The sequence below is a fragment of the Ranitomeya imitator genome, chromosome 10 (genome assembly GCF_032444005.1).
Source record: "Ranitomeya imitator isolate aRanImi1 chromosome 10, aRanImi1.pri, whole genome shotgun sequence".
In the NCBI taxonomy this organism is placed as follows: Eukaryota; Metazoa; Chordata; class Amphibia; order Anura; family Dendrobatidae; genus Ranitomeya; species Ranitomeya imitator.
In genome coordinates, this window is record NC_091291.1 from 148,039,952 (window position 1) to 148,184,130 (window position 144,179).

Consider the following 144,179-nt stretch of genomic DNA (forward strand, 5'->3'; position numbering starts at 1 on the left):
GTGCTGAGCGTTAGGTTGGCATCCCTGGAGCTGCTGGCTTAGTGCTGAGCGTTAGGTTGGCATCCCTGGAGCTGCTGCCTTAGTACTGAGCGTTAGGTTGGCATCCCTGGAGCTGCTGGCTTAGTGCTGAGCGTTAGGTTGGCATCCCTGGAGCTGCTGCCTTAGTACTGAGTGTTAGGTTGGCATCCCTGGAGCTGCTGGCTTAGTGCTGAGCGTTAGGTTGGCATCCCTGGAGCTGCTGCCTTAGTACTGAGCGTTAGGTTGGCATCCCTGGAGCTGCTGCCTTAGTACTAAGCATTAGGTTGACATCCCTGGAGCTGCTGCCTTAGTACTGAGTGTTAGGTTGGCATCCCTGGAGCTGCTGCCTTAGTACTGAGTGTTAGGTTGACATCCCTGGAGCTGCTGCCTTAGTACTGAGTGTTAGGTTGACATCCCTGGAGCTGCTGCCTTAGTACTGAGTGTTAGGTTGACATCCCTGGAGCTGCTGCCTTAGTACTAAGCGTTAGGTTGACATCCCTGGAGCTGCTGCCTTAGTACTGAGTGTTAGGTTGGCATCCCTGGAGCTGCTGCCTTAGTACTGAGTGTTAGGTTGACATCCCTGGAGCTGCTGCCTTAGTACTGAGTGTTAGGTTGGCATCCCTGGAGCTGCTGCCTTAGTACTGAGTGTTAGGTTGACATCCCTGGAGCTGCTGCCTTAGTACTAAGCGTTAGGTTGGCATCCCTGGAGCTGCTGCCTTAGTACTGAGTGTTAGGTTGGCATCCCTGGAGCTGCTGCCTTAGTACTGAGTGTTAGGTTGGCATCCCTGGAGCTGCTGCCTTAGTACTAAGCGTTAGGTTGGCATCCCTGGAGCTGCTGCCTTAGTACTGAGTGTTAGGTTGACATCCCTGGAGCTGCTGCCTTAGTACTGAGTGTTAGGTTGGCATCCCTGGAGCTGCTGCCTTATTACTGAGTGTTAGGTTGGCATCCCTGGAGCTGCTGCCTTAGTACTGAGTGTTAGATTGGCATCCCTGGAGCTGCTGCCTTAGTACTGAGTGTTAGGTTGGCATCCCTGGAGCTGCTGCCTTAGTACTGAGTGTTAGGTTGGCATCCCTGGAGCTGCTGCTTTAGTACTGAGTGTTAGGTTGGCATCCCTGGAGCTGCTGCCTTAGTACTGAGTGTTAGGTTGGCATCCCTGGAGCTGCTGCCTTAGTACTGAGTGTTAGGTTGGCATCCCTGGAGCTGCTGGCTTAGTACTGAGTGTTAGGTTGGCATCCCTGGAGCTGCTGCCTTAGTGCTGAGCGTTAGGTTGGCATCCCTGGAGCTGCTGCCTTAGTACTAAGCGTTAGGTTGGCATCCCTGGAGCTGCTGCCTTAGTACTGAGCGTTAGGTTGGCATCCTTGGAGCTGCTGCCTTAGTACTAAGCGTTAGGTTGGCATCCCTGGAGCTGCTGCCTTAGTACTGAGTGTTAGGTTGGCATCCCTGGAGCTGCTGCCTTAGTACTGAGCGTTAGGTTGGCATCCTTGGAGCTGCTGCCTTAGTACTAAGCGTTAGGTTGGCATCCCTGGAGCTGCTGCCTTAGTACTGAGTGTTAGATTGGCATCCCTGGAGCTGCTGCCTTAGTACTGAGCGTTAGGTTGGCATCCCTGGAGCTACTGCCTTAGTGCTGAGCGTTAGGTTGGCATCCCTGGAGCTGCTGCCTTAGTACTGAGTGTTAGATTGGCATCCCTGGAGCTGCTGCCTTAGTACTGAGCGTTAGGTTGGCATCCCTGGAGCTACTGCCTTAGTGCTGAGTGTTAGGTTGGCATCCCTGGAGCTGCTGCCTTAGTACTGAGTGTTAGGTTGGTATCCCTGGAGCTGCTGCCTTAGTGCTGAGCGTTAGGTTAGCATCCCTGGAGCTGCTGCCTTAGTACTGAGTGTTAGGTTGACATCCCTGGAGCTGCTGCCTTAGTACTGAGCGTTAGGTTGGCATCCTTGGAGCTGCTGCCTTAGTACTGAGCGTTAGGTTGGCATCCCTGGAGCTGCTGCCTTAGTACTGAGAGTTAGGTTGGCATCCCTGGAGCTGCTGCCTTAGTACTAAGCGTTAGGTTGGCATCCCTGGAGCTACTGCCTTAGTACTAAGTGTTAGGTTGACATCCCTGGAGCTGCTGCCTTTGTACTGAGCGTTAGGTTGGCATCCCTGGAGCTGCTGCCTTAGTACTGAGTGTTAGATTGGCATCCCTGGAGCAGCTGCCTTAGTACTGAGTGTTAGGTTGGCATCCCTGGAGCTGGTGCCTTAGTACTGAGCGTTAGGTTGGCATCCCTGGAGCTGCTGCCTTAATACTGAGTGTTAGGTTGACATCCCTTGAGCTGCTGCCTTAGTGCTGAGCGTTAGGTTGGCATCCCTGGAGCTGCTGCCTTAGAACTGAGCGTTAGGTTGGCATCCCTGGAGCTGCTGCCTTAGTACTGAGCGTTAGGTTGGCATCCCTGGAGCTGCTGCCTTAATACTGAGTGTTAGGTTGACATCCCTTGAGCTGCTGCCTTAGTGCTGAGCGTTAGGTTGGCATCCCTGGAGCTGCTGCCTTAGAACTGAGCGTTAGGTTGGCATCCCTGGAGCTGCTGCCTTAGAACTGAGCGTTAGGTTGGCATCCCTGGAGCTGCTGCCTTAGTGCTGAGCGTTAGGTTGGCATCCCTGGAGCTGCTGCCTTAATACTGAGTGTTAGGTTGACATCCCTTGAGCTGCTGCCTTAGAACTGAGCGTTAGGTTGGCATCCCTGGAGCTGCTGCCTTAGTACTGAGTGTTAGGTTGGCATCCCTGGAGCTGCTGCCTTAGTACTGAGCGTTAAGTTGGCATCCCTGGAGCTGCTGCCTTAGTGATGAGCGTTAGGTTGGCATCCCTGGAGCTGCTGCCTTAGTACTGAGCGTTAGGTTGGCATCCTTGGAGCTGCTACCTTAGTACTGAGTGTTAGGTTGGCATCCTTGGAGCTGCTGTCTTAGTGCTGAGCATTAAGTTGGCATCCCTGGAGCTGCTGCCTTAGTGATGAGCGCTAGGTTGGCATCCCTGGAGCTACTGCCTTAGTACTGAGCATTAGGTTGGCATCCCTGGAGCTGCTGCCTTAGTACTGAGTGTTAGGTTGGCATCCCTGGAGCTGCTGCCTTAGTACTGAGTGTTAGGTTGGCATCCCTGGAGCTGCTGCCTTAGTACTAAGTGTTAGGTTGGCATCCCTGGAGCTGCTGCCTTAGTACTGAGTGTTAGATTGGCATCCCTGGAGCAGCTGCCTTAGTACTGAGTGTTAGGTTGGCATCCCTGGAGCTGCTGCCTTAGTGCTGAGTGTTAGGCTGACATCCCTGGAGCTGCTGCCTTAATACTGAGTGTTAGGTTGACATCCCTGGAGCTGCTGCCTTAATACTGAGTGTTAGGTTGACATCCCTTGAGCTGCTGCCTTAGTGCTGAGCGTTAGGTTGGCATCCCTGGAGCTGCTGCCTTAGAACTGAGCGTTAGGTTGGCATCCCTTGAGCTGCTGCCTTAGTGCTGAGCGTTAGGTTGGCATCCCTGGAGCTGCTGCCTTAGAACTGAGCGTTAGGTTGGCATCCCTGGAGCTGCTGCCTTAGTACTGAGCGTTAGGTTGGCATCCCTGGAGCTGCTGCCTTAATACTGAGTGTTAGGTTGACATCCCTTGAGCTGCTGCCTTAGTGCTGAGCGTTAGGTTGGCATCCCTGGAGCTGCTGCCTTAGAACTGAGCGTTAGGTTGGCATCCCTGGAGCTGCTGCCTTAGTACTGAGTGTTAGGTTGGCATCCCTGGAGCTGCTGCCTTAGTACTGAGCGTTAAGTTGGCATCCCTGGAGCTGCTGCCTTAGTGATGAGCGTTAGGTTGGCATCCCTGGAGCTGCTGCCTTAGTACTGAGCGTTAGGTTGGCATCCTTGGAGCTGCTACCTTAGTACTGAGTGTTAGGTTGGCATCCTTGGAGCTGCTGTCTTAGTGCTGAGCATTAAGTTGGCATCCCTGGAGCTGCTGCCTTAGTGATGAGCGCTAGGTTGGCATCCCTGGAGCTACTGCCTTAGTACTGAGCATTAGGTTGGCATCCCTGGAGCTACTGCCTTAGTACTGAGCGTTAGGTTGGCATCCCTGGAGCTGCTGCCTTAGTGCTGAGCATTAAGTTGGCATCCCTGGAGCTGCTGCCTTAGTGATGAGCGCTAGGTTGGCATCCCTGGAGCTACTGCCTTAGTACTGAGTGTTAGGTTGGCATCCCTGGAGCTGCTGCCTTAGTACTGAGTGTTAGGTTGACATCCCTGGAGCTGCTGCCTTAGTGCTAAGCGTTAGGTTGGCATCCCTGGAGCTGCTGCCTTAGTGCTGAGCGTTAGGTTGGCATCCCTGGAGCTACTGCCTTAGTACTGAGCGTTAGGTTGGCATCCCTGGAGCTGCTGCCTTAGTACTGAGTGTTAGGTTGGCATCCCTGGAGCTACTGCCTTAGTAATGAGCGTTAGGTTGGCATCCCTGGAGCTACTGCCTTAGTACTGAGTGTTAGGTTGGCATCCCTGGAGCTACTGCCTTAGTACTGAGCGTTAGGTTGGCATCCCTGGAGCTGCTGCCTTAGTACTGAGTGTTAGGTTGGCATCCCTGGAGCTACTGCCTTAGTACTGAGCGTTAGGTTGGCATCCTTGGAGCTGCTGCCTTAGTACTGAGCGTTAGATTGGCATCCCTGGAGCTGCTGCCTTAGTACTGAGTGTTAGGTTGGCATCCCTGGAGCTGCTGCCTTAGTGCTAAGCGTTAGGATGGCATCCCTGGAGCTGCTGCCTTAGTACTGAGTGCTAGGTTGGCATCCTTGGAGCTGCTGCCTTAGTACTAAGCGTTACGTTGGCATCCCTGGAGCTGCTGCCTTAGTACTAAGCGTTAGGTTGGCATCCCTGGAGCTGCTGCCTTAGTACTAAGCGTTAGGTTGGCATCCCTGGAGCTGCTGCCTTAGTACTAAGCGTTAGGTTGGCATCCCTGGAGCTGCTGCCTTAGTACTAAGCGTTAGGTTGGCATCCCTGGAGCTGCTGCCTTAGTGCTGAGCGTTAGGTTGGCATCCCTGGAGCTGCTGCCTTAGTACTAAGCGTTAGATTGGCATACCTGGAGCTGCTGCCTTAGTACTAAGCGTTAGGTTGGCATCCCTGGAGCTGCTGCCTTAGTACTGAGTGTTAGGTTGGCATCCCTGGAGCTGCTGCCTTAGTACTGAGCGTTAGGTTGGCATCCCTGGAGCTGCTGCCTTAGTGATGAGCGTTAGGTTGGCATCCCTGGAGCTGCTGCCTTAGTGCTGAGCATTAAGTTGGCATCCCTGGAGCTGCTGCCTTAGTGCTGAGCGTTAGGTTGGCATCCCTGGTGCTGCTGCCTTAGTACTAAGCGTTAGGTTGGCATCCCTGGAGCTGCTGCCTTAGTGCTGAGCGTTAGGTTGGCATCCCTGGAGCTGCTGCCTTAGTACTGAGTGTTAGGTTGACATCCCTGGAGCTGCAAGCTTAGTACTGAGTGTTAGGTTGGCATCCCTGGAGCTGCTGGCTTAGTACTGAGCGTTAGGTTGACATCCCTGGAGCTGCTGCCTTAGTACTGAGTGTTAGGTTGACATCCCTGGAGCTGCTGCCTTAGTACTGAGTGTTAGGTTGGCATCCCTGGAGCTGCAAGCTTAGTACTGAGTGTTAGGTTGGCATCCCTGGAGCAGCTGCCTTAGTACTGAGTGTTAGGTTGGCATCCCTGGAGCTGCTGCCTTAGTACTGAGTGTTAGGTTGACATCCCTGGAGCTGCAAGCTTAGTACTGAGTGTTAGGTTGGCATCCCTGGAGCTGCTGCCTTAGTACTGAGTGTTAGGTTGGCATCCCTGGAGCTGCAAGCTTAGTACTGAGTGTTAGGTTGGCATCCCTGGAGCAGCTGCCTTAGTACTGAGTGTTAGGTTGGCATCCCTGGAGCTGCTGCCTTAGTACTGAGTGTTAGGTTGACATTCCTGGAGCTGCAAGCTTAGTACTGAGTGTTAGGTTGGCATCCCTGGAGCTGCTGGCTTAGTACTAAGCGTTAGGTTGGCATCCCTGGAGCTGCTGCCTTAGTGATGAGCGTTAGGTTGGCATCCCTGGAGCTGCTGGCTTAGTACTGAGCGTTAGGTTGGCATCCCTGGAGCTGCTGCCTTAGTGCTGAGCGTTAGGTTGGCATCCCTTGAGCTGCTGCCTTTATACTGCATGTACAGCTGGCATCCCTGGAGCTGCTGCCTTAGTACTGAGTGTTAGATTGGCATCCCTGGAGCTGCTGCCTTAGTACTGAGTGTTAGATTGGCATCCCTGGAGCTGCTGCCTTAGTACTGAGTGTTAGGTTGGCATCCCTGGAGCTGCTGCCTTAGTACTGAGTGTTAGGTTGGCATCCCTGGAGCTGCTGCCTTAGTACTGAGTGTTAGGTTGGCATCCCTGGAGCTGCTGCCTTAGTACTGAGCGTTAGGTTGACATCCCTGGAGCTGCTGGCTTAGTACTGAGCGTTAGGTTGGCATCCCTTGAGCTGCTGGCTTAGTAATGAGCGTTAGGTTGGCATCCCTGGAGCTGCTGGCTTAGTACTGAGCGTTAGGTTGAAATCCATGGAGCTGCTGCCTTAGTACTGAGTGTTAGGTTGGCATCCCTGGAGCTGCTGCCTTAGTACTGAGCGTTAGGTTGACATCCCTGGAGCTGCTGGCTTAGTACTGAGCGTTAGGTTGGCATCCCTGGAGCTGCTGGCTTAGTACTGAGCGTTAGGTTGGCATCCCTGGAGCTGCTGCTTTAGAATTGAGCGTTAGGTTGGCATCCCTGGAGCTGCTGCCTTAGTACTGAGCGTTAGGTTGGCATCCCTGGAGCTGCTGGCTTAGTACTGAGCGTTAGGTTGGCATCCCTGGAGCTGCTGCTTTAGAATTGAGCGTTAGGTTGGCATCCCTGGAGCTGCTGCCTTAGTGCTGAGTGTTAGGTTGGAATCCCTGAAGATGCGGCCTTGGTACGGAGCATAAGGTTGGCATCCCTGGAGTCACTGCCTTGGCAATGAGCAAACTGCTGCCTTGATACTGAGCATTAGGTTGGCATCCCTGGGCCTAGTGCCTTGGGACTTGGCCTTAGGTTGGCAGCCCTGCAGCTGGTGCCTTGGTACTGAGCCTTAGGCTGTCAGTCCTGGAAATGCTGTCTTTATACTGAGCGTTAGGTTGGCATCTTGGGAACTGCTGCCTCAATACTGAGCATTTAGTTGGCATCCTTGGAGCTGCTGCCTTGGAACACAGCAGAAGGTCTGCAGAAACCACATTGCAGCTCTGCACCAAATCTGCCCCATCTGAGTCCTGCCGAGAGTCCGCAGCTCTGTGTTATAGTGATGGTGGAGTGCAGCAATGCAAGAGTCGCTGTAACTGTAACACATACTTGGCAGCCACAGATCACAATTCTTGCACAACAAATCTATTTTTGTGTTCTCAGTAAATTTGCAACAGCAGCGCCTGGAAGTGAGGTACCGGGAGGGAGAGCATGGCCAGCTGCCGCAAATCAAGACGTCTTCTCTCCTGGACACAGTAAACACATTATCAGACTTTAGAAGTTTACAATAAAGGTACCTTCACACTCAGCGACGCTGCAGCGATACCGACAACGATGTCGATCGCTGCAGCGTCGCTGTTTGGTAGCTGGAGAGCTGTCACACAGACAGCTCTCCAGCGACCAACGATCCCGAGGTCCCCGGTAACCAGGGTAAACATCGGGTTACTAAGCGCGGCCCTGCGCTTAGTTACCCGATGTTTACCCTGGTTACCAGTGAAGACATCGCTGGATCGGTGTCACACACGCCGATCCAGCGATGTCAGCAGGAGATCCAGCGACGAAATAAAGTTCTGGACTTTCCTCAGCGACCAACGATCTCCCAGCAGGGGCCTGATCGTTGGTCGCTGTCACACATAACGATTTCATTAACAATATCGTTGCTACGTCACAAATAGTAACGATATCGTTATGTGTGAAGGTACCTTAAGTACAAAACTTAAATGAAAGTCCTCTGCCGATCTCCTCTAGTGTCACTCTGCAAGACCATGTACTGCTCCATGTTAGCAGTCATTCCAGGAAGAGGCTGACTGTAGGGTTTGTCAGTAAGTGCAGAATGCTGCCCACAATACCCGCTTTATAGCAGATATTTCCAGAACCTTCTATATGTGACTGATATCAGCTTCTCCTCTTATAACGCTACAGAACTGATATGCATATACAGTGGCTACGTAAAGTATTCAGACCTCTTTACATTTTTTACTCTCGTTTCATTGCAGGCATTTGGTAAACTCAAAAAAGTTTTTTTTTTATACATAAATGTACTTTCTGCACCCCATCGACTGAAAAAAACAGAAATGTAGAAATTATTGCAAGTTTAATAAAAAATAAAAACTGAAATATCCCATAGTCATAAGTATTCAGACCCTTTCCTCAGACTCTCATATTTAGGTCATGTGTTGTCCATTTCCTTGTGATCCTCCTTGAGATGGTTCTGCTCCTTCATTGGAGCCCAGCTGTGTGTAATTACACTGATAAGACGTGATTTGGAGCGGCGCACACCTGTTTATATAAGACCTCACCGCTCACAGTGCATGTCAGACCAAATGAGGATCATGAGGTCAAAAGAACTGGCCAAGGAGCTCAGAGACAGAATTGTGGCAAGGCACAGATCTGGCCAAGGTTACAGAACAATTTCTGCAGGACTCAAGGTTCCTAAGAGCACAGTGGCCTCCATAATCCTTACATGGAAGAAGCTTGGGACCACCAGAAGTCTATCTAGACCTGGCCGTCCAGCCAAACTGAGCAATTTTTTTCTCATTAAGGCTACGTTCACATTTGCGTTGTGCGGTGCTGCGTCGGCGACACAACGCACAACGCAAACAAAAACGGATGCAAAACGCATTATTTTGTGACGCATGCGTCCTTTTTTGGCATGATTTTGGACGCAAAAAAAATGCAACTTGCTGCGTCCTCTGCGCCCTGACGCTTGCGCCAAAAATGACGCATGCGTCACAAAACGCAAGACAACGCATGTCCATGCGCCCCATGTTAAATATAGGGGAGCATGACCCATGCGTCACCGAGCCTGCGCCCGACGCAACGCAAATGTGAATGTAGCCTAATGTTCACTCTGCACCCCATCTTGACTGAAAAAAAACAAGAAATGTAGAAATTTTTGCATATTTATTAAAAAAGAAAACCTGAAATCTCACATGGTCATAAGTCTTCAGCCCCTTTGCTCAGTATTGGGTAGAAGCCCCTTTTGAGCTCGTACAGCCATGAGTTTTCTTGAGAATGATGCCACAAGTTTTCCCCCCTGGAGTTGGGGATCCTCGGCCATTCTTCCTTGCAGATCCTCTCCAGCTCCGTCAGGTTGGATGGTGAACGTTGGTGGACAGCCATTTTCAGGTCTCTCCGGAGATGCGCAGTTGGGTTTAGGTCAGGGCTCTGGCTGGGCCGGTCAAGAATGGTCAGAGTTGTTCTGAAGCCGCTCCTTTGTTATTTTAGCTGTGTGCTTAGGGTCATTGTCTTGTTGGAAGGTGAACCTTCGGCCAAGTCTGAGGTCCAGAGCACTCTGGAAGAGGTTTTTATCCAGGATATCTCTGTACTTGGCCGCATTCATGTTTCCTTCAATGACGACCAGTTGTCCTGTCCCTGCAGCTGAAAAACACCCCCATAGCATGATGATGCCACCACCATGCTTCACTGTGGGGATTGTATTGGGCAGGTGATGAGCAGTGCCTGGTTTTCTCCACCCATACCGCTTAGAATTATCACCAAAAAGGTCTATCTTCGTCTCATCAGACCAGAGAGAATCTTTTTTGTCATAATCTGGGAGTTCTTCGTGTGTTTTTTTTTTTAGCAAACTCTATGCGGGCTTTCATACGTTTTGCATTGAGGAGAGGAAGTCTGACCACTCTGCCATAAAGGCCGGACTGGTGGAGGGCTGCAGTGATAGGTGACTTTGTGGAACCTTTTCCCATCTCCCTACTGCACCTCTGGAGCTCAGCCACAGTGATCTTGGGGGTTCTTCTTTACCTCTCTCACCAAGGCTCTTCTACCACGATTGCTCAGTTTGGCTGGACGGCCAGGTCTTGCAAGACTTCTGGTGGTCCCAAACTTCTTCCCTTCAAGGATTATGGAGGCCACTGTGCTCTTAGGAACCTTGAGTACTGCAGAAATTCTGTTGTCACCTTGGCCAGATCTGTGCCTTGCCACAATTCTGTCTCTGAGCTCCTTGGCCAGTTCCTTTGACCTCATGATCCTCATTTGGTCTGACATGCACTGTGAGCTGTGAGGTCTTATATAGACAGGTGTGCGCCGCTCCAAATCACGTCCTGTCAGTTTAATTACACACAGCTGGACTCCAATGAAGGAGTAGAACCATCTGAAGGAGGATCACAAGGAAATGGACAGTATGTGACCTAAATACTGTATGAGTGTCTGAGCAAAGGGTCTGAAGACTTTTGACCAAGTGATATTTCTTTTTGATTACATTTGCAAAAATTGCTAAATTTCAGGGGGTTTTTTCAGTCGAAATGGTGTGCAGAGTGTACATTAGTGAGAAGAAAATGAACTTTTTGAACTTTTTTGAATTTACCAAATGGCTGCAATGAAACAAAGAGTGAAAATTTTAAAGAGATCTGAATATTTTCCGTACCCACTGTATGTATACATGGACTGTGGCTCTCCTGTTTGAGTGAATAACTTGACCTGCAGCACCAGATATGGCTGGCCGCCTGTATGGACGTGCTCGAGGACCTGTATACACAGGAGCGTGGTGCACTGCTGAATGACAGGGGTCATAACCTATCATAAGGTTCTCGGGGTGTACAGGGGCAGTGCCTTTTTCACTATTATCAGTTAGGCTAGGTTCATATTGCGTTAGGGCAATCCGTTAAGCGCCCAGCGCTAGCGGACTGCGCTAACGCAATGTTTATTTTGGGGCCGCGTTCGCCTTCCTAGCTAGCGCAGATCCCCAGATCACTCAAATGACGGCACATCGCTAGCGCATGCCCAATGTGGGCGTGCGCTAGCGATGCGTTCACCATTACAGGCTGTGGCGGCGTTAACAGACTACGTTACACCGCGTTATGCCGCGGTGTAATGTAGTCCGTTAAACGCAGTCACATAACGCAATGTGACCCTAGCGTTAGTGTTGCCATTCAGGAGACTGGAAAACCTTGGAGAGAATCACAATGGAAGCTTCACGAAGGAGAATGACGTAAGAATTATGTGAAATTCTTTGATTTTAGAAGGAACTACACTGCTCAAAAAAAATAAAGGTAACACTTAAACAACAGAATATAACTCCAAGTAAATCAAACTTCTGTGAAATCAAACTGACCACTTAGGAAGCAACACTGACTGACAATCAACTTCACATGCTGCTGTGCAAATGGAATAGACAACAGATGGAAATTATTGGCAATTATCAAGACACCCTCAATAAAGGAGTGGTTCTGCAGGTGGGGGACCACAGACCACATCTTAGTACCAATACTTTTTGAGTGATGTTTTGGTCACTTTTGAATGTTGGTTGTGCTTTCACACTCGTTGTAGCATGAGACGGACTCTACAACCCACACAAGTGGCTCAGGTAGTGCAGCTCATCCAGGATGGCACATCAATGCGAGCTGTGGCAAGAAGGTTTGCTGTGTCTGTCAGTGTAGTGTCCAAAGGCGCTACCAGGAGACAGGCCAGTACACCAGGAGATGTGGAGGGGCCGTAGGAGGGCAACAACCCAGCAGCAGGACCGCTACCTCAGCCTTTGCGCAAGGATTAACAGGATGAGCACTGCCAGAGCCCTGCAAAATGACCTCCAGTAGGCCACAAATGTGCAAGTGTCTGCACAAAGAGAAACCGACTCCATGAGGATGGTCTGAGTGCCCGACGTCCACAGATGGGGGTTGTGCTCACAGCCCAACACCGTGCAGGACCCTTGGCATTTGCGACAGAACACCAGGATTGGCAAATTCCCCACTGGCGCCCTGTGCTCTTCACAGATGAAAGCAGATTCACACTGAGCACATGTAACATAGTCTGGAGACGCCGTGGAGAACGATATGCTGCCTGCAATATCCTTCAGCATGATCAGTTTGGCAGTGGGTCAGTAATGGTGTGAGGTGGCATTTCTTTGGAGGGTTGCACAGCCCTCCATGTGCTCGCCAGAGGTAGCCTGACTGCCATTAGGTACCGAGATGAGATCATCAGACCCCTTGTGAAACCATATGCTGGTGCGGTTGGCCCTGGGTTCCTCCTAATGCAGGACAATGCCAGACCTCATGTGGCTGGAGTGTGTCAGCAGTTCCTGCAAGATGAAGGCATAGAAGCTATGTACTGGCCCGCTCGTTCCCCAGACCTGAATCCGATTGAACACATCTGGGACATCATGTCTCGCACCATCCACCAAAGTCACGTTGCACCACAGACTGTCCAGGAGTTGGCGGATGCTTTAGTCCAGGTCTGGGAGGAGATCCCTCAGGAGACCATCCGCAGCCTCATCAGGAGCATGCCCAGGCATTGTAGGGAGGTCATAGACACGTGGAGGCCACACACACTACTGAGCATCATTTCCTTGTCTTGAGGCATTTCCACTCTAGTTGGATCAGCCTGTAACTTCATTTTCCACTTTGATTTTGAGCATCATTCCAACTCCAGACCTCCGTGGGATATTAGTTGTGATTTACGTTTATAATTTTTAGGTTTATTGTTCTCAACACATTCCACCATGTAATGAATAAAGATTTATGTCACGATATTGTATGAAATATAATATGGTGTTGTAGCTTTGTCCTTCAGCTCATGTTGGGGGCTAAACCCCCCCCTCCCCCTCTTCTCTCTCTGGCTCTCTTTGTCTTTGTGTTGGAATGTATAGGGGAAGAGGGTTTTATTGGCCAAGCCATCAATTCCAGGCTCAAGAAAGTTACTCGCCCCCTACCAACTGCACTAGCTGGAACTGGTAAAAATGGCTCCAAAATCCATGGAAGTCCTTTGTTTCATTCTTGTAAGATATTGGGCTAACGATTTAGACTAGAAAAAGGAAAATACCTACTCTTAATGTGCCTCGGCGGATCTATCCGTTACTCTAAACACGAGCTTCTAACTCCATCAGGTAGAAAAGTAGGGATTTCTATGTAATTATGCATCCCAAATAGGACATATTTGATCTCATCAGAATGCCAATGTTAATACGAGATGAATGCTGGGTTTGTTATGACTATGACATGTTCTGTAGCGGAGTTACAGGCATTAGACAAATTTAGGTTAAATCTAGTAAGAATGAAGAGGTAGGACGGACGGGGTAAACCAACCCCTTTCTGTGATGTCACAGGCTGCAGCTATAAGTTTTTTGGCCAGACCCCAGCATTGAGTCTGCTGCTGGAGCCTATGTGAGCCTGACGTGAAGAGCTGTTCCTAACCAGTCCTAATGCATTGGGACATATGGACCTAGCCTGGCTGCCTGAAATGATCTGAACACATGTAAGTGTTATTTCTCATGTAATCCCTGTTTTTTTTTATAATTACCTTGCACATATTTTCAATTGTCTCACATTGTAACATCTTTATACGACTTATTTTATAAACACTGCCTGAAACCTTTGACGGAGTAAAATATTTAATACTAGAGTCGTTCTTCCTGCTCTAAAACGTACCCTAAGTCTTCTAGTCTTCTGTAGGGAATTACGCTACTGTTTTGGGTTAGCTTCGGACCCATTTAATCGAAGCTGGTGGCAGTTTACCGTGTGCAGGCCTTTGGATGTCGTTGTAGCGACCGCGGCGTTGATAATTATTGTTCCTGCCTGAGTAGGAATAGTTTATCGCGTCGCTGCAGCATGCCCAATAGCCAGTACATAGCAGGCAGCCTTTCTGGCGACTAATTACCCCAGGTGGGCGGCATGGTGGCGCAGTGGTTAGCACAGCAGCCTTGCAGCGCTGGGGTCCTGGGTTCTAATCCCACCCAGGACAACATCTGCAAAGAGTTTGTATGTTCTCTCCGTGTTTGCGTGGGTTTCGTCCGGGCACTCCAGTTTCCTGCCACATTCCAAAGACATACTGATAGGGAATCTAGATTGTGAGCCCCATTGGTGACAGTGATGATAATGTGTGCAAAACTGTAAAGCGCGGCGGAATATGTTAGCGCTATATATAAAAAAAATAAATAAATAAAAGGTGCAGTACCTAATCTGACCTGAGAGTAAGGGGAGTGCCAGAGAGCTGCAAGTTTCAAGTGGAACTGTAAGCGGGATATACATAAATCCCTGCATTTCGTGGTATATTGAAGAGCAGTGGGATATCTAGAATAAGCCCCTGCTGTAAACTAAGAGGTCAATAGCCTTGTGTGTGTTTTTTCGTCACATTGTGGAGTGGAGGGATAACTAAGATAATCCCCCTGCGTGATAGCCGTCTGTTGGCCTAAAGTCATCCCGATCCGTGACGTGGGGGTGACAGTCACGGTGTGAATCCTGACAATTTACAACTGGAATATTTCATTCAGTGATATCTAGGATGTGGGATTTTAGTGTTCCCTTTATTTTTTTGAGCAGTGTATAACTGGAATAGCTTTAACAAGAAGCAACTACTACTGAAGCTACAGAAATGGGTGCGGAGCCTGGTACCACGGGTCGGTTTATACGGGCCCAAGAGAGCATCGTCTGTGACCTCCCACATGTAATAAGAATGGAAAAGTAACAATATGGCTGCAGCATCTCCCATGCTGGCTGAGCACCAAGAATAGTCAGCGTACGGTGCCCCAATATTTTCTAAGAAACCTTCTTTCCTGCCCATGATTGCCAGATTTCTCCTCCACCCTCTTTCTCCCTGAGGATGTTCAGATTTAGCAGATATCTTGTCTGAGACTCTGGAGCCTAAAAAGGGGAATGAAGCAACAAAACCGGATGGATCACTTCCTGAGGCCACACACCAAGTAAGTTCCTCTGCTGCTGACATCTGCTATACCCATGTGCCATAATATTACCGCATGTAAATGTGTCCTGCCCACCCCCTGGTGGGTCTCGATGCCACCCCTCCATCACCCTGGTACCTATGGTACATCCATAGGCGCAGTGCTGAATGGCGACATCTGCACTGAGGAATAAATATGGCGTTACTATTAAAGGGACACTGTCACCTGAATTTGGAGGGAACAATCTTCAGCCATGGAGGCGGGGTTTTGGGGTTTTTGATTCACCCTTTCCTTACCCGCTGGCTGCATGCTGGCTGCAATATTGGATTGAAGTTCATGCTCTGTCCTCCATGGTACACGCCTGCGCAAGGGAAGATTGCATTGTGCAGGCATGTACTATGGAGGACAGAGAATGAACTTCAATCCAATATTGCAGCCAGCATGCAGCCAGCGTGTAAGGAAAGGGTGAATCAAAAACCCCAAAACCCCGCCTCCATGGCTGAAGATTGTTCCCTCCAAATTCAGGTGACAGTGTCCCTTTAATGAGAAGCGTCTGTTTAATCATCACGCTGTTAGTCCACTTCACACGAGGGTATAAATGTGCATCTCTGGACAGGTAACATTCCACATCTCAGATGTGTCCTATCAAGATAAAAACTTGGTTATGCAAGTCCTGACGGTGATGAAACGCACTTTACAGACACGTTCCCGCCAGAGCGCGCTGGTCTGCAGAGAACATGGAGATCATTATGCAACCTGCTTTCCACACACTAGCACTGATTGTTACCTCCCTGGTGTATGAAGAGGGCCCGGCCATGAGCTGTGTGCCGCCTAGTGAGGTAGAGATCCAGGCTATGTGGGGCACAACGTGTGTCTATGGGGCAGGCTCATCTCCCGCTCTCGTCATATAGTGCTGCCAACAAGACCTGATCGGTCATCACCCAGTCGTATCACATTGAGAAACCAGCAAAGGCTCATAGATCCTTTGAGGTCGAGTAAGATGTCGAGTCCCCCCCACAGATGTGGGGCCCGTGTTTGTGGCTGCCTGTATGACACGAGTCTCACTGTCCTCAGCAATCTTCCAACTTACAAGGCGCCATGGCCCCTGAAGGGCGTTTTCGTGAGTCACATGTTCCTTCCTCTGTCTCTTTTCCCATATAGTCCAGACAGTACACCCTCTGTGTCCTTATTCCTTCCCCGCAGGTCTGAGAACAATGTGACCAGCTCCCTACTCTCCACATAGGGCATGGCAGGTCCTCACAAACTCGAATGTCCTCTGGCTTCAGTTCTTGAGGACACTGATCTGAGGGCCCACTGTCTACATCCAGACACTCCACTGTCCTCCTCTTCCATCCAGAACCACAAGTCTTGGAGCACTGAGACCAGTCTCCTAGGACCCATTGAGAGGATAGGAATGGCCTGAGGAAATTATGGGATAATTTGTCCTTGGCTCTCTTTTGGCTGTATGGGATACTCTTAGGAATATAGAACGTATACTTGATTTTCGGAGGGACGGCCTCTCCGATTACTCGTAGGAGTTGTATAGTCAGCACTTCCGGGAGGGGTTGAAAGCTTTGTATCCTCTCCAATGTAGTATTAGAGCCGCTATATAGGAGAACAGATCCTCTTAAATGCACATCTTGTTCAATGGAAGACACGGCATAATCCCCATTAAGGAGATAGCTTCCATCTGCTCTCCTGATGGCTAAGTAGATGCCATCATAGATGACACTTCGGTGACTGCGCTGCTTCACGTCTATACCGGTGGCTCCGGCCGGGATGGTGACAACATCTGTGTATCCGTACCTGCGGACACCCAAACCATTAGCTGATAGGCGACTCAATCTTTCATCATTACTCTATATTCTCTTATCTGGGATTACAATATCATTACATATAAGTGATACGTGACATACAATAATATGAGACAGCAGCCATAGCGTGGTATTTACTATCATGATGTAATAGGTGGCCTTGGTGACCCCTCTCTTGCTTTGCCACCTTGGTGGCATTTATTCTGCAGTTATGACAGCTGAGCTGCCTCAACTACGTAACTGTTATTTGTATTTTTTAGCTAAGCATCATTTTTCCTGTATTTATTTCATTGCTATTGTGTATGGTGACCTGTCTTCCCTTGTTCGTTGTGTTTGACTTTTCATGATATGTGTACCATTATTTGTAATACGTGTTGAATGCCACAATGCGACTCCACTTTTGACCACACTGTCTCTTTTTTGGGTTTCATGAGGTGTTTTATTCTTCTGTTTTTGTGTTTTTTGTAATTAAGAAAATTCGGGATTAAATATGTTTTGGTATTTTTGTACTTTTTTGACTTTGATTTTGTTATTTAAAGGTTGTAATTATTTATGGATCCAGGTGTTAGTCGGTGCAGACACACAGAAGTAATACTGAGCATCATACTTGCACTTGCTGAGCGATCCGGTTATTTTCCGACAGCTCGAGCCGTCTCCTCCACAGACTCCACATTTGTCCAGTTTCTTGGTGGAGTTTAATATGTGATCACATCCAGCTTTGAAGCACTGACCCTGCACACACACGGAGAGGCTATCCGGCCCACACAGGGTGCCATCGACGACCTAGAGGAACAAAGACCAGATATGAGCGAGGTAATGTACCCACCTCATCACACATCGCCTGCAGTCATTGCTCAGGTACTAACAGAAAGAAGAATAATGTGAGGGCAGAAGACAGATGTGGGCCCCGGACACAAAGCTGACGTGAATCGTACCAAATCCACTCCCAGTTACACACTATTGGCACCTTGCATGTTTCGCCATGTGTCTGAAGACTTTGCGCTGGAAAGGCGGTGTGGGCATCTGCAGTTTGAGGGTTTGTGCCGGATCACAAACCTCCGCTCCACTCAGACGGCACTTGGCTGACACCTCTTTGGGATCGGTGGGAAAGCCCTGCAGTCGGACCCCAGCAATCACTAAAGGTACCCCTGTGCTATGGACACTGCAGATAGCTGGGGAAAGAAAAATTGGTCGCTTTGGATTTTAACATGCCTAATTTCTTGTTCTCCAGGGAAATCAGCAGCCACCAGAGATGGAATGTCTTGCTCCTACCTCTTGAGAATACATGGAAGCTTGTGCAAATGGAGCATGCATTTGTATGGAAGGGGATCTCCGAAATTATGATTTTATGTATCAAAACCCCCAGATGTGAACACATTATCAATCAAGGCTCTGGACATTTACACTTCTTGTTATCATTTAATTCTCTGAGATTATACATAACAAGTGAGAACTGACCTTGGTCTGGAAAACTTTAAATTCGCTCCCTCCACGTTCTTGGCACATGAGCTTGCATCTATCCCGTGGTGAGACCCCAGAGTATTTAGGGAGCCACACTTTGAGATTACCATGATGATCCCTGAAATTGTGCATTTCACACTGAAGATCCCGGAAACTTTTCTCTAAAGATCAGAATTGGAAGATTTTGGGACATTGGACGGCAGAGAACACAGATCAGCTCAATCCTGTTCTCATAGGGACAGTAAAGCTGTGGTGGGTCTGGACTGGGGCATTGGTGGTCCTTACCTCCCGGGGGACACTCCTGTGTGCTGCAGGACTCGTACTTGGCTCTCAGACCTTGACAGTATTTCCCCCCATTGTAGGGCTGGGGGTCATTACACTCTCGATAGGCGAAACAAACACCTCCCCCGCAGCTCCGGGAACATTCCCCCCATGGGTTCCAGCTGCCCCAGTTCCCATCCACAGGCACCTAAAACATAAGACACAATATAAGTTGGATCTGGTGAGCTCTATGCATCACATAAAAAAGTCTCTGGGCTCCTGGCACCGCTAGGCACATACGGGACAGTTACCAGATATGTCAGAGCAAACACTACTAATAAACAATGTGGAGGACATCATGAATCTCTAACTGCAGCTCTTCCTTCAGGAATCTGTGCATGGTGGGTGATCGCTCCTGTACAAACTATAATGGCTGCCATATGGTTTTCAACCACTCCACTGGACTAATTTATATAAAAATGTTTTCCATGACACAGCTACTGTGCGGAGACTCTGGAGCATGAGTGACATGATGGCAGAGAGGCCTTATGGACTCCACTGTTAATGAGAGTCAGCTAAAGTTGTGGAGTTAGAACATTACCTGAGGGGGAAGGACCTCATCTTCCACCTGGCATACCCCGTCCCAGCAGATGTGCCGCTGCCCACACGGCGTGCCATCGGCCCAGGGCAGGCTTCCGTTCTTAGTGTGACACACTGTCTCATCCATCACTTTGCACCACAGCTGAGAGCAGACATCGTCCTGTCGGGTGTTAGCACAATGAGAGAACTCTTCCCCGAACACCTGACGACACTGGTTGTCCAAGTCGTAGCGAGCTGACCTCCCGGGAGGCTCTAGGGGAAGGATGAGAGACGTCCCGGGAGCGTCCAGCAGGCAGTTCCCTAAAGTGGCAAAGAAAAGGATTTAGTCTGTGTTCTTCAGGCATTGCTACAACCACTATGTCATGATGAAACAAACAGCAGAACCACTGAGATAAGCCGCCCTCAGAGCAAGCACAACTTCCATCCAGCCCCAAATCGGCAACATGTCAACCTAAGCGAACATTGTGTGTGCTTATACTGTGGGGAAAGGACTACACCGGGGGCAGAATTATCAGCTGTACACATCTCTGATGATCGTGGTATTACTGATAGTCCAGAAGGTGAATAAATCCAAATATAACAAGTCACAGCGCGAATCTGTCTCCGCAGAATTTATCTCTACAGAATTATTGGTGACTAATGAAAAATGGGAAATTTCCATCATTTGTTCCTTTCCATCTATTACAGCGATAGGAAGCAAAATTCAACATACGAAATCCATTTCTAATATTTCCACAGATCTCAATAATGTATATAGTAAAATGGCCGCCCTTCTCCTCAGTGTGATATAGTAATATATATATAGTAATATGGCCGCCCTTCTCCTCAGTGTGATATAGTAATATATATATAGTAATATGGCCGCCCTTCTCCTCAGTGTGATATAGTAATATATATATATAGTAATATGGCCGCCCTTCTCCTCAGTGTGATATAGTAATATGGCCGCTCTTCTCCTCAGTGTGATACAGTAATATATATAGTAATATGGCCGCCCTTCTTCTCAGTGTGATATAGTAATATATATAGTAATATGGCCTCCCTTCTCCTCAGTGTGATATAGTAATATATATATAGTAATATGGCCGCCCTTCTCCTCAGTGTGATATAGTAATATATATATAGTAATATGGCCGCCCTTCTCCTCAGTGTGATATAGTAATATATACAGTAATATGGCCGCCCTTCTCCTCAGTGTGATATAGTAATATATATATAGTAATATGGCCGCCCTTCTCCTCAGTGTGATATAGTAATATATACAGTAATATGGCCGCCCTTCTCCTCAGTCTGATATAGTAATATATATATAGTAATATGGCCGCCCTTCTCCTCAGTGTGATATAGTAATATATATATATAGTAATATGGCCGCCCTTCTCCTCAGTGTGATATAGTAATATGGCCGCTCTTCTCCTCAGTGTGATACAGTAATATATATAGTAATATGGCCGCCCTTCTTCTCAGTGTGATATAGTAATATATATAGTAATATGGCCTCCCTTCTCCTCAGTGTGATATAGTAATATATATATAGTAATATGGCCGCCCTTCTCCTCAGTGTGATATAGTAATATATATATAGTAATATGGCCGCCCTTCTCCTCAGTGTGATATAGTAATATATACAGTAATATGGCCGCCCTTCTCCTCAGTGTGATATAGTAATATATATATAGTAATATGGCCGCCCTTCTCCTCAGTGTGATATAGTAATATATACAGTAATATGGCCGCCCTTCTCCTCAGTCTGATATAGTAATATATACAGTAATATGGCCGTCCTTCTCCTCAGTGTGATATAGTAATATATATATATATAGTAATATGGCCGCCCTTCTCCTCAGTGTGATACAGTAATATATATATAGTAATATGGCCGCCCTTCTCCTCAGTGTGATATAGTAATATATATATATATAGTAATATGGCCGTCCTCCTCCTCAGTGTGATATAGTAATATATATAGTAATATGTCCGCCCTTCTCCTCAGTGTGATATAGTAATATATACATATAGTAATATGGCCGCCCTTCTCCTCAGTGTGATATAGTAATATATATAGTAATATGGCCGCCCTTCTCCTCAGTGTGATATAGTAATATATATATAGTAATATGGCCGCCCTTCTCCTCAGTGTGATATAGTAATATATACAGTAATATGGCCGTCCTTCTCCTCAGTGTGATATAGTAATATATATATATAGTAATATGGCCGCCCTTCTCCTCAGTGTGATACAGTAATATATATATAGTAATATGGCCGCCCTTCTCCTCAGTGTGATATAGTAATATATATATATAGTAATATGGCCGTCCTCCTCCTCAGTGTGATATAGTAATATATATAGTAATATGGCCGCCCTTCTCCTCAGTGTGATATAGTAATATATATATAGTAATATGGCCGCCCTTCTCCTCAGTGTGATATAGTAATATATATATATAGTAATATGGCCGCCCTTCTCCTCAGTGTGATATAGTAATATATACAGTAATATGGCCGCCCTTCTCTTCAGTGTGATATAGTAATATATATATAGTAATATGGCCGCCCTTCTCCTCAGTGTGATATAGTAATATATATATAGTGATATGGCCGCCCTTCTCCTCAGTGTGATATAGTAATATATATATAGTAATATGGCCGCCCTTCTCCTCAGTGTGATATAGTAATATATATATAGTAATATGGCCGCCCTTCTCCTCAGTGTGATATAGTAATATATATATATAGTAATATGGCCACCCTTCTCCTCAGTGTGATATAGTAATATATACAGTAATATGGCCGCCCTTCTCCTCAGTGTGATATAGTAATATATATATAGTAATATGGCCGCCCTTCTCCTCAGTGTGATATAGTAATACATACAGTAATATGACCGCCCTTCTCCTCAGTGTGATATAGTAATATATATAGTAATATGGCCGCCCTTCTCCTCAGTGTGATATAGTAATATATAAAGTAATATGGCCGTCCTTCTCCTCAGTGTGATATAGTAATATATATAGTAATATGGCTGCCCTTCTCCTCAGTGTGATACAGTAATATATATATAGTAATATGGCCGCCCTTCTCCTCAGTGTGATATAGTAATATATATAGTAATATGGCTGCCCTTCTCCTCAGTGTGATATAGTAATATATATAGTAATATGGCCGCCCTTCTCCTCAATGTGATATAGTAATATATATAGTAATATGGCTGCCCTTCTCCTCAGTGTGATATAGTAATATATATACAGTAATATGGCCGCCCTTCTCCTCAGTGTGATATAGTAACATATATAGTAATATGGCCGCCCTTCTCCTCAGTGTGATATAGTAATATATATATAGTAATATGGCCGCCCTTCTCCTCAGTGTGATATAGTAATATATATATAGTAATATGGCCGCCCTTCTCCTCAGTGTGATATAGTAATATATATAGTAATATGGCTGCCCTTCTCCTCAGTGTGATATAGTAATATATATATAGTAATATGTCCGCCCTTCTCCTCAGTGTGATATAGTAATATATATAGTAATATGGCCGCCCTTCTCCTCAGTGTGATATAGTAATATATATATAGTAATATGGCCGCCATTCTCCTCAGTGTGATATAGTAATATATATAGTAATATGACCGCCCTTCTCCTCAGTGTGATATAGTAATATATATAGTAATATGACCGCCCTTCTCCTCAGTGTGATATAGTAATATATATAGTAATATGGCCGCCCTTCTCCTCAGTGTGATATAGTAATATATAAAGTAATATGGCCGTCCTTCTCCTCAGTGTGATATAGTAATATATATAGTAATATGGCTGCCCTTCTCCTCAGTGTGATACAGTAATATATATATAGTAATATGGCCGCCCTTCTCCTCAGTGTGATATAGTAATATATATAGTAATATGGCTGCCCTTCTCCTCAGTGTGATATAGTAATATATATAGTAATATGGCCGCCCTTCTCCTCAATGTGATATAGTAATATATATAGTAATATGGCTGCCCTTCTCCTCAGTGTGATATAGTAATATATATACAGTAATATGGCCGCCCTTCTCCTCAGTGTGATATAGTAACATATATAGTAATATGGCCGCCCTTCTCCTCAGTGTGATATAGTAATATATATATAGTAATATGGCCGCCCTTCTCCTCAGTGTGATATAGTAATATATATATAGTAATATGGCCGCCCTTCTCCTCAGTGTGATATAGTAATATATATAGTAATATGGCTGCCCTTCTCCTCAGTGTGATATAGTAATATATATATAGTAATATGTCCGCCCTTCTCCTCAGTGTGATATAGTAATATATATAGTAATATGGCCGCCCTTCTCCTCAGTGTGATATAGTAATATATATATAGTAATATGGCCGCCATTCTCCTCAGTGTGATATAGTAATATATATAGTAATATGACCGCCCTTCTCCTCAGTGTGATATAGTAATATATATAGTAATATGACCGCCCTTCTCCTCAGTGTGATATAGTAATATATATAGTAATATGGCCGCTCTTCTCCTACCTGTGATATAGTAATATATATAGTAATATGGCCGCCCTTCTCTTCAGTGTGATATAGTAATATATATAGTAATATGGCCGCCCTTCTCCTCAGTGTGATATAGTAATATATATAGTAATATGGCCGCCCTTCTCCTCAGTGATGATATAGTAATATATATAGTAATATTGCCGCCCTTCTCCTCAGTGTGATATAGTAATATATAGAGTAATATGGCCGCCCTTCTCCTCAGTGTGATATAGTAATATATATAGTAATATGGCCGCCCTTCTCCTCAGTGTGATATAGTAATATATATAGTAATATTGCCGCCCTTCTCCTCAGTGTGATATAGTAATATATATAGTAATATGGCTGCCCTTCTCCTCAGTGTGATACAGTAATATATATATAGTAATATGGCCGTCCTTCTCCTCAGTGTGATATAGTAATATATATAGTAATATGGCTGCCCTTCTCCTCAGTGTGATACAGTAATATATATATAGTAATATGGCCGCCCTTCTCCTCAGTGTGATACAGTAATGTATATATAGTAATATGGCCGTCCTTCTCCTCAGTGTGATATAATAATATATATATAGTAATATGGCCGCCCTTCTCCTCAGTGTGATATAGTAATATATATATAATAATATGGCCGCCCTTCTCCTCAGTGTGATACAGTAATATATATATAGTAATATGGCCGCCCTTCTCCTCAGTGTGATATAGTAATATATATATAGTAATATGGCAGCCCTTCTCCTCAGTGTGATATAGTAATATATATATAGTAATATGGCCGCCCTTCTCCTCAGTGTGATATAGTAATATATATATAGTAATATGGCCGTCCTTCTCCTCAGTGTGATATAGTAATATATATATATAGTAATATGGCCGCCCTTCTCCTCAGTGTGATATAGTAATATATATAGTAATATGGCCGCCCTTCTCCTCAGTGTGATATAGTAATATATATAGTAATATGACCGCCCTTCTCCTCAGTGTGATACAGTAATATATATATAGTAATATGGCCGTCCTTCTCCTCAGTGTGATATAGTAATATATATAGTAATATGGCAGCCCTTCTCCTCAGTGTGATATAGTAATATATATATAGTAATATGGCCGCCCTTCTCCTCAGTGTGATATAGTAATATATATAGTAATATGGCAGCCCTTCTCCTCAGTGTGATATAGTAATATATATATAGTAATATGGCCGCCCTTCTCCTCAGTGTGATATAGTAATATATATAGTAATATGGCAGCCCTTCTCCTCAGTGTGATATAGTAATATATATAGTAATATGGCCGCCATTCTCCTCAGTGTGATGTAGTAATATCTATAGTAATATGGCAGCCCTTCTCCTCAGTGTGATATAGTAATATATACAGTAATATGGCCGCCATTCTCCTCAGTGTGATGTAGTAATATATATATATAGTAATATGGCCGCTCTTCTCCTCAGTGTGATATAGTAATATATATAGTAATATGGCCGCCCTTCTCCTCAGTGTGATATAGTAATATATATAGTAATATGGCCGCCCTTCTGCTCACTGTGATATAGTAATATATATATAGTAATATGGCCGCCCTTCTCCTCAGTGTGATATAGTAATATATATAGTAATATGGCCGCCCTTCTCCTCAGTGTGATATAGTAATATATATATATATAGTTATATGGCCGCCCTTCTCCTCAGTGTGATATAGTAATATATATAGTAATATGGCCGCCCTTCTCCTCAGTGTGATATAGTAATATATATAGTAATATGGCCGCCCTTCTCCTCAGTGTGATATAGTAATATATATACAGTAATATGGCCGCCCTTCTCCTCAGTGTGATATAGTAATATATATATAGTAATATGGCCGCCCTTCTCCTCAGTGTGATATAGTAATATATATACAGTAATATGGCCGCCCTTCTCCTCAGTGTGATATAGTAATATATATATAGTAATATGGCTGCCCTTCTCCTCAGTGTGATATAGTAATATATATAGTAATATGGCCGCCCTTCTCCTCAGTGTGATATAGTAATATATATATAGTAATATGGCCAACCTTCTCCTCAGTGTGGTATAGTAATATATATAGTAATATGGCCGCCCTTCTCCTCAGTGTGATATAGTAATATATATATAGTAATATGGCCGCTGTTCTCCTCAGTGTGATATAGTAATATATATAGTAATATGGCCGCCCTTCTCCTCAGTGTGATATAGTAATATATATATAGTAATATGGCCGCCCTTCTCCTCAGTGGTGATATAGTAATATATATAGTAATATGGCTGCCCTTCTCCTCAGTGTGGTATAGTAATATATATAGTAATATGGCCGCCCTTCTCCTGAGTGTGATATAGTAATATATACAGTAATATGGCCGTCCTTCTCCTCAGTGTGATATAGTAATATATATAGTAATATGGCTGCCCTTCTCCTCAGTGTGATATAGTAATATATATATAGTAATATGGCCGCCCTTCTCCTCAGTGTGATATAGTAATATATATAGTAATATGGCCGCCCTTCTCCTCAGTGTGATATAGTAATATATATAGTAATATGGCCGCCCTTCTCCTCAGTGTGATATAGTAATATATATATAGTAATATGGCCGCCCTTCTCCTCAGTGTGATATAGTAATATATATATAGTAATATGGCCGCCCTTCTCCTCAGTGTGATATAGTAATATATATAGTAATATGGCCGCCCTTCTCCTCAGTGTGATATAGTAATATATATAGTAATATGGCCGCCCTTCTCCTCAGTGTGATATAGTAATATATATATAGTAATATGACCGCCCTTCTCCTCAGTGTGATATAGTAATATATATATAGTAATATGACCGCCCTTCTTCTCAGTGTGATATAGTAATATATATATAGTAATATGACCGCCCTTCTCCTCAGTGTGATATAGTAATATATATATAGTAATATGACCGCCCTTCTCCTCAGTGTGATATAGTAATATATATAGCAATATGGCCGTCCTTCTCCTCAGTGTGATATAGTAATATATATAGTAATATGGCCGCCCTTCTCCTCAGTGTGATATAGTAATATATATAGTAATATGGCCGCCCTTCTCCTCAGTGTGATATAGTAATATATATATAGTAATATGGCCACTCTTCTCCTCAGTGTGATATAGTAATATATATAGCAATATGGCCGTCCTTCTCCTCAGTGTGATATAGTAATATATATAGTAATATGGCCGCCCTTCTCCTCGGTGTGATATAGTAATATATATATAGTAATATGGCCGCCCTTCTCAGTGTGATATAGTAATATATATAGTAATATATATAGTAATATGGCCGTCCTTCTCCTCAGTGTGATATAGTAATATATATAGTAATATGGCCGCCCTTCTCCTCAGTGTGATATAGTAATATATATAGTAATATGGCCACCCTTCTCCTCAGTGTGATATAGTAATATATATATAGTAATATGGCCACTCTTCTCCTCAGTGTGATATAGTAATATATATATATAGTAATATGGCCGTCCTTCTCCTCAGTGTGATATAGTAATATATATATATAGTAATATGGCCGCCCTTCTCCTCGGTGTGATATAGTAATATATATATAGTAATATGGCCGCCCTTCTCAGTGTGATATAGTTATATATAGTAATATATATAGTAATATGGCCGCCCTTCTCCTCGGTGTGATATAGTAATATATATATAGTAATATGGCCGCCCTTCTCCTCGGTGTGATATAGTAATATATATATAGTAATATGGCCGCCCTTCTCAGTGTGATATAGTAATATATATAGTAATATATATAGTAATATGGCCGCCCTTCTCCTCGGTGTGATATAGTAATATATATATAGTAATATGGCCGCCCTTCTCAGTGTGATATAGTAATATATATAGTAATATATATAGTAATATGGCCGTCCTTCTCCTCAGTGTGATATAGTAATATATATAGTAATATGGCCGCCCTTCTCCTCAGTGTGATATAGTAATATATATAGTAATATGGCCGCCCTTCTCCTCAGTGTGATATAGTAATATATATATAGTAATATGGCCACTCTTCTCCTCAGTGTGATATAGTAATATATATATATAGTAATATGGCCGTCCTTCTCCTCAGTGTGATATAGTAATATATATATAGTAATATGGCCGCCCTTCTCCTCGGTGTGATATAGTAATATATATATAGTAATATGGCCGCCCTTCTCAGTGTGATATAGTTATATATAGTAATATATATAGTAATATGGCCGCCCTTCTCCTCGGTGTGATATAGTAATATATATATAGTAATATGGCCGCCCTTCTCAGTGTGATATAGTAATATATATAGTAATATATATAGTAATATGGCCGCCCTTCTCCTCGGTGTGATATAGTAATATATATATAGTAATATGGCCGCCCTTCTCAGTGTGATATAGTAATATATATAGTAATATATATAGTAATATGGCCGTCCTTCTCCTCAGTGTGATATAGTAATATATATAGTAATATGAATACTTAAGGGATTTGTGGCAGCTCTGGGTCAGCTGAAATTTTTTTTCCTTTGGACCTGCAAGTTAATGGCAGTATTTTGCTAGCAGTTTCTTTTAGGGCGCATAGGGCGCTGGGGGAGCTTCAGGAAAGGCACAGGTTTGTGTCAGGAGGTGTCCCATCCCCGACTCCTGACCATTAGGGCCTTCCTCTCTTTTTTCCATTCCGTTGTACTTGTATGGCTACGTTCACATTTGCGTTGCGTCGGGCGCAAGTTCGGCGACGCATGCGTCATGCGCTTCTATATTTAACCCCTTCCCGACCTGTGACACAGCGTATGCGTCATGAAAGTCAGTGCCAATCCGACCTGTGACGCATATGCTGTGTCACAGAAAGATCGCGTCCCTGCAGATCGGGTGAAAGGGTTAACTCCCATTTCACCCGATCTGCAGGGACAGGGGGAGTGGTAGTTTAGCCCCCCGTGGCTACGATCGCTCTGATTGGCTGTTGAAAGTGAAACTGCCAATCAGAGCGATTTGTAATATTTCACCTAAAAAACTGGTGAAATATTACAATCCAGCCATGGCCGATGCTGCAATATCATCGGCCATGGCTGGAAATACTAATGTGCCCCCACCCCACCCCACCGATCGCCCCCCCAGCCCCCCGATCTGTGCAGCGCTCCCCTCCGTCCTGTGCTCCGCTCCCCCGTCCTCCTGTCCGCTCCCCCCGTGCTCCAGTCAACTCCCCCGCACTCCGATCACCCCCCCCCCGCACAGCGATCCCCCCCGTGCTCCGATCACCCCCCCCTGCACAGCGATCCCCCACCCCGTGCTCCAATCCACCCGCACTCAAACCGATCCTCATCCGTGCTCCGACGCCCCCCACCCCGTGCTCCGACGCCCCCCCCCCCCCGTGCTCCGACGCCCCCCCGTGCCCTGATCTCTCCCCCCCTTATACTTACCGGAGCCTGCCGGTGTCCGTCTTCTTTCCTGGGCGCCGCCATCTTCCAAAATGGCGGGCGCATGTGCAGTGCGCCCGCCGAATCTGCCGGCCGGCAGATTCGTTCCAGAGTGAATTTTGATCACTGAGATATAACCTATCTCAGTGATCAAAATAAAAAAATAGTAAATGACCCCCCCCCCCCCCTTTGTCACCCCCATAGGTAGGGACAATAAAAAAAATAAAGAATTTTTTTTTTTTTCACTAAGGTTGGAGTTAGAACTAGGGGTAGGGTTAGGGTTAGGGGTAGGGTTAGGGGTAGGGTTAGGGTTTCGGTATGTGCACACGTATTCTGGTCCTCTGCGGATTTTTCCGCAGAGGATTTGATAAATCCGCAGTGCTAAACCGCTGTGGATTTACCGCGGTTTTTCTGCGCATTTCACTGCGGTTTTACAACTGCGATTTTCTATTGGAGCAGTTGTAAAACCGCTGCGGAATCCGCAGAAAGAAGTGACATGCTGCGGAATGTAAACCGCTGCGTTTCCGTGCTGTTTTTCTGCAGCGTGTGTACAGCGATTTTTGTTTCCCATAGGTTTACATTGAACTGTAAACTCATGGGAAACTGCTGCGGATCCGCAGCGTTTTCCGCAGCGTGTGCACATACCTTTAGAATTAGGCTATGTGCACACGGTGGCTGAGGATTCACAGCGGAATGGCCGCTGCGGATTCGCAGCAGTGTTTCATCAGGTTTACAGTACCATGTAAACATATGGAAAACCAAATCCGCTGTGCCCATGGTGCGGAAAATACCGCGCGGAAACGCTGTGTTGTATTTTCCGCAGCATGTCAATTCTTTGTGCGGATTCCGCAGCGTTTTACACCTGTTCCTCAATAGGAATCCACAGGTGAAATCCGCACAAAAAACACTGGCAATCCGCGGTAAATCCACAGGTAAAACGCAGTGCCTTTTACCCGCGCATTTTTCAAAAATGGTGCTGAAAAATCTCATACGAATCCGCAACGTTGGCACATAGCCTTAGGGGTGTGTTGGGGTTAGGGTTGTGATTAGGGTTACGGCTACAGTTGGGATAAGGTTTAGCGGTGTGTTGGAGTTAGAATTGAGGGGTTTCCACTGTTTAGGCACATCAGGGGGTCTCCAAACGCAACATGGCGCCACCATTGATTCCAGCCAATCTTGTATTCAAAAAGTCAAATGGTGCTCCCTCACTTCCGAGCCCCGACGTGTGCCCAAACAGTGGTTTACCCCCACATATGGGGTACCAGCATACTCAGGACAAACTGCGCAACAATTACTGGGGTCCAATTTCTCCTGTTACCCTTGAGAAAATAAAAAATTGCTTGCTAAAACATAATTTTTGAGGAAAGAAAAATGATTTTTTATTTTCACGGCTCTGCGTTGTAAACGTCTGTGAAGCACTTGGGGGTTCAAAGTGCTCAGCACATATCTAGATAAGTTCCTTGGGGGTCTAGTTTCCAAAATGGGGTCACTTGTGGGGGGTTTCTACTGTTTAGGCACACCAGGGGCTCTGCAAACGCAACGTGACGTCCGCAGACAATTCCATCAAAGTCTGCATTTCAAAAGTCACTACTTACCTTCTGAGCCCCGACGTGCGCCCAAACAGTGGTTTACCCCCACACATGGGGTATCGGCGTACTCAGGAGAAACTGGACAACAACTTTTGTGGTCCAATTTCTCCTGTAACCCTTGGGAAAATAAAAAATTCTGGGCTGAAAAATTATTTTTGAGGAGAGAAAACGTATTTATTATTTTCACGGCTCTGTGTTATGAACTTCTGTGAAGCACTTGGGGGTTGAAAGTGCTCACCACATATCTAGATAATTTCATTTCGGGGTCTAGTTTCCGAAATGGGGTGACTTGTGGGGGGTTTCTACTGTTTAGTCACATCAGGGGCTCTGCAAACGCAACGTGACGCCCGTAGAGCATTCCATCAAAGTCTGTATTTCAAAACGTCACTACTTCACTTCCGAGCCCCGGCAAGTGCCCAAATAGTAGTTTACCCCCACATGTGGGGTATCACCGTACTCAGGAGAAACTGGACAACAAATATTGGGGTCAAATTTCTCCTGTTACCCTTGGGAAAATTAAAAAATTCTGGGCTAAATAATTATTTTTGAGGAAAGAAAACGTATTTATTATTTTCACTGCTCTGTGTTATGAACTTCTGTGAAGCACTTGGGGGTTCAAAGTGCTCACCACATATCTAGATAAGTTCCTTTGGGTGTCTAGTTTCCAAAATGGGGACACTTGTGGGGGGTTTCTACTGTTTAGCCACATCAGGGGCTCTGCAAACGCAACGTGACGCCCGCAGAGCATTCCATCAAAGTCTGCATTTCAAAACGTCACTACTTCACTTCCGAGCCCCAGCATGTGCCTAAACAGTGGTTTACCCCCACATATGGGGTATCAGCGTACTCAGGAGAAACTGGACAACAACTTTTGGGGTCAAATTTCTCCTGTTACCCTTGGGAAAATAAAAAATTGCGGGCTAAAAAATCATTTTTGAGAAAAGAAATTTTTTATTTTATTTTCATGGCTCTGCGTTATAAACTTCTGTGAAGCACTTGAGGGTTCAAAGTGCTCACCACACATCTAGATTAGTTCCTTTGGGGGTCTAGTATCCAAAATGGGGTCATTTGTGGGGGATCTCCAATGTTTAGGCACATAGGGGCTCTCCAAACGCGACATGGTGTCCGCTAATGATTGAAGCTAAATTTCCATTTAAAAAGCCAAATGGCGTGCCTTCCCTTCTGAGCCCTGCCATGCGCCCAAACAGTGGTTTACCCCCACATATGGGGTATCTTCGTACTCAGGACAAACTGGACAACAACATTTGTGGTCCAATTTCTCCTATTACCATTGGCAAAATAGGAAATTCCAGGCTAAAAAATCATTTTTGAGAAAAGAAAAATTATTTTTTATTTTCATGGCTCTGCATTATAAACTTCTGTGAAGCACCTGGGGGTTCAAAGTGCTCAGTATGCATCTAGATAAGTTCCTTGGGGGGTCTAGTTTCCAAAATGGGGTCACTTGTGGGGGAGCTTCAATGCATAGGCACACAGGGGCTCTCCAAATGCGACATGGTGTCCGCTAACAATTGGAGCTAATTTTCCATTCAAAAAGTCAAAAGGCGCGCCTTCCCTTCCGAGCCCTGCCGTGTGCCCAAACAGTGGTTTACCCCCACATATGAGGTATCGGCGTACTCGGGAGAAATTGCTCAACAATTTTTAGGATCCATTTTATCCTATTGCCCATGTGAAAATAAAAAAATTGAGGTGAAAAGAAATTTTTTGTGAAAAAAAAGTACTTTTTCATTTTTACGGATCAATTTGTGAAGCACCTGAGGGTTTAAAGTGCTCACTAGGCATCTAGATAAGTTCCTTGGGGGGTCCAGTTTCCAAAATGGGGTCACTTGTGGGGGAGCTCCAATGTTTAGGCACACAGGGTCTCTCCAAACGCGACATGGTGTCCGCTAACGATGGAGATAATTTTTCATTCAAAAAGTCAAATGGCGCTCCTTCCCCTCCGAGCCTTACCATGTGCCCAAACAGTGGTTTACCCCCACATGTGAGGTATCAGTGTACTCAGGAGAAATTGCCCAACAAATTTTAGGATCCATTTTATCCTGTTGTCCATCTGAAAATGAAAAAATTGAGGCGAAAATAATTTTTTTGTGAAAAAAAAGTACTTTTTCATTTTTACAGATCAATTTGTGAAGCACCTGGGGGTTTAAAGGGCTCACTATGCATCTAGATAAGTTCCTTGGGGCGTCTAGTTTCCAAAATGGGGTCACTTGTGGGGGAGCTCCAATTTTTAGGCACACGGGGGCTCTCCAAACGTGACATGGTGTCCGCTAAAGAGTGCAGCCAATTTTTCATTCAAAAAGTCAAATGGCGCTCCTTCCCTTCCAAGCCCTGCCGTGCGCCCAAACAGTGGTTTACCCCCACATATGAGGTATCAGCGTACTCAGGACAAATTGGACAACAACTTTCGTTGTTCAGTTTCTCCTTTTACCATTGGGAAAATAAAAAAATTGTTGCTGAAAAATCATTTTTGTGACTAAAAAGTTAAATGTTAATTTTTTCCTTCCATGTTGCTTCTGCTGCTGTAAAGCACCTGAAGGGTTAATAAACTTCTTGAATGTGGTTTTGTGCACCTTGAGGGGTGCAGTTTTTAGAATGGTGTCACTTTTGGGTATTTTCAGCCATATAGACCCCTCAAACTGACTTCAAATGTGAGGTGGTCCCTAAAAATAATGGTTTTGTAAATTTCGTTGTAAAAATGAGAAATCGCTGGTCAAATTTTAACCCTTATAACTTCCTAGCAAAAAAAAATTTTGTTTCCAAAATTGTGCTGATGTAAAGTAGACGTGTGGGAAATGTTATTTATTAACTATTTTGTGTCACATAACTCTCTGGTTTAACAGAATAAAATTTCAAAATGTGAAAATTGCGAAATTTTCAAAATTTTCGCCAAATTTCCGTTTTTATCACAATTAAACACAGAATTTATTGACCTAAGTTTACCACTAACATGAAGCCCAATATGTCACGAAAAAACAATCTCAGAACCGCTAGGATCCATTGAAGCGTTCCTGAGTTATTACCTCATAAAGGGACACTGGTCAGAATTGCAAAAAACGGCAAGGTCTTTAAGGTCAAAATAGGCTGGGTCATGAAGGGGTTAACATGGGGGCGCATGGACATGCGTTGTCTTGCGTTTTGTGACGCATGCGTCATTTTTGGCGCAAGCGTCAGGGCGCAGAGGACGCAGCAAGTTGCATTTTTTTGCGTCCAAAATCAAGCCAAAAATGGACGCATGCGTCACAAAACAATGCGTTTTTGCGTGCGTTTCACATCCGTCGTGCGTTGCGGCGACGACGCTGCGTCCAAAGACGCGAATGTGAACGTAGCCTATGCTGTGCCGTTCGCCTGACATACTTGTTTTCGAGCGTGACATCCTTCTCCTCAGCGATGAAATAATACTATGGCCCCCTTCTCCTCAGTGATCATATAGTAATATGGCTGCTTTTCTCCTCAGTTGTGATATATTATATGTAGAAATATAGCCGCCCTTCTCCTCAGGGACAGCCGTAAGCTCCATCCATGGAGTCTGTCAGATTATTCAACCACAGCCCCAGACTGCTCAGAAAGGCGACTATTCTACTAACAGAAGTCTCCCATATAAGTAGGGCCACAGGTTGTCATTAGGGCTTAGGTCTGGTGATGATAGGAACGGGTCATGATTTTCCATTTTGTGGCCTTTCCTGGCCCTGAGCAGTGGAGACTTTGATGCTGCGATGGAGCCTTGTCTTGCAGAACAATCATGATTTTCTGGACAGACGCAGCCTTTTTCCTGCTCGTCTGTTGGAAGGAAGTCTCTTCTAATCAAGGGAAGGAGTTTTTGGGAGGTGATTCTGATCCATATTTAACCCACAAAGGTCCTACGAGCTCCTCAGTAATAATCCCACCCATAGCAGTGCCCACCTCCATCTTGCTGGCATCTGAGGGGAAGTGGAGGTCTGTGCTCAAATACTAATCAGCCACGGCATGTCCATCTGCTCCGTCCAGAGTCCCTCATCTCATCAGTCCATATGTCTTTCTCAGTGGTAGTCGGGCTCGGCCCATCAACTTGGGCTGTGTCTCTGAGCACTGAATTCCTTGAGTTTCTGTTTCTTGCCGAGTTGTAGTTGGGCTTATCCCTCACCTCAGCCGCGTCTCTGAACACATTGTACTTCTGTGTCTTGCTCAGTGGTGATCGCGGTGCAGGCAGCTCCTTTCTTCTTATAGCTATCCAATGATGGAGAGTGATGGTCACAGTGCAGGAGGCTCCTCTCTTTTTGTAGTTACACAATGATAGAGAATGATTGTTGGGGGCACAGGAGGCTCCCTGCTTCTTCTAGTTATCCACCGATGGATAATGTGGTCTAGGTGCAGGAGGCTCCTCTCTTCTTGTAGTTATCCAATGATGGAGGATGATGGTCACAGTGCAGGAGGCTCCTGTCATCTTGTAGTTACACATCGATAGAGAATGATGGTTAGGGGCACAGGAGGCTCCTTGCTTCTTCTAGTTATCCAATGATGGATAATTATGGTTGAGGTGCAGGAGGCTCCTCTCTTCTTGTAGTTACCTAACATATGCGGCACTTCTCTTCTTGTAGTTACCCAATGATGGAGAGTGATGGTCGGGGTGCAGGAAGCTCCTCTCTTCTTGTAGTTACCTAATGATGAAGAGCGATGGTCGGGGTTCAGGAGGCTCCTATCTTCTTGTAGTTACCTAATGTAGGTGACACCTCTCTTCTTGTAGTTATCCAGTGATGGAGAGTCATTGTCTGGGAGTAGGGGACTAGTGATGAGTGAACGTGCTCGATATCGGAGGATGTTTCGGTGCTAACTGAGTGTTAGGGTTTGGCGGAACGCACCAAATATATATTTATGGAGTAATCGGTGCGTTCGCAACCCGGGGTCCACCGTGCAGGAGTAAAACCCGCTGCTAGTAACTGACGGTACTATATGGCGGTATAAGTGAACTCTGTTACTTCACAGAGTTACTAAGGACAAGAGAACTCTGTGCCCTGTTAACCTCACAAGAGGAACACAGCTACCAAATAGAGCGAACAGTGGTCATGCAGTCAGAATAGCACACGCAAAACTCCTCACCGGAGGTGCCGTTATTCTAGGGGCTTATTTCAGCCGAACCCTGAAACCACATACACATGACCACACTGGTACAGAACACATAAGTTATTTGATACTAGCGCATGGCCGTGCGGCCATGCGAACCTTTTATAGCTGCAGCAACATCAGAATCTTCCTAGAGGACCAATGGGAGCTGCTGCAGTACCTGATCATGTGACCCCCAACCTCCAATGAGAGGTCTTACCCTGGGCATGCTCAGAAGGGGAAAAGCAGGACTTTGTCCCAGAGACATCTGCTCGCCGCTAACCAGTACTGGTTACAATGGCTGACCCTGGAAAGGCAGCAGTAATCATCTGCACAGTATCAGGCTGAGCCAGACGCTGGGACCGACGTCTCCGCTGAGCAGACTCCACTGCGGCTGGAGAAGAATGGGAGACCGCAGTGGAGATGGCTCGAGATTCCCCCTGTGCAGAGGCAGGAACTCGACCCCTAACATTGAGCGTCTTCGGTGTGCTTGAATAATATGCTTTTGAGTCCCCGCGGCTACATGTCTCGCAGCTGTTCGACAGCCTTAACACCATAAAACTTGAAGGCATTGCCTATCAAATGGGCAATCCCTACATGTGTTGCGGCTGTCGTACAGCTTCGAGACATGTAGCCGCGGGGACTCAAAAGCATATTATTCGAGCACACCGAAGTCACTCAGTTTGCACCGGAACATCCTCCAATAACACCTTATCTGAGCACGTTCGCTCATCACTACAGGTGATTCCTTTCTTTGCCGCAGTCTCTATGTGCAAACATTGGGTTTGTTTAGAACAGTGGTTTACAATATACGGTGCACACAACTGCATTTATACCGGGCAGTTGCCCTGCTGTGTAGCCTCCACCTGCGGCTGCATGTAGTTGGTGTAATCGTCGGTAACATTGGATATTCTGTAATTAAAAGCCCTGAGTTCCTGCTGAACCTCTAGCTGATTATTTTCAGAGGTGGCAACTGGATGCTTTGTAGGCTAGATCGAGTACAGACGTGACGCTATTAACCCTGGGGAGACTGGAAGGAACTGATGCAGGAAAACGAAGTTCTTACCCTGACACTTCATCGATGTCACTGGGGACTGACATATTGGAGCTTTGGATCCATAAAAGAACCTGCTCTGACATTCTCACTGCCTCACAAATCACACACAGATCTCTGTCTTGACTGCTCGGCTGCATTGGAAAGTTAAAATACATGACACGTGACAAATGGATGAGGCTTTCAGCAGTTGCCATAAGTACAAGCACAAGCGGGAACATTTCCAGAGCTAAGAAATAAACTCTCCCATCACAGCCGATGTCTGCGCTCACAGTACAGATCTCAAGATGAGACATGACACTACTGATAGGGGCTGTCACCCCACTTCTCGGGCACCCTTAGTCTGGGGGCAATCACGCACAACAGGTCCAGGAGCGGCCAGCCTTAGTTTATTTACAAGTGACATTAAGACCCGGGCCACACCGACTTTTTGTAACTCTAGTGATTGATTTTAGCTATTAAGAGGCAGCTGGAGTCCGCCCGATGCCATACTACTCAGTGCATTGTTTAGGAATGCAGCTGTAGCTAAAAAGTTAAAAATCAATCTGTAGCTACAAAACGCGTCCATGTAGCTCCGGCCTTAATGACAGTGACTGGTGGCGCTGCTGGACGCTCGCCTGCAGATCAAACATTCATACAGGTTCTGAATAAAAGAATCCACGTGATCTGTGAGTGCCGAAGCTCTTCACCTATATGGAACTTATCTCCACATGCACCACAAGGAGTGGAGTGCCGATCGCTACTTGGATTTTCTAATATGACTGTTCAAACCAAGCACAAGTGCTCGGTACACCCTTGGCGTTGCCAAACAGTTCAGTGCATATAGACAGGGCCTGTAAATCACCTACCCTATGGGTCGATGTTAAGGCTACCAGTAGCACTGTTTTAAGGGTGAGTAATTTAGGTGACAACTCCTGCAAAGGCTCAAAAGGGTCTTTGGTTAAGGCTTCTAAGACTAAACTAAGATCCCAAGGAGGGATTTTTGGGATAATGACTGACCTAGACCTACTACAGGATTTTATGAATTGTGAAACACACCTATTTGATGCTAGGTTGCAGTTGTATAGGGCCCCCAAGGCTGAAACTTGGACTTTAAGGGTGCTAGTCGCTAACCTGAGTTGCAACCCTGCCTGCAGAAACTCTAGGATGGGTCCCACTGGAGTTACATCCCCCAACGGTTCACCCAGGAAGTCAGGAAACTTTTTCCATGTCCTACCGTAGATTCTAGATGTTATAGGTTTCCTGCTTTTCAATAGGGTGGAGACTAACCCTGGTGAGAATCCCTGGCGACTCAATGCCCTCTCAAATTTCAGGCTGCCAGATAAAAGCCTTTCACCTGAGAGTGGCTCACTGGCCCTTGGGTCAGCAGGACTGGAACCTCTGCAGAATCCATGGGTCTGTTATTGACATCTGCCTTAGAAGGGAGAACCATGACCTCCTTGGCCAAAGCGGAGCTATGAGAATTATTCTCGCTCGATCTTCGCTAATCTTCCGGACTACTGTTGGAATCATCACTATCGGGGGTGACGCGTAAGCCAGAGAGAACCTCCAGGGTATTAGTAGGGCATCTACTTAGAAAGGGTGTTCCCTTGGATTTAGGGAGCAGAACTTCCTGATGTTTTTGTTGTGTGAGATGGCAAAAAGGTCTATTTCTGGTTTGCCCCAGGCCTGTACTATTTGTTGGAAAATTTGGGGGTTTAAGGACCATTCCCCCTGTCTCAAGCCCCTGCGACTCAGGAAGTCTGCTTGTGTGTTTTCAACGCCCCTTATATGTAGTGCCGTAAGGGATGACAGGTGTTTTTCTGCTAACTGAAAAAGTAAATATGACACCTCCATGAGGCCCCGGGACCTCGTCCCTCCCTGGTGGTTGATATAAGCCACCACTGTCCTATTGTCAGTCATGACCCGAGTATGGCGGCCTTGAAGCAAGGGGAGAAAATGTCTCAAGGTCTTTTCCACTGCCCATAGTTCTTTCTCGTTTGATCCGTGATTCCTTTCTAGCAAGGACCAGGTTCCTTGTACTGAGCGGGATCTCAGGTGAGCTCCCCAACCTATACCGCTTGCGTCGGTCGTGATGATGTCCTCGACTGGTTTCTGCCACCGGACCCCCATTGTCAGATGTTCCTTCACAGTCCACCAGATTAGGGAATCTCTTAAGGTACCTTCACACTCAGCGACGCTGCAGCGATACCGACAACGATGTTGATCGCTGCAGCGTCGCTGTTTGGTCGCTGGAGAGCTGTCACACAGACAGCTCTCCAGCGACCAACGATCCCAAGGTCCCCGGGTAACCAGGGTAAACATCGGATTACTAAGTGCAGGGCCGCGCTTAGTAACCCGATGTTTACCCTGGTTACCAGCGTAAAAGTAAAAAAAACAAACACTACATACTTACCTACTGCTGTCTGTTCTCGGCGCTCAGCTTCTCTGCACTCCTCCTGCACTGACTGAGCACAGCGGCCGGAAAGCAGAGCGGTGACGTCACCGCTCTGCTTTCCGGCTGACCGACGCTCACAGCCAGTGTAGGAGGAGTGCAGAGAAGCGATGTCAGCAGGGAGTCCAGCGACGAAATAAAGTTCTGGACTTTCCTCAGCAACCAACGATCTCCCAGCAGGGGCCTGATCGTTGGTCGCTGTCACACAGAACGATTTCCTTAACGATATCGTTGCTACGTCACAAAAAGCAACGATATCGTTAACAATATCGTTATGTGTGAAGGTACCTTTACGCTCCGGGAAAGATATAGATTTCTTTCTAAATGCCCTCTTAATAGTTTCTGTGCTGACAGAATTTCCCACTGCAGTTGTCTCAGGTGAAATTGTGCCCATCCTACAGCCGGTATGCATGATGTTAATGAGCATAGAAGGGACATTGCTTTTCTTAGGGTCATTGCTGGCTGATTTATTGCTATATGAGCCATGTTCCTTATCTTGGCTACTTTGTTCTCTGGAAGGCAGAGCTGTCGCTCTGAGTCCAGTATTAACCCTAGGAAGGATTGTATTTTTACTGGCACTAATCTTGATTTGGGGGTATTAATTATCCATCCCAGCTCTATTAGAGTTGACGTTACAACTGTTACTTGATGGGTGCAGTTGGTCTTTGATCTACCTACCACAAGGAAGTCGTCCAGGTATGGGACAATCACTAAATCCCAAGATCGAAGGTATGACATTACCTCTACCATCACTTTGGTGAAGACCCTAGGAGCTGTAGACAGGCCGAATGGAAGGGCTGTATATTGGTAATGTTTGATCTGGTCTTGAATGTAGAACACTACTCTCAAGTACTTCCGATAATCCTGATGCATTGCGATATGGTTATACTCATCTTTTAAGTCTATTACTGCCATGAAGCAGTGTTGGAACAGGATTTTTGTGCTCGTGTTGATAGACTCCATCTTGAAGGAGCAATTCTCTACCGACTGATTGAGTTTTCTCAGGTTGACTATGGTTCTCCAGGAACCATCTGGTTTTTGTATCAAGAAGAGGGGGGAGTAAAATCCCCTCCCTTCCTCCTGAATCGGGACTTTCTGTAGAACATTTTTGTGAACAAGTCCAAAGACCTCTGTCTCCAGAGACGATTGTTCCTGCTGGGACTTCCTTCTGGGTGTTATTATGAAATTTTGCCTGGGTGAACGGTTGAATTTTATCCTTAGACCGTCTTTGATTATATTTAAAACTCAGGTACTGGGGGAGATGTTTATCCAGGCCGGGAGGAAGAGAGAGAGCCTTCCCCCAACCTCTGATGTACAGTCATTGGGGGGATATCTTTGATGATGTAGAGGGCCCTTTAAACATGTAGTCCGACTCTGTTTTATGTATAAAGTCCCAATTTCTCCTATCTTCTGGGGGGCGACCTCTATTAAATATTCTCCTCCGAAAGAAAGTTTTTTTGGGATCTCTAGAGAAACTGGGAAAGGCTTTCTTTTTGTCTCCTGCATGTTCCAAGATTTCTTCTAATCTTTTGCCAAAAAGGAATTGACCATCACACGGGACGGAGCACAGTTTTGTTTAGATGGTAAATCCCTTGGACAACCTTTGAGCCATAGGGCTCTTCTTGCCACATTGGACAAGCCCGCTGCTCTAGCTGTTAATTTTGCAGAATCTGCCGAAGAATCTACCAAAAAAGCTGCTGCTCCTTGCACCAAGGTCATGTTCGCAAGGATGTCGTCTCTGGGTTCTTTATCCCTCAACTGATCCTCTATCTGATGTAGCCAGATAAAGAGAGTGCGGGCAGTACATGTACCAGCTATTTCTGGTTTCAGGTCCCCTGCCGAGGCTTCCCAAATGCTGAATCGGTGTCACACACGCCGATTCAGCAATGTCAGCGGGAGAGCCAGCGACCAAATAAAGTTCTGGCCTTCTAGCCCCGACCAACGACATCACAGCAGGATTCTGATTGCTGCTGCGTGTCAAACTGAACGATATCGCTAGCCAGGACGCTGCAACGTCACAGATCGCTAGCGATATCGTTTAGTGTGAAGGTACCTTTAAGGCTAGTGGCGAAATTAGGGGTTTCTTCCTGTATAGTCTTATTAATGCAGTTAGCGCAGAGATCCTTCTGCCATTGAACTGCAAACGTGTCTTTACAAAGGGCACATTCTAGGTTCTTTGATTTACCGCTAGACTTCCTCGACCCCTAGTGATCAAGCAGAAAAAATGGACCCTGTTACCATAATGGTGACATTTATATAGATCACTCACCACCGCTGACAGTCAAGGGTACCGGTTTCGGAGGTTGGACAGATGCACGTACAGCGACCCTTCTGGACACCGAGGAGTCTTGCCGGACAGGACGACTGCTGCTCCTACCACTAGAGCGGCTACTTATCCTGGTATGCTGGTGGCTCGGCAAGGCATCTGGCGAGAGCTCCAGCTGAAGAGACGGCGGCTGCTGCTGCTCCTGCTGCCCTACTTCCATGATAAAGTTTTCTTCATGTGCGGCGCCATCTTGGATCTGACGCCCGCCCCCGACGTCACACGGGCACTCCCACTCCCAGCGTGCCTTGCGCGTGACGTCATACGTGCGACCCAGAAGCGGCTGCCCCTACTGGAGCTACTGGACGCCGGCAGAGGGGGAGGGCGGCGCGGCAGCCACAGAGGAGCACAGGACACTCAACCGTGCTGCATTGACGCCCGCTGCGGCCCAGAGGACCCGCGGACGGCGCTTCCAGCACCCGAGGTCCAGCGAACAGGCCCTGCCTGTTCTTCCACGCCAAGATGGGAGTGGGTAAGTAGGTAAAAAAAATCTTCCGCCGTGTTCAGCACGAGGGTCCCTGTCAGGACAGGAACCCTACTGAAAATAAAAGGGCGGTATCTCTCAGTCGCTTCAGTTGGGTTTCCTGTCTGGGGGCGGATCCCCTCCCTCTCAGGTGTGCTGTCATGGGGGAAGGGAAAAAAACAGTTAAGCAAAACTGGAAGTCACGGTGCTCTGCAAAAACAAGCTTCTTCTGCTTTTGCGGCCTCATTGCTTTTCAATGGGGGCCGTGTCCGTAAGCCGTGAAACAGATCGAGCAGGCTCGACCTTTTTTCGCGACCGTAAATACGGCCCCCACGGCTATACGGCGCACAGCGCACCGTGAAATTATTGCAGCCCGTTTTGGCGGCCTCATAGAAATCAATTGGGGCCGCAAAACAACAGTATGTGTAAAAGAAGCCTAAATTAGAGACACACCTGTGGATGTATTTTAATGTACACCAGAAATACACTGCTTCTTTGTGTAGCATCATGGGAAAGTCTATAGAAAACCTACAAGATATCAGGAAGAGAATTGTGGACTTGCACACATCTGGCTCATCCTTCGGTACAATTTCAAGATACCTGAAGGTGCCTCAATCATCAGTACAAACAATTATACACAAGTAAAACAAGATGGGAAAGTCCAGCCGTCACACCGCTCAGGAACGAGACAGGTTCTGGGTCCCAGAGATGAACGTGCTTTGATCCGACACGTGCATATCAACCCAAGGAGAAAAGCAAAAGACCTTGTGAAGATGAACATGGAAACTGGTAAGATTGTGTCAATCACCACAGTGAAACGAGTACTGTATCAACATGGGCTGAAAGGCCACCCTGCCAGGAAGAAGCCATTACTCCAAAAGAAAAATAAAATAGCCAGATTAATATTTACAAATGTACACAGGAACAAAGACCTTGATTTTTGGAGATGTCCTGTGGTCTGAGGAAATTAAAATTGAACTTTTGGGGCATAATGACCATTGTTACGTTTGGAGGAAAAAGGGAGAAGCTTGGAAGCCTAACAACACCATCCCAACTGTGAATCATGGGGGAGGCAGCATCATGTTGTCGGGTTGTTTTGCTGCACGAGGGACTGGTGCACCTCACAATACAGATGACATCAAGAGAAAATAAGATGATGTGGCAATACTGAAGTAACATCTCAAAATATCAGCCAGGAAGAAAAAGTTTGGGTAGAAATGGGTCCAAATGGACAATGACCATGAACACTGCCAAAATGGTAACAAAGTGGGTCAGGATGGCAAAGTCAATGTTCTGGAGAGGACATCACAAAGACCTGATCTCAATCCTATTGAAAATTTGTGGGCAAAGTTGAAAAGGCTGGTGCGAGCGAGGCGACCTACAGACCTGGATAACCAGTTTTATCAGGAGGAATGGGCCCAAATTCCGACCATCTATTGTGAGAAGCTTGTGGAAGGAGATCCCAAACGTCTAACCCAAGTCATTCAGTGTAAGGGCAATGGCTCCAAATACTAGTGAAATGGATGGAAACTTTTGACTTTGCAGTAAGTAACAAAAATGCCTTATAACATTCTCTCTCTCTCATTCTGGCATTTAGCAAATATTAATAATTATAGTAATCCTAATTAGCCTAAAATGGGAAAGGTTTATTCTGATTTCATGTCAGATATTGAAAAACACATGTATTTTATATAGTGTATGGAAACTTTTGGTTTCAACTGTAGGTAGTGGGACTTATATTGGCAGCCATAACTTGTGACATAGTAGAGCAGAGAGCGGAGACTTCTTACCGTAACCACTGTCAAAGAAGTCTGTAAGGTGCATGGCACTGCAAGGGGACCACGGCATGGACTTATTCAGCCTCAGGAGCAGTGGAGCCATCAGGTGGTGCTGATCCAGGTCCCCAAACACCTTCCAACAGTTATTAGAGTTGTCATGGGGGATGCTGAGGACGTGAGCTGAAGAAAGACAAGATGCAATATTAGTCATGAATAAAGCAGATCCTTATAAAACAATCGTATTCATCTATGACACAATGTCTATCTCTGATAGACTCTGCCTTGTGGGCATTGCTTGTACCGAGTTCATGAGCCAGGGTGTAGGCAGCCTGCAGTCCATCGTCTTCAATCACAGAGCAGCTCTTACTTGGCTCGCACACTGTCCCAATATCGGCCACCCCCAGTGTATCGCAGCTGTTGTGTCCGCAAAAGTCCTGCCACACAGGAAGAGAAGAGTCAGGGCAGCCACCAGAGAACCTTCCGGAGACGTGACTGTGGGTCATTATATAACATCCGCTGCCTCCTGTCTTGTCCGCTGCCTCCTGTCCTGCAGCCATCACCTGATAGGAAATCACTGACCCAAACAACAGGCAATGGTGGCAGCAAGCTGATGTCCTACTGCCAGACCTGTCCTAATACGTGTTATATGGAGGCCGTATCCTGCCCCATCTGCAGCTCTATGTCCTAACACTTGTGTAGGGTGGAGGCCGCATCCTGCCCCACCTGAAGCTCCATGTCCTAACACTGGTGTTGGATGGAGGCCGCATCCTGCCCCATCTGCAGCTCCATGTCCTGACACTTGTCTTATATGGAATCAATAGGCAACCCTGGCACAATAATCTCACAAAAAAAAACTTTGACAAGCATCCGGCTTTACTGTTCCACGATCCCAACCACTAAATATACCAGACCTCTGCCCTTCCCCAATAACTTCCCTCTCCAACATCATTGAAGGAAAGCTTACTCACCTCCTTTCCAAATCACACCTCACCACCTGTGCATTTGACCCCATCCCTTCCCACTTGCTCCCCAACCTAACTATCACGCTCATTCCAGCCCTAACCCATCTCTTCAACCTTTCGCTATCTCCCCCTCTGCCTTCAAACATGCCACCATCACACCCATCCTCAAAAAAAACCTTGACCCAACTGCTATGCCCAGCTATCGCCCCATATCATTGCTCCCGTTTGCTTCAAAAAATCCTTGAGCAGCACGTCCATGCTCAACTTTCCTCCCACATCTCATCTAACTCTCTCCTTGACAACCTCCAATCTGGCTTCCACCCCCACCACTCCACCAAAACTGCCCTGACCCAAATTACCAGTGACCTACTCACAGCCAAAGCCAACAGACAGTTCTCCATCCTCCTCCTTCTAGACCTGTGCTCTGCCTTCGACACAGTCGACCACTGCCCACTGCTACAGATTGTTTCTTCCCTTGGCATCAAAGACCTTGCCCTCTCCTGGATTGCCTCATACCTTTCCCGACAGCACATTTAGAGTTTCCCACTCCCACACTACCTCCTCATCCCACCCTCTATCTGTTACTGTCCATCAAGGCCCTGTCCTGGGGCCCCTACTTTTTTCCATCTATACCCTTGACCTAAGACAACTCAAAGTCCTATGGCTTCCAGTACCACTTGTATGCGGACGACACTCAAATCTACCTCTCTGGCCAAGATAACACCTCTCTACTGTCCAGAATCCTGGAGTGTCTGTCAGCCATATCCTCCTCCTTCACCTCTCGCTTCCTAAAACTCAATGTAGACAAAACTGAACTCATCATCTTTTCTCCACCTCGCGTATCTCCCCTACCCAAGCTATCCACTATGGTAAACGGCATCACGTTCTCTCTCGTACCTGTAATCCGCTGCCTCAGAGTAACTCTCGACTCTGCCCTGTCCTTCAAACCGCACGTCCAAACTCTTGCGACCTCCTGTCGCCTCCAATTCAAAAATATTTCCATAATCAGTCCCTTCTCCAGCCCTCAATCTACTAAAACTATTGTGCATGCCCTCACCATCTCCCACCTCAACTACTGCAAAACCCTCCTCTGTGGCCTCCAAGCTAACTCTCTTGCACCACTCCAGTCTGTCCTCAACTCTGCTGACCACCTAATCCACCTCTCTCCTCACTACTCCTGTTTCTCCCCTCTGCAAATCCCTCCACTGGCTCCCAATTCCCCAACGAATCCAGATCAAACTTGTAACACTGATCTACAAAGCCATCCACAACCAGTTCCCTCCCTACATCTCTGAACTAATCTCCCAATAGCTTCCCTCATGCAATCTTTGATCCTCCCAAGACCTCCTGCTCTCCTCCACACTTATTCGTTCCTCACACAACCGCCTCCAAGCTTTCTCCCGAATATCCCCCATCCTCTGGAATTCCAAGCCTCAACGCGTCAAATTATCCACCACCTTCGGATCCTTCAGACGGAACCTGAAAACCCATCTCTTCAGAAAAGCCTACAGCCTGCAATAACCATTCTGCTGCCTCGCCACCACCCGAGCTGCCGCCTCACCACCACCAGAGCTGCTGCACCCCGACCTTCTGTCTCTTCCCCATTATCCCGTAGAATTTAAGTCTGCAAGGACAGGATCCTCTCCCCTCTGTACCAGTCTGTCATTGTAAATTTGGTTACTGTAAACGATATCTATAACTCTGTATGTAACCCTTTTCTCATGTACAGCATCATGGAATTAATGGTGCTCTATAAATAATAATAATATGGAGGCCACATCCTGCCCGATCTGCAGCTCCATGTCCTAACACTTATATAGGATCGAGGCCGCATCCTGCCCCACCCGCAGCTCCATGTCCTAACACTTGTTTAGGGTGGAGGCCGCATCCTGCCCCACCTGCAGCTCCATGTCCTAACACTAATATAGGATGGAGGCCGCATCCTGCCCCACCTGCAGCTCCATGTCCTAACACTAATATAGGATGGAGGCCGCATCCTGCCCCACCTGCAGCTCCATGTCCTAACACTAATATAGGATGGAGGCCGCATCCTGCCCCACCTGCAGCTCCATGTCCTAACACTAATATAGGATGGAGGCCGCATCCTGCCCCACCTGCAGCTCCATGTCCTAACACTAATATAGGATGGAGGCCGCATCCTGCCCCACCTGCAGCTCCATGTCCTAACACTTGTTTAGGGTGGAGGCCGCATCCTGCCCCACCTGCAGCTCCATGTCCTAACACTAATATAGGATGGAGGCCGCATCCTGCCCCACCTGCAGCTCCATGTCCTAACACTAATATAGGATGGAGGCCGCATCCTGCCCCACCTGCAGCTCCATGTCCTAACACTAATATAGGATGGAGGCCGCATCCTGCCCCACCTGCAGCTCCATGTCCTAACACTTGTTTAGGGTGGAGGCCGCATCCTGCCCCACCTGCAGCTCCATGTCCTAACACTTGTTTAGGGTGGAGGCCGCATCCTGCCCTATCTGCAGCTCCATATCCTAACACTTGTGTTGGGTGGAGGCCGCATCCTGCCCTATCTGCAGCTCCATGTCCTAAAACTTGTGTAGGGTGGAGGCCGCATCCTGCCCCACCTGCAGCTCGATGTCCTAACACTTGTGTAGGGTGGAGGCCGCATGGTGTGATGATGACCTGATTGTGAGACTCCATGTCTATGGACCATGCCCCCTCTGTCATTGTGGCTTTGCTTGTGTCTGTATTCTCCTACCTTACATTCATGTTGTTATATGTTACAATGACCCCCCATTGTTGGCCAGTGTGTATCCCTGGATGACATGGACTACAGCTGATCCATCTCTCCCGTGAGGTGCAGCACTTGTGGCTGGACAGAGATGGTGAGCAGACAAGCCAAGAATAGCGATCAGAGATATTTACAGGCTGAGGAGTCATACTCTAGAAGCGTAGACATTAGGAAGTGTCATTTCAGCGGGTCACAGACCTTTCGGGTGAGAAGGATTGCAGTGTCGTAGTGCTCCGGATGACGATCACTGGCCACGTTGTAACTCTGCTGCCAATTGCAAAAGTTGCGGAGGATGAGACCACCGTTGTCTGAGACCTCCGGACCAGAGTCTTCATCTTCGACTATTAGCACCTTCACCACTACCAGGCTGACAGAGTTCTTAAGGCTCGGGTGTTTGTAGATCCGAGCAGCAACAGACATCAGTGTGAGCAGGTGAAGCTGAAATGAGAGTAATACAAGACATGATATTACCGGAGGAGGCCCCTTGTGAGATGGCGGGGAAAGCAAAGTCATCACCACACCTGCAGCTTTAATCCATCCTTTGCTCTATTGAGCCTGCAGTAATCTAGGCTCACAACTACAGTTCTGAGATTCTAGCAGCCCCTTCCCGTTTAGTGTCTGCATCCCCCACAATGCAATGCTGCAAGGATGCACTGGATTCAGTGGAGAAGCAGTTAAATCTCCCCAAATAAAGAGGATGGTACCCCACATAAAATGAACAGGACTACTGCTAACCAGGAGTGGGAGAGTCCGACATCAATACAGCCGGTCCTGGTGTGGCAGCTCATATTCATGCAGCTGTTCTCCTTTGCACTAAATAAACATGGTCAAGTTCTTTCAGGATCACATTCCTTCAGGCATGTTTTCAGATCATTGCGATTGTCAACAAGAATAGCTGGGAGATCAAGCAGATCCACCGCTGCCACCAATTTGTCAGGAAACAACAATCCGCCGCCTTCATTTTTTCAGGACAATTACGTAATTCACTGACGAGTGATTGACCAGCCCACAGCTGTTTTCACCACTAGTCCTTATTGGGGGATTCAGTGAGTGTATAGTGTGTGTGAGTATATGTATGTATATACAATGGGTGCGGAAAGTAACACCCTTGCACCTCTCCAGTCCATCCTTAACTCTGCTGCCCGATTAATTCATCTCTCTCCTCGCTACTCCTCCGGTTCTCCCCTCTGTAAATCTCTTCACTGGCTCCCATTCCCTCAGCGTATCCAGTTCAATTTACTAATACTGACCTACAAAGCCATCCACAACCTGTCTCCTCCATATATCTCCGAACTAATCTCCCGATATCTTCCCTCACGTAATCTCCGGTCCTCCCAAGACCTCCTTCTCTCCTCCACACTTATTCGCTCCTCACCCAACCGCCTCCAAGACTTCTCCCGAATATCCCCCATTGTTAGGGCTAGCAGAACGCACCAATTAGAAAGATAGGGTAAGATGCATTCGCAGCCCGGAGTCCACCGTGCAGAGATGGAACCTGCTGCTGAGTAATGACGGACTATATGGCGGTACAATGTGGATACACACACGGGTTAACTTCACCCTGTGCGAAGGAAGCGAACCCTGTTGCGTCACAGGGCCGCGGTACCGCACCAATAGCGCAAGCAAGGAGTCTCAGAACTCAATCCCAAGACACAGGATTAGAGTTCGTCTAGACCTCTTGCGCTCGACACCGCAACTGGGGTGTCAGAGCAACTGCAAAAATAACTTAAATGCACAAGAGTGTATGCAGTGCCGCACTGGCGGACGCCACTCACCACCCAGACTTAGGATAATAATAATAATAATAATAATTTTTATTTATATAGCGCCAACATATTCCGCAGCGCCTTACAAATTATAGAGGGGACTTGTACAGACAATAGACATTACAGCATAACAGAAATACAGTTCAAAACAGATACCAGGAGGAATGAGGGCCCTGCTCGCAAGCTTACAAGCTATGAGGAAAAGGGGAGACACGAGAGGTGGATGGGATAGGAAAGTGCTCTAATAGCGCATGGCGCCGCACTGGCGGTCACAGCAATTAGACGCTGTTTCGTGTCTTTTCTGCTGATGGCTCAGCTGGGCGCTAGATAGCAGACATCCTCCTTTCAGGAGCAGTCATACACAAGGGAGGGGATGATTAATGAACGACTTTCACTCATCAACATACACACGATTTCAAGAGTACACTAGCGCATGGCCTAGAGGCCATGCGAACAATATATATAGCAGCAGTGCTACAAGACCATCCAGATGGAGCAATAGGAGCCGCAACAGGACTTGAGCATGTGACCCCCGACCTCCAATGGGAGGTCGTCCCATGGGCATGCTCAGTAAGGGAAAAGCAGGACTTAGTCCCAGAAAGACCTGCTCGCTGCTGAACATTGCTGGCTACAAGGACAGAGCCTTGAAGGGCAGTAGTAACCAGTCGTCCAGTATCAGCCTGAGCTAGACGCTGGGACCGACATCTCCGCTGAGCAGACTCCACTGTGGCTGGAGAAGAATGGGAGACTGCAGCGGAGATGGTTCGAGATTCCCCCTGTGCAGAGGCGGGAACTCGACACCTAGCACCCATCCTCTGGAATTCTGTGCCCCAACATGTCCGACTATCAACCACATTTGGATCCTTCAGACGGAACCTGAAAACCTACCTCTTCAGGAAAGCCTATAGCCTGCACTTACCCCGCTGCCTCCTCATCAACATCGGTGCTGTCAACTGTCAACCTACTGTCTCCTTCCCCACATCCTGTAGAATGTAAGCCCGCAGGGGCAGGGTCCTCGCCCCTCTGTATCAGTCTGTAATTGTTAGTTTACTGTAAGTGATATCTGTAATTTGTATGTAATCCCTTCTCATGTACAGCACCATGAAATCAATGATGCTATATAAATAAATAATAATAATACCCCTTTAAATTTTTCACTCTTCATTGCAGCCATTTGGTAAACTTAAAAAAGTTCATTTTTTCTCATTAATGTACACTCTGCACCCCATCTTGACTGCAAAAATTTCTACGTAGTAATTAAGGTTGAAGGAAGACTCTAAGTCCATCTAGTCCAACCCATAGCCTAACCTAACATGCCCTAACATGTTGATCCAGAGGAAGGCAAAAACCCCATGTGGCAAAGAGTAAGCTCCACATTGGGGAAAAAAATTACTTCCCGACTCCACATACGGCAATCAGACTAGTTCCCTGGATCAACGCCCTATCAAGGAATCTAGTATACCGTATTTCCCGGCGTATAAGATGACTTTTTTGACCCCTAAAAATTGTCCCAAAAGTCGGGGGTCGTCTTATACGCCGGGTACGGCGTGTGCAGGAGCGATCCTGCATGTCGGCGTGTGGTTCCCAGAGTCTGGAGGAGAGGAAACTCTCCTTCAAGCCCTGGGATCCATATTCAAGTAAAAAATAAAGAATAAAAATAAAAAAACATGGATATACTCACCCTCGGACGGCCCCTGGCTCACAGCGCTGCTAGCGTCTCCCTCCGTTCCTTAGGAATGCAGTGAGTGAAGGACCTTCGATGACGTCGCGGTCACATGACCGCTCAGGTGACCGCGACGTCATTGAAGGTCCTTCACTCACTGCATTCCTAAGGAACTGGAGGGAGATGCTAGCAGCGCTGTGAGCCAGGGGCCGTCCGAGGGTGAGTATATCCATGTTTTTTATTCTTTATTTTTTACATGAATATGGATCCCAGGGCCTGAAGGAGAGTTTCCTCTCCTCCAGACTCTGGGAACCACACGCCGTATAAGATGACTGGGTGTATAAGATGATCCCCGTCTTATACGGCGGGCATATCCCAAATTCCATATTTTATATGGAAAAGTTGGGGGTCGTCTTATACGCCCAGTCGTCTTATACACCAGAAAATACGGTATATAACCGTAACATTATACTTTTCAAGAAAGGCATCCAGTCCCCCTGAAATTTAAGTAATGAATCACTCATTACAACATCATACGGCAGAGAGTTCCATAGTCTCACTGCTCTTACAGTAAAGAATCCGCGTCTGTTATTATGCCTAAACCTTCTTTCCTCCAGACGTAGAGGATGCCCCCTTGTCCCCGCCTCGGGTCTATGATTAAAAAGATCATCAGAAAGGTCTTTGTACTGTCCCCTCATATATTTATACATTAACATAAGATCACCCCTTAGTCTTCGTTTTTCCAAACTAAATAGCCCCCAGTGTAATAACCTATCTTGGTATTGCAGACCCCCCAGTCCTCTAATAACCTTGGTCGCTCTTCTCTGCACCCGCTCCAGTTCAGCTCTGTCTTTCTTATACACCGGAGACCAGAACTGTGCACAGTATTCTAAGTGTGGTCGCACTAGTGACTTGTATAGAGGTAAAATTATATTCTCCTCATGAGCATCTATGCCTCTTTTACTGCATCCCATTATTTTATTTGCCTTTGTAGCAGGTGCTTGACACTGGCCACTAAATGTGAGTTTCTGTTTTTCTGTTTTTTTTTTTTTGTTTGTTTTTTTTTAATATATTAAAAAAGAAAAAGTGAAACATCACATGGTCATGACTCATAAGTCTTCAGACCCGTTGCTCAAACACTCATATCTAAGTCACTTGCTGTCCATTTCCTTGTGATCCTCCTTAAGATGGTTCTACTCCTTCATTGGAGTCCAGCTGTGTGTAATTACACTGATAGGACGTGATTTGGAGCGGCGCACACCTGTTTATATAAGACCTCACCGCTCACAGTGCAGGTCAGACCAAAGGAGGATCATGAGGTCAAAGGAACTGGACAAGAAGCTCAGAGACAGAATTGTGGCACAGATCTGGCCAAGGTGACAGCAGAATTTCTGCAGTACGACGGTCTGACCCTAGCTCACGTTCCCTATTAGTGGGTGAACAATCTAACGCTTGGTGACCATGAGCTGGGGTTAGACCATCCTGAGACAGGTTAGTTTTACCTTACTGATGATGTGTTGTTGGGGCTAAATCATTCACAGATGATCTGTTTCTCTACCCCAGGGGAGGAGGGAGATGGACGGGACGGGGGCTTCCCACTTATTCTTCATCTAGCACGCCCTCTACCAGATTGGATGGCCAAGCTGTCAATCACAGTACTGACAACTTCAACACACCCCTATACCAGACTGGAAAGCCAAGCTGTCAGTAACTGCATCCTAGACACCCTGAGGGGTGGAACCGTGACAAAACCTTTTCCGTTTTAGGCCAATTAGGATTACTATAATTATTAATATTTGCTAAATGCCAGAATAATGAGAAAGAGAGAATGTTTAAGGCATTTTTATTACTTACAGCAAAGTCAAAAGTTTACATATACTTAGATTTCTATGCCTTTAAACAACTCTGAACTGCCCATATGATGATGTCATGTGTTTGGAAGCTTCTGATAGTTTTTTTTTTTTGGCAACATCTGAGTTAGATACACAATTGTGAATGTATTTTAATGCACACCTGAAACACACGGCTTCTTTGTCTAGCACCATGGGAAAGTCTAAAGAAATCAGCCAAGATATCAGGAAGACAATTGTGGATATGCACTAGTCTGGCTCATCCTTTGGTACAATTTCAAGATACCTGAAGGTGCCTCATTCATCTGTACAAACAATTATAAGCAAGTACAAACAAGATGGGAATGTCCCCCCCCCCCCCGATGTAACCTGAAAGATAAGAAAAACAAGCTAGATTATATTCACCCATATGGCCCACCCTGTATATCTTTACAAAATACTTTTTGGTCTGCTCCAATAGTGCATTATCATGATTCATTATTATGCACTATAGTGCACTACATTTTTTTTTATCATGCACGATATCTCTTTGTATTGTCACTCATATAATAAATATTGATCACGTCTGTGTTAGCATTTAGTGAACATCGTAAACAAAAAAAAAATTGAACTATTTTTGCAATTTCACTACACTTGAAATTGTTTTCCAGTACATTATATAGTAAAATCAATGGTGTCGTTCAAAAGTACAACTTGATTCACAAAAAAACAAGCCCTCATACGGCTATATTGACAGAAACATAAGAAAGTTATGGCTCTGGAGAAAAGGATAGCAAAAAAAAAAGAAAAAGAGGTTAACCCCAGGGGCACGAGCCAAAGCTCTTGAGGTGGACACCGCTCTCCCTCAAGATTGAGATGGAGCCTATGAGGCCATCAAGCATGGCCTGATAAGGAAATATCAGATAACCCCTGAAATGTACTGGAAATATTCCAGGTCCCTCCAACGTGGACCTCACAACATGGACGCGCTCAGAACCAACTTCTGGGGTCCAGGGTCTTACGATTGCTGCTTTCAAGGAGTTGAAGCATGTGATGGTGATGGACTAATTTCTTTCTTTGCCCTGTGGAGGTGCAAGAGTTTGTGACGGACCAGTAGCCCAGGGAGGCCAGCAAGGTTGCACAGATTGGTGATACACATGAGGCAAACCATTCAACTGAGGTGCGGAAGTCAGCCATTGCCAGCTGGAAAGGAGGGTCAACTGACGACTAGTGCCCGTCTTCCGGTCCTCAAGTGTGCTCTCACTATTTTCCAACACTCAGCTTGCACTTGATTCTTCCCAGTGCTTTACCAGCAGCTGTCCTGGACATATAGCACTGCCTGCCCAGAGAGGCCGAAGAAGAACCCCACATCCAAGGCCCAGGAGCCCTGTGCAGCTGTTTTTCTTGTGGGAAGGGTGGTTGGTAGGGCCTGTGACTTTCAGCACTAGAAGGGTAGTTAACATGGCAACTGTCAGGCTCTCCTGCCAGGGGGATGTCGGGGAGGTGGGTTTGAGAGACTGTCTGTATATTGACCTTTCCCATGCCATCTCTAAAAGGGGAGGTGTTATAGATATAATTGTAAAATCTATAAGCTATTTCATAGTTGATAGTGAATATTTAAGCAAGGGTATGACCTCCAGATGATGTGGTGCAAGGGAACCCCCCTGATGTGAAAAGGTAATTAAAGAGGATTATCTTAAGGATCACAGACTAGGCAGGGCAGACAGAGGAATTTTGAGATATAAAGGCCCCTTCACATTTAGCGACGCTGCAGCGATACCGACAACGATCCGAATCGCTGCAGCGTCGCTGTTTGGTCGCTGGAGAGCTGTCACACAGACCGCTCTCCAGCGACCAACGATGCCGGTAACCAGGGTAAACATCGGGTAACTAAGCGCAGGGCCGCGCTTAGTAACCCGATGTTTACCCTGGTTACCATGCTAAAAGTTCAAAAAAACAAACAGTACATACTTACCTACCGCTGTCTGTCCTCCAGCGCTGCGCTCTGCTTCTCTGCTCTCCTCCTGTACTGTCTGGGAGCCGGAAAGGAGAGCGGTGACGTCACCGCTCTGCTTTCCGGCTCACAGCCAGTACAGGAGGAGTGCAGAGCACAGCGCTGGAGGACAGACAGCGGTAGGTAAGTATGTACTGTTTGTTTTTTTTTACTTTTAGCATGGTAACCAGGGTAAACATCGGGTTACTAAGCGCGGCCCTGCGCTTAGTTACCCGATGTTTACCCTGGTTACCAGTGAAGACATCGCTGAATCGGTGTCACACACGCCGATCCAGCGATGTCTCCAGGGAGTCCAGCGACGAAATAAAGTTCTGGACTTTATTCAGCGACCAACGATCTCCCAGCAGGGGCCTGATCGTTGGTCGCTGTCACACATAACGATTTCATGAACGATATCGTTGCTACGTCACAAATAGCAACGATATCGTTAACAATATCGTTATGTGTGAAGGTACCTTAAGCCAATCACCATTTAGCCTCAGCTTGAACAGAAAAGCAAGTAGATAAATTTAAAATCCTTTGTCCTCCTTTGCAAATTATGAATATTTCATTATTATTATTATTATATGACATGAGAGACATATTTTTGGAGTTGTTACAAAGTGGAGAGCATGACGCATTCTCTAATGTAGCTGAACTGTTGCATCAACACCTCCAAATGAATACCGTTCAGATGGATGATGCTATCCATGCCATGTTTCCGACCTATAGAAAGACAAAATCATGAAAGGAAATAGGACGTTGATATCTCCCGCTTGGGAACTCCAGGAGTGACGATACGGAAGTTGACGATGCCCTAATTTTCTGAAGAACTGGCCACATCCCATGACCAACCTTGTTATGAGTCACCGGCGGGGAGGTATGTGGGCGTGACTAGTGTTTAATGAAAGCAAATGCAGAACTGTGATCAATGTCAGTCGTGGGAGACACAGTGCGCTATAGTTCTTTACCGTTACCTCTCAAAAGCCAAGAGTTCTTCATAAAAATCAGAGCCAACCCTGTAACATCAAATTTAGTACATTTCTTTTGTTTATTTTTTTATTTTATATGGTTGTATATACTGTATTGTTTTGACCATTTCGTAATATCTTTGTATATTTTTTTATAAACACATCCTACATTCTGCATTAAATATATAAAATGTAACGGCTCTGTTCCTCTTACTCTGTAAACTGCACCCTCAAGCCATACGTTATCTGTAACAGGTGTCCAATGAACCTGTATAAATGATTGGTGGTGGCAGCTAGTTCCTTTTGTTATGGAGTTGGCAGTCCCTGTACTAGTGGAGACTCTTTGGTTCATTGCAACCATTTGGTAAATACAAAAAAAATTTCATTTTTTTCTCATTAATGTACACTCTGCACCCCATCTTGACTGGAAAAAAACAGAAATGTAGAAATTTTTGCAAAATTATTAAAAGAGAAAAACTGAATTATAACATTGTCATAAGTCTTCAGACCCCTTGCTCAGTATTGAGTAGAAGCCCCTTTGAGCTAGTACAGCCAAGAGTTTTCTTGGGAATGATGCAACAAGTTTTTCACACCTGGATTTGGGGATCCTCGGCCATTCTTCCTTGCAAATCCTCTCCAGTTCATCAGGTTGGATGGTGAACGTTGGTGGACGCCATTTTCAGGTCTCTCCAGAGATGCTCTATTGGATTTAGGTCAGGGCTCTGGCTGGGCCAGTAAAAAATGGTCTCAGAGTTGTTCTGGGAGTCCTTCATGTGTTTTTTTTAGTACATTCTATGTGGGCTGTCATATGTCTTGCACTGAGAAGATTCCGTTGGGCCTCTCTGCCATAAAGGCCCGACTGGTGGAGGGCTGCAGTGGTAGTTGGCTCTTCTCCCACAATTGCTCAGTTTGGCTGGACGGCCAGGTCTAGGAAGACTTCTGGTGGTCTCAAACTTCTTCCATTTAAGGATTTTGGAGGCCACTGTGCTCTTAGGAACCTTGAGTCTTGCAGGAATTCTGTTGTAACCTTGGCCAGATCTGTTCCTTGCCACAATTCTGTCTCTGAGCTCCTTGGCCAGTTCCTTTGACCTCATGATTCTCATTTGGTCTGACATGCACTGTGAGACGGTGAGGTCTTATATAGACAGGTGTGCGCCGCTCCAAATCACGTCCTATCAGTTTAATTACACACAGCTGGACTCCAGTGAAGGAGTAGAACCATCTCAAGGAGGATCACAAGGAAATGGACAGCATGGGACTTACATACGAGTGTCTGAGCAAAGGGTCTGAATTATTATTATTTATTTATATAGCACCATTAATTCCATGGTGCTGTACATGAGAAGGGGTTACATAGAAATTACAAATATCACTCACAGTAAGCTAACAATGACAGACTGGTACAGAGGGGCGAGGACCTGGCCCTTGCGGGCTTACATTCTACTGAATGCTTATGACCATTTGATATTTCAGTTTCTACATTTGTTTTTTCTCAGTCAAGATAGGCTGCAGAGTGTACATTAATGAGAAAAAAATTAACTTTTTTTGAAGTTTCTGAATAGCTGCAATGAAAGAGTGAAAAATTTAAAGGTGTCTGAATACTTTCCGTAGCCACTATAGTTTCCATCCACTATATAAAGACATCTCCACGTTTCTCTCGATATCTGACATGAAATCAGAGTTAGGGTATGTTCACACGTTCAGGATTTCCATCCGTTTTTTTTCAGGACAGTTTTTTTAAAAAACTGCAGCTCTTGGCAGAAAACGCAGGTCCTTTTTTTGGTCCTTTTTTTGTCCTTTTTTGATGCGTTTTTTGATGCGTTTTTTGATGCGTTTTTTTATGCAGTTTTCTATGCAGAGACTGTGTGTTTCCTAGGAAGCTTTTTAGGGCTAAAATGGCTGAAAATACCCTAACCCTAACCCTACCCCTAACCCTACCCCTATTCTAACCTTAGTGAAAAAAAAAAAAAAAAAAATTCTTAATTTTTTTATTGTCCCTACCAATGGGGGTGACAAAGTGGGGGGAGGTCATTTACTATTTTTTTATTTTGATCACTGAGATAGGTTATATCTCAGTGATCAAAATGCACTTTGGAGCGAATCTGCCGGCCGGCAGATTCGGCGGGCGCACTGCGCATGCGCCCGCCATTTTGCAAGATGGCGGCGCCCAGGGAGAAGACGGCCGGACGGACACCGGGACGCCGGGTAAGTATAAGGGGGGGAGATTAGGGCACGGGGGGGGGCATCGGAGCACTGGGGGGGGGCATCGGAGCACGGGGGGGGGGCATCGGAGCACGGGGGAGCGGGATCGGAGCACGGGGGGGCAGCCACACTCCGCCCACGCACTTCCGCCCGCTCCCCCGCACTTCCTGCTGCAGCGGTTCTGCACATCAAATCGCAGTAAAACCCGCAGATATATTTTTGATCTGCGGGTTTTACTGCGATTTTGACCTCACAATGGAGGTCTATGGGTGCAGAACCGCTGCGGTTCAGGAAAAAGAAGTGACATGCTCCTTCTTTTTTGCCGCAGCTATTCTGCGCGGCTTTTTAAACGAAATTACGGATCATGTGCACAGCAGTGACTGTTTTCCATAGGGTTACATTGTTATGTACCCTGCATGGAAAACTGCTGCGGAACCGCAGCGGCAATACCGCTGGTTCCGCAGTAAAAAACGCACTGTGTGAACATGGCCTAAAACTTTCCCGTTATAAGACAATTAGAATTGGCATGCCTCCTTCCCTGCCTGTCAGATCGCGGATACTCAGATGCAGTGTCATTCAGCAGAATTTGTTTGACACAATTTGGTGCAATTTTTACCCATTTCCCCGTGTGAAAATGTAAAACTTGGGGCTAACACACAATCTTGGTGGTAAAAATGTAAATTATTTTTTCTTCACTGCCCAATGGTATAAAAGTTTTTGACACACATGTGCCAGCAATTCTTCTGCGGTGTTGCTATCAGTATGTCAAGAGTGGGAGAGGAGCGCTGCATTGACAATCCAACACAATGGGCAGCACTTAGATCACATTTTATAAGTGGTCATAAACTTGTAAATAACTCATGAAACAATAAGGTTACATTAAAACCAAGCACACCATTATTTTTCTTGTAAAATTCTCAGTAAGGTCGATGTGTCATATGACCCTCTCCCCATTGGCAAAAATAAAGTTGGATCCAAAATGGCCAACTAAAAAATGGCCGCTATGGTCACCACCCATCTTGAAAAGTTTTTCCCCTCCCATGTACTAATGTGCCACAAACCACACCACCTGAATACTCCCCCGATCACATGTGATGTCACCACACCACCTGAATACTCCCCCGATCACATGTGATGTCACACCACCTGAATACTCCCCCGATCACATGTGATGTCACACCACCTGAATACTCCCCCGATCACATGTGATGTCACCACACCACCTGAATACTCCCCCGATCACATGTGATGTCACCACACCACCTGAATACTCCCCCGATCACATGTGATGTCACCACACCACCTGAATACTCCCCCGATCACATGTGATGTCACCACACCACCTGAATACTCCCCCGATCACATGTGATGTCAGCACACCACCTGAATACTCCCCCGATCACATGTGATGTCAGCACACCACCTGAATACTTCCCCGATCACATGTGATCTCACCACACCACCTGAATACTCCCCCGATCACATGTGATGTCACCACACCACCTGAATACTCCCCCGATCACATGTGATGTCACCACACCACCTGAATACTCCCCCGATCACATGTGATGTCACCACACCCCTGAATACTCCCCCGATCACATGTGATGTCAGCACACCACCTGAATACTCCCCCGATCACATGTGATGTCACCACACCACCTGAATACTCCCCCGATCACGTGATGTCACCACACCACCTGAATACTCCCCCGATCACATGTGATGTCACCACACCACCTGAATACTCCCCCGATCACATGTGATGTCAGCACACCACCTGAATACTCCCCCGATCACATGTGATGTCACCACACCACCTGAATACTCCCCCGATCACATGTGATGTCACCACACCACCTGAATACTCCCCCGATCACATGTGATGTCACCACACCACCTGAATACTCTCCCGATCACGTGATGTCACCACACCACCTGAATACTCCCCCGATCACATGTGATGTCACCACACCACCTGAATACTCCCCCGATCACATGTGATGTCACCACACCACCTGAATACTCCCCCGATCACATGTGATGTCACCACACCACCTGAATACTCCCCCGATCACATGTGATGTCACCACACCACCTGAATACTCCCCCGATCACAAGTGATGTCACCACACCACCTGAATACTCCCCCGATCACATGTGATGTCACCACACCACCTGAATACTCCCCCGATCACAAGTGATGTCACCACACCACCTGAATACTCCCCCGATCACAAGTGATGTCACCACACCACCTGAATACTCCCCCGATCACATGTGATGTCACCACACCACCTGAATACTCCCCCGATCACAAGTGATGTCACCACACCACCTGAATACTCCCCCGATCACATGTGATGTCACCACACCACCTGAATACTCCCCCGATCACATGTGATGTCACCACACCACCTGAATACTCCCCCGATCACATGTGATGTCAGCACACCACCTGAATACTCCCCCGATCACATGTGATGTCAGCACACCACCTGAATACTCCCCCGATCACATGTGATGTCAGCACACCACCTGAATACTCCCCCGATCACATGTGATGTCACCACACCACCTGAATACTCCCCCGATCACATGTGATGTCACCACACCCCTGAATGCTCCCCCGATCACATGTGATGTCACCACACCACCTGAATACTCCCCCGATCACATGTGATGTCACCACACCACCTGAATACTCCCCCGATCACATGTGATGTCACCACACCACCTGAATACTCCCCCGATCACATGTGATGTCACCACACCACCTGAATACTCCCCCGATCACATGTGATGTCACCACACCACCTGAATACTCCCCCGATCACGTGATGTCACCACACCACCTGAATACTCCCCCGATCACATGTGATGTCACCACACCACCTGAATACTCCCCCGATCACATGTGATGTCAGCACACCACCTGAATACTCCCCCGATCACATGTGATGTCACCACACCACCTGAATACTCCCCCGATCACATGTGATGTCACCACACCACCTGAATACTCCCCCGATCACATGTGATGTCACCACACCACCTGAATACTCCCCCGATCACATGTGATGTCACCACACCACCTGAATACTCCCCCGATCACATGTGATGTCACCACACCACCTGAATACTCCCCCGATCACATGTGATGTCACCACACCACCTGAATACTCCCCCGATCACATGTGATGTCACCACACCACCTGAATACTCCCCCGATCACATGTGATGTCACCACACCACCTGAATACTCCCCCGATCACATGTGATGTCACCACACCACCTGAATACTCCCCCGATCACATGTGATGTCACCACACCACCTGAATACTCCCCCGATCACATGTGATGTCACCACACCACCTGAATACTCCCCCGATCACAAGTGATGTCACCACACCACCTGAATACTCCCCCGATCACATGTGATGTCACCACACCACCTGAATACTCCCCCGATCACATGTGATGTCACCACACCACCTGAATACTCCCCCGATCACATGTGATGTCACCACACCACCTGAATACTCCCCCGATCACATGTGATGTCACACCACCTGATTACTCCCCCGATCACATGTGATGTCACCACACCACCTGAATACTCCCCCGATCACAAGTGAAGTCACCACACCACCTGAATACTCCCCCGATCACATGTGATGTCACCACACCACCTGAATACTCCCCCGATCACATGTGATGTCACCACACCACCTGAATACTCCCCCGATCACATGTGATGTCACCACACCACCTGAATACTCCCCCGATCACATGTGATGTCACCACACCACCTGAATACTCCCCCGATCACATGTGATGTCACCACACCACCTGAATACTCCCCCGATCACAAGTGAAGTCACCACACCACCTGATTACTCCCCCGATCACATGTGATGTCACCACACCACCTGAATACTCCCCCGATCACATGTGATGTCACCACACCACCTGAATACTCCCCCGATCACATGTGAGGTCACCACACCACCTGAATACTCCCCCGATCACAAGTGATGTCACCACACCACCTGAATACTCCCCCGATCACATGTGATGTCACCACACCACCTGAATACTCCCCCGATCACATGTGATGTCACACCACCTGATTACTCCCCCGATCACATGTGATGTCACCACACCACCTGAATACTCCCCCGATCACAAGTGAAGTCACCACACCACCTGAATACTCCCCCGATCACATGTGATGTCACCACACCACCTGAATACTCCCCCGATCACATGTGATGTCACCACACCACCTGAATACTCCCCCGATCACATGTGATGTCACCACACCACCTGAATACTCCCCCGATCACATGTGATGTCACCACACCACCTGAATACTCCCCCGATCACATGTGATGTCACCACACCACCTGAATACTCCCCCGATCACAAGTGAAGTCACCACACCACCTGATTACTCCCCCGATCACATGTGATGTCACCACACCACCTGAATACTCCCCCGATCACATGTGATGTCACCACACCACCTGAATACTCCCCCGATCACATGTGAGGTCACCACACCACCTGAATACTCCCCCGATCACATGTGATGTCACCACACCACCTGAATACTCCCCCGATCACATATGATGTCACCACACCACCTGAATACTCCCCCGATCACATGTGATGTCACCACACCACCTGAATACTCCCCCGATCACATGTGATGTCAGCACACCACCTGAATACTCCCCCGATCACATGTGATGTCAGCACACCACCTGAATACTCCCCCGATCACATGTGATGTCAGCACACCACCTGACTACTCCCCCGATCACATGTGATGTCAGCACACCACTTCAATATTCTCCTGATCACATGTTATTGCAGGCAGGATCTGCATTAGAGTTCAGCAGGCAGGATCTGCAGTTGAGTGTAGCGGGGACTGGTATGCAATCTTACACAACTTAGACTGTGAAATAGGAAGGTTGCTCAGGCACCTCCCCAGTGGGGAGGAAGCAATATATACATAATGTCCCATAGCCATTGGCTGGGAAGAAAATAGCAAGTGCACGCGTGCATGCCCTAAGGACATGACTAGAGGACCGGCTGGAAGCATGCCGAGCATGGGGAAGAGAAGAACTGTCTGCAACATGGGTGAGTGAAGAGATACGCCAGTGACCCTGCCATGAAATATTGCCATGATCCAATGTGATGATGACACCATCCAAATATTCTGCTAGTCTCATGTTAAATCACCATACAACCTGAACATTCCCACAATCCCATATGTCACACCGCCTGTATAGTCCCCCGATCACATGGGATGTCACAATGCCACCTGAATACTCTCTTGATCACATTCGATATCAGCACTTCCAAATACTACCCAGAGCCCATGTGATGTCACAACATCTTCTGAATACTCCCCTGATCCCATGTGATGTCACCATATCATCCGATTACTACCTCGATCCCATGTGATGTCACAACATCATCCAAACACTATGCCAAAACAGCACCTAAACATGGTCCAATATCATGGTGACACCATCCAAATATTCAGCTCATCTCATGTTATATCACAATACAATCTGAATACTCCCCCGATCCCATAGGATGTCATGACACCACCTGAATAACCCCCGATCACATGTGATGTCACCATACCACTTGTCACGACTGTGTTGTCGGGGGTCCCGGGACCAGGAGCTCTTTCCCTCTCCCAAATGCTAGGAGCACCTTAGCTGATCCTGTTACCTGGATTACTTCGGATGGTGAAATGCCGGAGCCAAGTACCTTGCCTTAGCTCCTTGAATCCACCCTAGGTCTGTACCCTTCCTCACCCAGGGAAGAGGGGAGTAGTAGTGTAATGAAATATACCAACCAGACTAACAAAGTAATACAGACGGAAAAAGTGAAATACGAATCATACAAATATGCTCACATAAATAACAGAGTTAAACACCAGGGAGTGGAGGATGGGGTTAAACTAAAGTAAGAGAAGAAAGGGAATTATCTGACACTCAAAACCAAGCATCAGTCACAGATAAATCCAGACACCTTCTCTAATAATAACCACTAACAATCTCCAGCCATACAGCATAAGCTATCTCTGACAATGAGTGCTAGCCTGGGCCCAGATTATATAGGAGATGGGATGCCTAACAGTGCACAGCTGAGAGCCTTAATGAAGAAAAGCTTCCAGGAGCTCTCAACAGAGCAGATTAACCCCTGCCCTGGTAAAAGAAATTTATACTGTTTAATATGAAGGTGAAGTTCTTCTAATCCGTGGAAGAGTAGGAGAAATCAGACGCTGCGGTCTTCTGGTTCCTCTCTGTCACGGTAAACCTGTAACACCACCTGAATACTCCCCTGATCACATGTGAGGTGTCACACTGGGACGGTCTTAGGTAGGGGAGGGGGGCTTCAAACGGTCCCTGGAACTGGGACCCTAGTTATCCCTTTCCAGGTGGTACTTTTGATGGTAGAGAGGCCAGAGTCTCCGACCTCACTATGCTCCTGTAATTTTACAAACTTTATACTTATCTATCCTTTTGATTTATGCAAAGATTGCTTTATTTCTATCCTAAATTATACAGTGCATGATTCCCTATTCTTGCAAGAATTACAATATACCTTTCTTTTTTTTACAGGACAAAATTATTTTGAGAGCGAATTTACAAGATTACAAAATGTCTAAAAAGCATCATATGGAGTCAGCTGTATTTGAGCATTTCACAGTAACTCAAGATAATAAACATTTTGTGTCACTAAATAAGTGACCCAGATGAAAACAAATGCTGTGATGCCAAAATCAGTGCATACTCAGGCAGTGGTAAAAAAGCTCCTTCAAGAGATTTCAATCTAAAAAGACATTTACAACGCTGCCACCCAGAAGTTTACAAAGCTGTGACAGCAGCACCAAGAAACCAGAGACCAGCACTTCCCGCCAGGCAAAGGAGGAGGAAAGAGCGTCTCAAGATATTTTGTAAGTGACAAAGTTACTGTTACAATGACAGCAGATGAGATTAATAGACCGCTCATACAGCTTGTTGTGAAGGACTGTGTACCATTATCATTATTTGCACCACCAGCTTTTGCAGCTCTTAATGGAGAAATGGATCGCAAACTTGGTGTTTCTCTGGAAAGAGAAAGTATTAGAAAATTAGTGATTGAAGCCCTTAACCAAAAGGAAGATCTTAACAAGACTCAAGAGACGCTTTTGTGTTTCTTGAAATGGATGCCTGCACACGTCACATAGTGAAATATTTTGCTATCAATGTTCGATATGTTTGTGACAACAAAACAATTGTTACTAAGACACTGGCAGTAAAGATTATAAAGCTCATCACAGCAGCCAGTGTCTCCAGGCCTTAAGGCCCCGTCACACTTAGCGACGCTGCAGCGATACCGACAACGATCCGGATCGCTGCAGCGTCGCTGTTTGGTCGCTGGAGAGCTGTCACACAGACCGCTCTCCAGCGACCAACGATCCCGAGGTCCCCGGTAACCAGGGTATACATCGGGTTACTAAGCGCAGGGCCGCGCTTAGTAACCCGATGTTTACCCTGGTTACCAGCGTAAAAGTAAAAAAAACAACCGCTACATACTTACCTACCGCTGTCTGTCCTCGGCGCTCTGCTTCTCTGCACTCCTCCTGTACTGGCTGTGAGCACAGCGGCCGGAAAGCACAGAGGTGACGTCACCGCTCTGCTTTCCGGCTGCCCGGCGCTCACAGCCAGACCAGAGAAGCAGAGCGCTGAGGACAGACAGCGGTAGGTAAGTATGAAGCGGTTGTTTTTTTTTACTTTAACGATGGTAACCAGGGTAAACATCGGGTTACTAAGCGTAGCCCTGCGCTTAGTTACCCGATGTTTACCCTGGTTACCAGCGAAGACATCGCTGAATCGGCGTCACACACGCCGATTCAGCGATGTCAGCGGGACCTCAACGATCAAAAAATGGCCCAGGCCATTCCGACACGACCAGCAATCTCACAGCAGGGGCCTGGTCGCTGCTACGTGTCACATATAGCGAGATCGCTACTGAGATCGCTGTTGCGTCACAAAACTTGTGACTCAGCAGCGATCTCGCTATGTGTGACGGGGCCTTTAGTGTAAAAAGTTCTGCAAGATTTTGAACTAAAAAAAGAGCAGGTTCTTGCTATTGTAACTGATAATACTTCAAACATGATAAGTACAATTATACTGATGAATGAGAATAATGAAGGTAAACAGTGTGATAGTGCGATATGGTATGTTAGGATCATTTTGTTTGTATTCATATTTTACTGATTCTCATGGTGTTCTCTTGAAGGATGAGTTATTTGCTAAGGCTACGTTCACATTAGCGTCGCGTCGCTGTTGCGTCGGCGACGCAGCGGCGACGCACGGAAAAACGCGCGCGTTTTGCGACGCGTGCGTCGTTTTTTGACGAAATCGGACGCAAGAAAAATGCAACTTGTAGCGTTTTCTTGCGTCCGACGCTAGCGTCTAAAACGACGCACGTGTCGGAAAACGCGTGCAAAAAGACGCACGCGTCCCCTATGTTAAACATAGGGGCGCGTCGCCGCTGCGTCGCCGACGCAACAGCGACGCGACGCTAATGTGAACGTAGCCTAATTGATGAATGGCTGTTGCTGCCATCTGATACCAGCCCCCACAGTACTGTATTGTTTGCCAATATGCTAATGACATCTTGACCTAGCTAGTTGAAACAATGAGCTCCTGTGACCTTCCTGCCCCTCATCTATGGAGGAGGATCTGATGGAGGTGATACTATTTCTCAGAACAAATTCATAGACTGCACAAATGCTATTAAGTACTTTTTTATATATATACTTACTGCAGCGTGAATAATAAATTGCAAATATGAAAAAGTTTTTTGTTCTAATGTTGTATTCCAATAAACATATTTTTATGATCTATCTAAATGAATTGATTATTGTAGCATAATAATGATTAAAAGCCTGATGTTACCATTTTACTACAGTAAATTTATCACAAACTTAAACATGAGCCATGTATGAGGGAGTCGCAGTCGTGGAGTCGGTGTCATGGAAATTGAGGAGTCGGAAGTTTGGCTTACTGACTCCACAGCCCTGACCACAAGCCCTAAATACTCCCCCGATCACATGATGTCACCACAGCACCTGAACACTCCACCAATCACATGATGTCACCACAGCACCTGAATACTCCCCCGATCACATGATGTCACCACTGCACCTGAACACTCCCCCAATCACATGTCACCACTGCACCTGAACACTCCCCCAATCACATGTCACCACAGCACCTGAACACTCCCCCAATCACATGATGTCACCACAGCACCTGAACACTCCCCCAATCACATGATGTCACCACAGCACCTGAACACTCCACCAATCACATGTCACCACAGCACCTGAACACTCCACCAATCACATGATGTCACCACAACACCTGAACACTCCACCAATCACATGATGTCACCACAGCACCTGAACACTCCCCCAATCACATGTCACCACAGCACCTGAACACTCCCCCAATCACATGATGTCACCACAACACCTGAACACTCCACCAATCACATGATGTCACCACAGCACCTGAACACTCCCCCAATCACATGTCACCACACCACCTGAACACTCCCCCAATCACATGATGTCACCACAACACCTGAACACTCCACCAATCACATGTCACCACACCACCTGAACACTCCCCCAATCACATGTCACCACTGCACCTGAACACTCCCCCAATCACATGTCACCACAGCACCTGAACACTCCCCCAATCACATGATGTCACCACAGCACCTGAACACTCCCCCAATCACATGATGTCACCACAGCACCTGAACACTCCACCAATCACATGTCACCACAGCACCTGAACACTCCACCAATCACATGATGTCACCACAACACCTGAACACTCCACCAATCACATGATGTCACCACAGCACCTGAACACTCCCCCAATCACATGTCACCACAGCACCTGAACACTCCCCCAATCACATGATGTCACCACAACACCTGAACACTCCACCAATCACATGATGTCACCACAACACCTGAACACTCCACCAATCACATGATGTCACCACAGCACCTGAACACTCCCCCAATCACATGTCACCACAGCACCTGAACACTCCCCCAATCACATGATGTCACCACAGCACCTGAACACTCCCCCAATCACATGTCACCACAGCACCTGAACACTCCCCCAATCACATGATGTCACCACAGCACCTGAACACTCCCCCAATCACATGATGTCACCACAACACCTGAACACTCCACCAATCACATGATGTCACCACAGCACCTGAACACTCCCCCAATCACATGTCACCACACCACCTGAACACTCCCCCAATCACATGATGTCACCACAGCACCTGAACACTCCCCCAATCACATGTCACCACACCACCTGAACACTCCCCCAATCACATGATGTCACCACAACACCTGAACACTCCACCAATCACATGATGTCACCACAGCACCTGAACACTCCCCCAATCACATGATGTCACCACAGCACCTGAACACTCCACCAATCACATGTCACCACAGCACCTGAACACTCCCCCAATCACATGTCACCACAGCACCTGAACACTCCCCCAATCACATGTCACCACAGCACCTGAACACTCCCCCAATCACATGATGTCACCACAGCACCTGAACACTCCCCCAATCACATGATGTCACCACAGCACCTGAACACTCCCCCAATCACATGATGTCACCACAGCACCTGAACACTCCCCCAATCACATGATGTCACCACAGCACCTGAACACTCCCCCAATCACATGATGTCACCACAGCACCTGAACACTCCACCAATCACATGATGTCACCACAGCACCTGAACACTCCCCCAATCACATGATGTCACCACAGCACCTGAACACTCCCCCAATCACATGATGTCACCACAGCACCTGAACACTCCCCCAATCACATGTCACCACAGCACCTGAACACTCCCCCGATCACATGATGTCACCACAGCACCTGAACACTCCCCCAATCACATGATGTCACCACAGCACCTGAACACTCCCCCAATCACATGTCACCACAGCACCTGAACACTCCCCCAATCACAACATGTCACCACAGCACCTGAACACTCCCCCAATCACATGATGTCACCACAGCACCTGAACACTCCCCCAATCACATGATGTCACCACAGCACCTGAACACTCCCCCAATCACAACATGTCACCACAGCACCTGAACACTCCCCCAATCACATGATGTCACCACAGCACCTGAACACTCCCCCGATCACATGATGTCACCACAGCACCTGAACACTCCCCCGATCACATGATGTCACCACAGCACCTGAACACTCCCCCAATCACAACATGTCACCACATCACGTGAACACTCCCCGATCACATGATGTCACCACAGCACCTGAACACTCCCCCGATCACATGATGTCACCACAGCACCTGAACACTCCCCCGATCACAACATGTCACCACAGCACCTGAACACTCCCCCGATCACATGATGTCACCACAGCACCTGAACACTCCCCCAATCACATGTCACCACAGCACCTGAACACTCCCCCGATCACATGATGTCACCACAGCACCTGAACACTCCCCCAATCACATGTCACCACAGCACCTGAACACTCCCCCGATCACATGATGTCACCACAGCACCTGAACACTCCCCCGATCACATGTCACCACAGCACCTGAACACTCCACCAATCACATGATGTCACCACTGCACCTGAACACTCCCCCAATCACATGATGTCACCACAGCACCTGAACACTCCACCAATCACATGATGTCACCACAGCACCTGAACACTCCACCAATCACATGTCACCACAGCACCTGAACACTCCCCCAATCACATGTCACCACAGCACCTGAACACTCCACCGATCACATGATGTCACCACAGCACCTGAACACTCCCCCAATCACATGATGTCAGCACAGCACCTGAACACTCCCCCAATCACATGATGTCACCACACCACCTGAACACTCCCCCAATCACATGATGTCACCACAGCACCTGAACACTCCCCCAATCACATGATGTCACCACAGCACCTGAACACTCCCCCGATCACATGATGTCACCACAGCACCTGAACACTCCCCCAATCACATGATGTCACCACAGCACCTGAACACTCCACCAATCACATGATGTCACCACAGCACCTGAACACTCCCCCGATCACAACATGTCACCACAGCACCTGAACACTCCCCCAATCACATGATGTCACCACAGCACCTGAACACTCCCCAATCACATGATGTCACCACAGCACCTGAACACTCCATCAATCACATGTCACCACAGCACCTGAACACTCCCCCAATCACATGATGTCACCACAGCACCTGAACACTCCCCCAATCACATGATGTCACCACAGCACCTGAACACTCCCCCAATCACATGATGTCACCACACCACCTGAACACTCCCCCAATCACATGATGTCACCACAGCACCTGAACACTCCACCAATCACATGATGTCACCACAGCACCTGAACACTCCCCCGATCACATGATGTCACCACAGCACCTGAACACTCCCCCAATCACATGTCACCACAGCACCTGAACACTCCCCCAATCACATGTCACCACAGCACCTGAATACTCCCCCAATCACATGTCACCACAGCACCTGAACACTCCCCCAATCACATGTCACCACAGCACCTGAATACTCCCCCAATCACATGTCACCACAGCACCTGAACACTCCCCCGATCACATGATGTCACCACACCACCTGAACACTCCCCCAATCACATGATGTCACCACAGCACCTGAACACTCCCCCAATCACATGTCACCACAGCACCTGAACACTCCCCCAATCACATGTCACCACAGCACCTGAATACTCCCCCAATCACATGTCACCACAGCACCTGAACACTCCCCCAATCACATGTCACCACAGCACCTGAATACTCCCCCAATCACATGTCACCACAGCACCTGAACACTCCCCCGATCACATGATGTCACCACACCACCTGAACACTCCCCCAATCACATGATGTCACCACAGCACCTGAACACTCCCCCAATCACATGATGTCACCACACCACCTGAACACTCCCCCAATCACATGATGTCACCACAGCACCTGAACACTCCCCCAATCACAACATGTCACCACAGCACCTGAACACTCCCCCAATCACATGATGTCACCACAGCACCTGAACACTCCACCAATCACATGATGTCACCACAGCACCTGAACACTCCCCCGATCACATGATGTCACCACAGCACCTGAACACTCCCCCAATCACATGATGTCACCACAGCACCTGAACACTCCACCAATCACATGATGTCACCACAGCACCTGAACACTCCCCCGATCACATGATGTCACCACAGCACCTGAACACTCCCCCAATCACATGATGTCACCACAGCACCTGAACACTCCCCCAATCACAACATGTCACCACAGCACCTGAACACTCCCCCAATCACATGATGTCACCACAGCACCTGAACACTCCCCCAATCACATGATGTCACCACAACACCTGAACACTCCCTCAATCACATGATGTCACCACAGCACCTGAACACTCCCTCAATCACATGATGTCACCACAGCACCTGAACACTCCACCAATCACATGATGTCACCACAGCACCTGAACACTCCCCCGATCACATGATGTCACCACAGCACCTGAACACTCCCCCGATCACAACATGTCACCACAGCACCTGAACACTCCCCCAATCACAACATGTCACCACAGCACCTGAACACTCCCCCAATCACAACATGTCACCACAGCACCTGAACACTCCCCCAATCACATGATGTCACCACTGCACCTGAACAGTCCCCCAATCACATGATGTCACCACAGCACCTGAACACTCCCCCAATCACATGATGTCACCACAGCACCTGAACACTCCCCCAATCACATGATGTCACCACAGCACCTGAACACTCCATCAATCACATGATGTCACCACAGCACCTGAACACTCCCCCAATCACATGATGTCACCACACCACCTGAACACTCCCCCAATCACATGATGTCACCACAGCACCTGAACACTCCACCAATCACATGATGTCACCACAGCACCTGAACACTCCCCCAATCACATGATGTCACCACAGCACCTGAACACTCCACCAATCACATGATGTCACCACAGCACCTGAACACTCCCCCAATCACATGATGTCACCACAGCACCTGAACACTCCCCCGATCACAACATGTCACCACAGCACCTGAACACTCCCCCAATCACAACATGTCACCACAGCACCTGAACACTCCCCCAATCACAACATGTCACCACAGCACCTGAACACTCCCCCAATCACATGATGTCACCACTGCACCTGAACACTCCCCCAATCACATGATGTCACCACAGCACCTGAACACTCCATCAATCACATGATGTCACCACAGCACCTGAACACTCCCCCAATCACATGATGTCACCACAGCACCTGAACACTCCCCCAATCACATGATGTCACCACAGCACCTGAACACTCCCCCAATCACATGATGTCACCACAGCACCTGAACACTCCCCCAATCACATGATGTCACCACAGCACCTGAACACTCCACCAATCACATGATGTCACCACAGCACCTGAACACTCCCCCAATCACATGATGTCACCACAGCACCTGAACACTCCCCCAATCACATGATGTCACCACAGCACCTGAACACTCCATCAATCACATGATGTCACCACAGCACCTGAACACTCCCCCAATCACATGATGTCACCACACCACCTGAACACTCCCCCAATCACATGATGTCACCACAGCACCTGAACACTCCCCCAATCACATGATGTCACCACAGCACCTGAACACTCCATCAATCACATGATGTCACCACAGCACCTGAACACTCCCCCAATCACAACATGTCACCACAGCACCTGAACACTCCCCCAATCACATGATGTCACCACAGCACCTGAACACTCCCCCAATCACATGATGTCACCACAGCACCTGAACACTCTCCCAATCACATGATGTCACCACAGCACCTGAACACTCCATCAATCACATGATGTCACCACACCACCTGAACACTCCCCCAATCACATGATGTCACCACACCACCTGAACACTCCCCCAATCACATGATGTCACCACAGCACCTGAACACTCCCCCAATCACATGATGTCACCACAGCACCTGAACACTCCCCCAATCACATGATGTCACCACACCACCTGAACACTCCCCCAATCACATGATGTCACCACACCACCTGAACACTCCCCCAATCACATGATGTCACCACACCACCTGAACACTCCCCCAATCACATGATGTCACCACAGCACCTGAACACTCCCCCGATCACATGATGTCACCACAGCACCTGAACACTCCACCAATCACATGATGTCACCACAGCACCTGAACACTCCCTCAATCACATGATGTCACCACAGCACCTGAACACTCCCCCAATCACATGATGTCACCACAGCACCTGAACACTCCATCAATCACATGATGTCACCACAGCACCTGAACACTCCCCCAATCACAACATGTCACCACAGCACCTGAACACTCCACCAATCACAACATGTCACCACAGAACCTGAACACTCCCCCAATCACATGATGTCACCACAGCACCTGAACACTCCCCCAATCACATGATGTCACCACACCACCTGAACACTCCCCCAATCACATGATGTCACCACAGCACCTGAACACTCCCCCAATCACAACATGTCACCACAGCACCTGAACACTCCCCCAATCACATGATGTCACCACAGCACCTGAACACTCCCCCAATCACATGATGTCACCACAGCACCTGAACACTCCCCCGATCACATGATGTCACCACAGCACCTGAACACTCCCCCAATCACATGATGTCACCACAGCACCTGAACACTCCACCAATCACATGATGTCACCACACCACCTGAACACTCCCCCGATCACAACATGTCACCACAGCACCTGAACACTCCCCCAATCACATGATGTCACCACAGCACCTGAACACTCCCCAATCACATGATGTCACCACAGCACCTGAACACTCCATCAATCACATGTCACCACAGCACCTGAACACTCCCCCAATCACATGATGTCACCACAGCACCTGAACACTCCCCCAATCACATGATGTCACCACAGCACCTGAACACTCCCCCAATCACATGATGTCACCACACCACCTGAACACTCCCCCAATCACATGATGTCACCACAGCACCTGAACACTCCACCAATCACATGATGTCACCACAGCACCTGAACACTCCCCCGATCACATGATGTCACCACAGCACCTGAACACTCCCCCAATCACATGTCACCACAGCACCTGAACACTCCCCCAATCACATGTCACCACAGCACCTGAATACTCCCCCAATCACATGATGTCACCACAGCACCTGAACACTCTCCCAATCACATGATGTCACCACAGCACCTGAACACTCCATCAATCACATGATGTCACCACAGCACCTGAACACTCCACCAATCACATGATGTCACCACAGCACCTGAACACTCCCCCGATCACATGATGTCACCACAGCACCTGAACACTCCCCCAATCACATGATGTCACCACAGCACCTGAACACTCCCCCGATCACAACATGTCACCACAGCACCTGAACACTCCCCCAATCACAACATGTCACCACAGCACCTGAACACTCCCCCAATCACAACATGTCACCACAGCACCTGAACACTCCCCCAATCACATGATGTCACCACTGCACCTGAACAGTCCCCCAATCACATGATGTCACCACAGCACCTGAACACTCCCCCAATCACATGATGTCACCACAGCACCTGAACACTCCCCCAATCACATGATGTCACCACAGCACCTGAACACTCCATCAATCACATGATGTCACCACAGCACCTGAACACTCCCCCAATCACATGATGTCACCACACCACCTGAACACTCCCCCAATCACATGATGTCACCACAGCACCTGAACACTCCCCCAATCACATGATGTCACCACAGCACCTGAACACTCCATCAATCACATGATGTCACCACAGCACCTGAACACTCCCCCAATCACAACATGTCACCACAGCACCTGAACACTCCCCCAATCACATGATGTCACCACAGCACCTGAACACTCCCCCAATCACATGATGTCACCACAGCACCTGAACACTCTCCCAATCACATGATGTCACCACAGCACCTGAACACTCCATCAATCACATGATGTCACCACACCACCTGAACACTCCCCCAATCACATGATGTCACCACACCACCTGAACACTCCCCCAATCACATGATGTCACCACAGCACCTGAACACTCCCCCAATCACATGATGTCACCACAGCACCTGAACACTCCCCCAATCACATGATGTCACCACAGCACCTGAACACTCCACCAATCACATGATGTCACCACAGCACCTGAACACTCCCTCAATCACATGATGTCACCACAGCACCTGAACACTCCCCCAATCACATGATGTCACCACAGCACCTGAACACTCCATCAATCACATGATGTCACCACAGCACCTGAACACTCCCCCAATCACAACATGTCACCACAGCACCTGAACACTCCACCAATCACAACATGTCACCACAGAACCTGAACACTCCCCCAATCACATGATGTCACCACAGCACCTGAACACTCCCCCAATCACATGATGTCACCACACCACCTGAACACTCCCCCAATCACATGATGTCACCACAGCACCTGAACACTCCCCCAATCACAACATGTCACCACAGCACCTGAACACTCCCCCAATCACATGATGTCACCACAGCACCTGAACACTCCCCCAATCACATGATGTCACCACAGCACCTGAACACTCCCCCGATCACATGATGTCACCACAGCACCTGAACACTCCCCCAATCACATGATGTCACCACAGCACCTGAACACTCCACCAATCACATGATGTCACCACAGCACCTGAACACTCCCCCAATCACATGATGTCACCACAGCACCTGAACACTCCACCAATCACATGATGTCACCACAGCACCTGAACACTCCCCCAATCACATGATGTCACCACAGCACCTGAACACTCCCCAATCACATGATGTCACCACAGCACCTGAACACTCCACCAATCACATGATGTCACCACAGCACCTGAACACTCCCCCAATCACAACATGTCACCACAGCACCTGAACACTCCCCCAATCACAACATGCCACCACAGCACCTGAACACTCCCCCAATCACATGATGTCACCACTGCACCTGAACACTCCCCCAATCACAACATGTCACCACAGCACCTGAACACTCCCCCAATCACATGATGTCACCACAGCACCTGAACACTCCCCCAATCACATGATGTCACCACAGCACCTGAACACTCCCCCAATCACATGATGTCACCACAGCACCTGAACACTCCACCAATCACATGATGTCACCACAGCACCTGAACACTCCACCAATCACATGATGTCACCACAGCACCTGAACATTCCCCCAATCACATGATGTCACCACTACACCTGAACACTCCCCCAATCACATGATGTCACCACAGCACCTGAACACTCCCCCGATCACAACATGTCACCACAGCACCTGAACACTCCCCCAATCACAACATGCCACCACAGCACCTGAACACTCCCCCAATCACATGATGTCACCACTGCACCTGAACACTCCCCCAATCACATGATGTCACCACAGCACCTGAACACTCCCCCAACCACATGATGTCACCACTGCACCTGAACACTCCCCCAATCACAACATGTCACCACAGCACCTGAACACTCCCCCAATCACATGATGTCACCACAGCACCTGAACACTCCCCCAATCACATGATGTCACCACTGCACCTGAACACTCCCCCAATCACAACATGTCACCACAGCACCTGAACACTCCCCCAATCACATGATGTCACCACAGCACCTGAACACTCCCCCAATCACATGATGTCACCACAGCACCTGAACACTCCCCCAATCACATGATGTCACCACAGCACCTGAACACTCCCCCAATCACATGATGTCACCACAGCACCTGAACACTCCCCCAATCACATGATGTCACCACAGCACCTGAACACTCCCCCAATCACATGATGTCACCACAGCACCTGAACACTCCCCCAATCACATGATGTCACCACAGCACCTGAACACTCCCCCAATCACATGATGTCACCACAGCACCTGAACACTCCCCCAATCACATGATGTCACCACAGCACCTGAACACTCCCCCAATCACATGATGTCACCACAGCACCTGAACACTCCACCAATCACATGATGTCACCACAGCACCTGAACACTCCCCCAATCACATGATGTCACCACAGCACCTGAACACTCCCCCAATCACATGATGTCACCACTGCACCTGAACACTCCCCCAATCACAACATGTCACCACAGCACCTGAACACTCCCCCGATCACATGATGTCACCACAGCACCTGAACACTCCCCCGATCACAACATGTCACCACAGCACCTGAACACTCCCCCGATCACATGTCACCACAGCACCTGAACACTCCCCCGATCACATGATGTCACCACAGCACCTGAACACTCCCCCAATCACAACATGTCACCACAGCACCTGAACACTCCCCGATCACATGATGTCACCACAGCACCTGAACACTCCCCCAGTCACATGATGTCACCACAGCACCTGAACACTCCCCCAATCACATGATGTCACCACTGCACCTGAACACTCCCCCAATCACAACATGTCACCACAGCACCTGAACACTCCCCCGATCACATGATGTCACCACAGCACCTGAACACTCCCCCAATCACATGATGTCACCACAGCACCTGAACACTACCCCAATCACAACATGTCACCACTGCACCTGAACACTCCCCCAATCACATGATGTCACCACAGCACCTGAACACTCCCCCGATCACATGATGTCACCACAGCACCTGAACACTCCCCCAATCACATGATGTCACCACAGCACCTGAACACTCCCCCAATCACATGATGTCACCACAGCACCTGAACACTCCCCCAATCACATGATGTCACCACAGCACCTGAACACTCCCCCAATCACATGATGTCACCACAGCACCTAAACACTCCCCCGATCACATGATGTCACCACAGCACCTGAACACTCCCCCAATCACATGATGTCACCACAGCACCTGAACACTCCCCCAATCACATGATGTCACCACAGCACCTGAACACTCCCCCGATCACATGATGTCACCACAGCACCTGAACACTCCCCCAATCACATGATGTCACCACAGCACCTGAACACTCCCCCAATCACAACATGTCACCACAGCACCTGAACACTCCCCGATCACATGATGTCACCACAGCACCTGAACACTCCCCCAATCACATGATGTCACCACTGCACCTGAACACTCCCCCAATCACAACATGTCACCACAGCACCTGAACACTCCCCCAATCACATGATGTCACCACAGCACCTGAACACTCCCCCGATCACATGATGTCACCACAGCACCTGAACACTCCACCAATCACAACATGTCACCACAGAACCTGAACACTCCCCAATCACAACATGTCACCACAGCACCTGAACACTCCCCCAATCACATGATGTCACCACAGCACCTGAACACTCCCCCAATCACATGTCACCACAGCACCTGAACACTCCCCCAATCACATGATGTCACCACTGCACCTGAACACTCCCCCAATCACAACATGTCACCACAGCACCTGAACACTCCCCCAATCACATGATGTCACCACAGCACCTGAACACTCCCCCAATCACATGATGTCACCACAGCACCTGAACACTCCCCCAATCACATGATGTCACCACAGCACCTGAACACTCCACCAATCACATGATGTCACCACAGCACCTGAACACTCCCCCAATCACATGATGTCACCACAGCACCTGAACACTCCCCCAATCACATGATGTCACCACAGCACCTGAACACTCCACCGATCACATGATGTCACCACAGCACCTGAACGCTCCCCCAATCACATGATGTCACCACAGCACCTGAACACTCCCCCAATCACATGATGTCACCACAGCACCTGAACACTCCACCGATCACATGATGTCACCACAGCACCTGAACGCTCCCCCAATCACATGATGTCACCACAGCACCTGAACGCTCCCCCAATCACATGATGTCACCACAGCACCTGAACACTCCCCCAATCACAACATGTCACCACAGCACCTGAACACTCCCCCAATCACATGATGTCACCACACCACCTGAACACTCCCCCAATCACATGATGTCACCACACCACCTGAACACTCCACCAATCACATGATGTCACCACTGCACCTGAACACTCCCCGATCACATGATGTCACCACAGCACCTGAACACTCCCCCAATCACATGATGTCACCACAGCACCTGAACACTCCCCCAATCACATGATGTCACCACAGCACCTGAACACTCCCCCAATCACATGATGTCACCACAGCACCTGAACACTCCACCAATCACATGATGTCACCACAGCACCTGAACACTCCCCCAATCACATGTCACCACAGCACCTGAACACTCCACCAATCACATGATGTCACCACAGCACCTGAACACTCCCCCAATCACATGATGTCACCACTGCACCTGAACACTCCCCCAATCACATGATGTCACCACACCACCTGAACACTCCCCCAATCACATGATGTCACCACAGCACCTGAACACTCCCCCAATCACATGATGTCACCACTGCACCTGAACACTCCCCCAATCACATGATGTCACCACAGCACCTGAACACTCCCCCAATCACAACATGTCACCACAGCACCTGAACACTCCCCCAATCACATGATGTCACCACAGCACCTGAACACTCCCCCAATCACATGATGTCACTACAGCACCTGAACACTCCCCCAATCACATGTCACCACAGCACCTGAACACTCCCCCGATCACATGATGTCACCACAGCACCTGAACACTCCCCCGATCACATGATGTCACCACAGCACCTGAACACTCCCCCAATCACATGATGTCACCACAGCACCTGAACACTCCCCCAATCACATGTCACCACAGCACCTGAACACTCCCCCAATCACATGATGTCACCACAGCACCTGAACACTCCCCCAATCACAACATGTCACCACAGCACCTGAACACTCCCCCAATCACATGATGTCACCACAGCACCTGAACACTCCCCCAATCACATGATGTCACCACAGCACCTGAACACTCCCCCGATCACATGATGTCACCACAGCACCTGAACACTCCCCCAATCACATGATGTCACCACAGCACCTGAACACTCCCCCAATCACATGATGTCACCACAGCACCTGAACACTCCCCCAATCACATGATGTCACCACAGCACCTGAACACTCCCCCAATCACATGATGTCACCACAGCACCTGAACACTCCCCCAATCACATGATGTCACCACAGCACCTGAACACTCCCCCGATCACATGATGTCACCACAGCACCTGAACACTCCCCCAATCACATGATGTCACCACAGCACCTGAACACTCCCCCAATCACATGATGTCACCACAGCACCTGAACACTCCCCCGATCACATGATGTCACCACAGCACCTGAACACTCCCCCGATCACATGATGTCACCACAGCACCTGAACACTCCCCCAATCACATGATGTCACCACAGCACCTGAACACTCCCCCAATCACATGATGTCACCACAGCACCTGAACACTCCCCCGATCACATGATGTCACCACAGCACCTGAACACTCCCCCGATCACAACATGTCACCACAGCACCTGAACACTCCCCCAATCACATGATGTCACCACAGCACCTGAACACTCCCCCAATCACGATGTCACCACAGCACCTGAACACTCCCCCAATCACATGATGTCACCACAGCACCTGAACACTCCCCCAATCACGATGTCACCACAGCACCTGAACACTCCCCGATCACATGATGTCACCACAGCACCTGAACACTCCCCCAATCACATGATGTCACCACAGCACCTGAACACTCCCCCAATCACATGATGTCACCACAGCACCTGAACACTCCCCCAATCACATGATGTCACCACAGCACCTGAACACTCCCCCAATCACAACATGTCACCACAGCACCTGAACACTCCCCGATCACATGATGTCACCACAGCACCTGAACACTCCACCAATCACATGATGTCACCACAGCACCTGAACACTCCCCCAATCACATGTCACCACAGCACCTGAACACTCCCCCAATCACATGTCACCACAGCACCTGAACATTCCCCGATCACATGATGTCACCACAGCACCTGAACACTCCCCCAATCACAACATGTCACCACACCACCTGAACACTCCCCCAATCACATGATGTCACCACAGCACCTGAACACTCCCCCAATCACATGATGTCACCACAGCACCTGAACACTCCCCCAATCACATGATGTCACCACAGCACCTGAACACTCCCCCAATCACATGTCACCACAGCACCTGAACACTCCCCCAATCACAACATGTCACCACAGCACCTGAACACTCCCCCAATCACATGATGTCACCACAGCACCTGAACACTCCCCCAATCACATGATGTCACCACAGCACCTGAACACTCCCTCAATCACATGATGTCACCACAGCACCTGAACACTCCCCCAATCACATGATGTCACCACAGCACCTGAACACTCCCCCGATCACATGATGTCACCACAGCACCTGAACACTCCCCCAATCACATGTCACCACAGCACCTGAACACTCCCCCAATCACATGTCACCACAGCACCTGAACACTCCCCCAATCACATGATGTCACCACAGCACCTGAACACTCCCCCGATCACATGATGTCACCACAGCACCTGAACACTCCCTCAATCACATGATGTCACCACAGCACCTGAACACTCCCCCAATCACATGATGTCACCACAGCACCTGAACACTCCCCCGATCACATGATGTCACCACAGCACCTGAACACTCCCCCAATCACATGTCACCACAGCACCTGAACACTCCCCCAATCACATGATGTCACCACAGCACCTGAACACTCCCCCAATCACATGATGTCACCACAGCACCTGAACACTCCCCCGATCACATGATGTCACCACAGCACCTGAACACTCCCCCAATCACATGATGTCACCACAGCACCTGAATACTCCACCAATCACATGATGTCACCACAGCACCTGAACACTCCTCCAATCACATGATGTCACCACAGCACCTGAACACTCCCCCAATCACATGTCACCACAGCACCTGAACACTCCCCCAATCACATGATGTCACCACAGCAGTGAACACTCCCTCAATCACATGACGTCACCACAGCACCTGAACACTCCCCCAATCACATGACGTCACCACAGCACCTGAACACTCCCCCAATCACATGATGTCACCACAGCACCTGAACACTCCCCCAATCACATGTCACCACAGCACCTGAACACTCCCCCAATCACATGATGTCACCACAGCAGTGAACACTCCCTCAATCACATGACGTCACCACAGCACCTGAACACTCCCCCAATCACATGACGTCACCACTGCACCTGAACACTCCCCCAATCACATGATGTCACCACAGCACCTGAACACTCCACCAATCACATGTCACCACAGCACCTGAACACTCCCCCAATCACATGATGTCACCACACCACCTGAACACTCCCCCGATCACATGATGTCACCACAGCACCTGAACACTCCCCCAATCACATGATGTCACCACAGCACCTGAACACTCCCCCAATCACATGATGTCACCACAGCACCTGAACACTCCCCCAATCACATGATGTCACCACAGCACCTGAACACTCCCCCAATCACAACATGTCACCACAGCACCTGAACACTCCACCAATCACATGATGTCACCACAGCACCTGAACACTCCCCCAATCACATGATGTCACCACAGCACCTGAACACTCCCCCAATCACATGATGTCACCACAGCACCTGAACACTCCCCCAATCACATGATGTCACCACAGCACCTGAACACTCCCCCAATCACAACATGTCACCACAGCACCTGAACACTCCACCAATCACATGATGTCACCACAGCACCTGAACACTCCCCCAATCACATGATGTCACCACAGCACCTGAACACTCCCCCAATCACATGATGTCACCACTGCACCTGAACACTCCCCCAATCACATGATGTCACCACAGCACCTGAACACTCCCCCAATCACAACATGTCACCACAGCACCTGAACACTCCCCCAATCACATGATGTCACCACAGCACCTGAACACTACCCCAATCACATGATGTCACCACTGCACCTGAACACTCCCCCAATCACATGATGTCACCACAGCACCTGAACACTCCCCCAATCACATGATGTCACCACAGCACCTGAACACTCCCCCGATCACATGATGTCACCACAGCACCTGAACGCTCCCCCAATCACGTCACCACAGCACCTGAACACTCCCCCGATCACATGATGTCACCACAGCACCTGAACACTCCCCCAATCACATGATGTCACCACAGCACCTGAACACTCCCCCAATCACATGTCACCACAGCACCTGAACACTCCCCCAATCACAACATGTCACCACAGCACCTGAACACTCCCCCAATCACATGTCACCACAGCACCTGAACACTCCCCGATCACATGATGTCACCACAGCACCTGAACACTCCCCCAATCACAACATGTCACCACAGCACCTGAACACTCCCCCAATCACATGATGTCACCACAGCACCTGAACACTCCCCCAATCACATGATGTCACCACACCACCTGAACACTCCCCCAATCACATGATGTCACCACACCACCTGAACACTCCACCAATCACATGATGTCACCACTGCACCTGAACACTCCCCCGATCACATGATGTCACCACAGCACCTGAACACTCCCCCAATCACATGATGTCACCACAGCACCTGAACACTCCCCCAATCACATGATGTCACCACAGCACCTGAACACTCCACCAATCACATGATGTCACCACAGCACCTGAACGCTCCCCCAATCACATGTCACCACAGCACCTGAACGCTCCCCCAATCACATGATGTCACCACAGCACCTGAACACTCCCCCAATCACATGATGTCACCACAGCACCTGAACACTCCCCCGATCACATGATGTCACCACAGCACCTGAACACTCCCCCGATCACATGATGTCACCACAGCACCTGAACACTCCACCAATCACATGATGTCACCACAGCACCTGAACACTCCCCCAATCACATGATGTCAATCACATGATGTCACCACAGCACCTGAACACTCCACCAATCACATGATGTCACCACAGCACCTGAACGCTCCCCCAATCACATGTCACCACAGCACCTGAACACTCCCCCAATCACATGATGTCACCACAGCACCTGAACACTCCCCCAATCACATGATGTCACCACAGCACCTGAACACTCCCCCGATCACATGATGTCACCACAGCACCTGAACACTCCCCCAATCACATGATGTCACCACAGCACCTGAACACTCCCCCAATCACATGTCACCACAGCACCTGAACACTCCCCCAATCACAACATGTCACCACAGCACCTGAACACTCCCCCAATCACATGTCACCACAGCACCTGAACACTCCCCCAATCACATGATGTCACCACAGCACCTGAACACTCCCCGATCACATGATGTCACCACAGCACCTGAACACTCCCCCAATCACATGATGTCACCACAGCACCTGAACACTCCCCCAATCACAACATGTCACCACTGCACCTGAACACTCCCCGATCACATGATGTCACCACAGCACCTGAACACTCCCCCAATCACAACATGTCACCACAGCACCTGAACACTCCCCCGATCACATGATGTCACCACAGCACCTGAACACTCCCTCAATCACATGATGTCACCACAGCACCTGAACACTCCCCCAATCACATGATGTCACCACAGCACCTGAACACTCCACCAATCACATGTCACCACAGCACCTGAACACTCCCCCAATCACAACATGTCACCACAGCACCTGAACACTCCCTCAATCACATGATGTCACCACAGCACCTGAACACTCCCCCAATCACATGATGTCACCACAGCACCTGAACACTCCCCCAATCACATGATGTCACCACAGCACCTGAACACTCCCCCAATCACATGATGTCACCACAGCACCTGAACACTCCACCAATCACATGATGTCACCACAGCACCTGAACACTCCCCCAATCACATGATGTCACCACAGCACCTGAACACTCCCCCAATCACATGATGTCACCACACCACCTGAACACTCCCCCAATCACATGTCACCACAGCACCTGAACACTCCCCCAATCACATGTCACCACAGCACCTGAACACTCCCCCAATCACATGATGTCACCACTGCACCTGAACACTCCCCCAATCACATGATGTCACCACAGCACCTGAACACTCCACCAATCACATGATGTCACCACAGCACCTGAACACTCCCCCAATCACATGATGTCACCACAGCACCTGAACACTCCCCCAATCACATGATGTCACCACACCACCTGAACACTCCCCCAATCACATGTCACCACAGCACCTGAACACTCCCCCAATCACATGTCACCACAGCACCTGAACACTCCCCCAATCACATGTCACCACAGCACCTGAACACTCCCCCAATCACATGATGTCACCACTGCACCTGAACACTCCCCCAATCACATGATGTCACCACAGCACCTGAACACTCCCCCAATCACATGATGTCACCACTGCACCTGAACACTCCCCCAATCACAACATGTCACCACAGCACCTGAACACTCCCCCAATCACAACATGTCACCACAGCACCTGAACACTCCCTCAATCACATGATGTCACCACAGCACCTGAACACTCCCCCAATCACATGATGTCACCACAGCACCTGAACACTCCCTCAATCACATGATGTCACCACAGCACCTGAACACTCCCCCAATCACATGATGTCACCACAGCACCTGAACACTCCACCAATCACATGTCACCACAGCACCTGAACACTCCCCCAATCACAACATGTCACCACAGCACCTGAACACTCCCTCAATCACATGATGTCACCACAGCACCTGAACACTCCCCCAATCACATGATGTCACCACAGCACCTGAACACTCCCCCAATCACATGATGTCACCACAGCACCTGAACACTCCCCCAATCACATGATGTCACCACAGCACCTGAACACTCCACCAATCACATGATGTCACCACAGCACCTGAACACTCCCCCAATCACATGATGTCACCACAGCACCTGAACACTCCCCCAATCACATGATGTCACCACACCACCTGAACACTCCCCCAATCACATGTCACCACAGCACCTGAACACTCCCCCAATCACATGATGTCACCACTGCACCTGAACACTCCCCCAATCACATGATGTCACCACAGCACCTGAACACTCCCCCAATCACATGATGTCACCACTGCACCTGAACACTCCCCCAATCACAACATGTCACCACAGCACCTGAACACTCCCCCAATCACATGATGTCACCACAGCACCTGAACACTCCCCCAATCACATGATGTCACCACAGCACCTGAACACTCCCCCAATCACATGTCACCACAGCACCTGAACACTCCCCCAATCACATGATGTCACCACAGCACCTGAACACTCCCCCAATCACATGATGTCACCACAGCACCTGAACACTCCCCCAATCACATGATGTCACCACAGCACCTGAACACTCCCCCAATCACATGATGTCACCACAGCACCTGAACACTCCACCAATCACATGATGTCACCACAGCACCTGAACACTCCCCCAATCACATGATGTCACCACAGCACCTGAACACTCCCCCAATCACATGATGTCACCACTGCACCTGAACACTCCCCCAATCACAACATGTCACCACAGCACCTGAACACTCCCCCAATCACATGATGTCACCACAGCACCTGAACACTCCCCCGATCACATGATGTCACCACAGCACCTGAACACTCCCCCGATCACAACATGTCACCACAGCACCTGAACACTCCCCCGATCACATGTCACCACAGCACCTGAACACTCCCCCGATCACATGATGTCACCACAGCACCTGAACACTCCCCCAATCACAACATGTCACCACAGCACCTGAACACTCCCCGATCACATGATGTCACCACAGCACCTGAACACTCCCCCAGTCACATGATGTCACCACAGCACCTGAACACTCCCCCAATCACATGATGTCACCACTGCACCTGAACACTCCCCCAATCACAACATGTCACCACAGCACCTGAACACTCCCCCGATCACATGATGTCACCACAGCACCTGAACACTCCCCCAATCACATGATGTCACCACAGCACCTGAACACTACCCCAATCACAACATGTCACCACTGCACCTGAACACTCCCCCAATCACATGATGTCACCACAGCACCTGAACACTCCCCCGATCACATGATGTCACCACAGCACCTGAACACTCCCCCAATCACATGATGTCACCACAGCACCTGAACACTCCCCCAATCACATGATGTCACCACAGCACCTGAACACTCCCCCAATCACATGATGTCACCACAGCACCTGAACACTCCCCCAATCACATGATGTCACCACAGCACCTGAACACTCCCCCGATCACATGATGTCACCACAGCACCTGAACACTCCCCCAATCACATGATGTCACCACAGCACCTGAACACTCCCCCAATCACATGATGTCACCACAGCACCTGAACACTCCCCCAATCACATGATGTCACCACAGCACCTGAACACTCCCCCGATCACATGATGTCACCACAGCACCTGAACACTCCCCCAATCACATGATGTCACCACAGCACCTGAACACTCCCCCAATCACAACATGTCACCACAGCACCTGAACACTCCCCGATCACATGATGTCACCACAGCACCTGAACACTCCCCCAATCACATGATGTCACCACTGCACCTGAACACTCCCCCAATCACAACATGTCACCACAGCACCTGAACACTCCCCCAATCACATGATGTCACCACAGCACCTGAACACTCCCCCGATCACATGATGTCACCACAGCACCTGAACACTCCCCCAATCACAAGATGTCACCACAGCACCTGAACACTCCACCAATCACAACATGTCACCACAGCACCTGAACACTCCACCAATCACAACATGTCACCACAGAACCTGAACACTCCCCAATCACAACATGTCACCACAGCACCTGAACACTCCCCCAATCACATGATGTCACCACAGCACCTGAACACTCCCCCAATCACATGTCACCACAGCACCTGAACACTCCCCCAATCACATGTCACCACAGCACCTGAACACTCCCCCAATCACATGATGTCACCACAGCACCTGAACACTCCCCCAATCACATGATGTCACCACAGCACCTGAACACTCCACCAATCACATGATGTCACCACAGCACCTGAACACTCCCCCAATCACATGATGTCACCACAGCACCTGAACACTCCCCCAATCACATGATGTCACCACAGCACCTGAACACTCCACCGATCACATGATGTCACCACAGCACCTGAACGCTCCCCCAATCACATGATGTCACCACAGCACCTGAACACTCCCCCAATCACATGATGTCACCACAGCACCTGAACACTCCACCGATCACATGATGTCACCACAGCACCTGAACGCTCCCCCAATCACATGATGTCACCACAGCACCTGAACGCTCCCCCAATCACATGATGTCACCACAGCACCTGAACACTCCCCCAATCACAACATGTCACCACAGCACCTGAACACTCCCCCAATCACATGATGTCACCACACCACCTGAACACTCCCCCAATCACATGATGTCACCACACCACCTGAACACTCCACCAATCACATGATGTCACCACTGCACCTGAACACTCCCCGATCACATGATGTCACCACAGCACCTGAACACTCCCCCAATCACATGATGTCACCACAGCACCTGAACACTCCCCCAATCACATGATGTCACCACAGCACCTGAACACTCCCCCAATCACATGATGTCACCACAGCACCTGAACACTCCACCAATCACATGATGTCACCACAGCACCTGAACACTCCCCCAATCACATGTCACCACAGCACCTGAACACTCCACCAATCACATGATGTCACCACAGCACCTGAACACTCCCCCAATCACATGATGTCACCACTGCACCTGAACACTCCCCCAATCACATGATGTCACCACACCACCTGAACACTCCCCCAATCACATGATGTCACCACAGCACCTGAACACTCCCCCAATCACATGATGTCACCACTGCACCTGAACACTCCCCCAATCACATGATGTCACCACAGCACCTGAACACTCCCCCAATCACAACATGTCACCACAGCACCTGAACACTCCCCCAATCACATGATGTCACCACAGCACCTGAACACTCCCCCAATCACATGATGTCACTACAGCACCTGAACACTCCCCCAATCACATGTCACCACAGCACCTGAACACTCCCCCGATCACATGATGTCACCACAGCACCTGAACACTCCCCCGATCACATGATGTCACCACAGCACCTGAACACTCCCCCAATCACATGATGTCACCACAGCACCTGAACACTCCCCCAATCACATGTCACCACAGCACCTGAACACTCCCCCAATCACATGATGTCACCACAGCACCTGAACACTCCCCCAATCACAACATGTCACCACAGCACCTGAACACTCCCCCAATCACATGATGTCACCACAGCACCTGAACACTCCCCCAATCACATGATGTCACCACAGCACCTGAACACTCCCCCGATCACATGATGTCACCACAGCACCTGAACACTCCCCCAATCACATGATGTCACCACACCACCTGAACACTCCCCCAATCACATGATGTCACCACAGCACCTGAACACTCCCCCAATCACATGATGTCACCACAGCACCTGAACACTCCCCCAATCACATGATGTCACCACAGCACCTGAACACTCCCCCAATCACATGATGTCACCACAGCACCTGAACACTCCCCCGATCACATGATGTCACCACAGCACCTGAACACTCCCCCAATCACATGATGTCACCACTGCACCTGAACACTCCCCAATCACATGTCACCACAGCACCTGAACACTCCCCCAATCACATGATGTCACCACAGCACCTGAACACTCCCCCAATCACATGATGTCACCACAGCACCTGAACACTCCCCCAATCACATGATGTCACCACAGCACCTGAACACTCCCCCAATCACATGATGTCACCACAGCACCTGAACACTCCCCCAATCACATGATGTCACCACAGCACCTGAACACTCCCCCGATCACATGATGTCACCACAGCACCTGAACACTCCCCCAATCACATGATGTCACCACAGCACCTGAACACTCCCCCAATCACATGATGTCACCACAGCACCTGAACACTCCCCCGATCACATGATGTCACCACAGCACCTGAACACTCCCCCAATCACATGATGTCACCACAGCACCTGAACACTCCCCCAATCACATGATGTCACCACAGCACCTGAACACTCCCCCAATCACATGATGTCACCACAGCACCTGAACACTCCCCCAATCACATGATGTCACCACAGCACCTGAACACTCCACCAATCACATGATGTCACCACAGCACCTGAACACTCCCCCAATCACGATGTCACCACAGCACCTGAACACTCCCCCAATCACATGATGTCACCACAGCACCTGAACACTCCCCCAATCACGATGTCACCACAGCACCTGAACACTCCCCGATCACATGATGTCACCACAGCACCTGAACACTCCCCCAATCACATGATGTCACCACAGCACCTGAACACTCCCCCAATCACATGATGTCACCACAGCACCTGAACACTCCCCCAATCACAACATGTCACCACAGCACCTGAACACTCCCCGATCACATGATGTCACCACAGCACCTGAACACTCCACCAATCACATGATGTCACCACAGCACCTGAACACTCCCCCAATCACATGTCACCACAGCACCTGAACACTCCCCCAATCACATGTCACCACAGCACCTGAACACTCCCCCAATCACATGATGTCACCACAGCACCTGAACACTCCCCCAATCACAACATGTCACCACACCACCTGAACACTCCCCCAATCACATGATGTCACCACAGCACCTGAACACTCCCCCAATCACATGATGTCACCACAGCACCTGAACACTCCCCCAATCACATGATGTCACCACAGCACCTGAACACTCCCCCAATCACATGTCACCACAGCACCTGAACACTCCCCCAATCACAACATGTCACCACAGCACCTGAACACTCCCCCAATCACATGATGTCACCACAGCACCTGAACACTCCCCCAATCACATGATGTCACCACAGCACCTGAACACTCCCTCAATCACATGATGTCACCACAGCACCTGAACACTCCCCCAATCACATGATGTCACCACAGCACCTGAACACTCCCCCAATCACATGATGTCACCACAGCACCTGAACACTCCCCCAATCACATGATGTCACCACAGCACCTGAACACTCCCCAATCACATGATGTCACCACAGCACCTGAACACTCCCCCAATCACATGATGTCACCACAGCACCTGAACACTCCACCAATCACATGATGTCACCACAGCACCTGAACACTCCCCCAATCACATGATGTCACCACAGCACCTGAACACTCCCCCAATCACATGATGTCACCACAGCACCTGAACACTCCCCCAATCACATGATGTCACCACAGCACCTGAACACTCCCCCGATCACATGATGTCACCACAGCACCTGAACACTCCCCCAATCACATGTCACCACAGCACCTGAACACTCCCCCAATCACATGTCACCACAGCACCTGAACACTCCCCCAATCACATGATGTCACCACAGCACCTGAACACTCCCCCGATCACATGATGTCACCACAGCACCTGAACACTCCCTCAATCACATGATGTCACCACAGCACCTGAACACTCCCCCAATCACATGATCTCACCACAGCACCTGAACACTCCCCCGATCACATGATGTCACCACAGCACCTGAACACTCCCCCAATCACATGTCACCACAGCACCTGAACACTCCCCCAATCACATGATGTCACCACAGCACCTGAACACTCCCCCAATCACATGATGTCACCACAGCACCTGAACACTCCCCCGATCACATGATGTCACCACAGCACCTGAACACTCCCCCAATCACATGATGTCACCACAGCACCTGAACACTCCTCCAATCACATGATGTCACCACAGCACCTGAACACTCCCCCAATCACATGTCACCACAGCACCTGAACACTCCCCCAATCACATGATGTCACCACAGCAGTGAACACTCCCTCAATCACATGACGTCACCACAGCACCTGAACACTCCCCCAATCACATGACGTCACCACAGCACCTGAACACTCCCCCAATCACATGATGTCACCACAGCACCTGAACACTCCCCCAATCACATGTCACCACAGCACCTGAACACTCCCCCAATCACATGATGTCACCACAGCAGTGAACACTCCCTCAATCACATGACGTCACCACAGCACCTGAACACTCCCCCAATCACATGACGTCACCACTGCACCTGAACACTCCCCCAATCACATGATGTCACCACAGCACCTGAACACTCCACCAATCACATGTCACCACAGCACCTGAACACTCCCCCAATCACATGATGTCACCACACCACCTGAACACTCCCCCGATCACATGATGTCACCACAGCACCTGAACACTCCCCCAATCACATGATGTCACCACAGCACCTGAACACTCCCCCAATCACATGATGTCACCACAGCACCTGAACACTCCCCCAATCACATGATGTCACCACAGCACCTGAACACTCCCCCAATCACATGATGTCACCACAGCACCTGAACACTCCCCCAATCACAACATGTCACCACAGCACCTGAACACTCCACCAATCACATGATGTCACCACAGCACCTGAACACTCCCCCAATCACATGATGTCACCACAGCACCTGAACACTCCCCCAATCACATGATGTCACCACAGCACCTGAACACTCCCCCAATCACATGATGTCACCACAGCACCTGAACACTCCCCCAATCACAACATGTCACCACAGCACCTGAACACTCCACCAATCACATGATGTCACCACAGCACCTGAACACTCCCCCAATCACATGATGTCACCACAGCACCTGAACACTCCCCCAACCACATGATGTCACCACTGCACCTGAACACTCCCCCAATCACATGATGTCACCACAGCACCTGAACACTCCCCCAATCACATGATGTCACCACAGCACCTGAACACTCCCCCAATCACAACATGTCACCACAGCACCTGAACACTCCCCCAATCACATGATGTCACCACAGCACCTGAACACTACCCCAATCACATGATGTCACCACTGCACCTGAACACTCCCCCAATCACATGATGTCACCACAGCACCTGAACACTCCCCCAATCACATGATGTCACCACAGCACCTGAACACTCCCCCGATCACATGATGTCACCACAGCACCTGAACGCTCCCCCAATCACGTCACCACAGCACCTGAACACTCCCCCAATCACATGATGTCACCACAGCACCTGAACACTCCCCCAATCACATGATGTCACCACAGCACCTGAACACTCCCCCGATCACATGATGTCACCACAGCACCTGAACACTCCCCCAATCAAATGATGTCACCACAGCACCTGAACACTCCCCCAATCACATGTCACCACAGCACCTGAACACTCCCCCAATCACAACATGTCACCACAGCACCTGAACACTCCCCCAATCACATGTCACCACAGCACCTGAACACTCCCCGATCACATGATGTCACCACAGCACCTGAACACTCCCCCAATCACATGATGTCACCACACCACCTGAACACTCCCCCAATCACATGATGTCACCACACCACCTGAACACTCCACCAATCACATGATGTCACCACTGCACCTGAACACTCCCCCGATCACATGATGTCACCACAGCACCTGAACACTCCCCCAATCACATGATGTCACCACAGCACCTGAACACTCCACCAATCACATGATGTCACCACAGCACCTGAACGCTCCCCCAATCACATGATGTCACCACAGCACCTGAACACTCCCCCAATCACATGATGTCACCACAGCACCTGAACGCTCCCCCAATCACATGATGTCACCACAGCACCTGAACACTCCCCCAATCACATGATGTCACCACAGCACCTGAACACTCCCCCGATCACATGATGTCACCACAGCACCTGAACACTCCCCCGATCACATGATGTCACCACAGCACCTGAACACTCCACCAATCACATGATGTCACCACAGCACCTGAACACTCCCCCAATCACATGATGTCAATCACATGATGTCACCACAGCACCTGAACACTCCACCAATCACATGATGTCACCACAGCACCTGAACGCTCCCCCAATCACATGTCACCACAGCACCTGAACACTCCCCCAATCACATGATGTCACCACAGCACCTGAACACTCCCCCAATCACATGATGTCACCACAGCACCTGAACACTCCCCCGATCACATGATGTCACCACAGCACCTGAACACTCCCCCAATCACATGATGTCACCACAGCACCTGAACACTCCCCCAATCACATGTCACCACAGCACCTGAACACTCCCCCAATCACAACATGTCACCACAGCACCTGAACACTCCCCCAATCACATGTCACCACAGCACCTGAACACTCCCCGATCACATGATGTCACCACAGCACCTGAACACTCCCCCAATCACAACATGTCACCACAGCACCTGAACACTCCCCCGATCACATGATGTCACCACAGCACCTGAACACTCCCTCAATCACATGATGTCACCACAGCACCTGAACACTCCCCCAATCACATGATGTCACCACAGCACCTGAACACTCCACCAATCACATGTCACCACAGCACCTGAACACTCCCCCAATCACAACATGTCACCACAGCACCTGAACACTCCCTCAATCACATGATGTCACCACAGCACCTGAACACTCCCCCAATCACATGATGTCACCACAGCACCTGAACACTCCCCCAATCACATGATGTCACCACAGCACCTGAACACTCCCCCAATCACATGATGTCACCACAGCACCTGAACACTCCACCAATCACATGATGTCACCACAGCACCTGAACACTCCCCCAATCACATGATGTCACCACAGCACCTGAACACTCCCCCAATCACATGATGTCACCACACCACCTGAACACTCCCCCAATCACATGTCACCACAGCACCTGAACACTCCCCCAATCACATGTCACCACAGCACCTGAACACTCCCCCAATCACATGATGTCACCACTGCACCTGAACACTCCCCCAATCACATGATGTCACCACAGCACCTGAACACTCCCCCAATCACATGATGTCACCACAGCACCTGAACACTCCCCCAATCACATGATGTCACCACACCACCTGAACACTCCCCCAATCACATGTCACCACAGCACCTGAACACTCCCCCAATCACATGTCACCACACCACCTGAACACTCCACCAATCACATGATGTCACCACTGCACCTGAACACTCCCCCAATCACATGATGTCACCACAGCACCTGAACACTCCACCAATCACATGATGTCACCACAGCACCTGAACACTCCCCCAATCACATGATGTCACCACAGCACCTGAACACTCCCCCAATCACATGATGTCACCACACCACCTGAACACTCCCCCAATCACATGTCACCACAGCACCTGAACACTCCCCCAATCACATGTCACCACAGCACCTGAACACTCCCCCAATCACATGATGTCACCACTGCACCTGAACACTCCCCCAATCACATGATGTCACCACAGCACCTGAACACTCCCCCAATCACATGATGTCACCACTGCACCTGAACACTCCCCCAATCACAACATGTCACCACAGCACCTGAACACTCCCCCGATCACATGATGTCACCACAGCACCTGAACACTCCCTCAATCACATGATGTCACCACAGCACCTGAACACTCCCCCAATCACATGATGTCACCACAGCACCTGAACACTCCACCAATCACATGTCACCACAGCACCTGAACACTCCCCCAATCACAACATGTCACCACAGCACCTGAACACTCCCTCAATCACATGATGTCACCACAGCACCTGAACACTCCCCCAATCACATGATGTCACCACAGCACCTGAACACTCCCCCAATCACATGATGTCACCACAGCACCTGAACACTCCCCCAATCACATGATGTCACCACAGCACCTGAACACTCCCCCAATCACATGATGTCACCACACCACCTGAACACTCCCCCAATCACATGTCACCACAGCACCTGAACACTCCCCCAATCACATGATGTCACCACAGCACCTGAACACTCCCCCAATCACATGATGTCACCACTGCACCTGAACACTCCCCCAATCACAACATGTCACCACAGCACCTGAACACTCCCCCAATCACATGATGTCACCACAGCACCTGAACACTCCCCCAATCACATGATGTCACCACAGCACCTGAACACTCCCCCAATCACATGTCACCACAGCACCTGAACACTCCCCCAATCACATGATGTCACCACAGCACCTGAACACTCCCCCGATCACATGATGTCACCACAGCACCTGAACACTCCCCGATCACATGATGTCACCACAGCACCTGAACACTCCCCCGATCACATGATGTCACCACAGCACCTGAACACTCCCCCAATCACATGATGTCACCACACCACCTGAACACTCCCCCGATCACATGATGTCACCACAGCACCTGAACACTCCCCCAATCACATGATGTCACCACACCACCTGAACACTCCCCCGATCACATGATGTCACCACAGCACCTGACCACTCCCCCAATCACATGATGTCACCACAGCACCTGAACACTCCCCCAATCACATGATGTCACCACATCACGTGAACACTCCCCGATCACATGATGTCACCACAGCACCTGAACACTCCCCCGATCACATGATGTCACCACAGCACCTGAACACTCCCCCAATCACATGTCACCACAGCACCTGAACACTCCCCCAATCACATGATGTCACCACACCACCTGAACACTCCCCCGATCACATGATGTCACCACAGCACCTGAACACTCCCCCAATCACATGTCACCACAGCACCTGAACACTCCCCCAATCACATGATGTCACCACACCACCTGAACACTCCCCCGATCACATGATGTCACCACAGCACCTGAACACTCCCCGATCACATGATGTCACCACAGCACCTGAACACTCCCCCGATCACATGATGTCACCACAGCACCTGAACACTCCCCCAATCACATGATGTCACCACACCACCTGAACACTCCCCCGATCACATGATGTCACCACAGCACCTGAACACTCCACCAATCACATGTCACCACAGCACCTGAACACTCCCCCGATCACAACATGTCACCACATCACGTGAACACTCCCCGATCACATGATGTCACCACAGCACCTGAACATTCCCCCGATCACATGATGTCACCACAGCACCTGAACACTCCCCCGATCACAACATGTCACCACAGCACCTGAACACTCCCCCAATCACAACATGTCACCACAGCACCTGAACACTCCCCCAATCACATGATGTCACCACTGCACCTGAACAGTCCCCCAATCACAACATGTCACCACAGCACCTGAACACTCCCCCAATCACATGATGTCACCACAGCACCTGAACACTCCCCCAATCACATGATGTCACCACAGCACCTGAACACTCCCCCAATCACATGATGTCACCACAGCACCTGAACACTCCCCCAATCACATGATGTCACCACAGCACCTGAACACTCCACCAATCACATGTCACCACAGCACCTGAACACTCCCCCAATCACATGTCACCACAGCACCTGAACACTCCCCCAATCACAACATGTCACCACAGCACCTGAACACTCCCCCAATCACATGATGTCACCACAGCACCTGAACACTCCCCCAATCACATGATGTCACCACAGCACCTGAACACTCCCCCAATCACATGATGTCACCACAGCACCTGAACACTCCCCCAATCACATGATGTCACCACAGCACCTGAACACTCCCTCAATCACATGATGTCACCACAGCACCTGAACACTCCCCCAATCACATGATGTCACCACAGCACCTGAACACTCCCCCAATCACATGATGTCACCACAGCACCTGAACACTCCCCCAATCACAACATGTCACCACACCACCTGAACACTCCCCCAACCACATGATGTCACCACTGCACCTGAACACTCCACCAATCACATGATGTCACCACAGCACCTGAACACTCCCTCAATCACATGATGTCACCACAGCACCTGAATACTCCCCCAATCACATGTCACCACAGCACCTGAACACTCCCCCAATCACATGATGTCACCACAGCACCTGAACACTCCCTCAATCACATGATGTCACCACAGCACCTGAACACTCCCCCAATCACATGATGTCACCACAGCACCTGAACACTCCCCCAATCACAACATGTCACCACACCACCTGAACACTCCCCCAACCACATGATGTCACCACTGCACCTGAACACTCCACCAATCACATGATGTCACCACAGCACCTGAACACTCCCCCAATCACATGATGTCACCACAGCACCTGAACACTCCCCCAATCACATGATGTCACCACAGCACCTGAACACTCCCCCAATCACATGATGTCACCACAGCACCTGAACACTCCCCCAATCACATGATGTCACCACAGCACCTGAACACTCCCCCAATCACATGTCACCACAGCACCTGAACACTCCCCCAATCACATGATGTCACCACAGCACCTGAACACTCCCCCAATCACATGTCACCACAGCACCTGAACACTCCCCCGATCACAACATGTCACCACCGCACCTGAACACTCCCCGATCACATGTCACCACAGCACCTGAACACTCCCCCAATCACATGATGTCACCACAGCACCTGAACACTCCCCCAATCACATGATGTCACCACAGCACCTGAACACTCCCCCAATCACATGATGTCACCACAGCACCTGAATACTCCCCCGATCACATGTCACCACAGCACCTGAACACTCTCCCAATCACATGATGTCACCACAGCACCTGAACACTCCCCCTCTTATCCATCAGGTCTCCGAGTCGCAGTACATGCCTCCTGACTCCAAACAGTGTCCCAGCAGGGAGATTGTTTGATATTATATGGACATCTTCATTCCACCTGTGTCACAGAGGGGGGAGCCAGCAAGAACATTCCCCCGACCCTGTCACCGGCACTGGAGCCCCTGCCGCTCAGCCTCTAACAGAACTGCACAGGCGGCAATCCAGGCGGGTTTTCCTCTTCCATAATCTTCCGAATATCTTCTCTATAGGTTCCCATCTAGGAACAGGAAACCAACTGAGGAGCGAGGGGGGCCGCCCCTTTTATCTCTCTGTAGGTTTCCTGTTCCTAGGGGAGGATCCCCTCTCTCAGTGGGTGCTGTCGTGGCGAATAGAAAACATTAGATATTTCACGAAAACTTAAGAGTGATCATCATACTGTGAAGAGATTTGTTACTGAAACAGTGCACAGACAGAGTTCATGCAGATAAAGGCATAATGAGGAAGGTTTCTGCCAGACAAATTCATTGGATAAAGAGAGCAACTGCCAAAATACCATTACAAAGCAGCAAAGTTATTTGAAGCTGCTGGTGCCTCTGGAGTCCCTTGAACCTTAAGGTGTAGGATCCTTCAAAGGCTTACTTTGGTTCATAAACCTACTATTCGGCCACCCCTAAACAGTGTTCACAAGCAGAAACGGTTGCAGTTGGCCCAGCCCCAGACATACATGAAGACTGATTTTCATACAGTCTTTTTTACTGATGAGTGTCGAGCAACCTTGGATGGTCCAGTGGATGGTTGGTGGATGGCTACCATGTCCCAAGGCTGCGACATCAGCGAGAAGGAGGAGTCATGATTTGGGGCGGAAACAGCTGGTAGGGCCCTTTAAGGTTCCTGAAGGTGTGAAAATGACCTCTGCAAAGTATACAGAGTTTCTGACAACTTTCTTCCATGGTATAAAACGTAGAAACGTGCCTTCAGGAGCAAAATCATCTTCATGCTAACAATGCCCCATCTCATGCCGCAAAGAATCTGAGTCATTGGCTGCTATGGACATAAAAGGAGATAAACTCATGGTGTGGCCTCCATATTCCCCTGACCTCAACCCTATAGAGAACCTTTGGAGGATCATCAAGCCAAAGATGTATGAGGGTGGGAGGCCGTTCACATCAAAACAGCAGCTCTGGGAGGGAAGAAATACAAGCAGAAACTCTCCAAAAACTCACAAGTTCAATGGATGCAAGAATTGTGAAGGTGAAATCACAGAAGGCTCCTATGTTACATGTAACTTGGCTGTTAGGAGGTTCTGGAGTTAAATAGTTTTACTGTTCAGTGAATGTGACCTCCTAATGCTTCAGATTCCACAAATGAGACTTTTAATTCTTTATATCAAATGTTTAGAAATTCTACTGGGCCTAATACTTTGGAGCAGTGCATTGTGGGGTTTTATTCATTTTGGAGATTATACTGTTATCATTGGAAGGTTTCTTCAATAAAATTCGATGTAAAATCTAACGGGTGATGACTTATTAGACTGACTCATTTGCACCGAAAATTTAGGAAAATACGAGAAACATATAATTTGCATAATAATTTGGAACACGGTGTATTAGGAGTCCTGTTACCTTAGTCTCTGTGCTTCATATAGGGTGTAATCACATCTGGTTTCTTGTGATTAGGAAATAAGTGGTGCCTGAGGAGATAGTATGACATCACAGGCTGCATTATATAGCACCTTACATGAGTGAGCCGATAGTACAGGGACCAGCAAAAGTATTTTGGGCCCTAGACAGATGACGCCAATGGTGCGCCCTCACCCTTAAGCAAAGGAATGGCTTCCCATCCAATATCACGGCACCTTCCACCAATGGGAATTACAAGCAAAGGGATGGGCATGCAGATTCTGGCCAATGTGATCCCATGAATCAGGGGATGGACTCATCTCAAAATATCAAGTAAGATATTTTATATCTTAGGATATTAATAGGTAATTATAAAGAATATGACATAAGATGGAAACATCTGTTGGGTCTCCAGATGATGTCCTCTTTACCTGTCTCTGCAGATAGGTGGTCATGCACGATATCACTTTCTGGAGATGTTTGCTCAGCTCAGTCCTATACAACATATTACATATCCCAACAAAAAGGGGTAAACACGTGCTAGTGGCCACGTCCACTACATTGGGAGGTGGAATGGACACAGCAAGGGGACTATTGACCAGATTCTAGCCCAGGTGGCACCACAAGTCGCCCCAAGCTCTAACGACATTTTACAGTGTGAATGCAGACAATGGATATGTAGATGGCGTAGACCCTTTATTTATACCGATCTTGTTATATCTTATTACGCAGATCTCAAATGTGATTGGGGTTTAAACTGAATGACTGGAGATGAAAAACATACTGTAACTCTTTGTAAAACAAGATAAAAAAAACTGTAGAGTTTCCCTTAGAGCCGAATCAAAAGAGACTATAAGTCCGTACCTTTAAATCCTCCCCATAAAATCGAACCATGGACACATCAGCCACCAATAAGATTTCCACAAAACGTTCTTCAGACACAAACCTCCTGCTGCGTCTGTGCTGATCTGGACTGTTGTGCAAAGAACGTTCACTTCTCCAGGTGTGGTTAGGTACTTGCAAGATTTGATGCTCTCCATCGGTATCTACCACGTCCTGTCCCTCAGCTGCAGTATGGCTTGCTCTGTTGACTTGTCTCTTAAATGGACTTTCCCCTGCTCTTCTGTCCTGTCCCCCGGCTGGAACATCTCCTGCTCTTCTGTCCTGTCCCCTGGCTGTACTGTTCACAGATCTCCTGTCCTGTCCCCCAGCTGGACTGTCCCCTGCTCTTCTGTCCTGTCCTCTGGCTGTACTGGTCACAGATCTTCTGTCCTGTCCCCCGGCTGGACTATCTTCTGCTCTTCTGTCCTGTCCCCCAGCTGCAATATGTCCTGCTCTTCTGACTTGTTCCCTGGCTGGGCTGTCCCCTGCTCTTCTGTCCTGTCCCCCAGCTGGACCGTCTTCTGCTCTCCTGTCCTGTCCCCCATCTGCAATTTGCCCTGCTCTTCTGTCTTGTTCCCTGGCTGGTCTGTCCCCTGCTCTTCTGTCCTGTCCCCCAGCTGGACTATCTTCTGCTCTTCTGTCCTGTCCCCCAGCTGGACTGTCTTCTGCTCTTCTGTCCTGTCCCCTGGCTGTACTGGTCCCAGATCTTCTGTCCTGTCCCCCAGCTGGATTGTCTTCTGCTCTTCTGTCCTGTCCCCCATCTCCAATTTGCCCTGCTCTTCTGTCTTGTTCCCTGGCTGGGCTGTCCCCTGCTCTTCTGTCCTGTCCCCTAGCTGGAACATCTCCTGCTCTTCTGTCCTGTCCCCTGGCTGTACTGGTCACAGATCTCCTGTCATGTCCCCCGGCTGGACTATCTTCTGCTCTTCTGTCCTGTCCCCCAGCTGCAATATGTCCTGCTCTTCTGACTTGTCCCCTGGCTGGGCTGTCCCCTGCTCTTCTGACCTGTCCCCCAGCTGGACTGTCTTCTGCTCTTCTGTCCTGTCCCCTGGCTGGACTGTCTTCGGCTCTTCTGTCCTGTCCCCCATCTGCAATTTGCCCTGCTCTTCTGTCTTGTTCCCAGGCTGGTCTGTCCCCTGCTCTCCTGTCCTGTCCCCCAGCTGGACTGTCTTCTGCTCTTCTGTCCTGTCCCCTGGCTGTACTGTTCACAGATCTCCTGTCCTGTCCCCCAGCTGGACTGTCTTCTGCTCTTCTGACTTGTTCCCTGGCTGGACTGTCTTCTGCTCTTCTGTCCTGTCCCCCAGCTGGACTGTCTTCTGCTCTTCTGTCCTGTCCCCCAGCTGGACTGTCTTCTGCTCTTCTGTCCTGTCCCCCAGCTGGACTGTCTTCTGCTCTTCTGTCCTGTCCCCTGGCTGTACTGTCCCCTGCTCTTCTGTCCTGTCCCCCAGCTGGACTGTCTCCTGCTCTTCTGTCTTGTTCCCGGGCTGGTCTGTCCCCTGCTCTCCTGTCCTGTCCCCCAGCTGGAACATCTCCTGCTCTTCTGTCCTGTTGTATCTTGTTAGAAGTAATTATTTCTTCTTTGTGGTCATCAGTTTTCCTGCCCAGTCTTTGAGCTTTCATTACAAGGTGTGGACCAAGTGTCCCATCATTTGTCTGTTCTTTCATGGGTTGGATAATGAACCTATTCCAACCTTTTAGGAAAGCTCCCTGAATCCCCTTACATACACTGAAGGCAGCTAATGGCTCCTGGCTAGAGTAGAAGCAGTTCCTCAGGAAGAATGTCCCTTCATCCTGAACAATGCCCACTTTCAAGTGTCTGATTTGAAGACCGGGGACAAGGAACTCATCATCTGGAGTGAGGTGAAAGGACATGAGCTCACCTAGAGCAGAGAACATCAGGGTGATCTTCCCATCAGGAGAAGGAAGGAGCTCTGGGGTTGTCACTTCTCCAATGGGCAATGAATGGCCACCAAGTAACCAGAGGATCGAAATCAGCCCAGATCCCTGGAGACATAAGACAGCCATGGTGAAAGAGTTCTGTGTTATATCAGTCTGACAGGTGTTACTGCAAGATGCCGGAGAAAAGTGCATGAAACAAAACAGACTGTGCGATAGATGAGCACGAAAGCTGCTCCAGGACTGACTCCAGGATGTGCCAGCGTCTCCTAAATATGCATTTGTCCGTCATTTACCAATAAATTCTGGTGCAGAATCTAAGACTGTGAAGCTTGGATCCCAAGCTGAAGGTGATGTCATAAAAGGGATCTGTAGATCCAATTGTTGGCAGCAGGGAGTGCACACTGTCCTCCAGATACATCCGAAACCAGGGTGGAGAGGTGAGGGGGTCTGTACTGTACCCCAAGACGACGGCAGGCTCTCAGAGGAACTCTCCTGATCCTGAAGCCAATAGTCCCACTCTTCTCCGTTCTTTCTATTCCCAGAAATAGTTGAAGCACCAGGGCTGCTGGGGAGAGATCCTGGTATATACACAGGCACAGACCTCCCTCCACCCCTCCAGAGGTTTATTTTTGATCTTAAACTCCTCTGTCCCTCCCTTCTCTCCTCCTTGTCAAACCGGAGGAGGGGAGACATGGAGGCAAAAGTGAGGATCACTGATAAGTATGTGTGGAGGAGAGAGATCCTACCATCTCCTCTCAGCAGCAGAAGGTTAATCCTGGAGTCCAGGCCAGGTGTGCACACAGTCACAGTGATCAACGCGTTCGATGAAACAAAGGGTTAATGTCTGAAGGAAAGAGCTGCACTTCATTGAACAGGGAATAGATGAGTTCCACATCTAACCACTCATCTTCCTGGGAATGAAGAGTAGAATCCACCAAAGTCGCTTCCATTAGAAAGAACAACGATGGAGGATTGAGGTTTTTGAGGCTGACATTGAATCATTGCAGGGTCCAGGGTCTCGATTCTGTGCTGCTATGTGATGTGTCACAGTAGCTCCATTACATTAGGCAAGTCAATTATTTATGTTGACTATCACAATGTGCTCTCTGCTCGGCTGGTTCATAGTCCATACGTCTCTCAGTAACGGCCGAGGACCGAAGTTCTGAGCCTTGATTGGTATATTACGTGTAATATCCTATATACGCCACTACGTTGTGATATCTTGCATCACCAGTGATATATCTTACCTCTCCTGTGGTGCCCTACGTCACCAGTGATATATCTTACCTCTCCTGTGGTGCCCTACGTCACCAGTGATATATCTTACCTCTCCTGTGGTGCCCTACGTCACCAGTGATATATCTTACCTCTCCTGTGGTGCCCTACGTCACCAGTGATATATCTTACCTCTCCTGTGGTGCCCTACGTCACCAGTGATATATCTTACCTCTCCTGTGGTGCCCTACGTCACCAGTGATATATCTTACCTCTCCTGTGGTGTCCTACGTCACCAGTGATATATCTTACCTCTCCTGTGGTGTACTACGTCACCAGTGATATATCTTACCTCTCCTGTGGTACCCTACGTCACCAGTGATATATCTTACCTCTCCTGTGGTGCCCTACGTCACCAGTGATATATCTTACCTCTCCTGTGGTGCCCTATGTCACCAGTGATATATCTTACCTCTCCTGTGGTGCCCTACGTCACCAGTGATATATCTTACCTCTCCTGTGGTACCCTACGTCACCAGTGATATATCTTACCTCTCCTGTGGTACCCTACGTCACCAGTGATATATCTTACCTCTCCTGTGGTACCCTACGTCACCAGTGATATATCTTACCTCTCCTGTGGTACCCTACGTCACCAGTGATATATCTTACCTCTCCTGTGGTACCCTACGTCACCAGTGATATATCTTACCTCTCCTGTGGTACCCTACGTCACCAGTGATATATCTTACCTCTCCTGTGGTACCCTACGTCACCAGTGATATATCTTACCTCTCCTGTGGTACCCTACGTCACCAGTGATATATCTTACCTCTCCTGTGGTGCCCTACGTCACCAGTGATATCTTACCTCTCCTGTGGTACCCTACGTCACCAGTGATATATCTTACCTCTCCTGTGGTGCCCTACATCACCAGTGATATCTTACCTCTCCTGTGGTGCCCTACGTCACCAGTGATATATCTTACCTCTCCTGTGGTACCCTACGTCACCAGTGATATATCTTACGCCTCCTGTGGTGCCCTACATCACCAGTGATATATCTTACCTCTCCTGTGGTACCCTACGTCACCAGTGATATATCTTACCTCTCCTGTGGTACCCTACGTCACCAGTGATATATCTTACCTCTCCTGTGGTACCCTACGTCACCAGTCATATATCTTACGTCTCCTGTGGTACCCTACATCACCAGTGATATATCTTACCTCTCCTGTGGTACCCTACCACACCAGTGATATATCTTACCTCTCCTGTGGTGCCCTACATCACCAGTGATATATCTTACCTCTCCTGTGGTACCCTACGTCACCAGTGATATATCTTACCTCTCCTGTGGTGCCCTACGTCACCAGTGATATATCTTACCTCTCCTGTGGTGCCCTACGTCACCAGTGATATATCTTACCTCTCCTGTGGTGCCCTACGTCACCAGTGATATATCTTACCTCTCCTGTGGTACCCTACGTCACCAGTGATACAGTGGGGCAAAAAAGTATTTAGTCAGTCAGCAATAGTGCAAGTTCCACCACTTAAAAAGATGAGAGGCGTCTGTAATTTACATCATAGGTAGACCTCAACTATGGGAGACAAACTGAGAAAAAAAAATCCAGAAAATCACATTGTCTGTTTTTTTAACAATTTATTTGCATATTATGGTGGAAAATAAGTATTTGGTCAGAAACAAAATTTCATCTCAATACTTTGTAATATATCCTTTGTTGGCAATGACAGAGGTCAAACGTTTTCAGTAAGTCTTCACAAGGTTGCCACACACTGTTGTTGGTATGTTGGCCCATTCCTCCATGCAGATCTCCTCTAGAGCAGTGATGTTTTTGGCTTTTCGCTTGGCAACACGGACTTTCAACTCCCTCCAAAGGTTTTCTATAGGGTTGAGATCTGGAGACTGGCTAGGCCACTCCAGGACCTTGAAATGCTTCTTACGAAGCCACTCCTTCGTTGCCCTGGCGGTGTGCTTTGGATCATTGTCATGTTGAAAGACCCAGCCACGTTTCATCTTCAATGCCCTTGCTGATGGAAGGAGGTTTGCACTCAAAATCTCACGATACATGGCCCCATTCATTCTTTCATGTACCCGGATCAGTCGTCCTGGCCCCTTTGCAGAGAAACAGCCCCAAAGCATGATGTTTCCACCACCATGCTTTACATTAGGTATGGTGTTTGATGGATGCAACTCAGTATTCTTTTTCCTCCAAACACGACAAGTTGTGTTTCTACCAAACAGTTCCAGTTTGGTTTCATCAGACCATAGGGCATTCTCCCAAAACTCCTCTGGATCATCCAAATGCTCTCTAGTAAACTTCAGACGGGCCCGGACATGTACTGGCTTAAGCAGTGGGACACGTCTGGCACTGCAGGATCTGAGTCCATGGTGGCGTAGTGTGTTACTTATGGTAGGCCTTGTTACATTGGTCCCAGCTCTCTGCATTTCATTCACTAGGTCCCCCCGCGTGGTTCTGGGATTTTTGCTCACCGTTCTTGTGATCATTCTGACCCCACGGGGTGGAATTTTGCGTGGAGCCCCAGATCGAGGGAGATTATCAGTGGTCTTGTATGTCTTCCATTTTCTAATTATTGCTCCCTCTGTTGATTTCTTCACTCCAAGCTGGTTGGCTATTGCAGATTCAGTCTTCCCAGCCTGGTGCAGGGCTACAATTTTGTTTCTGGTGTCCTTTGACAGCTCTTTGGTCTTCACCATGGTGGAGTTTGGAGTCAGACTGTTTGAGGGTGTGCACAGGTGTCTTTTTATACTGATAACAAGTTTAAACAGGTGCCATTACTACAGGTAATGAGTGGAGGAAAGAGGAGACTCTTAAAGAAGAAGTTACAGGTCTGTGAGAGCCAGAAATCTTGATTGTTTGTTTCTGACCAAATACTTATTTTCCACCATAATATGCAAAAAAAATGATAAAAAAACAGACAATGTGATTTTCTGGATTTTTTTTTCTCAGTTTGTCTCCCATAGTTGAGGTCTACCTATGATGTAAATTACAGACGCCTCTCATCTTTTTAAGTGGTGGAACTTGCACTATTGCTGACTGACTAAATACTTTTTTGCCCCACTGTATATCTTACCTCTCCTGTGGTGCCCTACGTCACCAGTGATATCTTACCTCTCCTGTGGTACCCTACGTCACCAGTGATATATCTTACCTCTCCTGTGGTGCCCTACGTCACCAGTGATATATCTTACCTCTCCTGTGGTACCCTACGTCACCAGTGATATATCTTACGTCTCCTGTGGTACCCTACGTCACCAGTGATATATCTTACCTCTCCTGTGGTACCCTACGTCACCAGTGATATATCTTACGCCTCCTGTGGTGCCCTACATCACCAGTGATATATCTTACCTCTCCTGTGGTACCCTACGTCACCAGTGATATACCTTACCTCTCCTGTGGTGCCCTACGTCACCAGTGATATATCTTACCTCTCCTGTGGTGCCCTACGTCACCAGTGATATATCTTACCTCTCCTGTGGTACCCTACGTCACCAGTGATATATCTTACCTCTCCTGTGGTGCCCTACGTCACCAGTGATATATCTTACCTCTCCTGTGGTGCCCTACGTCACCAGTGATATATCTTACCTCTCCTGTGGTGCCCTACGTCACCAGTGATATATCTTACCTCTCCTGTGGTACCCTACGTCACCAGTGATATATCTTACCTCTCCTGTGGTGCCCTACGTCACCAGTGATATCTTACCTCTCCTGTGGTACCCTACGTCACCAGTGATATATCTTACCTCTCCTGTGGTGCCCTACGTCACCAGTGATATCTTACCTCTCCTGTGGTGCCCTACGTCACCAGTGATATATCTTACCTCTCCTGTGGTACCCTACGTCACCAGTGATATATCTTACGCCTCCTGTGGTGCCCTACATCACCAGTGATATATCTTACCTCTCCTGTGGTACCCTACATCACCAGTGATATATCTTACCTCTCCTGTGGTGTCCTACATCACCAGTGATATATCTTACCTCTCCTGTGGTGCCCTACGTCACCAGTGATATATCTTACCTCTCCTGTGGTACCCTACATCACCAGTGATATATCTTACCTCTCCTGTGGTACCCTACATCACCAGTGATATATCTTACCTCTCCTGTGGTACCCTACGTCACCAGTGATATATCTTACCTCTCCTGTGGTGCCCTACGTCACCAGTGATATATCTTACCTCTCCTGTGGTACCCTACGTCACCAGTGATATATCTTACCTCTCCTGTGGTACCCTACGTCACCAGTGATATATCTTACCTCTCCTGTGGTACCCTACGTCACCAGTGATATATCTTACCTCTCTTTTGGTACCCTACTTCACCAGTGATATATCTTACCTCTCCTGTGGTACCCTACATCACCAGTGATATATCTTACCTCTCCTGTGGTACCCTACGTCACCAGTGATATATCTTACCTCTCCTGTGGTACCCTACGTCACCAGTGATATATCTTACCTCTCCTGTGGTACCCTACGTCACCAGTGATATATCTTACCTCTCCTGTGGTACCCTACGTCACCAGTGATATATCTTACCTCTCCTGTGGTACCCTACGTCACCAGTGATATATCTTACCTCTCCTGTGGTACCCTACGTCACCAGTGATATATCTTACCTCTCCTGTGGTACCCTACGTCACCAGTCATATATCTTACGTCTCCTGTGGTACCCTACATCACCAGTGATATATCTTACCTCTCCTGTGGTACCCTACCACACCAGTGATATATCTTACCTCTCCTGTGGTGCCCTACATCACCAGTGATATATCTTACCTCTCCTGTGGTACCCTACGTCACCAGTGATATATCTTACCTCTCCTGTGGTGCCCTACATCACCAGTGATATATCTTACCTCTCCTGTGGTACCCTACGTCACCAGTGATATATCTTACCTCTCCTGTGGTGCCCTACGTCACCAGTGATATATCTTACCTCTCCTGTGGTGCCCAACATCACCAGTGAAATATCTTACCTCTCCTGTGGTACCCTACATCACCAGTGATATATTACCTCTCCTGTGGTACCCTACATCACCAGTGATATATCTTACCTCTCCTGTGGTGCCCTACATCACCAGTGATATATCTTACCTCTCCTGTGGTGCCCTACATCACCAGTGATATATCTTACCTCTCCTGTGGTGCCCTACATCACCAGTGAAATATCTTACCTCTCCTGGTGTGCCCTACATCACCAGTGATATATCTTACCTCTCCTGTGGTACCCTACATCACCAGCAGGGTGGATTTGATTTAAATCGAACTGATTTAAATCACGATTTAAATCACTAGTCAGTAAGGCTTGATTTAAATCAGTGATTTAAATCAAAGTTTCTACCTAAACTAGTTCTTGCTACTTTAACATGCAAGTAGATGAAGATTTTTAGAATCACTTTTTATATTACTTTTTTCTCCCCAGTTTAATGGGTTAATCATTCATATTTGGACACCACTGTTCTGTTGTACTTAGGAAGGAGAAAAATAATCCTGACCTTAACAATTTAAATAGATTTATTCAACTGAAACAATAAGAACATTACAGCATAAGTTATTTGCTTAAACAAACATCCATGTTTGTTAACTAATTTGGCTAAACAATATATATATATTATAAGAAACTTAGACTTTCAGCCCAGCCGACACATGAAAAACCTAAATACTACTGTCCCTGCTGTCCTCTGTAGCTCACTTGTTGTCATCTTCATCATCATCTTCTTCTTTGTTCCTATTCATAATCTGGAAAAGAAATACAAGCTTTCCTGCTTTATTGGGTCCCAACCGATTTCTCAATTTAGAATGAATGAGTCCAAAGGAAGAGAATATTCTTTCAACGCCTGCAGAAGAAGCTACTGCTGTTAAAAGTGAAATCATTACTTGAACAGTCTCTAAATCCAAGCCCTTAAGTGACTTCCACCAGTTTACTGGTGTGACCTTCCTTAAAATATCTTCAGCAAACATATATTTCTTGAATGGTTCCCCCTTAGCTCTGAAGTTTATTATAGTTGGCATTAAAGATGGATGATTGCTGGATACCCATGTCATAGCTAACTCCTCTTCCTCAGCACTTAGGTTTTGACCCTGATATTGGATATTGACAATATTTGCCAAAAAATTAGCTGGAGTCAGTGCTTGTCCCATTCATTTTTTTACTGCTTGTAATTTAATTCTGTCCATGTGTAGTTCTGTTTTTAAGTGTTCACTCAGTTCCTTCCAAATTTCAACAGCATCCGAAATAAAACAGCTATTTTTCTGTATTTTGTTTAAAGCTTGAGAGATGGGTTTCAGGAAGCTCAGCATATGTTCAACATTTCTCTTAAGCCCATTGTTGAGGATTTTGGCCGTGACAGTGCCATCTATTTTATCTCGATTTTCTTCACAAAGTGTCATCAGAATAGGCCAGTTTTTGATATACTGCTCAAAACAGTCCACCACAGAGTTCCATCTAACATCTTGTGGGAGCGTTAGCTTGGTTCCAGCCATCCTTTTCAGAGCTGCTGCAGCAAAATGATTATTACGGAAGTATTTAGCAATTTCAACAACATTAGCCTTTATTTCTGGAACACTTAAGTCTTTGGCTAAGAGGTGCAGCAAATGAGCACTGCAACCATATGTTATTAGCAGCTTTGTATTCCCTCCCTGCTCTTCTAAATCTCTTCTCATCTTGGATACGTTTGCAGCATTGTCAGTGACCAAACTGCGTACTAGACATTTGAATTTTTGTTCACATGTCGTTATAGCTTTTATTGCCACTTCTTGTAAAGGTACTGTCACACTAGACGATATCGCTAGCGATCCGTGACGTTGCAGCGTCCTCACTAGCGATATCGTCCAGTGTGACAGGCAGCAGCGATCAGGCCCCTGCTGGGAGATCGCTGGTCGGGGAAGAAAGTCCAGAACTTTATTTCGTCGCTGGACTCCCCGTAGACATCGCTGAATCGGCGTGTGTGACACCGATTCAGCGATGTCTTTGCTGGTAACCAGGGTAAACATCGGGTAACTAAGCGCAGGGCCGCGCTTAGTAACCCGATGTTTACCCTGGTTACCATCCTAAAAGTAAAAAAACAAACAGTACATACTTACCTACAGCCATCTGTCCTCCAGCGCTGTGCTCTGCTCTCCTCCTGCTCTGGCTGTGAGCGTCGGTCAGCCGGAAAGCAGAGCGGTGACGTCACCGCTCTGCTTTCTGGCTGCCCGGCGCTCACAGCCAGACCAGAGAAGCAGAGCGCCGAGGACAGACAGCGGTAGGTAAGTATGTAGCGTTTGTTTTTTTACTCTTTAGGATGGTAACCAGGGTAAACATCGGGTTACTAAGCGCGGCCCTGCGCTTAGTTACCCGATGTTTACCCTGGTTACCGGGGACCTCGGGATCGTTGGTCGCTGGAGAGCGGTCTGTGTGACAGCTCTCCAGCGACCAAACAGCGACGCTGCAGCGATCCGGATCGTTGTCGGTATCGCTGCAGCGTCGCTATGTGTGACGGTACCTTTAGTATTCTGCTGTGTGTGCATTTCCTGACGTATCAGTTGTTTGTGCAAGGGAGACTTTACCTTCTTCTGTTGTTATACAAGCACATACAATAGGATCATTGTGGACATTACTCCACCCATCAATACTTAGGTTAACAATTTTACCCTCCAGAGCTGTTGCACATTGCTCCATTTCTCTGTCATACACTTGATCCAGCAGTTTCCCTGCAACATCAGCTCTGCTGGGTGGACTGTATCCTGGTCTCAGTGACTGAACCATATTAATGAAATGTGGGTTCTCAGTCAGACGGAAAGAATAGTTCGTTGCATAAATAAACTGGGCAATTTTTTCATCAATCAACTCTTTTTCTAATCTGCTAGTTCTTATCACAAACCTATCTATGGTGGTTCCAGGAGGTAAAGGTTTTTTCTTCCTTTTGGGTGATGGTGATATGTGGCTGTGGGTGTCTGATGATGATGCTGCTGCTAATGAAGCACTATCCTGGATGGATAACTCTGAAACTGTAGAACAGGATGATGGTGATCTTGGAGGTGGATAGTTTCCAGAATCCATGAATTCCACTAAACAAAAAAAGTCAATGCTGTTATTTTATTGTTTATACAATTTCTGCTTATTGTACACAACACATCACTGCCCCCGCCCCAAAAGGAATATTTGTTTTTCTTCATAACTGTACCAAATGACAGTAACATGCAGTAATAATAACAAATATAATTTTTCTCACACATGACAGTTCAGTCTTTAGAAATAGGATTCAATAAAAATGTTTACCAACCTGAAGATCCTGCCTGTTCAGAATTGTTTCTTTGGTCATCTTCGTCACCGCACTTCTCATGATGTTGCCTCATTCGCGCCACCAGGCCTTGCATCTCTTTGTTGCATCGTTTGCATTTTGCACGCATGCCTGCCTTACCGATAGGCGAAGGAGCTTCATTAAAATATTCCCAAACTGGGTCTCTTTTACGGCCTGCTGCCATTATAAGGAAAGAATGTAATAAACCTCAGATCGTACACACAAACAGATCCAGACTTGTCTGTCTGTGGCTATGCTGCAGTATTGTGCTCAAAGTTTCACTTTCATTTTCTTGTCTGCTTGCCCTTCCTCCTCCTCACACTTAGATTCACATTCTTCTTGTGTTGTGCAGATCTATTCCACTCCAAACAATCAGAAACATATTGTCTAACTTCTTGGACTTGGCACTGAAGGGGTTGATTCTGTATTCATAGGTTTGTAGAACAATAGGATTAAGGTCTTTTTCTCAACTCTGTTCATGTTGTAACATTTTTGCCGTGAAGAAGAGGCTGGGACCTCTGCGGAGTCAAATTCAGTTTTGAGAACTGCGTAAGTAAAGCGAGCGTCTGTGATAATATAGGAGAGAAACTGCCCACTAATCCTACAGAAACCTCTGGAAGAGCATGGCATTGTGAATGTTACACATATACAGCCATTATTCTACTGAGTTAAACAACTCAGCTTTATCTCATGATGGAGAAACCTTTGGATGGTAAAATATTTTCCTCAAAAAGCAGTTTATTGAAAAAAATCCGATTTAAATTAAAAAAAAAATCCGATTTTTTTGATTTAAAAAAAAAAAACATTGATTTTTATCCACCCTGATCACCAGTGATATATCTTACCTCTCCTGTGGTACCCTACGTCACCAGTGATATATCTTACCTCTCCTGTGGTGCCCTACATCACCAGTGATATATCTTACCTCTCCTGTTGTGCCCTACATCACCAGTGATATATCTTACCTCTCCTGTCGTGCCCTACATCACCAGTGATATATCTTACCTCTCCTGTGGTACCCTACGTCACCAGTGATATATCTTACCTCTCCTGTGGTGCCCTACGTCACCAGTGATATATCTTACCTCTCCTGTGGTACCCTACGTCACTAGTGATATATCTTACCTCTCCTGTGGTACCCTACATCACCAGTGATATATCTTACCTCTCCTGTGGTGCCCTACATCACCAGTGATATATCTTACCTCTCCTGTGGTACCCTACGTCACCAGTGATATATCTTACCTCTCCTGTGGTGCCCTACATCACCAGTGATATATCTTACCTCTCCTGTGGTGCCCTACATCACCAGTGATATATCTTACCTCTCCTGTGGTACCCTACGTCACCAGTGATATATCTTACCTCTCCTGTGGTACCCAACATCACCAGTGATATATCTTACGCCTCCTGTGGTGCCCAACATCACCAGTGATATATCTTACCTCTCCTGTGGTACCCTACATCACCAGTGATATATCTTACGCCTCCTGTGGTACCCTACATCACCAGTGATATATCTAAATCTAAGTACCTAAATACACAGCGGCTATTCCCAGGAAAACAGGTCCGTACAATCCGCTGTGCAAATATTGAACAGGTGACAGAGGTCATCAGTAGACCACGGTTTACCAACCCAAAGCACATTATTATACACACGGGTACAAACAATCTGCCAGACCAGCAGATCGCAGAACAACTGATCAACCTGGCAAAGATGGCAAACCTAAAATTCCCGGACAGTAAAATCATTCTGTCATCGCTGCTCCCAAGAAAGGACATACCCAGGCCAACCACCCAAGCCATCAATGCAGAACTGACTGAAAAGATCAAGACTGTGCCAAACGTGACCCTGGCACAACACTTCTCCATAAACAAGAGTCACCTGCACGATGATAAACACCTCAACAAACAAGGGGTCAGCCTCCTGGCCAAAGAGCTGAAGGACATCGTGCTAAACAGAGACCACGGGCCTGGATTCAACAGTGGCCATAATCACACTGAAAGACCCCCGAGAACGATAAAGCAGAAAACCCCAAGGCTACCTCCTGAAGCTGGAAACAAAGCTCTTCACCCAGTGTCAGACCATCGGAGGTGGAGACCTCCACGGAGGAGACCACCAAGCCCACACAGACACATGCAGAGCAGAGATAGGGATGAGATAATAAACCTGCTCAATGCACTGTGCAGAAGACTAATGTGACTGGATGGAACCAAGCACTTCTATAAAACTGTCAGAAATCCAGTTTGTCCCACACAGCCACACTCATTACAAGGTATATACACACAAACCACACAGAAGAATGTCTTCACTTACAATCAGCAGCTGGAATATCCAGGGTCTCAACGCCTCAACCTTTGGATCTAAAACAAAAGACCCTGACTTTATACAAAGTATGAAAAATATAGATATTCAGATCCTCCTGGAAACATGGACCAGAGCCGAAAACGAATCCCTGGTGCCTATTGGATACAAGGAATTCTTGGTCCATGCCCAGAAAAATAAAAACATCAAACAGGGCCGGGGCTCAGGAGGAGTAGCGATCTGGTATAAAGAGGAGCTCCACCAGTACATCAAACCGGTGAAGAAAGGAGGCAGCCACATATGGATCAGAATCAGCAGCTCCATCCTCACCTGTCAGTCTGATGTCCACCTCTGTGCCACCTATATACCACCGCCAGAGTCCCCCTACTTCAATCCAGACTGCTTCGAGATCTTACAAAGAGAAGACGCCCATTATCAGGCCCTGGGCAAAGTTCTCATCTTTGGAGACCTCAATGCAAGAACAGGGAGAGAGAGAGACTTCCTGACCACAGATGGAAACATCTACATACTTGGAGCAGAGAATGACGGCCAAGACCCTGTACACACTGAGAGAAACAGCTATGACAGTACAGTCAACAAAAGTGGCAGAAAGCTCCTGAACGTATGTAAAAGTTTAGGACTTCATATCCTTAATGGACGAAGCAAGGGTGACTCCTTAGGAAGGTATACACTAAACTCCCATGGAGGGAGGAGTGTAGTTGATTACGCCATTACAGACCTGAACCTGGCAGATGTCAGCGCCTTCATAGTCACCCCACAAACGCACCTGTCAGACCACAGCCAACTTCTTCTGTACATGAAATGTACAGAGAAACCATCCACTCAGAAGCCACAGCAGAGCGGCCTCTTCACCCGGCCTCCATCCTATAAATGGTCCAAAATGTCGGCACTAAAATATAAAGAAAAAAAAATAAAGAAAGAAGCTTCCAGCAGACCTGAAATACAGCGGATGCTCCACCACTTCTACAACCTCGAGTACAAGCCAAACCCAGAGGGAGTGAGCCAAGCCGCAAAGGACCTCAACAATATATTCTACGCAATGGCCAGACTGTCCGACCTTAAAAAAGTCGACTACAAGAGACCAAAAGAAACACAGGTCAATGGCTGGTTTGACAGAGAATGTAAAGCTGTACGGAAGACCCTGAGAACAGCCTCCAACAAGAAACACAGAGACCCCAACCACCTGGGTCTGAGGAAAGCCTATGACTCCATACAAAAGCAGTACAAAACCATCCTCAGGAGGAAGAAGCAGAGTTACATCTCTACCAAGCTTAACCAACTCCAAGACGCCCTCCAAGACAACTCCTTCTGGGAACTATGGAACCAAATGGGCACCAAAGACAAGAAAAACAACAACCATATCCAAAATGGCAACGTCTGGCTCCAATACTTCAGAGACCTCTATAAGGACATTCCAAAGGAAGGACTAAGCCAAGAACAGGAAAACATAATGGCAAAACTAAAAGCAATGGAGGAAAAAATCAAAAACTTCCAAAACCCGGTGGATACACCTATAACACTACAGGAAGTAACCGAGAGACTCTCCTCCATAAGATGTAGAAAAGCCGGTGGCCTGGATGGAATCCTATCAGAAATGCTGAAGTTCAGCTCACCAGAAATACAGGCTGCAATGGTTAAACTCTTCAATATTGTGCTGAGTGCCGGCTACTTCCCTCGTACCTGGAACCAAGGCCTCATCACACCCATCCACAAGAGTAGGGACAGGTATGACCCAGCCAACTACAGAGGCATATGTGTCAGCAGCAACCTGGGAAAACTGTTCAACAGTATCCTGAACAAGAGGATCCTCACCTTCCTCACCGAGCACAACGTCCTCAGCAAGAGCCAAGCAGGGTTCATGCCGAACCACCGCACCACTGACCACATCTATACTCTGCACAGCCTCATTCAGAGACACGTCTACAATACAAAGAATGGGAAGATATACGCCTGCTTTGTGGACTTTAAAAAGGCCTTTGATTCAGTGTGGCACCCGGGCTTATTCCTGAAACTGCTGGAGAGTGGAATAGGAGGAAAGACCTACGATGTCATCAAAAGCTCCTACACCGAGAACCGCTGCAGCGTGAGTGTGAACGGCAAAAGAACGGCTTATTTCCAGCAGAGCCGCGGAGTCAGACAAGGCTGCAGCCCAAGTCCAACGCTCTTCAACATCTACATCAACGAGCTGGCTACCGCCCTGGAATCCTCTTCAGCACCAGGACTCACCCTCCACGACGCTCAGGTGAAATTCCTGCTGTACGCAGATGACCTGCTGCTGCTGTCACCAACCGAGAAAGGCCTCCAGGACAACCTGAAAATCCTATAGAAATTCAGCTCCACCTGGGCTCTACCGGTCAACCTAAAGAAAACCAACACCATGGTGTTCCAGAGGAGAAAGAGAAGATCAGACCAACACCCATCATTTATCCTCAACAACTGCGACCTCACAGGAACAGACAAATATACCTACCTGGGCCTAGAGATTCACCGGTCAGGGAGCTTCAAACAAGCCATAGAGACCCTGAAAGACAAGGCCTGCAAAACCTTCTATGCCATCCGAAGGACACTCTACCATCTGAAGCCACCAGTGAGGGTCTGGCTAAAAATCTTCGACTCCATCATCGCCCCAATCCTCCTGTATGGCAGCGAAGTCTGGGGTCCTCACACCTACCCAGACTGGTCAAAGTGGGATTCCAGTCCAACAGAAATATTCCACCTGGAATTCTGCAAGCACCTTCTCCAGGTCCATCGGAGCACCTCCAACAGTGCTTGTCGGGCCGAGCTGGGCAGATTCCCTCTACACCTAACAGTTCTAAAGAGGGCGCTGTCATTCCGGGCTCACCTGCATAGGAGCAATCCAAGCTCCCATCACCATAAAGCCCTGATACATGTAGGTGAAGCAGAAAAATCAGAACCCTCGGAACAGCCCAGCCAAACCCAACCGGACCAGAACACCAATCACAACAACCTGACAAAAGCCGGAATTAGGAAGATGGCAGACGAAGGCCAGGAGAGGTATGTCAGTGACTGGAAGAATGATATCATCAGCTCACAGAAATTGACCATGTACCGGAGCCTACAGAGAGACTACAGACTGGCGCCATATCTGGAGAAACTCCCGGACCCCAGAGACCGCCAGATCCTGAGCTGATATAGACTCAGCGCCCACAGTCTGGCCATCGAATGTGGCCGACACAGGCAGAGCTACAAGCCCAGGGAGGAAAGACTGTGCCAACACTGTGACCAGGAGGCCATAGAGGACGAAACCCACTTCCTGCTACACTGCTCCAAATACTCAGCAGTGAGGGACACTCACTTCAGGAGACTCTCACATCTCTTCCCAGACTTCATCACCATGAAGGAGGAAGAGAAAACATATATCCTGCTGGGAGAAGAAGAGAGAGCGGTGGAGATAGCAGCGTGGTATGTGAGCGAATGTCATAGACTGCGAGAAAGAACTATGATGCCATGGACTATAGCCCCCACCCTGGATCTGCCCCATCCACCTCCCCTATGCCATGGACTATACCCCCCATAATGGATCTGTCCCATCCACCTCCCCTATGCCATGGACTATAGCCCCCACAATGGATCTGCCCCCATCCACCTCCCCTATGCCATGGACTATACCCCCCACAATGGATCTACCCCATCCACCTCTCCTATGCCATGGACTATAGCCCCCACAATGGATCTGCCCCATCCACCTCCTCTATGCTATGGACTATAGCCCCCACCCTGGATCTGCCCCCATCCACCTCCCCTATGCCATGGACTATAGCCCCCACCCTGGATCTGCCCCCATCCACCTTCCCTATGCCATGGACTATAGCCCCCACCCTGGATCTGCCCCATCCACCTCCCCTATGCCATGGACTATAGCCCCCACCCTGGATCTGCCCCATCCACCTCCCCTATGCCATGGACTATAGCCCCCACAATGGATCTGCCCCATCCACCTCCCCTATGCCATGGACTATAGCCCCCACCCTGGATCTGCCCCATCCACCTCCCCTATGCCATGGACTATAGCCCCCACCCTGGATCTGCCCCATCCACCTCCCCTATGCCATGGACTATAGCCCCCACAATGGATCTGCCCCATCCACCTTCCCTATGCCATGGACTATAGCCCCCACAATGGATCTGCCCCATCCACCTCCCCTATGCCATGGACTATAGCCCCCACCCTGGATCTGCCCCATCCACCTCCCCTATGCCATGGACTATAGCCCCCACAATGGATCTGCCCCATCCACCTTCCCTACAGCTCCTACCTAACATCCCCACAGTCCCTATCCCTATTGCCTTTATACACTTGCTGTGGCAAAACTGATGTGTATTTGGTCCTGCCAATAAAGCTTCTTTGAATCTTGAATCTATATCTTACCTCTCCTGTGGTGCCCTACATCACCAGTGATATATCTTACCTCTCCTGTGGTATCCTACATCACCAGTGATATATCTTACGTCTCCTGTGGTACCCTACATCACCAGTGATATATCTTACCTCTCCTGTGGTGTCCTACATCACCAGTGATATATCTTACGTCTCCTGTGGTACCCTACGTCACCAGTGATATATCTTACGTCTCTTGTGGTACCCTACATCACCAGTGATATATCTTACCTCTCCTGTGGTACCCTACATCACCAGTGATATATCTTACCTCTCCTGTGGTATCCTACATCACCAGTGATATATCTTACGTCTCCTGTGGTACCCTACGTCACCAGTGATATATCTTACGTCTCTTGTGGTACCCTACATCACCAGTGATATATCTTACCTCTCCTGTGGTGCCCTACATCACCAGTGATATATCTTACCTCTCCTGTGGTACCCTACATCACCAGTGATATATCTTACCTCTCCTGTGGTATCCTACATCACCAGTGATTTATCTTACGTCTCCTGTGGTACCCTACGTCACCAGTGATATATCTTACGTCTCTTGTGGTACCCTACATCACCAGTGATATATCTTACCTCTCCTGTGGTGCCCTACATCACCAGTGATATATCTTACCTCTCCTGTGGTACCCAACATCACCAGTGATATATCTTACGTCTCTTGTGGTACCCTACATCACCAGTGATATATCTTACCTCTCCTGTGGTGTCCTACATCACCAGTGATATATCTTACCTCTCCTGTGGTACCCTACATCACCAGTGATATATCTTACGTCTCTTGTGGTGTCCTACATCACCAGTAACATAGTAACATAGTAACATAGTTAGTAAGGCCGAAAAAAGACATTTGTCCATCCAGTTCAGCCTATATTCCATCATAATAAATACCCAGATCTACGTCCTTCTACAGAACCTAATAATTGTATGATACAATATTGTTCTGCTCCAGGAAGACATCCAGGCCTCTCTTGAACCCCTCGACTGAGTTCGCCATCACCACCTCCTCAGGCAAGCAATTCCAGATTCTCACTGCCCTAACAGTAAAGAATCCTCTTCTATGTTGGTGGAAAAACCTTCTCTCCTCCAGACGCAAAGAATGCCCCCTTGTGCCCGTCACCTTCCTTGGTATAAACAGATCCTCAGCGAGATATTTGTATTGTCCCCTTATATACTTATACATGGTTATTAGATCGCCCCTCAGTCGTCTTTTTTCTAGACTAAATAATCCTAATTTCGCTAATCTATCTGGGTATTGTAGTTCTCCCATCCCCTTTATTAATTTTGTTGCCCTCCTTTGTACTCTCTCTAGTTCCATTATATCCTTCCTGAGCACCGGTGCCCAAAACTGGACACAGTACTCCATGTGCGGTCTAACTAGGGATTTGTACAGAGGCAGTATAATGCTCTCATCATGTGTATCCAGACCTCTTTTAATGCACCCCATGATCCTGTTTGCCTTGGCAGCTGCTGCCTGGCACTGGCTGCTCCAGGTAAGTTTATCATTAACTAGGATCCCCAAGTCCTTCTCCCTGTCAGATTTACCCAGTGGTTTCCCGTTCAGTGTGTAATGGTGATATTGATTCCCTCTTCCCATGTGTATAACCTTACATTTATCATTGTTAAACCTCATCTGCCACCTTTCAGCCCAAGTTTCCAACTTATCCAGATCCATCTGTAGCAGAATACTATCTTCTCTTGTATTAACTGCTTTACATAGTTTTGTATCATCTGCAAATATCGATATTTTACTGTGTAAACCTTCTACCAGATCATTAATGAATATGTTGAAGAGAACAGGTCCCAATACTGACCCCTGCGGTACCCCACTGGTCACAGCGACCCAGTTAGAGACTATACCATTTATAACCACCCTCTGCTTTCTATCACTAAGCCAGTTACTAACCCATTTACACACATTTTCCCCCAGACCAAGCATTCTCATTTTGTGTACCAACCTCTTGTGCGGCACGGTATCAAACGCTTTGGAAAAATCGAGATATACCACGTCCAATGACTCACCGTGGTCCAGTCTATAGCTTACCTCTTCATAAAAACTGATTAGATTGGTTTCACAGGAGCGATTTCTCATAAACCCATGCTGATATGGAGTTACACAGTTATTCTCATTGAGATAATCCAGAATAACATCCCTCAGAAACCCTTCAAATATTTTACCAACAATAGAGGTTAGACTTACTGGCCTATAATTTCCAGGTTCACTTTTAGAGCCCTTTTTGAATATTGGCACCACATTTGCTATGCGCCAGTCCTGCGGAACAGACCCTGTCGCTATAGAGTCACTAAAAATAAGAAATAATGGTTTATCTATTACATTACTTAGTTCTCTTAGTACTCGTGGGTGTATGCCATCCGGACCCGGAGATTTATCTATTTTAATCTTATTTAGCCGGTTTCGCACCTCTTCTTGGGTTAGATTGGTGACCCTTAATATAGGGTTTTCATTGTTTCTTGGGATTTCACCTAGCATTTCATTTTCCACCGTGAATACCGTGGAGAAGAAGGTGTTTAATATGTTAGCTTTTTCCTCGTCATCTACAACCATTCTTTCCTCACTATTTTTTAAGGGGCCTACATTTTCAGTTTTTATTCTTTTACTATTGATATAGTTGAAGAACAGTTTGGGATTAGTTTTACTCTCCTTAGCAATGTGCTTCTCTGTTTCCTTTTTGGCAGCTTTAATTAGTTTTTTAGATAAAGTATTTTTCTCCCTATAGTTTTTTAGAGCTTCAATGGTGCCATCCTGCTTTAGTAGTGCAAATGCTTTCTTTTTACTGTTAATTGCCTGTCTTACTTCTTTGTTTAGCCACATTGGGTTTTTCCTATTTCTAGTCCTTTTATTCCCACAAGGTATAAACCGCTTACACTGCCTATTTAGGATGTTCTTAAACATTTCCCAGTGATATATCTTACCTCTCCTGTGGTGCCCTACATCACCAGTGATATATCTTACCTCTCCTGTGGTGTCCTACATCACCAGTGATATATCTTACCTCTCCTGTGGTGCCCTACATCACCAGTGATATATCTTACGTCTCTTGTGGTGTCCTACATCACCAGTGATATATCTTACCTCTCCTGTGGTGCCCTACATCACCAGTGATATATCTTACCTCTCCTGTGGTACCCAACATCACCAGTGATATATCTTACCTCTCCTGTGGTGCCCTACGTCACCAGTGATATATCTTACCTCTCCTGTGGTGTCCTACATCACCAGTGATATATCTTACCTCTCCTGTGGTGCCCTACGTCACCAGTGATATATCTTACCTCTCCTGTGGTACCCAACATCACCAGTGATATATCTTACGTCTCTTGTGGTGCCCTACATCACCAGTGATATATCTTACCTCTCCTGTGGTACCCAACATCACCAGTGATATATCTTACCTCTCCTGTGGTGTCCTACATCACCAGTGATATATCTTACCTCTCCTGTGGTGCCCTACATCACCAGTGATATATCTTACCTCTCCTGTGGTACCCAACATCACCAGTGATATATCTTACGTCTCCTGTGGTACCCTACATCACCAGTGATATATCTTACCTCTCCTGTGGTGTCCTACATCACCAGTGATATATCTTACGTCTCTTGTGGTGTCCTACATCACCAGTGATATATCTTACCTCTCCTGTGGTACCCTACATCACCAGTGATATATCTTACGTCTCTTGTGGTGCCCTACATCACCAGTGATATATCTTACGTCTCCTGTGGTACCCTACATCACCAGTGATATATCTTACCTCTCCTGTGGTGTCCTACATCACCAGTGATATATCTTACGTCTCTTGTGGTGTCCTACATCACCAGTGATATATCTTACCTCTCCTGTGGTACCCTACATCACCAGTGATATATCTTACGTCTCCTGTGGTGTCCTACGTCACCAGTGATATATCTTACCTCTCCTGTGGTACCCTACATCACCAGTGATATATCTTACGTCTCTTGTGGTACCCTACATCACCAGTGATATATCTTACCTCTCCTGTGGTACCGAACATCACCAGTGATATATCTTACCTCTCCTGTGGTGCCCTACATCACCAGTGATATATCTTACGTCTCTTGTCGTACCCTACATCACCAGTGATATATCTTACGTCTCTTGTGGTACCCTACATCACCAGTGATATATCTTACCTCTCCTGTGGTGTCCTACATCACCAGTGATATATCTTACGTCTCTTGTGGTACCCTACATCACCAGTGATATATCTTACCTCTCCTGTGGTGTACTACATCACCAGTGATATATCTTACCTCTCCTGTGGTGCCCTACATCACCAGTGATATATCTTACCTCTCCTGTGGTACCCTACATCACCAGTGATATATCTTACCTCTCCTGTGGTGTCCTACATCACCAGTGATATATCTTACGTCTCTTGTGGTGCCCTACATCACCAGTGATATATCTTACCTCTCCTGTGGTGTACTACATCACCAGTGATATATCTTACCTCTCCTGTGGTGCCCTACATCACCAGTGATATATCTTACCTCTCCTGTGGTGTACTACATCACCAGTGATATATCTTACCTCTCCTGTGGTGCCCTACATCACCAGTGATATATCTTACCTCTCCTGTGGTACCCTACGTCACCAGTGATATATCTTACCTCTCCTGTGGTACCCTACATCACCAGTGATATATCTTACCTCTCCTGTGGTACCCTACATCACCAGTGATATATCTTACCTCTCCTGTGGTGCCCTACATCACCAGTGATATATCTTACCTCTCCTGTGGTACCGTATATCACCAGTGATATATCTTACCTCTCCTGTGGTACCCTACATCACCAGTGATATATCTTACCTCTCCTGTGGTGTCCTACATCACCAGTGATATATCTTACCTCTCCTGTGGTACCCTACATCACCAGTGATATATCTTACCTCTCCTGTGGTGTCCTACATCACCAGTGATATATCTTACCTCTCCTGTGGTACCCTACATCACCAGTGATATATCTTACCTCTCCTGTGGTACCCTACGTCACCAGTGATATATCTTACCTCTCCTGTGGTGTCCTACATCACCAGTGATATATCTTACCTCTCCTGTGGTACCCTACATCACCAGTGATATATCTTACGTCTCTTGTGGTACCCTACATCACCAGTGATATATCTTACCTCTCCTGTGGTGCCCTACATCACCAGTGATATATCTTACCTCTCCTGTGGTACCCTACATCACCAGTGATATATCTTACGTCTCTTGTGGTACCCTACATCACCAGTGATATATCTTACCTCTCCTGTGGTGCCCTACATCACCAGTGATATATCTTACCTCTCCTGTGGTACCCTACATCACCAGTGATATATCTTACCTCTCCTGTGGTGCCCTACATCACCAGTGATATATCTTACCTCTCCTGTGGTGTCCTACATCACCAGTGATATATCTTACCTCTCCTGTGGTACCCTACATCACCAGTGATATATCTTACCTCTCCTGTGGTACCCTACATCACCAGTGATATATCTTACCTCTCCTGTGGTGTCCTACATCACCAGTGATATATCTTACCTCTCCTGTGGTGTCCTACATCACCAGTGATATATCTTACCTCTCCTGTGGTACCCTACATCACCAGTGATATATCTTACCTCTCCTGTGGTACCCTACATCACCAGTGATATATCTTACCTCTCCTGTGGTACCCTACATCACCAGTGATATATCTTACCTCTCCTGTGGTACCCTACATCACCAGTGATATATCTTACCTCTCCTGTGGTACCCTACATCACCAGTGATATATCTTACCTCTCCTGTGGTACCCTACATCACCAGTGATATATCTTACCTCTCCTGTGGTACCCTACATCACCAGTGATATATATTACCTCTCCTGTGGTACCCTACATCACCAGTGATATATCTTACCTCTCCTGTGGTACCCTACATCACCAGTGATATATCTTACCTCTCCTGTGGTACCCTACATCACCAGTGATATATCTTACCTCTCCTGTGGTGTCCTACATCACCAGTGATATATCTTACCTCTCCTGTGGTACCCTACATCACCAGTGATATATCTTACCTCTCCTGTGGTACCCTACGTCACCAGTGATATATCTTACCTCTCCTGTGGTGTCCTACATCACCAGTGATATATCTTACCTCTCCTGTGGTGTTCTACATCACCAGTGATATATCTTACCTCTCCTGTGGTACCCTACGTCACCAGTGATATATCTTACCTCTCCTGTGGTGCCCTACATCACCAGTGATATATTACCTCTCCTGTGGTGCCCTACATCACCAGTGATATATCTTACCTCTCCTGTGGTGTCCTACATCACCAGTGATATATCTTACCTCTCCTGTGGTACCCTACATCACCAGTGATATATCTTACCTCTCCTGTGGTGTCCTACATCACCAGTGATATATCTTACCTCTCCTGTGGTGCCCTACATCACCAGTGATATATTACCTCTCCTGTGGTGCCCTACATCACCAGTGATATATCTTACCTCTCCTGTGGTGCCCTACATCACCAGTGATATATCTTACCTCTCCTGTGGTACCCTACATCACCAGTGATATATCTTACCTCTCCTGTGGTGTCCTACATCACCAGTGATATATCTTACCTCTCCTGTGGTACCCTACATCACCAGTGATATATCTTACCTCTCCTGTGGTGTCCTACATCACCAGTGATATATCTTACGTCTCTTGTGGTACCCTACATCACCAGTGATATATCTTACCTCTCCTGTGGTGTCCTACATCACCAGTGATATATCTTACCTCTCCTGTGGTGTTCTACATCACCAGTGATATATCTTACCTCTCCTGTGGTACCCTACATCACCAGTGATATATCTTACCTCTCCTGTGGTACCCTACATCACCAGTGATATATCTTACCTCTCCTGTGGTGTCCTACATCACCAGTGATATATCTTACCTCTCCTGTGGTACCCTACATCACCAGTGATATATCTTACCTCTCCTGTGGTGTACTACATCACCAGTGATATATCTTACGTCGCCTGTGATATATCTTGTGTATTCTGTGGTACCCTACATCTCCTGTGGCACCACACATCACCAGTGATATATCTTATGTTGCCTGTGGTATTCTAAGTTGCGAGTTTAATAATAAAAACTATTTTTGATACTGGATTATATATGGAGGTGTCTTATCATCATATGTGATATGTGTTATATTACCTGTGGCACCCTACGTCTCCTGTGGTACCATACGTCACCAGTGATATATCTTACCTCTCCTGTGGTACCCTACATCACCAGTGATATATCTTATGTTGCCTGTGGTATTCTAAGTTGCCAGTTTAATAATAAAAACTATTTTTGATACTGGATTATATATGGAGGTGTCTTATCATCATATGTGATATGTGTTATATTACCTGTGGCACCCTACGTCTCCTGTGGTACCATACGTCACCAGTGATATATCTTATGTTGCCTGTGGTATCCTATGTTGCCAGTGATATGTCTTACGTCACCTGTGGTATCCTACGTCTCCTGTGGTACCCTAATTCTCCAGTTACATAAGTCTCCAGTGACATATCTTATGTTGCCTGTGGTACCCTAAGTTGCCAGTTTAATAATAAAAACTATTTTTGATACTGGATTATATATGGAGGTGTTCCTGTCTATGTGGGCATGATCTTTTTCTTGCTCTTTCTTCATGTTTAATCACAAGCCCACAGTGAACCTTCCAATCTTTGTTGTATTTTTGCGGTGCCCTCCAATTATATATTTATTCCTAAGTTGCCAGTGATACAGTGGGGATACACTAGGTCACAGCTATTGGCAATGTAAAGTCCTGCGGTACTGACGTGCCCGTTGTGTGGTGACCCGGGACTCCTGGGTCACAGCTATAGGTAATGTGAAGTCCTGAGGTACTGATATAGGTAATGTGAAGTCCTGAGGTACTGACGTGCCCCTTTTGTGGTGACCTGGGACACATGGGTCACAGCTATGGGTAATGTGAAGACCAGAGGTATTGACGTGCCCGTTGTATGGTGACCCGGGACTCCTGGGTCACAGCTATGGCTAATGTGAAGATCACCTCAGGCCGCTAAATTGCGGCCTGAGGTGATCTATTCCTGGGAACCTGGTCACAAGTGTCTCAAGAGGAAATAATATATATTCACTAGTAGAGCGGCCGTGGCCAATCAACAAGCCAGCAATTATGATATTAACCTGAGGGGCCAGTCTAGAAACCTGACTGTAACGGGGAAACGGGGTCAGTGGGTGCTCTTGTCCGCTGGGCCAGCTGTCTTTAGCAAGACTGCATGGACCACGGCTCATACCACTGAATGCCCGCTCTATCTCCCAGTGGGCAATACACTACACAGACAACACAGGGTTGAGGTAAAACAGTGTGGCAATACTTTATTGAACCACAGCACACAATAGCAAACAGAACAATCTCAACATGGCTGCAATTGCTTGAGCCATGGGCGCATATAAAATATCACTGCGTCTCCACGTATTTCCAGTATAACATGATGTCAGAGCTCCCAGGGTCGCTATTCCATCTGTGGATGAACGCACAGAGAAGAGGTAACGACAAGCATAGGGTGATGACCAAGAACTGTCCATAGAGTCCCTACAAGGTCCAAAGCCAGTTGACAAGAGAGTCACCACCTGGCTTATCTGACCATCTCCATGGAACCAGGCGACCAGCGGGTCCCAAACCTGGCTTTCTTCAAACATATCCATGGTGCAGAGATGGTCACTGGATCAGATCTGTGTCCTTCCCACCAGAGCCGAAAACCCCTAGGTTGTTTCCTATAGAATCATGGGATCAGTGTCCCTCGTGATGGTGCCATGATGAATTGGCTGCAATCCTTTCTCTTGTCTGTTGGGTGGTTTGCAGAATGTCTGGCTGGTAGCTCTGTGTACTTCAGTCTCCCCCAGGATGTGATCTCTGAGTCTTTTTATACCCAAGGCATGTAAGCTATTTTTAGAATTACCCAGTGTCCTTTAGTTCAACATCAATATATGGCAAACAATGGTGGTGAGATTACGTAGTACTACTTGACCATTCAATCTATTTGCACAGTCTTTCCTTCTCTGCTTTAGAAGTCACCAAGCTAGTTCAGGAATTCAATGCACAATTAGCATACCAGCACACATCAATAAACAGAGATAAACACACACTATGTATGTTAAATGGTATCAGTTTGCAAGTCTGTCTTCTTGAACCACCAGACATAAACACTTAAATGCACAAGCCAATATACAAATGAAAAGTCAGTTCTTATTGGTTTGCAAAAAGGTAGCTGTCTGGGTAATTAAGATACAATCTGGTTTCTTCACACTGACCTCAGACCAAAATTATAAATTTAGGCTGCAGTGAATTGTGTTCACATGATGGGGGCAGCCTGAGAAGCTGGTGTGATCCAATCTACATTCGTCCTACCCTCAGGGAGCAGAAGCAACTACCAGTTAGATGATTTCTGTAAGTTTTTTCCTGTTTATTTTGATACTGTTTTGCATAAGTTGTATGTCTTTTTATTATAATATTTTTATACCTTTTACTTATTGTAAGCATTGAACGTTTTGTTATTGAAGTATAAAACTTTAACAAGTTGAACCTTGAATGTTCTAAAAGAATCCATAGCCTAAGGTGTGTGAGCCTTATGAGTGATAGATATATTTCTATTAGTATTATTATTTCTGGGACTCATCGCCCGTGTATTCGGTGAGTGGTGGCAGCGCGTATGAGCGGGTGTGTGGCCTGGGCCGGTGTGTGATTTATGCTCCCATTACAGCATAGGACAGAGGTTGAATGCTGGACTGAGGGGAGATAGATTAACCCTTGCAGGCACAACCCCATGTCACGTGTGAGAGCAGGCACGTGAGGAATAAGTGACACCACGGAGAAGGGATTCGTGACAATATGCAAACCTTTTTTTTTTTTTTGTTTTTAATGTAATTCCAATTTGTTTTAATCTACTATATAATTGTCTAAGGGTCACTCCCGTCTTTCTGTCCTTCTGTCTGTCTTTCTGTCTGTCACGGATATTCATTGGTCGCGGCCTCTGTCTGTCATGGAATCCAAGTCGCTGATTGGTCTCGCCAGCTGTCTGTCATGGCTGCCGCGACCAATCAGCGACGGGCACAGTCCGGCGGAAAAATGGCCGCTCCTTCCTCCCCGCAGTCAGTGCCCGCTCTGTACTCCCCTCCAGTCAGCGCTCACACAGGGTTAATGGCAGCATTGACCGCGGTGTAACGCACTCCGTTAACGCTGCTATTAACCCTGTGTGACCAATGCAGCATGAATAGTAAAAAGATCTAATGTTAAAAAAAAAAAAAAAAAAAAAAATAGTTACATACTCACCTTCCGGAGCCCCCAGATCGAAGCGGCCGGTTACCGATGCTCCTCGCAACGCCCCGGTGACCACTCCATGCATTGCGGTCTCACGAGATGACGACGTGCAGACCGCTACATCATCATCTCGTGAGACCGCAATGCACTCTTCAGACCGGAGCGCGCGATGAGCATCGGTAACCGGCCGCTTCGATCCGCTCCGGAAGGCGAGTATGTGACTATTTTTTATTTTAATTCTTTTTTTTTAACAGGGATATGGTGCATACTATGTAACTGGCCAATATACTACGTGACTGGGCAGTATACTACGTGACTGGGCAGTATACTACGTGGCTGGGCAATATACTACGTGGCTGGGCAATATACTACGTGGCTGGGCAATATACTACGTGGCTGGGCAATATACTACGTGGCTGGGCAATATACTGCGTCGCTGGGCAATATACTGCGTCGCTGGGCATTATACTACGTCGCTGGGCAATATACTACGTGGCTGGGCAATATACTACGTGACTGGGCAACATACTACGTGGCTGGGCAATATACTACGTGGCTGGGCAATATACTACGTGACTGGGCAACATACTACGTGGCTGGGCAATATACTACGTGGCTGGGCAATATACTGCGTCGCTGGGCAATATACTACGTCGCTGGGCATTATACTACGTCGCTGGGCAATATACTACGTCGCTGGGCAATATACTACGTCGCTGGGCAATATACTACGTCGCTGGGCAATATACTATGTGGCTCTGTGCTGTATACTACGTGGCTGGGCAATATACTACGTGGTTGGGCAATATACTGCGTGGCTGGGCAATATACTACGTGGCTGGGCAATATACTACGTGGCTGGGCAATATACTACGTGGCTGGGCAATATACTAGAATACCCGATGCGTTAGAATCGGGCCACCATCTAGTGCATTAAAAGAGGTCTGTTTATACCAAGGAAGGTGACGGGCACAAGGGGGCATTCTTTGCGTCTGGAGGAGAGAAGGTTTTTCCACCAACATAGAAGAGGATTCTTTACTGTTAGGGCAGTGAGAATCTGGAATTGCTTGCTGAGGAGGTGGTGATGGCGAACTCAGTCGAGGGGTTCAAGAGAGGCCTGGATGTCTTCCTGGAGCAGAACAATATTGTATCATACAATTATTAGGTTCTGTAGAAGGACGTAGATCTGGGTATTTATTATGATGGAATATAGGCTGAACTGGATGGACAAATGTCTTTTTCGGCCTTACTAACTATGTTACTATGTTACTATGTAGTTACATAGATAAAAAAACAAAATACAATTTTGGCATCACCATTATGACACTTAGGGTTCCTTCTCACTTGCGAGCAACTCGGATGAGTCCCGCATGGTTAAAACCCGGCTCTGCACCCGGCACTCAGATCGGAGCGTGCGGCCGCATAGGAGTACATGCAGCCGCACACTCTGCTCCTTTCTGCCGGCAGCAGTGCCGGGTATTGCCATGCCAGACTCATCGAGTCTTGCACAAGTGAGAAGGAACCCTAACCTGGAGAATCAGGTTTTCAGGACATTTTTATAAAGAGAATTTCGTAAACCCCATCCCCCCAGCCACAAATAAAAATTATATTTTATGCACAATTTCACTGCACTTGGAATTTCTTGCCCAGTTTTCCAGTACACTGAATGATAAAATGAATGGAGTCAATCAAAGCTACAACTCATCCTGCAAAATACAGCCCTCATACGGCCATGGGATGGAAATTTTTTTTTTCTTTTAAAGTTATGGTTCTTGCAAGAAAAGGAGGAAGAAAGCGTGCAAACATGAAAAACGACGCTCTCCCCAAGAGGTTAAAGTATTATAGTTACTTATACTGGAAATCTATATTTGTGCAGTGTCAGCCAGTAGATCGAAAAATATTAACATTTGTGAATCCTCAGGGGTGGAGACTTCTTAATGGCTAGAATGTATCATTAGGTGTCAGCCACTGAGGACTCTCAGTGTTAATGGTTATCTTACAGAATTATCACATATGTGGAGAGAGCCGCAGATACATGGCCACCACCCGATACTAGGTATGGCCAAGGCGGAGGACCGCTGATGGGAGCAGACAATCCAGCCAAGCTCTCCACGGTCAGCAGCACCTGCAGCTCTCACTAATCCTGTGTGTAATGTCACCACCAGCAGGCCCAGACTGAGAACCTGCTTCCCACTGCTTGGTATGGAGCTGATGTGCTAGAGGCCCCTGACCCCGAATGTGGAGGGGCTGCCCCACAATCAGGAGCCCTGTGTATAGTCAGGTCTATATACACTGGATGTGCCGCCACTCACCACGGTTCACATCCATCCCATCTTATCATTCCTGCAAGGTAGAACGAAACCTATAAAAAACACAAATGCCAGTTCTAAAGATTAGGAACACAACAATGGCTGGCACCATGGCGCAAAGGGCAGACGTAAGGGGCAGGAGCGCAGCCTGTGGACAGAGGGCACGGGGCAGGACTGCAGTCTGGGCTACAGAAGACACAATGAATCAGCCTCATTCACTTTGAGCATGTAGCTTGGATAATTCACTTTAGATCACGGACACATTATAACAACGTTGATGTGTATATCTACTATATAATTGTCTAAGGGTCACTTCCGTCTGTCTGTCCTTCTGTCTCTCTGTCCCGGATATTTATTGGTCGCGGCCTCTGTCTGTCACGGAAATCCAACTCGCTGATTGGTCGCGGCAAAACAGCCACGACCAATCAGCGACGGCCACAGTCCGGCGCCAAAATGGCCGCTCCTTCCTCCCTGCAGTCAGTGCCTGCTCCATACTCCCCTCCAGTCAGCACTCACACAGGGTTAATGGCAGCGTTAATGGACCGCGGTGTAACGCACTCCATTAACACTGCTATTAACCCTGTGTGACCAAATTTTTACTATTGATGGGGCCTATGCAGCATCAATAGTAAAAAGATCTAATGTTAAATAAAAAATCATTATATACTCACCTTCCGCCACCTTTCCCACTCCTCGCGACGCTCCGGTGACCGCTCCATGCAAGCGGCAGGTTCCGGTGCTAAGGATGCTATGCAAGAAGGACCTGCCATGATGTCACGGTCATGTGACCGCGATGTCATCACAGGTCTTGCGCCCATACCAACCCTGGGACCGGAAGCTGCCGCGTGCACCGCACACAGGGCCAGGACTTCAACTGAGGGTGAGTATATGTTTATTTTTTATTTTAAGTCTGTATACTATGTGGCTCTGTGCTGTATACTCCATCGCTGTGCAATATACTACGGGGACATGCATATTCTAGAATACCCGATGCGTTAGAATCGGGCCACCATCTAATATATATATACTAGATGGCAGCCCGATTCTAAAGAATCGGGAGTCTAGAATCCATATATACTTTATTTATTCAAATGTAAGAATAATACAATTAATAAATAATAGTAAGAAAGAACAAAAAATGGCTGCACTCACCAGCTCTTGACAATTCTTGTTATTTAAGGTACAGTTACACAGGATCCATGAACATGCTTATGAGGGGAGGGATGAAAGACATCAGACGACAACTTTGCATGTTGTGGCAAATGCCACAACAACGGTTCTTTGCTTAAGAACAATAATGTAAATAATAAATAATATGTATCAATAACTATGTATATTGGTATGTTCTATGACATTTTAAAATATTTAATTATTATGTGGAAAGGCTCTTAGTACCCATACTGGCGCATACTTGTGTGCCCATCAGGTATTAAATAGGCAGTTTATATTGCAGAGAAATTGCTGGGCAATAATGGACAATGTCCTTATGTGGCAAATACACATGATGAGAGCATTATACTGCCTCTGTACAAATCCCTAGTTAGACCGCACATGGAGTACTGTGTCCAGTTTTGGGCACCGGTGCTCAGGAAGGATATAATGGAACTAGAGAGAGTACAAAGGAGGGCAACAAAATTAATAAAGGGGATGGGAGAACTACAATACCCAGATAGATTAGCGAAATTAGGATTATTTAGTCTAGAAAAAAGACGACTGAGGGGCGATCTAATAACCATGTATAAGTATATAAGGGGACAATACAAATATCTCGCTGAGGATCTGTTTATACCAAGGAAGGTGACGGGCACAAGGGGGCATTCTTTGCGTCTGGAGGAGAGAAGGTTTTTCCACCAACATAGAAGAGGATTCTTTACTGTTAGGGCAGTGAGAATCTGGAATTGCTTGCCTGAGGAGGTGGTGATGGCGAACTCAGTCGAGGGGTTCAAGAGAGGCCTGGATGTCTTCCTGGAGCAGAACAATATTGTATCATACAATTATTAGGTTCTGTAGAAGGACGTAGATCTGGGTATTTATTATGATGGAATATAGGCTGAACTGGATGGACAAATGTCTTTTTTCGGCCTTACTAACTATGTTACTATGTTACTATGTAAATAATAGAGCAATATACCCAATGTGGCAAAGAAGAGGTTAATAAACGGCAGTCTCTCAGTATAACAGTCAGTGAATAATAGGCAGTATATGGAGAAAACACCAAACAAAAGTTCAAAATTGGTGTGAAAATGTCACTGAACCACTTCACAACTAAATATATATAGTTTTGGTAAATGGTATTATCATTTTTTTGACGAAATTCGGCAGGAGCTTGAAGAGCAACGTCACTGGGCCCGCCTCCACGCAGTAGAAACTTGCTGTGAGGTAAAAATTCAAAAATCACACCAAAATGGCGGGCGGAGTGTGTCACAGTACGGCACGTTTCTGATTGGTCGCTCGCAGCAGGCGGCAACCAATCAGACACTGGACACTGTTGACGTCACTTATCGCCGGACATTAGCTCCGGACATTAGCTCCGGACATTAGCTCCGGACAGGAAGTTGGCACAAATTGCAGGAAGTAGTATTCTAGGCAATTATATATTAGATTAGATGGTGGCCCGATTCTAACGCATCGGGTATTCTAGAATATGCATGTCCCCGTAGTATATGGACAATGATTCCAGAATTTGCGGCAGACTGTGCCCGTCGCTGATTGGTCGAGGCAACCTTTATGACATCATCGTCGCCATAGCAACCATTATGACATCTACGTCGATACTGTGCCCGTCGCTGAATCAGAAACGTGAGATGTCTATGTCCTTTATGACATCATCGTCGCTGTGCCCGTTGCTGATTGGTCGAGGCCAATCAGAGACGCGGGATTTCTACGTCGATGCTGTGCCGGTCTCTGATTGGTCAAGGCCTGGCGGCCTCGACCAATCAGAGACGTGGGATTTCCAGGACAGACAGACAGACAGACGGAAAAACCCTTAGACAATTATATATATAGATATATATATGATGAACAACTTCGTTATACCAAGAAACAGAAAGATGATCGGCACAGAGCTTCACTATAGCGCAATTGGAGATTCGCTTAAACGATCTGTTTCAGAAGGACAGATGAGGTCTCCCTTGCTGTGAGCTGCGGGTGGTGCTATGCAATCGTCAGAGTTTTGTACAAGACCATATAATGAGAAGAAAAATGATGCAGCACTCACCCTTGCGCTTCTTCCAAGTGTGCTCTTTATTCAGCAAAACATACTATACATAGTATGAACCGGCCATGCATGGACCTGTAGAAGCGCCGTAGCGCGAAACAGCTGTCGTCCGGTCTCTCCTCACTCCCGCTCCCTCACAGATCACTGCGTATGCCGGTTCATACTATGTATAGTATGTTTTGCTGAATAAAGAGCACACTTGGAAGAAGCGCAAGGGTGAGTGCTGCATCATTTTTCTTCTCATTATATGGGCATATATATATGATGGTGGCCCGATTCTAACGCATCGGGTATTCTAGAATATGCATGCGTAGTGTATTGCGCAGCCCACGTTGTACATTGCGCAGCCCACGTAGTATATTGCGCAGCCCACGTAGTATATTGCGCAGCCCACGTAGTATATTGCGCAGCCCACGCAGTCTATAGCAATGTGTGCACCATATCCCTGTTAAAAAAAATTAAAATAAAAAATAGTTATATACTCACCCTTCGTTGGCCCACGGATTGAAGCGGTTACCGACGCTTCTCGCGCGCTCCGGTCTGTAGATTGCATTGCGGTCTCGCGAGATGATGACGTAGTGGTCTCGCAAGACCACACGTCATCATCTCGCGAGACCGCAATGCATGGAGCGGTCACCGGGGCGTCGCGAGGAGCGGGAAAGGCCGGTTCCTGATCCGGGGGGGCTCCGTAAGGTGAGTATGTAACTATTTTTTTAATTATTTTTAACATTAGATCTTTTTACTATTCATGCTGCATAGGCAGCATGAATAGTAAAAAGTTGGTCACACAGGGTTAATAGCAGCGTTAATGGAGTGCGTTACACCACGGTCAACGCTGCCATTAACCCTGTGTGAGCGGTGACCGCAGGGAAGTATGCGGACGTCGAGCACTGACTGCGGGGAGGAAGGAGGAGCCATTTTCTTCCGGACTGATTGGTCGTGGCTGTTTTGCCGCGACCAATCAGCGACTTGGATTTCCATGACAGAGGCCGCGACCAATGAATATCCGTGACAGACAGACAGAAGGACAGAAAGACGGAAGTGACCCTTAGACAATTATATAGTAGACTAGACGGTGGCCCGATTCTAACGCATCGGGTATTCTAGAATATGCATGTCCACGTAGTATATTGCCCAGCCACGTAGTATATTGCCCAGCCACGTAGTATATTGCCCAGCCACGTAGTATATTGCCCAGCCACGTATCATATTGCCCAGCCACGTAGCATATTGCCCAGCCACGTAGCATATTGCCCAACCATGCAGTATATTGCCCAGCCACGTAGTATATTGCCTAGTGAGGTAGTATATTGCGCAGCCACGTAGTATATTGCTCAGTGACGTAGTATACAGCACAGAGCCACGTATGTTGCACAGCGATGTAGTATACAGCACAGAGCCACGTAGTATATTGCCCAGCCACGTAGTATATTGGCCAGTCACGTAGTATATTGCCCAGTCACGTAGTATATTGCCCAGTCACGTAGTATACAGCACAGAGCCACGTAGTATATTGCCCAGCCACGTAGTATATTGCCCAGCCACGTAGTATATTGCCCAGCCACGTAGTATATTGCCCAGCCAGGTAGTATATTGCCCAGCTAGGTTTGTCACAGGTTAAAAAATAAAAAATAAACATATACTCACCTTCCGAGGGCCCCTTGTAGTCCATGGCAGGTTCCGGTCCCAGGGTTGGTATAAGCGCAGGACCTTGACGTCATGGCAGGTCCTTCTTGCGCAGGGCCTGTGATGACGTCATGGCAGGTCTTTCTAGCGCAGGCGCACAGGGCCTGTGATGACGTCGCGGTCACATGACCGTGACATCATGGCAGGTCATTCTGCCATACCATCTTTGCCACCGGAACCTGCAACGGAAGATGGCGGACGGCGCGAGCGACTACGAAGGGTGAGTATAGCAGGTTTTTTTTAAATTATTTTTAACATTACATTTTTTACTATTGATGCCGCATAGGCAGCGTCAATACTAAAAAGTTGGGGACACACAGAGTTAATAGCGGAGGTAACGGAATGCGTTACCGGCGGCATAACGCGGTCTGTTACCGCCGGCATTAACCCTGTGTTAGCGGTGACCGGAGGGGAGTATGCAGGCGACAGGCACTGACTGCGGGGAGTAAGGAGCGGCCATTTTCTTCCGGACTGTGCCCGTCGCTGATTGGTCGCGGCAGCCATGACAGGCAGCTGGCGAGACCAATCAGCGAATGAATAACCGTGACAGAAGGACAGACAGACTAAAGTGACCCGTAGACAATTATATAGTAGATATATATATATATATATATATATATATATATATATAGATAGATATATATATACTGTGTGTGTGAGTGTATATAGTGTGTGTGCGTGTGTGTGTACACACACACACACACACACACACAGTACGTCCATTTCCAAAAAGCCTTGCATTGATGGAAACAGCAGCAGTGCCACCCTGTGTCTGAAAGATGCAACAACAAATAGGAGACCACGGTGAGAGCAGTAGGAGCACGTGAACACTGCACAGGGGTAGAGTCTGGATGGTGTACAGGAGCTTCTCACACAATTAGAATCTCATCAAAAAGTTCATTTATTTCAGTTCTTCAATACAAGAGTCTCGTATTCTATAGAGTCATTACACAGAGTGATCTATTTCATGTGTTTTTCTTTCTGTTAATGTTGATGATTATGACTTACAGCCAGTGAAAACCCAAAAGTCATTATCTCAGTAAATTTGAATAATTAACAATAATTACCTGTAAAAGCTCCTAAGTGTTTATAAAGGTCCTTAGTCTGCGTCAGCAGCTCCACAATCATGGGGAAGACTGCTGACTGACAAATTGTGCATTTCATTTGGAAATCAAGGTCCCGGAGTCTGGGGGAAGAGTGGAGGTCACAATCCAAGCTGCTGGAGGTCTGGTGTGAAGTCTCCACAATCAGTGATGGTTTGGGGGCCATGTCATCTGCTGGTGTAGGTCCACGGGGTTTTATCAAGACCAAAGTCAGCGCAGCCGTCTACCAGGACATTGTAGAGCACTTCATGCTTCCTTCTGCCGACAAGCTTTTTGGAGATGGAAATGTCATTCTCCAGCAGGACTTGGCCCCTGTCCACACTGCCAAAAGTACCAATACCTGGTGTAAAAACAACAGTATCACTGGGCTTGATTGGCAGCAAACTCGCCTGACCTTAACCCCATAGAGAATCAATGGCGTATTGTCAGGAGGAAGATGAGACACCAGACCCAACAATGCAGACGAGCTGAAGGCTGCTATCAAAGCAACCTGGGCGTCCATAACCACTCAGCAGTGCCACAGGCTGATCACCTCCACGCCACGCCGCACTGATGCAGCAATTGATGTACAAGGAGCCCGACCAAGTATTGAGTGCATTTACTGATCATACATTTCAGTAGGACAAGATTTTGGATTTAAAATCATTTTTCCAGCTGGTGTTATAAAGTATTCTAATTTTCCGAGATAACGACTTTTGTGTTTTCATTGGCTGTAAGCCATAATCATCAACATTAACAGAAATAAACACGTGAAATAGATCACTGTGTGTAATGACTCTATAGAATATATGAGACTCACTTTTTGTATCGAAGTACTGAAATAAATTCACGTTTTGATGATATTCTAATTTTGTGAGCCGCACCTGTGTACATTATAAAGTTGCGCCCCATCCCCACCTGTGACACATGGCTTAGTACTGCCAGACCCTACATATGATCCTGGTGTGCTGTGATTGTTGTCAGTCAGGCGCCGCAGGGGCCAGGAAGAGTAGGCGGCACGGGAAGCATAGGTGGGCGCCGCGGGGGCCGGAAGCGTAGGAGGGTGCCGGGAAAATTAGGTGTACATTGCGGGGCCGGGAAGTGTAGGCAGACATCTCGGGGTTGGGAAGGGTTGGCGTGTACCACAGAGGTCTCTATACCGACTGCTAATTAGGATGCAGTGGCAGCTGTATGGGGAAAAAATGAAATACACTAAAAATCAGACAGTGTCTGTAGTAATAGGATTAACAGTAATACCCCAGCATCAGTAGTATCACCCCCAGCATCCGTAGTATTACCTAAGGATAAGCAGTAATACCCCCAGCATCAGTAGTATTACCTAAGGATAAGCAGTAATACCCCCAGTATCAGTAGTATTACCTAAGGATAAGCAGTAATAACCCCAGTATCAGTAGTATTACCTCGGGATTAGCAGTAATACCCCCAGTATCAGCAGTATTAGCAGTAATACCCCCAGTATCAGTAGTATTACCTCAGTATTAGCAGTAATACCCCCAGTATCAGTAGTATTACCTCAGGATTAGCAGTAATACCCCCAGTATCAGTAGTATTACCTCAGGATAAGCAGTAATACCCCCAGTATCAGTAGTATTACCTCAGTATTAGCAGTAATACCCCCAGTATCAGTAGTATTACCTAAGGATAAGCAGTAATACCCCCAGTATCAGTAGTATTACCTCAGGATTAGCAGTAATACCCCCAGTATCAGTAGTATTACCTCAGGATAAGCAGTAATACCCCCAGTATCAGTAGTATTACCTCAGTATTAGCAGTAATACCCCCAGTATCAGTAGTATTACCTCAGGATTAGCAGTAATACCCCCAGTATCAGTAGTATTACCTAAGGATAAGCAGTAATACCCCCAGTATCAGTAGTATTACCTCAGTATTAGCAGTAATACCCCCAGTATCAGTAGTATTACCTCAGGATTAGCAGTAATACCCCCAGTATCAGTAGTATTACCTAAGGATAAGCAGTAATACCCCCAGTATCAGTAGTATTACCTCGGGATTAGCAGTAATACCCCCAGTATCAGCAGTATTAGCAGTAATACCCCCAGTATCAGTAGTATTACCTCGGGATTAGCAGTAATACCCCCAGTATTAGCAGTAATACCCCCAGTATCAGCAGTATTACCTCAGTATTAGCAGTAATACCCCCAATATCAGCAGTATTACCTCAGGATAAGCAGTAATACCCCCAGTATCAGTAGTATTACCTCAGTATTAGCAGTAATACCCCCAGTATCAATAGTATTACCTCAGGATTAGCAGTAATACCCCCAGTATCAGTAGTATTACCTAAGGATAAGCAGTAATACCCCCAGTATCAGTAGTATTACCTCGGGATTAGCAGTAATACCCCCAGTATCAGCAGTATTAGCAGTAATACCCCCAGTATCAGTAGTATTACCTAAGGATAAGCAGTAATACCCCCAGTATCAGTAGTATTACCTCAGTATTAGCAGTAATACCCCCAGTATCAGCAGTATTACCTCAGGATAAGCAGTAATACCCCCAGTATCAGTAGTATTACCTCAGAATTAGCAGTAATACCCCCAGTATCAGTAGTATTACCTAAGGATAAGCAGTAATACCCCCAGTATCAGTAGTATTACCTCAGGATTAGCAGTAATACCCCCAGCATCAGTAGTATTACCTCGGGATTAGCAGTAATACCCCCAGTATCAGTAGTATTACCTAAGGATAAGCAGTAATACCCCCAGTATAAGTAGTATTACCTCAGGATTAGCAGTAATACCCCCAGTATCAGTAGTATTACCTCGGGATTAGCAGTAATACCCCCAGTATCAGCAGTATTACCTCAGCATTAGCAGTAATACCCCCAGTATTAGCAGTATTACCTCAGTATTAGCAGTAATACCCCCAGTATTACCTCAGTATTAGCAGTAATACCCCCAGTATCAGCAGTATTACCTCAGTATTAGCAGTAATACCCCCAGTATTAGCAGTATTACCTCAGTATTAGCAGTAATACCCCCAGTATTAGCAGTAATACCCCCAGTATCAGTAGTATTACCTCAGTATTAGCAGTAATACCCCCAGTATCAGCAGTATTACCTCAGGATAAGCAGTAATACCCCCAGTATCAGCAGTATTACCTCAGGATTAGCAGTAATACCCCCAGTATCAGTAGTATTACCTCGGGATTAGCAGTAATACCCCCAGTATCAGCAGTATTACCTCAGTATTAGCAGTAATACCCCCAGTATCAGCAGTATTACCTCAGGATCAGCAGTAATACCCCCAGTATCAGTAGTATTACCTCAGTATTAGCAGTAATACCCCCAGTATCAGTAGTATTACCTCAGGATTAGCAGTAATACCCCCAGTATCAGCAGTATTACCTCAGGATTAGCAGTAATACCCCCAGTATCAGCAGTATTACCTCAGGATTAGCAGTAATTCCCCCAGTATTACCTCAGTATTAGCAGTATTACCCCCAGTATCAGCAGTATTACCTCGGGATTAGCAGTAATACCCCCAGTATCAGCAGTATTACCTCAGGATTAGCAGTAATACCCCCAGTATCAGCAGTATTACCTCAGGATTAGCAGTAATACCCCCAGTATCAGCAGTATTACCTCAGGATCAGCAGTAATACCCCCAGTATCAGTAGTATTACCTCAGTATTAGCAGTAATACCCCCAGTATCAGCAGTATTACCTCAGGATTAGCAGTAATACCCCCAGTATCAGCAGTATTACCTCAGGATTAGCAGTAATACCCCCAGTATCAGCAGTATTACCTCAGGATTAGCAGTAATACCCCCAGTATCAGTAGTATTACCTCAGGATTAGCAGTAATACCCCCAGTATCAGTAGTATTACCTCGGGATTAGCAGTGATACCCCCAGTATCAGTAGTATTACCTCAGGATTAGCAGTAATTCCCCCAGTATTACCTCAGGATTAGCAGTAATACCCCAGTATTAGCAGTATTACCTCAGGATTAGCAGTATTACCCCCAGTATCAGCAGTATTACCTCGGGATTAGCAGTAATACCCCCAGTATCAGCAGTATTACCTCAGGATTAGCAGTAATACCCCCAGTATCAGCAGTATTACCTCAGGATTAGCAGTAATACCCCCAGTATCAGTAGTATTACCTCAGGATTAGCAGTAATACCCCCAGTATCAGCAGTATTACCTCAGGATTAGCAGTAATACCCCCAGTATCAGTAGTATTACCTCAGTATTAGCAGTAATACCCCCAGTATCAGTAGTATTACCTCAGTATTAGCAGTAATACCCCCAGTATCAGTAGTATTACCTCGGGATTAGCAGTGATACCCCCAGTATCATTAGTATTACCTCAGGATTAGCAGTAATACCCCCAGTATTAGCAGTATTACCTCGGGATTAGCAGTAATACCCCCAGTATCAGTAGTATTACCTCAGTATTAGCAGTAATACCCCCAGTATCAGTAGTATTACCTCAGGATTAGCAGTAATACCCCCAGTATTACCTCAGGATTAGCAGTAATACCCCCAGTATTAGCAGTATTACCTCAGGATTACCAGTAATACCCCCAGTATCAGTAGTATTACCTCAGGATTAGCAGTAATACCCCCAGTATCAGCAGTATTACCTCAGGATTAGCAGTAATACCCCCAGTATCAGCAGTATTACCTCAGTATTAGCAGTAATACCCCCAGTATTAGCAGTATTACCTCAGGATTAGCAGTAATACCCCCAGTATCAGCAGTATTACCTCAGGATTAGCAGTAATACCCCCAGTATCAGTAGTATTACCTCAGGATTAGCAGTAATACCCCCAGTATCAGTAGTATTACCTCAGTATTAGCAGTAATACCCCCAGTATCAGCAGTATTACCTCAGTATTAGCAGTAATACCCCCAGTATCAGCAGTATTACCTCAGTATTAGCAGTAATACCCCCAGTATCAGTAGTATTACCTCAGGATTAGCAGTAATACCCCCAGTATCAGCAGTATTACTTCAGTATTAGCAGTAATACCCCCAGTATCAGCAGTAATATCCCCAGTATCAGTAGTATTACCTAAGGATTAGCAGTAATACCCCCAGTATCAGTAGTATTACCTCGGGATTAGCAGTAATACCCCAAGAATTAGCAGTAATACCCCCAGCATCAGTAGTATTACCTCAGGACTAGCAGTAATACCCCCAGTATCACCTCAGGATTAGCAGTAATACCCCCAGTATCAGTAGTATTACCTCAGGATTAGCAGTAATACCCCCAGTATCAGTAGTATTACCTCAGGATTAGCAGTAATACCCCCAGTATCAGCAGTATTACCTCAGGATTAGCAGTAATACCCCCAGTATCAGTAGTATTACCTCAGGATTAGCAGTAATACCCCCAGTATCAGTAGTATTACCTCGGGATTAGCAGTAATACCCCCAGTATTAAC

At 47.6% G+C, this 144,179-nt stretch overlaps 1 protein-coding gene across 1 annotated transcript; it reads right to left on the bottom strand.

Annotated features, from left to right (window-relative positions):
• Nucleotides 1–15,311: 15,311 nt before the first annotated feature.
• Nucleotides 15,312–104,386, bottom strand: LOC138652300 (A disintegrin and metalloproteinase with thrombospondin motifs 1-like). Its single transcript, XM_069743089.1, has 9 exons — nt 101,873–104,386; nt 47,651–47,890; nt 44,025–44,157; nt 43,736–43,903; nt 18,996–19,294; nt 18,419–18,602; nt 18,131–18,294; nt 17,280–17,455; nt 15,312–16,664 (listed from the first exon to the last, which is right to left on the bottom strand). Exons 1-9 carry the CDS (start codon nt 103,976–103,978, stop codon nt 15,929–15,931), a joined length of 4,206 nt encoding a protein of 1,401 aa, XP_069599190.1. The 5' UTR covers nt 103,979–104,386; the 3' UTR covers nt 15,312–15,928.
• Nucleotides 104,387–144,179: the final 39,793 nt, after the last annotated feature.

Excerpts from the sequence above, each read along its gene's own strand:
- LOC138652300 (XM_069743089.1), bottom strand. The coding sequence starts at position 103,978 with ATGCACTTTTCTCCGGCATCTTGCAGTAACACCTGTCAGACTGATATA. Across the intron at positions 19,295-43,735 it reads CTTCTTTGACAGTGGTTACG|GGAACTGCCTGCTGGACGCT; the intron begins GTAAGAAGTCTC and ends TTGCCACTTTAG. Across the intron at positions 18,295-18,418 it reads ACAGGAGTGTCCCCCGGGAG|AGAAAAGTTTCCGGGATCTT; the intron begins GTAAGGACCACC and ends TCTGATCTTTAG.